The 144,179-nt window shown below is 34.3% G+C and overlaps 2 protein-coding genes and 1 pseudogene across 5 annotated transcripts; 1 reads left to right on the forward strand and 2 right to left on the reverse strand.

The window, feature by feature from the left end:
• Positions 1–4,965: 4,965 nt before the first annotated feature.
• ENY2 (ENY2 transcription and export complex 2 subunit) lies at positions 4,966–15,544 on the reverse strand. 3 transcript variants are annotated; one of them, XM_074267008.1, is made up of 5 exons: positions 14,965–15,544; positions 12,693–12,769; positions 10,379–10,449; positions 7,534–7,608; positions 4,966–5,107 (listed from the first exon to the last, which is right to left on the reverse strand). In XM_074267008.1, the coding sequence occupies exons 2-5, from the start codon at positions 12,758–12,760 to the stop codon at positions 5,031–5,033; spliced, it is 291 nt and encodes a 96-aa protein (XP_074123109.1). In that variant the 5' UTR covers positions 12,761–12,769; positions 14,965–15,544; the 3' UTR covers positions 4,966–5,030. The 3 variants fall into 3 exon arrangements, with proteins under 3 accessions (XP_074123109.1, XP_074123116.1, XP_074123101.1); XM_074267015.1 differs by having other exon boundaries at positions 14,866–14,966; XM_074267000.1 differs by lacking the exon at positions 14,965–15,544 and adding an exon at positions 12,904–13,018.
• Positions 15,127–116,494, forward strand: NUDCD1 (NudC domain containing 1). Of its 2 annotated transcripts, none has more exons than XM_074266976.1 (10): positions 15,127–15,481; positions 31,091–31,245; positions 41,423–41,608; positions 55,842–56,022; positions 57,123–57,305; positions 67,611–67,818; positions 76,566–76,710; positions 103,014–103,139; positions 113,845–114,004; positions 115,495–116,494. In XM_074266976.1, exons 1-10 carry the CDS (start codon positions 15,364–15,366, stop codon positions 115,785–115,787), a joined length of 1,755 nt encoding a protein of 584 aa, XP_074123077.1. In that variant the 5' UTR covers positions 15,127–15,363; the 3' UTR covers positions 115,788–116,494. The 2 variants fall into 2 exon arrangements, with proteins under 2 accessions (XP_074123077.1, XP_074123087.1); XM_074266986.1 differs by having other exon boundaries at positions 15,234–15,481; positions 67,614–67,818.
• On the reverse strand, positions 72,142–73,143 carry LOC141552192 (erlin-1-like; annotated as a pseudogene).
• Positions 116,495–144,179: the final 27,685 nt, after the last annotated feature.

Here is a 144,179-nt window from a genome sequence, read left to right on the forward strand (position 1 = left end):
TAGCTAGTAAACATCTGAGACCAGACTGGAACTCAAGAAAAGAAAAAAAAAATCTTCCCAATTCCAGACCAGACACTTTATTCAATCTGTCACCTAGCTGCCCCACTCTGGTGGGTAGCTGCTATAATTATCTCCATTTTACAGACAAGAAAAGTAAGGCAGAGATTGAGTGATATGTCTAAGGCACACAGGTAATAATTTATATAATGCTGGGTTTGAACTCAAGTCTTCTTAACTTTTGGATCCAGTACTCTATCCACTAGGCTGTCCTAAACTAGCTAATAATAAATGATTAGAATCAAAGGACCTAGCTTAGAGATCAATGAATTCTCTTTAGAGTTGACATTGTAACGAAAAGAATTTTAATAGCAGCTATTCCTATAAAAAGCAACTTGCTGACCTAAGTTGATAGATCTGAATAGATGAGTTAAAATATCCTTTTTTTTTTTTTTTTTTTTTTTTTTTTTTTTTTTTTTTTTTGTGGAGGGAGGGGGAAGTCAGGCTAATTTAAACATCAAAATACATTGCTTAGGTTTTTCAAATTTGTAACAAATGCCATCAGGAATCCTCAAATAAGGCTTGAATTCAATTACTTTTTCATTCTGAAAGAGGTAATTGAGCAGAACTGAAAAAAGGGGGAGTACAATTTGTCTTTTACACAAGCAGCTAACTCCAGAAGGCTATAAGAAAGGCTTTGGGTGCTCCCTGCTGGCCAGTAACAAGAATAATTAGTTAGCCATCTGAATTTTGGAAAATATGTGCTTGTCAATTAACCCACAAATATTTATTGAGTACTTAGTAGGTAATAGCCATAGTTTTGTACTATGAAAGTTATACAGAATTATGAAATATACTGAAACAGCTTTCTCTCACCTCGGTGGAACTTGTCTTCTCTATACTGTTTGTATTAATACGGCTTTTAATAAATTCTTTTTAGACATCCTTTATGATATTGTCTATGATCACATGTTCGTATTTGTTAGAGAGTTCTTGACACAAGGGCTGTTCCTATATATATAACCCTGATCCTTCTTTTTTAATATTTATCTAGTTCAAAATTCAATACTCATCAATTCAACGAAAAATATTAAGCTATTATTGCAGACAATAATGTTATCATTACTACTTCTGAAATCAAAATTGCAGGAAAATGAATTCAATTCAAAATCTCACCTATATTCTAGTGCCTATGTTATTATGCACAGTAGAGACATAAAAATGAGGAAGAAGGTAACTTCAGGTAAAATCCCTTTGCTGTCCTAAATTCTGGAAAGCCTATATTCAAAGGTAGTATCCTTGTCACAAAGGGGCCATTCAAATATTTATTCACATTTCAAAGGACCTCAAACTAGAAAAAACTTTATAAAGATTATCTAGTCTAATCCCTTCGTTTTATAAATAAGGAAACTGAGGCTCCAAGAGATGATTTGACTAAGTACATACAAGAAGTAAACAGCAGAGCTGGGATTGAAACAATCTTTCTCTCTTCTAAACCACCTAACTCTTCTCTAGCTCCAGCCAGTATTTATTAGGCACCATTTGTTTGCACAAAACATATTAGATGTTCCACACCTGCTCATTTGCTCATTCCAGTTTTAGTTTATCTAATGTTTTCTGAAAGGCAGATTAACATTATCAGATCTATGTTGTAGATTAAGAAATTAAGGAAGAAGAATAATATTTTACTTGGCAATTCAGAGATGGGAACTAGAAACCAGGATTTTCTAGTGCTCAAGTATCAAAGTTTTTATTATATTTTTTCAGGGGTTTTGGTTGCTATGGAAAGGAATTTATGAAGCTAGAGGGTAATACCAGGTAACTATTTTTAAAAAGTTAACAAATGGGATCATTTCACACATTGTTTGGTGAGCATCTGTAACAATTTTTAAGTTGGAATGAGGCCATTCACAGAGTTATGAAAAATGCAAGTCATCTGGCTCCTGGCTTTGGTGTTGCTAGATAAAATAATATATTTGTATGCCAAAGTGAAGGGGCAATGTGAATAATTTAGTTTGAACTCCTTTTATTATATATTAGAGAAGTACACAGGAGTTGTAATTATTGTATTTATACAATAAACAAGAACCATTGAGCTTCTTACAAATTGACAGTCTAGTGAAAATAATATGAGCTCTGGCATCAGATGTTCACTTATCTCTCCCTGAGTAAAGTGGCAAAGTGCATGTCAAAGTGCATGGCAATGTGACCAGTTAGGATGAATTTTAAAACAAAATTAGAGATTATTCTAATAGGAAATTCCTTTAGGACAATTTAAAAAAATTATATGGAAAAAAAATCAGCAAAATCAACCAACATAATGGAAAAAAAAAATCTGACATTTTATACATTGTTTCATACTAATGGACCTTTCTGGAAATGTGGGGATGCCGGGGAGTTGGATTTCCAGTGCTGTGGGATGGTGGGTGCCACTAATCTGGGGGTGTGTGTGTGAGAGTTGAGGAAGATTGGGATTCACAGGACAATTGGGTGATGGGCAGAGGCCTTGAGAGGATAGGAGACTGGGGGATTGGGGTTGGGTGTGGATGGATTTGGCCAATCAGGGGCAGTCTTGCAGTTTTGAGGGGACCATGAACTTGGGATAGTGGCTAGCCCAGGATGAGCTGATTGGGGTCAGTGACCTGGCTTGGCTGGATCACTATTGCCCCTGCTTGGTAGGTTGCTTGGGTGGTGAATTGTGTGGTTGAGGGGTGGGGGGCAGGAACGAGAGGGTAGAGTTTTCTATTATTTTTGGACATGGGATGTGTGATGGGGGGAAAACATGTTTTCTACATATTGGGGAAAGCTATGTGGTGGGCATATTGGGAGGGGGGGGCTGACAGGATAAGCTGAGCTGGTGGGTTCTCTGGGGGGGAGGGGCTGAATCATACAGGCAGGTGTGTGGTTCCCTGCTTCTGTGCTTGGTGCTCCATCTTCCCAAAGAGGAGTGGGGCCACTTTTGGCCAGAAACATTAAGATGATTCCTTAAGATTCTTCTTTAATCAATTTTCCTTGATATCTGATTTTCAATGTCGAATGTTATTTCTAACAAAAGGAACAGAGGGAGAGAGCTTCTCATGTCTATTAGGGGACAGAATTAGGCTTTTTTTTTTTTTTAAACATTTACAATGCTATAGTTTTGTATGTTTTCTTGGCTTAATTCATTCTTTATTAATTCATCTTTTTTCTGCTGCTTTGAATTCATTTCATAAAATATTTCTGTACAAAAAAAAAAGTATAACACTAGCAATGGAAACTGAAGTAAAAAACATTTATTCACTTTTGTTTTAAAAACCTCTTCCAGCTCCAATCTCTATAGAGGTAAGTCTTAATTTTTAGCAATTTGACTAATATTGATTTAGCAAAATTGACTCATGTTCACCACATAGCATTTCTATTCCAAAGACCAGCTAACTTAATCACAAAAACTATTGACACTTTAGGGGCTGATTTTTCTATGTGTCAAACAAGGGACTTCAATTAGATCATAATATCTTAACTTGGTCTGATGTGAGCCTAAAATATTGTGATGTTGCCTACATTCAAAATTGAATGTTAATTTCAGTCAGGTTAATGAAAGTAAAGATGCAATTTCCCACACCCATCCCCATTTGTTTACAGACCACTGATCCTGTATTAAGAACTCCTGGACTAGATCTCAAGAGATCCTTCTTGTTTTAGATCTTTCAAAAAATCTATTTCTGTGGGCCTTTTCTCCTTAGTCAAAAACCCTATAATTATGCTTAATAAGTTAAAGAGTGAGCAAACATCTAAACAATTCTGTTATACTGTACCTTACTCAAAAACAGAGTTCAAGGGATTTTGTAATTTCACTTCTAGAGCAAGAAAAGTCCCCTTTTAAGATTAAAAGCTTTATATATCTGACAAATCATAAAGCAAAGTTTATAGAGAAAATGGTTTTTGCCTAAGGAATAATTTATATGAATAAAGCACAACTCTGAAATAATGTAAATTTATTAGTATCAAGGTGGCTTAAGTATGTAGAAGGCTGAAACTCTGAAAAGGTGTGTTTGAAGGAGACAGCAGAGCACTTGAGGCTAATTATCTATTAGATGTGAGATAATGGTTCTATAAGCATATATTTAGATGATATGATAATGTGATGGCTCTTCTTAAGATTGAGGTTTGCTGAATGTTTAGGTGGTGAGGGTAGGCAAGGATTGGAGGGCTGAGGGAGAGGTCAGGGTCACTTGGCTGTAGGACAAGGAAGACACTCTGGACTCCAGAATCCAGGATAAATCTTTGGCAAGCCTCTTGGAAGCTTGCCTGCCTCCTTCACTTCTCCTCCTAAAGACCAAGGGCTTTAATCCTAACTCTGACTGATCCTGAGACCCTCCAGGGAGCTAGCCCTGGCTAGTGTATGAGCAATTTTAAAATTTACTAAAAAGATTTCCTATCATACACTAAATTATTAAAGTTTGCAAATTGAGTTCTCTGTGGTATATCACAATTATTAGTTACACTTGTTCTCTGAAGAAAAGCTGCCCTTTTCCTAAGGTGTTGGCTGGGTACAAATGGTACTCTTTCATCTCAAGAGAAGGGGTCCAGAATCAAAGAATCCTCTCAGAATCGTCTTTTGTCAATTTTCTTACTCCAAATTTGCCAGCAATGAAGCCACAGGACATGGGAGAAAGATGGGAACCTTGGTCTATAAGTTCTTTTGGAGTAAAGACATTTTTTTAGTACAGTGCTTAATAAACATTAAAAACATTTTTATAATAAAATAATACTTGGAGAAAGATGATAACATTTATAGTCAATGTTAAAAGTTGAAAATAGAGAACATAGAATAACACAGTAGAAATATATAATTTTCAAACATTTACATTTTGTTTTTATTATTAAAATAATCTTGAAAAAAATTCAATGCAACACACAGGTTATCACCAAAACATGTAAAATTCATCATACAAAAAAAGGACTACTTTAGAAAATGCACTCCAAATGTATGGCATGTCTTTTTTTAATGGATCAAAGAAATCAAAGTACATGGCGGTGATGTTTATCCTATCTTAAAGGCTGGCATGCTGAGCAAGGAAAGTTCTTATTCTTTGTAAAAGTTCCTTCTTCACACTGTCTGGTACAAGTGCTAAAAAGAATGAAATAGAACAATCAGAAGTAAAATGGCATATGGATCACTTTCAATTCATATACAATAAATTTTGCCACATGACTCATGCCTATGAAAAGAGGATTCTATAAAGAAGCCACATGTTAACATTAGACAAGGACCATAAAAGTCAAGTTAAAAGCATGAAAGACATTAAAATAAATTAGCTAAAGAGCTGAGATTTTCTCAGCATAGGTACTATTAGTAGAAGATCTGAATGAGCTATTAAAGATCATCTTTTTTGTGCCCAACCTTTCTGCTGATGTTCTTTTGTGCCAGCTAAACCAGGCCACCTTGTTCTTGTTCTCTCCTATTCTAAGGTTGCTGAGTATTCCTGGAAAAGACCTGTACTAACAACTCACTTACTCTAACTTTTAGGTGGGCCCATAAATGGTACCTGACCAATTGGTAACTCAAAAAACTTTTAGTGATTTATTCCCCCTAAAGCCTGGCTATTGAAATGTAACCCCCTTTTAACATTGAAGGCTTCCCAAGAAACCACTTCTTTATTACTAGTTCATGTTTCAGCTAAATCTAGTTTTTTTTCTGTATGTACTTGCAGAAGCAATTTCTAATGCCCAGGACCCTCATATATCTACCTGTTAAAGCTAGTAACTGTGACACTTCCTTTATAAAACTTTCCTTAGTGCTTTGGCTAAACCCAAGTTGTTACTCATCAAATTTTCTTATAATTCTGTCACTATCTTCTTTGCCCTTGTCACATTCTACTTTGGGTCATAATTACTTGTGTATATTCAAAACTTCTTGAGGACAAGAACAATTCAGGACTTTGAAAAGTTCTACTGATATGTTTTGTTGTTTTTATCACATTCAAATAAGGCCTTATTTGACAACAAATAGATAAAAGGCTAATAAAACCAATCAATACATCATGGTACAGGAAAATATAATGGTTCTGAAGCCAGAACATATGTAGGCTAAAATTCCTCCTGGTGACATTTATTAACCTGTGTAAAATGAGGAGGTTCTCTGAGAGGGTATTCTATATCCACTGTCCTCCCATCTCTGTGATGAATTTTTTTCAAATCATCTCCAAAGTCAAGCTTGGTCATTATAATTACACAACATTTAATTTTTTTCTTTCATTCAGTTCACATTGTAATTCACTGTATTAGGTCAGCTTCACTTTTGTTCCTTATTTTTCTGAATTCCTCATATTTCTCATTAAGGTACAGTACTACTACCTGAAGTTTATGTGCCATAAATTTAGTGACAGTTTTAATGATGGGTATGTTTCTAGTTCTATGACATAAAAAAAAAAAGTGCTATGAATACTTTTAGTATTAAATAAGGGCGTTTCCTTTATGTTTTGATTTATTTGGGATACATAAACTCCAAGACATCTTTATCCAAACCTTATGATTTGGAATAGGTACAAAAAACACCAAACATTTATGGATATTAAATCATAATTCTGTGACCCCCCACATATTCAGTTATGAGACCCCACATGGGGCTATGACTCAGTTTAAAAAGATGGGGTTTTATATCTATAGTTTTGTTCATATGGGAAACTCGTGTAGAAACTCTGATACATCAGCAAACACTTGGTAGCTTTAGAAGTTATCAAGCCAATTAACTAGAGAATGATTAATATGTGATAAATGAATTTTGGTGCTATAATCAATATGATGATTATAAAAACAAAAATTAAGTAGTCTAGAAAACAATGTAAGCATCAACAATATTTAAAAAAAATGAAAAACAACAAAATCACCACACAATATGAGAATGAAATCCTCTATATTTTTGCAGGCACAAGGCACGATGGGTGTTAAATATTGCATACAATGCCAAAATTTTTCTACACATTATTAAGTTTTGAACACTTCCATTCCCCACCCGCTTTGTTTTCCCTCTTCTATTCTGTTCTTTATTGTTAAGGCATAGATTTCTGAAATGGAGAAAGAGGAGGAATACATATGAAAAAGTAGAAAATACAAAACAAAGACTTCCATTAAAACAAATTTTTTTAAAGGATCACTAATGGAATTGATAGGTTAAATAATCTTGCTAATGCTCATATAAATCATATATTAAAGACAAACTCTGGTCTTTACTGAAAGGCAGGCTGACAAAAAGTCTTAAGGGATGGATATGTCACCCATTTAACACCACAAATAATTTATGCCACAAACAAAAGCATAAATATTTTCATGGTATCTCATGGTATCAATTTCAAGAAAACAACATGACAAGATCTTTGTTTGAAAGATTTTGCAAGATTTGCATTCTTCCATGGCTTCAGATGAATTAAAATTTCTTTGCTACTTCTGAGTAAACAAACTCACTTAGTTAAAGTCAAATAATCAAATAAATACTAAATCCAGAATATTTAATTTTATAGAATTTATAGAGACTATTTTAAACAATTCATTTCTTACCTCTGCCTTTCGGAGTTATCTCTGCTACCAAGTCATCAACAGTAACATGTTCTAATCCTTTTTCTTTAATCACATCTTCAAAGGTCCAAAACAAAACATAAATATCATAATTCTTAAAAGCCATATAACTAGTTATAAGAATAGATATTTTGTAAACCAGGTATCATAATTCACTTCAGGTGAAAAGAATGTTTATAATATAACCTTGCAAAAAAGTTTTAAATTACTAGTTCATTAAAAAAGGCCTATCTCTCCTGTAAAATATAACTTGTCCCATAAATATTCATAAACCCAAATTAATAAAATTACTATTTTAATATGATGCGTAAACCCACCATATGTAAGGACCTGTAATCTGTCCAGAGAAGTTAGTTTTAGCATCATCTTACAATAGTTCTCAAAATACAAAGAAACCAAATTTACTTGGTTTGGCTAAAATTTTCATGTGGTATATAATTTCGCTGCTATCCCCTTTATCATGCTTTTTGGCTCAAACAGCAACATTTGCTCATGGTCAAAGAAGTCAACTCAATGTACTTTCAAATGCTGCTTGCTGACTGTTTTAGGAGAAGGAATGTATAGAGGAAGGGAAGAAAAGGACATAAAAACATTTATATAATGCCTGCTTTGTGCCAGGCACTTACTTAACCTTCTCAAAAGGTAGTAAATGTGCAAGAGTAGGAAGATGGATGAGTAGAGTGTATGAGGATTAAAATGTAAGTATACTTGGCTATAGACCATTCTACTAAAGAAGTGCTATAAATCATTCTTAGATCTACCTAATATCCAGATATATATCATATACATTTCTAGAACAACATCAATATGTACCTAGATATGTTAAAGCCTATACAATTTCTGATACATTACATAATAATACACCTAAAAATGAGCACAATTCGTTATGTATGCACTTTTAGAGGCTTCAGTGCCACTATCTTCAAGGGAACAAGATAAAGTAAAAGACATAGTATATCCTGACTATTGATGTGATTACAATGTACATGGAGACATAACAAATGGCCTTTATTATTGGATGAGACTGTTGTAATGAGACTGCCATGGTGTCGTGTAGGAAAATTTCCAGCCTTAATATGCAGTGGCTCGGTGATTCTGGGCAAATTACTAGTGTTCTGGAACAGTTGGTGTCAAAACTCAAAAATGGTTCCTTGAAGACCACGTGTTGACTTAGAAAGTCACAAATTAAAAATACAATACAATGGAGATGGTATTTTATTAAACATTGCAAAATTCCATTTTAATCTGATTTGGGCCTCCTGAGGAATTGTGCTTCTAGTAGCCCTGAATTTCACCCCTCTGTTCTAGACTCAGGTGCAGAGAAGGTACTAATCTGCAGCTAGCTGGAAGAGGGAGTTTCCTTCTCCAGGCATTCTATCAATGAAATCACAGGTAGAGTTCTTAACCCTATCCTTTATTATGGGTTTTTTTGGTTTGTTTGGAGGGTTTTTTGGTGGTAAACAAATCTCATTTAAAATTTCATGCTCGGAACAATCTTTCTTTTCATCTCTGCCTTCTCCCTCTTGAGCTTCTTTCAAGTATTCAAATTCCATTTTTTGTAAAAAAAACTCTCAGGCCTCTTTACTCTTACTCTACCTTTCCTCTGAGTTTAACACTATTTTACCTTGTCTTTATCTGGTTTGTACATAGTTGTTTACATGTCATCTCCCCCAGAGTGTGTGAACTCCCCAGAGCTTAGCATAATGCCTGGTACAGTATAGGATCTTAAATGAATGCTTTATTGATTTGACTTTCTCAAAGGAATCCAAGAACACTAAAGCGTGAATTTCCTGCTTAAATCTCTGTTATCCTTGAAAGCTGGGGTGCTGGCTCTCTACAAATATCTTTCTAATTCTTCTGCTGTTAAGGTTCCCTTAACTCCTTAGATCACTTTATTTCTTACCCATTTCTATACATACTGCATTGCTTCCAATAAAGGATATATCAAGTTAAGGGCAAACATATTTATAAGTGAACACACTTATAAAGTTATAGCTCTGTCTGTTTTTAGTATTTAGGCATTTTAAATCCCAAACAGGATGACTTACATACAAGCAGGTTCTTAATGAGTACAGAACCTAATGTAAAGGATAAAAATTTGAATTGTAATAAATGACCAATTTATATATTTCATACAGAACTGTTCTTTTTACAAGCTACTAATGCATACCAAAACTCTTATGTTAGGTATATAAATTTGTTTCAAGAAACTATGAAACACTTTGCAGACACAAATGAAAGAATTTATCCATTAGATATCCCTAGTCTAATAGTGAGCAATCTTTAAAGAAATATTTGAGAATCCTTTATATATATGGAAACCCATTTTGCATGTAAGGGAAGACATTAAGTGATGACATCTGTTTATCTTTTATACCATATTAAGTGACTTATAAGGTTACTTTTTTTTTTTTTGCTGAGGCAATTGGGGTTAAGTGACTTGCCCAAGGTCACATAGCTAGGAAGTGTTAAGTGTCTGAGGCCAGATTTGAACTCAGACCCTCCTAACTTCAGGACTGGTGGTCTATCCACTGCACCATCTAGCTGTCCCTAAGGTTACTTTTACTATCCAAACTTTGATAGTAACTTTTTTCTGAATCTCTTAGAAAATAAGAACTATTTAATAATTACAAATCTCTCTAGAAATAGTTTTATAGTCTTAGTAAGGAAGGATTGAGGAAGATCTTAGCATTATCAAGTTCCAGTCTGTTTTGAAATAAAAATCTGGGAAGGACAAATTATTGAATATATCTCTCATACAAAAATCAACAGACCTCAGATAATACAAGACTAGCTTAAATTTATGACCAAATTAAACAGTGATTACCTTTACAATGAGCTTTTAACTGATCTTTCCAACCACATTCTATTAATTTAGCTCTTAGTAACTCTTTAAGTCTGGGAAAAAAAAAAAAAAAAAAAGAATGTTAATCATTTAGTGTTTTAGTATAAATTTCATTTAAATCTTAAAGACTTTCCTTATCTTTCATAAGTCCAAGTTCTATTTTAGTAATCAATTATATTAATTCCACTGACTTTTCCTAAATCAAAGGTTTATAACTTATATGGCTCACATTGTGATATGGTACATGAAGTTACTTACAATCCACTTCACATTAGTTACAGAAAGTCTATTGAATTAAATGCTGCCTTTTAAGGATGTTATAGGACAGTGGATAATATGCTAATCAACAAGATGGTTTCAAATTTGACCTCATAATCACTCTGACATAGGTATTACATGAAATGTTCTTTTATGGAAGAAAATAAGGTTCAGAGGTGAGATTTGAACTCAGGTTATAACATACTACAAATCTATGCTTTCAAACTACTGGCTAAAACCTTTATCTATTACTAAATTCAGAGGTTCTTTTGGAAATTAAAAACATTAATTTTTCATAGTTACTAATGACTTTAAAGAAGGCAGAATACACCCAGAGAAGGAACATTAGGAAATGTGTGTAAACTGCATTTTTTGTTTTTCTTCCCAGATTGTTTTTACCTTCTGAATCCAATTCTTCCTGTGCAACAAGAAATTCGGTTCTGCACACATATATTGTGTTTAGGATATACTATAACATATTTAACATGTATGGGACTGCCTGCCATCTAGGGGAGGGGATGGAGGGAAGGAGGGGAAAAATTGGAACAGAAGTGAGTGCAAGGGATAATGTTGTAAAAAATTACCCATGCATATGTACTGTCAAAAAAAAGTTATAATTATAAAACTAATAAAAAAAACAAAAAACCAAAAAAAACAGGAAATATGAATTCAATTAAGGATGTGGTTGACTTTCTATATACACAGGCAAATGATTTTACTAATTTACGTGTCCTGACTAAATACCTCAGATGTACTATAAGACTGGTTTTAAAAATGCAAATTTGTTCTAAAGTACTGATATATCAAGAAATAATTTGAGCATAATATGAAAAAAAAAAAAGGCAGAATAGCTACCTTAATTATAGCTGAAATCGATTAAATTTGTTAATTTTTTATTTCTTACTATAACCTTCTAATGGGACCCTAAAGCTCTTCACAATCTATATGTCTACCTTTTCTAGCTTCTATATATTGATTCCCTTTATTCTATCATCCAACCCAACTGAGCTTGATATTCCTCGCACCCAACTGTTCATTTCCTATCTTCATGTCTCTGGCTCTTGCTATGCCCCACATTTACCTATTAGAATTCATTGCTTCCTATAAGACTCAATTCAAGCACTACTTTGCACAGGAAGCTTTTTGTGATCTCTCCAATCTACCTTATATTTAATTTTCATGTACTTATAATAGATTTGCAGTTTTCCTCAATATAATGTAAGCTCACGGAGCTCTAAGAATGTTTGATTTTTCTCTAGCACTTAACATGATGCCTGGAAAGTAGTAAATACTTAATGCTTGCTGAGTTATTGAAATAATTTAGTTTTTCATTATATTATTACAAATCCGAAGTCTCACTTGCCAGTTTATGGCAGAATTGTCCCTGCATATACTGTTCTCCCATATCCAGGCTTTTGTTTAAGCCCTATGACTAAAAGATGTGGGCACTGGTGCTCTCTTTCTCTTTGACTCCAGAACCTTTAACTGCTTTCAAAAAGCACTTTTATACATTATATATTTATATAAACAATCTTTCAAAGAGGACTCCTGGGCATATTTTATTTTGATTCATCTCTGTACATGTTGTTGAGAGCAGGGACTGTTTTAAATAACTTGTGCTTTGTACACAGTTAAGTGCTGAATGAGTATTTGAATCAGATAAATTTCAAAAATGATAACTAATGGATACCCTTTATGTACCATTGGTATCCATGTAATAGTAAGAGAAGACGCCCAGCATATTGACTGGAACTTCTTATGGAGATTTTTAATGGGAGAAGGGGGGTAAGATAGTACAGGATAAAGTGTGAATGGGTTTTATCTAGGAGTATTAAGTTTGATAAGATTCAGCCAAGTATTGAAGATATCCTAAATTAAATTTCCCTTACAGAAATTAAGAATGAAGTTCGGATATTAAATTTTCTTTAAAACTTTCACATGTGGCCTACTACTTTCACTGATGATATAAACAGTTCTAAAGATTTATGTATTACAGAAATATAAAAGTACCTGGCCAGTCAAACAAAACATTACTTACCGTTCTCGTTCACCAGTTTCTATCAGTTTCTGGTTAATAGTTGCTCTCATCTGTGCATCTTTGTTCATTTTGTTAATCTATGTTTAAGAACAAAGTATGTTTTTAAAGCATTATTTTCCAAATCTAATAGGCAGGATATCACATTAATTTCATATTTTACCCTCTGTTTGAAGTGCTATTTTAAAGATGATTTTCAAAAGCATATACTTACATAATCCCAGGACGCAACACATGGATAAACTTTTTAATCCTAGCTACACACCCTCTACTTTTAAATTTTAGTTAACAACTTCAGTTTTTATATTTATGTTGACATCATAAAGACAAAAAAAAAAAATACTAACCAATCAGTTTATACACAAGATGGGGAAGACATCATAAAGACAAAGAAAATATTAACCAATCAGTTTACACACAGGAGGGGAGCACAATGCTTGTGGGCCAATGAATTCTGTCAATATCAGCTAATCACTTCTCTGAGAAAAGATGTAACCTACATTTACTAGTATTGACAACAGTGAAGTTATAGAAAACTGCACTTTTTTAAGTGTATCCAATTTTTTAAATTGTTTTTTGCTACCTATAAATCATTTTTAAGAATTATCACAGTTGTTCAATTCAATCAAGATATTACTATTTAGTAGAAGGACAATTAGATTATAAAGGAAGTGCATTTAAAATTCAGTTTTGTTACTTAACCCTAAAGGGCAGTATTCTAATGTTCTGGTTTAGCTTTCTGGAGGTCTTGGGACCAACATTTGTTTCTATCTTATTCAGCAGAGTAATCACTAGGAGAATAGCCAGAGATAAAATCCAAATTCTTTATCTCTTTCCTAGTCTGTTTCCTTCACCTGGGGCTCCACTAGCTTTCTGGAGACATAGTTTAGTCCCATTCTTCAGGGACCTTATAATCTACTTAAAATAGCACAACACCCAAACTAATACAAGATAATTTGAGAAGTATTAACATTCAAAGATATCAAGGAAAATTAATTATATTTTTAAAAGTTCTTTTGATCTTAATTTAACAAAATAAAGGCCCTATTTCAGATTATAGTTGTCATCTTTTGGGAAATTTTCCCAATAAAATGTATCTAAAATGATTTTTAAAAATCAAGTCAATAAACCACTTAAGTCTTTTTTTTTTTTTTTTGAGTCATGAATTCCTTGGACAATCTAGTAAAAATGCATAAAACACATTATCTAAATTTTTTTTTTTTTTTTTTGGCTGAGGTAATTCAGGTTAAGCGACTTGACTTGCTCAGGGTCACACAGCTTTCGTAAAGTGTCTGTGATCACATTTGAACTCCAGTCCTCCCGACTTCAGGGCCAGTGCTCTACCCATTGCGTCACCTAGCTGCCCCTATCTCTATGTTCTTTGCATTTTTCTTTAGCATGAAATAGCCAAACTGAAACGGGAAAAGCACTGGCTTCAAACTTAGTATCGCTGCTTATAGCCTCGGTGTCCCTGGCAACAAGCTCAAGTCTCCACACTTCTCCCTTCCCATCTGGAGGAAGGGATGAACTCTGATTTGTAGGCACCTTCCAGCACCCAAATTCTCCGAGATAAAAACAGCATCGATTTCCAACACAATACCTCTCTCTTTTGAGGGCCTGGGCAGTTCAAGAAAAGAAATATATGCTTCCCTAGCACGGTTCCAATATGGAACACGGTTTCCATATGGGAAATATGTTTGTAACGCTACTCTCTACAAGGGTATAAAATGACCTTTGGTCCCGTCAGGATACATTTATTAAGCGCCTAAACGATGTGCCATGATGAAATCACCAAGTAGCACTCTCTTTCCTTTTACTAAAATGATTTTAACTGAGCCTAATTATCTCATTCTCTTTGGTTGTTCTCGAAAAGGATTAAAATGACATCATTATCACTGCAAAGGTTCCTTCTTCATTAAACCATCGGTTAGTCCCGTTAACAGATGACAGTTTTAATCATCTCGCGCGGCTGGTCTACACCACTCCCTTCACCCTAAAAGCTTGGCTACGAAACGCTAGTGGAAAAAAAAGAAATTTGGGGCTTCAGAAGGTATGGAGTATGGGGGCCGGCATGAGAAAGAAAAACAAGGACGGGCTCCGGGCCCATCTCCCTTTCCAAAGCTCCGGGGGTAACACCTGGGATAGGGTATGGTCGCCCGGATGAGGGACAATCTACCTCGGGGATCTGTCTTTGGGTTGACCCCAGGCCTCGGGGGGAGAAGAGGAAAGCGCAGTACCCTTCGCAACAACAAACAGCAAACGGACCGCTACCTACCTTATTCTGGCCCCTTCAAATTTTACTCCAGTAAACAACGCTTTATGTCAGCTGCCACAGGAAGCGACGGGAAGTGTTTCCGGAGCGTAGCGGGACCTAACCATACACATGGCAGGCTTTCCATTCGCTTAGCCTTCTGGGAGAATGAGTCTATGCCCCAAAGGAGAAGTTACGTTCCAAGCTCAAAAGCCAAAGGACCAAAAAACTGCTCCTAACATTCATTACAGCCCCGCCTTCGCCGCCGGCTTTTGCTTTCTTTGAAAACTACATTTCCCAGAAGCCCACAGACTCGGCGGAGCTCTCTGGGACCTTCTCCAACCCTACTACAGCTAGAAGGAGACGCGGACCTTTTAACTGCACTTTTAAAGTTGAGACCCGCGCTCCATCGGAAGTGGAGTGATGGAAGTAGCGGCTAATTGCTCTTTGCGCGTGAAGCGGCCTTTGTTGGATCCACGCTTCGAGGGCTACAAACTCTCCCTGGAGCCTCTGCCCTGTTACCAGCTGGAGCTGGACTCAGGTGAGAGGGTTAGGACCCGGAACCCTCCTCCCTCCTGCCTTCCCGCGTTCCTCGGGCTCAGCCTCCGCGAGGATGCAGCCTTGGCTGCTCGGCCTTCCAGGAAGTCCGAGGTGGGAGGAAACGTGTGGGCCTCGGGGCTGTCGTCCCACTGAGCTGCTCCTGCCCTCGAATGTCGGGCAGGTGCCGGGGCGCGTGGCATGTGGCCTAGAGCTACCCCGGACTTCGCCGCACGCCGGCCTCTGCCGGGGCGTTTCTTCCCTCTGCGAGTCTGCCTTTGGCCTTTACGTCCCAAGTCCCACACATGAGCCCAAGACCCCGGCCAAGGAAACCCACTATTAATGAGATTCTATTAGAAATCTTTGTTGTATTACAGACTGGTCTGTTCCAGCTATGTTAGCCTTCAGCATTCAGTTTCCCTTCTCTGTGCCTTGCACAAGCACACACAGTCTTCTCACTAATTCCAGCTCAGGGGTTTCTTCCACACTCTCCTTGAAATGCCTTTTTTAGTATCTTTGCATGTACTTTGCATAGATTTGATTAAAGGCCTTTGAATTCTCAGCGTCTAATTCAGGGGCAGGAGATGGTCTGATAGTCGGCAAGGCCAAGTTTGAGGGAGGCAGCTCACTGGACTATAAGGGCTGCTGATGTACTCGGGGAGTTTATCTGTAAGTCTGCCATGATAGTATGGAAATTCCCAGTGCCCTTTAAGCATCCTGCTTACTGACTGCTGTTGCTTGAATTTCTTGTGACCTTCCGCCGCCCCTTCACTTCTCTGTGCCCCAATGTAGTCATTTACTAATTGCTTGAAAATCAGTGGTGAAGGGGCGCCCCAACTTTTTCTTTGTACGTGATTTCAAAACCCAGTGTTGCTAATTCTGCCCATTTTTTTTTTTTTACACACTCATGTCTCTCAAATATCTATCAATCATATACTTCCGTTTCTTATCACTCAGATCAAGTGTTTTCCTGAGTTTTTTTCATTTGAAATGACTAAGAAACACCCACGTTAACTGGGCATTGAAGCACTTGCTAGTGAACACTTGATTCTAAGATTCTACACTAGGCCAAGCACTGGAGACATAAAGAAAGCCAAAAAAGAAAAAAAAGTCCTTCTAAAGAAGCTCACACCTAATTGGGGGACAATACACAAATAGTTGTATACAAACAAAATATAATCAGTGATAATCTTTTTTTTTTTTTTTTTAATTTGTCTGAGGACATTTATTTCAAGGATCAGAGATGCTTACAGAATAATATAAATCAGAAATGAAAATAACATGTGGCAGGATCTCTGTGAAAATGGGAGAGGAGTGAAGCATTAGGGGTAAAAAGTAGGGGTCTTGAGACAATTCTTTTTTTTCTTTTTTAAAATTAATTTTATATATTTTTTTGACAGTACATATGCATGGGTCATTTTTTACAACATTATCTCTTGCACTCACTTCTGTTCTGAATTTTCCCCTCCTTCCCTCCACCCCTTCCCCTAGATGGCAGGCAGTCCCATACCTGTTAAATGTGTTATAGTATATCCTAGATACAGTATATGTCTGCAGAACCGAATTTCTTGTTGCACAGGAAGAATTGGATTCAGAAGGTAAAAATAATTTGGGAAGAAAAACAAAAATAATCAGCGATAATCTCAAAGGAAAACTGTAACACTAAGGGAAATGGGAGAAAGGCACTCTACAGAAGGTTAGACTTGAAGGAATGAGGAGAGAGAAGTTCCAGACATTGAGGAAGGATCAGTTAGTGTAAATGGTTGAGGAGGGAGTTGTAGTTTGCTGTGCCAGTTTCACTAGATCCCAAAATCATGTAGAGGGAAGTAAAGTTTAAAATTGTAGTAGTAAGAGACCTGATTATGAAGTATAAAGATAATAAAGATAATATTTATATGTATATGTATATATATTATTTTCTCACAATTTTTTGTAATTTACCCTCATTTTATTGATGATGAACCACTTTAGTTATTTGAGAGATAGCTGTAATTAACGAAATCAGGTCCTCTATATTCATTCCTGTACATCATGCTATTCTTAGAGCAATCATGCTGGTAGTACTGATGGAACCTATCAGATTATGAAGTGTCATATTTTAGGCAAATTTTATAGATGTTTTCTGTTTAACTATAAAATTGATAACATCTAGGAAACTATCTCCATCTCAATGCTTTTTCATAGAATTGAAGGCTGTCTTCCCATTCCTGTAGTGCAGGCTCAGGGCTATCTCCATCAAGAGTTTGTTGCTGGTTTCAGAATGGACAGAACAGTGGCCTTCAGAGCAGGAAAACCTGAATCTAGATGCATATTTCATAGCTGTGTGATCTTGAGCAGCTCACTTAACTTTTCTCAACTTCACTCATTTACTTGATCTGTAAAATAAGGATAATAATTAGCCCCATGAGATAATACCCACTTCACAAGATTGCTCTGAAAATGAGTCTTTCTAAACACTAAAGTTCTATATAAATGTTAATTATTGTTGTTATTATTTCAGAAATCTGTAATAGATGATGTCTGGACTATTTTTGATTTTAGCAAAGTTGTTTTCTACATATGATACCATTTTCTTTTAAAAAGTGATTAAGATTTATTTTTAAACTGAAAACATTTTAAAAATCTGTCTTTCCTCTTTCTCCATTGAATGAATAGAAAAACCTAAAGTCATCAATACCTTGTAATATAGACTACTCAAATAAATTTCCACATCAGCCTTGTTTGATGCTTCCACCTGGCCTACTGTGAGCAATTAGCATAGGAACCTTCCAGTGTAGAAACTCTTTCCACCATAATCCAGCAGCAAATTGTTCAGTCTAGTGATATGTGTGTAATAAAGAGAATGTTTAAATTGTTCAGAGACAGTTTTTTTTCTGGTATTTTAGAACTATCTGGAGCACTAATCTTTCTTAATTGGCAGTTCAAAATGTTTGTAAATAGCCTTAAATACCTCTCCTAAGTAATACTTTGTTGCATTGTTAATATAGTATTAGTCTTAGGGTTAGGAAAACCTGGTTTCGTATTTCACCTCTGCTATGAAGTAGTTAATTTCTCAGTCTTTAAAATGAGGGAGTTGGTTTTAATAGCTATACATATTATTGCTAGGTATGTTAGGCCTGTTATTCATATATATATATATATGTATCTATATATATATGTATGTATATATATGTGTGTGTGTGTGTGTGTGTGTGTGTGTGTGTATGTGTATGGATGTGTATGTGTGTATGTGAAGGATGATTATAAACTTAATGAAACTTAATCTAAAAAATCCAAGTGTGTCACATAGAAATGATTAACACTGGGATAACCAATGTTATTGCCATCTCACAAAAAAATGCTTTTTAAAAAAAAATTAATTTAATTTTTTTTTTTATTATAGCTTTTTATTTACAAGATACATGCATGGGTAATTTTTCAGCATTGACAATTGCAAAACCTTTTGTTCCAACTTTTCCCCTCCTTCCCCCCACCCCCTCCCTCAGATGGCAGGTTGACTAATACATGTTAAATATGTTAAAGTATAAATTAAATAAAATATATGTATACATATCCAGTTATTTTGCTGGTACAAAAAAGAATCGGACTTCGAAATAATGTACAATTAGCCTATGAAGGAAATGAAAAATGCAGGCGGATAAAAATAGAGGGATTGGGAATTCTATGTGGTGATTCATAGTCATCTCCCAGAGTTCTTTCACTAGGTGTAGTTGGTTCAATTTATTACTGCTCTATTGGAACTGATTTGGTTCATCTCATTGTTGAAGAGAGGCCCATGTCCATCAGAATTGATCATCACATAGTATTGTTGTTGAAGTATAATGATCTTTTGGTTCTGCTCATTTCACTCAGCATCAGATCATGTAAGTCTCTCCAGGTCTTTCAGAAATCATCCTGCTGGTCATTTCTTACAGAACAATAATATTCCATAATACTCATATACCAAAATTTATTCAGCCATTCTCCAATTGATGGGCATCCACTCAGTTTCCAGTTTCTGGCCACTACAAAGAGGGCTGCCACAAACATTCTTGCACATACAGATCCCTTTCCCTTCTTTAAGATCTCTTTGGGATATAAGCCCAGTAGTAACACTGCTGGATCAAAGGGTATGCACAGTAAAAAATGCTTTTGAAATTGAATTCTGATGCAATGTGAAATCTATTCTACCTAGAGCTAATGTGAGACATAGACACAGACTCTAAAGCAAGTAGCCAATATCATTATTTGATGGTCACACCTTGTGTTTTTATCATTTAAAAAGAAATCAGTTTGCATGTAGTTAGTGACATCATCTCTAACTAATACTTTACCTGATCAGGGTGCTCCAACAACAAAACTGCTGCACATCCTGTGCTTTGTGCCACATATTCTCATTTCATATATATATTTATAGTCATTAACTATAATGTCGTCCTGGGGGTCCTTGTTCAGCGTCAAAATGCAATATCCAGACTAGCTTTCTTGAGGATCTCTGGAGTCTTAGGTGGAGGAGTGATGAAGGCAGGAGAGCCATTATTGGCTCAGAGAGCCAGAGAGGATCTCTGTTTCTATCTTGGTCTTCTGCATCTCCTCTGTGTCTGAATCTGAGTCTTGAGTCCGAGATTGAGCTCTCTTTTTTAGTTCTCTCAGCCCTTAAATACTTCAGTATGATTACTTCATTGTATCACACTAAGTATATGACAACTAGAATAATTCCATCATTATATCACACTAAGTATAAGAACTAGAGAACCATTATATCATCAATCACACTAAGTAAGCACCCTGCTGTATCCTTACTTTAAGTAGAACACAGGTGGTCACGCCCTCCCTGACTTCTCAGGGAGGGAGGTGAGAAATTCCACAGGGAAAATGGGGAGCCAAACCAGATATTTTTAGCAAGTCTCTTCTGGGCTGAAGGGTCTTATACCTCACTCAGAGTTCCCCCACTATCTTCGGCCCTCTACAATTAACTTTTACATTATGTATAGCCATTCAGAGTTTTAGTTAGTACCTGTCAAGAGTCCTTGCTTGATGGAGAGGGAAAAAAACTAAATAGAGAAGAATGATTAAAGAAGACACTATATAAAGTGTGATACTGTAGAAAAATATCTTTTATTTGGTTAATAGTTTTGTTTTTGTATCCACTCATTACTAACTAGGTGAGTTTAGACAAGTGACTTGACTCCAGAGTTCTAATTTATGCAGTGTAGAAATTGTGAAATCTCAGAACTGGAAGAGTCTTCAGATGTCAGCCTAATTCAGCCTACAACTGAATGATCTCTAATGTAGACCTGACAAGTGGCCATCCCGATTCTGCTTGAAGACCCAAAGAAGGGGGACCCCACTATCTTGTAGGGCAATCCCTCCAACATTTGGATCATTTTAATTTGATCCTCTTTCTCCTTTTCTACAGGGCTTGTATTCATTAATTTAATTTTTATAGATATAGCATGAAAAATCTGATCCTCTTTTCACATGAAAATCCTTCAAATGGTACATTCTGAGGAAATCTAAGGAAGTTGTCGATGTCTTCTCTAGTAATCCCAGCAAAGGCTGAGCCCTCAGAAAATCCAGTATTTAGGAACTTTGTATTTCATTGAACAAATCATTTATCCTATATTCTCAGGAAATAATGTCCTTGCCTAGGGAGGCAGTAGTCTTAGCGTTCTACTTGGCATAAATCATATGTGAAATGTTGTGTTCAGCTTTGGATATCATTTTTTCCCATTTAATTTTAGTTTTTTTAAATTAAATTTAATTATTTTGTTACATTTAAGTTACAAACTGTCTCTCTTCCCCACTCTGCACTAGTATTCACTAATCATTCAAATGATCACCATTTCACATACACACATTTGAGTATATGTGAATGTGTGTGTCTAAATGTGTCTGTATGTACCTATATATCTCTATGCAAATCTTTTCTATGTATACTTCTATCAGTTCTTTCTCTGGAGGTTTAGCTAGCATCTTCCTTCAAAGATCCTTTATAGTTAATTTGAGTATAATATTCAGAATAAATTAGTCATTCAAAGTTGTTCTTTGAACAATATTAGTGTTACTATAAATAGCTTTCTCTTTGTTCATTTCAATCTTCATTATTTCTTGCAAGTTTTTCTGTTTTTTTTTCTGAAATGATGGTTTGTCATTTCTTATAGTACAATTGTATTCCATCACAATCACTTACTGCATCTTGTTTAGTCATTCTCCAATTAATGAGCATCCTCTCAGTTTACCACCACAAAGAAAGTTGCTCTTGTCAACAAAATTCAGTTTACTACCACAAAGAGTTGCCATTGTCAAAGGAATTTTGAATGTAGTCTGGACTAGAATGGTCTCCTAACCTGTGAGTGGTCAGAGCCAAACAAAGCAGGCTAGCAGCAGAAAAGTCAAGAATCAGATAGCAGTTTAATTAATTTCAAAGTGAGGAAGTTAAAGGCAGATGTGTAAATTGAGGAGGGCTTGACTTGCTGGGTCAGGGGTAGGGCTAAAATTCCTGTAAATTGCAAAAAGATATAGACTCTACTCACTCATCCTTAGGTCTTGATTAAACAATTCACTTGGCAGGCCCATACATGTAGGCATTTTTGGGATAGTACAGGTGTTCTTGAGTACTGTGGGAATGGCTTTGTCATTAGAATTGTTGAACCTTGTGATTGTTGTAGGGTGGTTGAGCGGTTATGATTGTTCAGTGGGGTATAGAATGAGAGTTAACATGACAAAAATAGAAGTACGATTTTTTGTTCAGTTTGTGAGAGAGTAGATTCAATAAGTAAGAATTACCTGGATACCAGCCTAATTTCTCAAAGGAAAAGGTTTTATTCTTGTATAAAGCAAGAAGAGATCAAGCAGCTTCGGGATTGATTGGCTAAGGAGGTATACTAGACTAGGTTTTTTTTATAGGGAAAGGTAGGCATTGGTGAGGAGATGTTTACTCTTTGTTCATTGGTTAGACTCTCATTAGGGAGATATTTACTTCTTATCCATTGACCAAATTTTGGAGAAAAATAAACAAACAAAAAACAAGGAAACTTGTTACAGAATCTAAGCTTCTTGGCATCTTTTCTACCAGGACCCAAGCTCCTTGCACCTAGGTGTGTGGTTAATCAAGTTCTGTTTTATCACCCTGCACATGACCTGGGAAGTGACAACAATTTGTTTTGTTTTTTTATTCCTCCTAGCTCCTAATTATAAACAGAGACCTTATTTGATCCTATTCCAAGTACAGGAATTGCTAGAATGTCAGGGTAGATCTATCAATCAACATTGTGCTGCAGTATATTGGTCAGGATTTCCTTGGGAAAAAAGGAGCTCCAACAAATCTAGATAATTAACACAATCATTACACATATCATATTGATTAATATAAAAATCATAAATCACTTGACATTTTATATATATAACGGAACCTGCAATTTCTTTTCTTTTTTCTCTGACCATCACAGGAAACAGACTGAATAGTGCTTTGCTGCATGAAAGATAATATACAGTTTTTTAAATCTTTGGGTATAATTACAGATTATTCTCCAAAATAGATAGATCACAGTTCCACCAACAGTATGTTAGTACCCCAATTTTCCCACATCCTCTCCAACATTTGTTGTTTTCCCTGTCTCATTTTATCCAATGTGATAGATATGAAATGATATTTCAAAGTTATTTTAATTTTATTTCCCTATTCAGGATGATTTAGAACATTTTTATATGACTATATATTGTTTTGATTTCCATTTTAAAATATTCTCTGTCTCGTGTTTATTCATAAATTCCATCCATAAGTCATGTTCTTCTAATTTACTTAAGATATTTCTTTTTATGTCTAGGTCATGTATCCATTTTGATCTTTTCTTGGTAAAAAGTATAGGATTATTGGTCTAGATCCACTTTCTGCCAGACTACTTTCCAGTTTTCCCAACAATTTTTTTTTTGTTTATTTTAATAGTTTTTATTTACCAGATATATGCATGGGTAATTTTACAACACTGACAATTGCCAAACCTTTTGTTCTAATTTTTCCCCCTCCTTTCCCCCCCAAGATGGCAGGTTGACCAATACATTCAACAATTTTTTTTAAGTAAATAATGAATTCTTGTCAAAGCTTAAATCTTTACATTTGTCAAACACAAAGTTAACTATAACAATTTTTTTTTACTGTCTGCTCTTTTAAGTATTGTTTTAATATCTACTCTTTTCAACTGATTTACTTTTCCATCTCACAGCCAATACCAGATAGTTTAGGTAATTGCTGCCTTACAGTACAGTTTAAGACCTGCTATACTAAATCTCTTTTCTTTACCTTTTTGCATTAATTCTTTTGATTTTCTTGACCTTTTTTTTCTTTCAAATTAATTTTGTTAATTATTTTATTATATTGGGTTCTGCCCACCCATTAACAATATGTCTCCAGTTATTTAAACCTGACTTTATTTATATTAAGTGTATTATATTATATTCATGTAGTTCCTGGGTTTGTCTTGGTGGGTATATTTTATACTCTCTATAGCTATAATAAATGGAGGCTTTCGTACTCTCTCTTTCTGCAGGTTTTTGTTGGTGATATGTAGAAAGGCTAATGAATTTATGTGGGTTTATTTTATATCCTGTTACTTTGCTAAAATTATTTTCAGTTAACCTTTTTGTTGAATTAAGGCTTTTCCAAGTATATCATATCATCTGTAAAAGAAAGGTTTTTTTCTTTTACCTTGTTGCCCATTCTAACTTCTTCAATTTCTTTTTTCGCCTCTTACAGCTATTTCTAGTATTTCCAATACAGTATTGAATAATATTGGTGATAATAGGCATTCTTATGTCATTCCTGGTCTTATTAGGAAGGCTTCTTAGCTTACCTCTACTTCTTATTTATTGCTGATGATTTTAAGTTAACTTAAGGAAAAATCCATTTATGCCTTTGCTTTCAAGTGTTTTGAATAGCAATTAGCATTGTATTTTGTCAGAAGATTATCTGCATCTACTGTTATGATCATGTGAATTTTTATTACTTTTATTATTGATATAATCAGTTATGTTAATAATTTTTCTAAACCATGCCTGTATTCCTGGTATAAATCCTATTTGGTCACAATGTTTAATCTTGGGTGATGCATTATTGTAGTCTCTCAATTCGTATTTTATTTAGAATATTTGCATTCATTATTGAATTTGGTTTGTAATTTTCTGTTTTTCTTCTTCCTGGTTTAGGTATCAGCACATTTTTGTTTCATTAAAGGAGCTTAATAGGTCTCCTTTTTGCATACGATTTTATATAATTTATTTAATATTATAATTAGTTGAACTTTACATATTTGGTAGAATTCATTTGTAAATCCATTTGGTTCTGATTCTTTTTTCTTAGGTAGCTCATTTATGACCTGCAGTTTCTTTTTTCTAAAATAAGTTTATATCGATATTCCTCTTTTCCTCTTCTATTAATCTAGGCAGTTTATATTTTTGTCATTTTTTTCCCCATTTAATTAAATTGTAAATTTATTAGCATATAGTGGGGCAACTCCTAGATGACACTTTAGGAAGGCCATTCATAAGCTTGAGAATAGCTGGGAAAAAATGATTTGGATGGACAATGGCTTTGAGTTCATGCTATTCGAGGATCAGTTTTTGGAAATGGGAATTTTCAGCCTGGAGAAGAGGTGACTTAGCTTAAAGGGAAGGTGTCAGTTCTTCACATTTTTGAAGAACCATTAGGTTCTTACTTTTTAGCTATGAGGGCAGAACTAGGAGCGATTAGTTGCAGTTGATGAAAACACAAATATTGTTTTGAGCCAAGTGAAAACTTCTTAATAATTAGAGCTATCCCAGGTTGAATTGGATTGTTTTGGGAGGTAAATACAGTGGAATTCACTAGGGTGCAAGCAAAAGCTAGATGACTATTTGCTGGTGATGATGTAAGGGTTTTTTTTTTTGTTTTGTTTTGTTTTGTTTGTTTGTTTGTTTTGTTCGTTTGTTTTTAATTAATTTATTTCTTTTAATATACCTTGCTTTTTATGAATCATGTTGGTAGAGAAAAATCAGCACAAAAGGGAAAAACCATTGGAGAGAAAAACAGAAATAAGATGTTAACATAGCATATGTTAATGATTTGTATTCAACCTTTTTCTTTTTCTGGATTCTTTTCTGGATTCAGATGGCATTTTCTGTCAAAAGTTTATTGGGATTGCCTTGGATTCACTTATCCACTGAGAAGAACCAAATCTTTCATAGTTGATCATCTCAAATTCTTGCTATTATTGTGTACAGTGTATTCCTGGTTCTGCTTGTTTCTCTCAATATCTGTTCATGTAAATCTTTCCAAGCCTTGGTCAGCTTTTTCATCATTTTCTCTAGAACAATAATATTCCATTACCTTCACATAACACACTTTATTCAGCCATTCCCTAATTGATGGGCATCCACTCCTTTTCCACTTCTTTGCTACCACAAAAAGAGCTGCTACAAACATTTTTGCACATGTCGGTCTTTTTCCCTCCTTTATGAATTCCTTGGGATATAGACCTATTTGGCATTGCTGGGTCAAAGGATATACACAGTTTGATGGCCCTTTGAAATAGTTGGATCAGTTCACAACTCCATTAATAATGAATTAGTGTCCTCATTTTCTCACATCCCCTCCAACATTTATCATTATCTATTCCTGTCATTTTAGCCAATTTGGGAGGTGTGAGGTGGTATCTCAGAATTGTTTTAATTTTCATTTCTCCAATCAATAGTGATTTAGAGCATTTTTTTCATATGACTATAGATGGCTTTAATTTCATCATCTGAAAATTGAATCCTTTTAGCATTTATCAACTGGGGAATGACTTATATTCTTATAAATTTGACACAGTTCTTTATTTTAGAAATGAGACCTTTATTAGAAACACTGCTGTGTTTTTTTCCCAGCTTTGTACTTCCCTTTTAATTTTGTTTCTGTTGGTTTTGTTTGTGAAGAAAAGTTTTAATTTAATGCAATCAAGGTGTCCATTTTGCTTTTCATAATGTTCTTTAGTCATAAATTTCCTATTTTCTCCAAAGATCTGACAGGTAAATTATCCCTTTCTCTCCTAATTTGTTTATGGTATCATTTATACACAAGTCATGTATCCATTTTGGCCTTATTTTGGTATGGGATGTGAGATGTAGGTCTCTGCCATATTATTTTCCAGTTTGCCCAGCAATTTTTGTCAAATAGTTCTTATTCTAGAAGCTGGAGTTTGGGTGTTTACTGTAGATCTTGATTATTGTGTCTTGTAATGTTTGGATTAGCTTTCTGGAGGTCCTCCAGAATGGCCTTGATTTGAACATGATAGATACCAGGAGAATGGACAAAAATAAAAAGAGTCCAAAGTCTTTATTGTCTCTTACACAGTCTGTATCTGTCCTGACCCAGTCTCCTCCAGCAGTTTGACAGTCTGACTTCTGTCTGACTTCCTGTCCCCCTTCTTATATACCCTATTACAATTACATCATTACAGCATACTGAATATGTGTGAACTAGAGAACTATTAAATCACCATGCTAAATACTAAGTATATGTAAACTAGGTAACTTTTCTCATCAATTCCTCTGAGTTAACATCTTGTTTTCAAGTATACTTCTTTCAAGTGTACTTCTCCAGAATTCTGGCTCTCTACCATGTCTTATATATCTAATTCCACTGATTCACCACTCTTTCATAGCCAGTACCAAATGGTTTTGATGACTGCTGTTTTATAATATAATTTTAGGTTTGGTACTGCTAAGCTACTATCCTTTGTATTTTTGTTTCATTAATTTTTTTGATAAACCTTGATCTTTTATTCTTCCAGGTGAATTTTTTTTTCTAGTTCTATAAAATAACTTTTTGGACGTTTGATTTACTGAACAATTTAAGCAGAAGATCATTTTAAGCAGATTTGTCATTTTTATTATATTAGCTCAGCCTACCCATGAGCAATTGGCATTTTTCCAATTGTTTAGATAAGACTTTGTGTGAAGAGTTTTATTTTTTCCCCCCAAATACAGGTGTGACTGGATGGCCTCTTAAGTTCCTTCCAGCCATGAGATCCTGTTAGATCCTGTTAAATACTTGAATAAAATTGTTGTTTAACTCTAATCTCTATCTTTGTTATCACAGTTCTTTCAACTAATCCTCACAGAGAATATAGGCTATCAGTTTCTAAGGTCTTCTTCTAACAGTTGTAATTCTCAAACATTTGATAATTTCGATCCTTCACTTTTCTCTACTTCACATTTGCAAATATTAAATACATTGAACATCAAACAAACACTCATCCTTCATAGCAGTTTCACACACAGTTGATGTTGCCTTGGGGAAGTCTTTAGTTTTTATTGATAAGGAGAACCACATGACTATTGTATATTTTGTGGAAGCTTAAAAAGTCTTGAATCACTGTACCTGTTTGACATATGATTGAAAGCATCTAATTTCAACTTTTTCCTTTGTATTCTTGTTGTCTAGCATAGAGGACTTTCAACTAGTGGGTATTTAATATGATTGTTAAATTGAAGACAGTGATAGAAATTATTTGAATACATCTGTGATCCTATTTTTATAGGATCTCTGCCACTGGTACTGATTGTGAGTTGGTCAAGCTTTGATTTTTGTTTATGCCCATACCCACATACATACACACTTCCTCCAAAGAGTGCCAGCCCCATAAGCTAGACAGACTCTATTTGGGTCTTTTAACAAAAAACAATAAACAGAGTTTTGATTAATAATATAGCACTTATACCCTTCATTGTATTGTTCTTTTCTCTAAATTGTAATCGTTCTCTTGGAGCAGGTTTCTTGAGGAGCTTCTGGAGGCAGCCTTAATTTCAGTTCAGTTCAATAATCCCAAATGCAGCCAGGAGTTAAAGTCCAGATCCTTTATTTTCTCCTTCAAAGTCTTTTCTCTTTTCCTGGGCCCAGTTGGCTTTAATAGAGGCCTATCTTTCTCCTTGGTTCCAAGAGCTCCCTTAAAATGTCTCCAAATCCAAAGGTTTGTCCTTCAGCCTCCAATCAACTTCAGCCTCTCGTCCTCCCAATGTCTCCAGCCAGCACAAAGGTGGAAGTTGGAATGAATCTTAACTCTGAATCTCCTGAAGTCCTCCTGAAGTCCTCTCTGGCCCTGAGAGCTTCTTGCTTATATGCTGTACACCAATCATTTCATCACTAGGAAATCATTATTTGTTGTAGGATTAAATCAGTGCTAAATTAGATTTAACCATTGTCTCCTCAATTCTGCTCAGTACCTTGTTTCAAGTTCTGGCCCATAATATCTCCTTGTAGGATCAGATCAATCATGCTAAATTAGATAATTATTGTCTTTATCCATTCCAGTGACTTAGCACCTTGTAAGAATCCTATCTCTTCATCTATCTTTCACTTAAATTACATGATAGCTTACCTCCTTTGATCCATGTTTGCTTAATGATATATATTTTTTGTTATAATGATGTGTCACTGCTTCACTACTTTACATTATTTTCATTGCTTTATATATGTATTTATAAATTTCATCCATGCAGTAGTGCTGGAGAACAAAGAATCACATCATTGAATGAATGACATCTATTTACTAAATGTGCTTAGTTTTCTTCCCCCGTTCTAAAAAGATTGCTTTTTTTCAGGCTATTTAACATTATTTCTTTTCAACTTATAGTATGCCAAGTCAAAGCTGACTAAAATTATTTATACAAAATAGGATTATCAAATTTTACTATATAGAGTGGGCCAAAAAAATCTTAGTATAGTATTAGGTTTTAATAATTTAAAGATACAGTAAAACTTTAGATACTATATGTCTAAGGAGTTGATTATACTTTCATGATGCTAGGAATCTGGACACTTGAATAAGGAAAATCTTGACTCAATCATGAATCCATTCTAATCTATGCACAATACTGATATTAATGGATGCATTGTCAGCTTCAAAATAATGAATTATGTCATGTGTAAAAATTTCTAAAGATAAACAGGTTTAGGATTTAAATAATGAAATTAAGTATGATCAACCCTTAGCAGCCAGAAAATTAAAATTAGGTCTTTCTTTTTCCTGCCCCATTAATAATCTAGCAACTTGTAGTGACAACTGTGTTCAGGAGAGGGAGACCTGGCGCAATTGTTAATGTCTTTAAATGACAATTTGATTTTTATTGATTTTTGAGTTGAAAACATGAAATAGATACATATTTAGTAGAATAAATAAAAGAAAAAATATCTCGATATCTAGTATATAAGGATCTTTTGAAATTGTGTAATACTATTGTATTTTGATACTGTTACTTTGTGTAATTCTGTGATAAAAGGGAGTGGAAGGGAGTAAGGTGTAAAAAGACTGGAAAGATAGGAAGTAGCTAGTTAATGAAGGACTTTGAATGCCAAATAGCATTTTGTATTTCATTTTAGAAGTAATAGGGAATCATTGAGTTTGTTGATGGGTGGATGGTGCATATAATTGGACCTGCACTTTAGGAAAATGACTTTGATGTTTTTTGTAAGAATTAACATGATCGAACCTTTTATTTGGAGTAAAAGATAATTGAAATTGCCAGAGATTATAATGTATAAACTCAGTGCTGTCTCATAAATTCTGCTCTGGTGAATGTAAGTTCTAAAAATCAACTACTGAAGCCCACTTAAGCCAAATTGTTTGACTTGTGAAATCCTGCATTTCAAGAAGATTGGAGCAGAGATGGATTTAGTATCAGAAAACTTGGTCTCAAAGTTCCAGAACTAAAAGTTCAGATATTAAGACTTAGATCAGCTAGTCCATGACTTCTTAATCTTTTTTGTGTTATAGACCCTTGGGAAGTTTGGGGAAATATGTGCTTTAAAATGCATACTTAGGAGTACAAAGGAAATCAGTTATGTTTACCAAAATATAAATGTTAAGAATTCATGGACCTTAGTTTAATTTCTGCATATTTTTTTTTGTTTGTTTGTTTGTTTGTTTCTTGGGGGTGAGTGACTTGCCTAAGGTCACACAGCCAGGAAGCATTGTGTATGAGGTCACATTCAAACTCAGGTCCTCCTTATTTCAGGGCTGGTGCTCTATCCACTGCACCAACTAGCTGTCCCAATAGACTTTAGTTTAAAACTGATGCTAATGTCTATTTTTCTACATGAGAAAATTAAACCTAGGGAAACTTAAATACTTGCCCCAAATTAAATGTAATAGATAGTAGAGTCAAAATTTAAACCTAGGTCTTCAAATTCTAAAACCATTTCTTTCCACTATACCACACTGATGTGATTTTTAGTGATTTTGGACCAATTACTTTACCTCTCTTTAGTTTTATCATCTATAAAATGAAGAGTTTGAAGATCACCAATGTTCCCTTTCAGCTTTGACATTCTGTGATTGTATAAAATACACACATGATTTGTTTTAAGATAGGAGTTTAATGAATTAATCTTTCAAGAAACTGAGAATTCTCTTTTGTTTTCACTGAATTAGTCATTTTTGAAAATTTACATCTCCCTAATGTTAAATGATAAAACACTTTATAAGTACTAATCTGAATATATTTTTGAGAATTTCTCTGCCTTTGTTGATTGTTCTGTTTAAGAGTATGTTCATTGGGTGATTTCTTGATCTTGAAAGGAGCCTAATTACAAAAGAATTTTTCTTTTCTTTTTTTCTAGCTGTGGCAGAAGTAAAGCTCAGAGATGATCAGTATACACTGGATCACATGCGTGCCTTTGGCATGTTTAATTACCTGCATTGTGATGCATGGAATCAAGATAATGTCTACTTTGTTGATCAGCTTGGAAGAATTATGAACTTATCAGTTACATTGGTAAGAATAAAGTTTATTAAAGAAAAATTAAACACATTTACATAGTAATCATTCAGTAACAATTAAGTGCCTACTATGTCTCTGGCACTGTTTTAGGCACTGGGGCTACAAAAAGAGACCCTCAAGGAGCTTTAGAATCCAAGAATTTTCAGTTGATTTTCCTATGAGGTAAATCTATTTCATTATAATATCTTGAAAAAAAATTTCTTCTCTTGACATACCTTGATATACAGAAAAACAAATTTAAAACTGCTTTCTTGTTATATAGCATTTGAGAGGTTATCCCTAAAGCAACATTACATATAACAAATTAACTAGAAAAGAATAAGGACATTTTGTCAAAAAGGCTGTTGTGTGTAGGCTACATAGTACCCTCTCCTGTCTTGAATGTGGTCAAGAGTTAAAATGTAGGGATCTTCAAGCTTTTCTACTGTACAGAGTTGTTGGTTAACTGTTATGTTAAGAGATATCATATAAATTTATTTCTAAAGGGTTCTACCTCTTGGTATGTGAGTGTCATTTCTTCCAATCACTTGTTACCTGGCTCTTAGATAATTTGAAGTCTTGATCCTGGTGGTTATTCCTTCTCTCTGGGCATAGATTTTAAGTATTCTATTACCTACTTGTTTTAAACTGTCTCTGAGTTCTGGAGGACTTGAAGATGACATGGAATGACCTTTCATATGATGTTATTAGATAGCCTCTCTTCAGAAAACTGTGGTGGTATATGACACATTGGTTACTGAGGTATAGTTGGCATTTTTGTTATTGTTTTGGAGCTTCATTTATTTGCATACAACCTCCTGAGAACAAAGGATAAATTGATGTTTGCTTCTTTTTTTATCTTATAGACCAATGTTTCCCAAATAATTTGACATTGACAAATTCTATAATTTTCATAACTCTGAATACCCCTTGTCAAAGAAAATGGATGTAATAACAATCAAAATATATTTTTTCTTTTTTTGGTACATACACAAAATAATAATAAACAAAAAATAAAATTATTCATAATAAAATATAAATCCATGCCAGAAGGTTTGTCACATGCGGAAGAAGAGCAATTGTTGGAATTGGCTTCAGACGGATTCTTGAAAAATAAACATAAGAAGTGTACTTTAACATTATTCTGATTACAAATGCAAGATGTGTATCCTGTTTTAACAGAAAAAATTCTGAAATACATCTTGCCTTTTCCAATTTCATATTTATGTGAAGTTGTTTTTTCAGCATTTGTAGACATTAAGTCGAAAAAAAAGAACAGACTATTGGACGTGGAGCCGCATCTCAGATTAAAATTAACAACCAGGGAACCAAATTATGATGATCTGTTATCTCAGCATAAACAATTTCATACCTCTATATAAAAATAATCAAAATCAGTGAGACTTACTAAAGCACATAACAAACCTTTCATATAAGAAAAATCGCACAAAAGCTCAAAATACACAGGTGCCTGGAGAAGTCACTAACTATTAATGAAGTAAGTTGTCTCTGTTACAAAGTGTGGTATATTCAAACCAGACCGTCTCACGCCACAAGATTGTCTTGACTTGACTCATGAGAATGTAGACTTAGGCTCAGCTAAGCATGGTGCAGTGCATATCCCCTCTAAACTCCGGTGCAATGTGTACCCCCACCAAACTCTTTCCATACCCCTGGGGGTAAGCATACCACACTTTGGGAAACACTGTTATAGACGACAATATACATGACTATCTTTTTTCCATTTTGTTTCTCCATTTATGGATGTTTTCCCTAATAGCTCATCAATATTGGAAAATATTCATTTCATATGTATGAATTACTCTATCACATAAATAGCTTGGCAAATAAAGGGTAAATGGGCATTATAGTTGAGAGTAATCTTAGTTTGGAAATATTTAGTCCTTAAAGAGTAATTAGAGGGAAAAAAGTCAAACTTTACTTTTCATTGATACTTAGTAGAGGGATAAAGAGTGAAAATCAGATGAGATATTGAAAAGATCCTATACATAGGAGAATTGGGAATATGATATGAGGGGAAAAAAAGATAGCTTATTTCAAATAATTGAGCAAGCCACTGGTCACTTTTATTGGTGATGACTCTTGATGTGAAAACAGTCCAGCCCTTCCATTTGCTGTAGAAATTTTTGTGTCACTTGGTACAATATTCAGGATCATAATTGGCCCCACATATTTTGATAATTGTTCTCTTCATTCATGACAGAGGACTCAGATGAGTCTATTGTATTACATTGGGGTATATTTTTAAAAAATTGTTATATTTTGATTCTCTTTGTTTTGTATAGGCTAAATGAATGACACTAGTCAAACTGCCATGGGACAAAATACATATCTTTATTATAACAACATTGTAAACCTCAAGGCCCAATATGTGATCAACTTTTGTACTTGTTTATATGATCCTTGATTCTTCCACAAATATGTTTAACATTACTTAAAAATATTAACTTTGACAAGTAGTTATTCTTTCAGTGTAGAATTATGAGAGATAATATGATACAAAGTTCATTCATCATTTTGAGTGGTGAGTTGACCAAATGTCATGTATTCAAATAGATAATACTGTTTTGTTTTATTTTCTTTATATTGATTTACTTCTAAAATTACTTTAAATATCATTTAGAGATCTTTCTTCCTGATTTTAAAAAAACTTATCAGATTTTGTTGAGAAGAGTTATAAATGAACATGTATTAAGTACATTGTGCTGGAGATACAAATTAAAAAATACAACTGTCATGGATGTCAGGTAGCCTTTTTGGAACTAACCACATAAGCCCACATATGGGGAAAGTGGAATAATACTCCCCCAATGTTTGCCTGTCCTAGCCCATGCTGTCTGTATATATTTGATCTTTGTAGATCTATGTTCTGTTGCTTTGGATCCTTCCAATGATACAACTCATTAATGCCTATTCATCCTGCGCAATTTGTCTACATCTCCACATAAATTTGGGGGCAGCTATAGTGAATGGAGTTCTAGGCCTGGACATTCACTTTTGTGAGTTCAAATCTGGCCTCAGACGCTTGTTAACTTTGTGACTGTGGGCAAATTATTTAACCTGTTTATCTCAGTTTCTTCATCCATAAAATGGGCTGCAGAAGGAAATGGCAGTATCTTTTTTTTTTTTTTTTTTTTTTTTTTTTTTAACAACAAACATTGTTCAGCATTGGAATTACAATGGGGGAAAACACTCACTATCCTCAAGGAGTTCATGTTTTTTTTTTTTTCTTTTTCTTTTTTTTAAGAGTGAAAATGCTATGTTGTGGTTCACACTATGTTCCCACTGTTCTCTCTCTGGGCGTAGATGGCTCTCTTCATCACTGAACAATTGGAGCTGATTTGAATTATCTCATTGTTGAAGAGAGCTACATCCATCAGAATTGATTAAACTATAATCTTATTGCCATGTATAATCTCCTGATTCTGCTCATTTCACTTTGCATCAATTCATGTAAGTCTCTCCAGGCCTCTCTGAAATCATCTTGCTGATCGTGTCTTACAGAACAATAATATTTCATAACATTCATATACCATAACTTATTCAGACATTCTCCAATTGATGGGCATCCATTCAGTTTTCACTTTCTTGCCACTATAAAAAGGTCTGCCACAAACATTTTTGCACTTGTAGGTACCTTTCCTTCCTTTAAGATCTCTTTGGGATATAAGCCCAGTAGAATCACTGCTTGGTCAAAGGGTATGCACAATTTGATAATTTTTTTGAGCATAGTTCCAAATTGCTCTCCAGAATGGTTGGATCCATTCACAGTTCCACTGGCAATGTATCAGTGTCCCAGTTTTCCCACATCTCCTCCAACATTCGTCATTATCTTTTTCTGTCATTTTAGCCAAAATGAGAGATGTGTCCATTCCAGTATCTTTGTCCAAAAAAACCCAAATAGAGGCATAACATAACAGCAGCAACACATAACTTTGCCACAGTGGGATCTATCCAAAATTCTAGAGGATTTCCTTGTCTTTTCTTGACACGTTTGAGAATATAGTGCTTACCCATCCTCTCACAGTGAAGAGAAGCATATACAAAATATATACAAGGTAATTTGGGGGAGGGAAAATTTTATGAGATGAGAAAAAAAGACTCAAATAGAAAGTAGGGCTTGAGCTGAGCATTAAAAGAAGATAGATATTTCCAAGCGTAGATGAAGAATAACAAGAAAGCCAATTTGACTGGATTGTTGAGTTTGTGAAGGGTTTAGGGTAGAATACTGGAAAAATAGGCTAGAGCCAAGTTGTGACAGGCTGTAAGTGCCAAACATAAAAGTTAGTGTTTGATACTAGAGATAATTAGGAACCACTAGAGCTTACTGATCTATCTATCTATATATATATTTATATTTATATAACAATAAATCTCTTCAGTAGGTACATGCAAAGAGAGATAGGAATAATTGGGTAGACAGAGCATTTATGAAGTGCTTATTGTGTGTTTGCGTTATGCTTAGTAGTGAGGTTTTTAAAAAAATAGAAAATGAGTATAGCTAGCTTGTAATCCCTTAATATAATACTAAACTTAATGATGTTAACTCATGAGTTAAATAGCTTTTGTGGTGTATTATGAAAACATAACCACCATGTATAACATTGTTTCTGTGGATTTACTCATATTCAATTTCAAACAAGTTTGCAAATGTATTTTTTGGAATATAACCTTTTTGTGAGTAGATGATTGCTGGTACTATTGACATCTTGCATACAAGTATTCAATTTATGATACTTCTAATGGTATTTGTATGTCAAGCTTTAAAGTTTGCAAAATATTTTTCATGTGGTTTTGTACAAGATACTGTGCATGCAATAGTAGAGAAATACTTTTTCCCTTTTTATAGCTAAGGATGCTTAAAGAGGTTAAGTGACTACTAGTCTGTGGTCACATAACTAGAAAGCATCAGAATCTATACATGTTAGAAATTACAGTTAATTTGTGCTTTTTAATTTAGATCTAGTCAATTCTTAAAGACAGGCTGGAGTTTGTCTTTCATGTAATATCAATATGACAATCTGCAATTCTATATTTTTTTACTTCTAAATACATAGGCCCAAGGCTGAAATCTAGTTTATCCTCCCCCCTTAACATAGCATATCATAAGCACTAGATCTAGAATATTAATAGGTAATTGAAGGTTGAAGAGGTCTATTTGATGAGGACTAGGAATTAGAGACTGCTGTTTTCTTATTAAGATGCCCAGGGCATTTGAAAGACCATATTCTATTTGTATTATTTTCCCTGGACTTCATAGTTTATATTCACAAATAGTGTAATAGTTAGTATTTAAACTGATAAGATTTTTATACCTTTTTGTAGGATGTATAAATACAATTTGAAATCTTAGAAGGGGAATCTACATAACATTTCATCATAGCCAGGTAGGTCAATTTCCTGATATAGACACCTATTAAATAAAAATATTAATGTTCTTAGTGAAAAAAAAAAAAAAAAAAGAGTGTACTAGGAAAGAGAATGAGCATTTATAAAGCACCTATTAGATGCCAGACACAATGCTAAATATTTTACAAATATTATCTTAGTCACTCCTCACAACAATTCTATGAGGTAGTGCTATTATTATCCCCATTGAATAGTTGAAGAATCTGAGACAGGTTAAACAACTTACCCTGGGTCATATAGCAAGTAAGTATCTGAGAATGCATTTGAATTCAGATCTTCCTCTCCCTGCCTACTCCTTTATCCATTGCTTTACCTACTTATCTATGATTGTCCCTTCATCGATGATACTTTGATGTTGTTGATTTCGTTAGTGTAAATGCTTTCTTCCTTCAGCACAGTCCATCAAACTTCCTCATGGTATATGATTTTTATCTTTATACTTCAATAAATTACCCTATTTCTGTGCACAGAATGACTTTCTGATTCTTTTAATGTCTTGAGCATCCTAATGAAGCATATTTGAATTTTCATATTTCCATGGTCTTACTAGCTAGCTAACTGATCCACCCAATTTTCTACATGCCTGATGATTTTCACTCAGCTTCTCATATACAAACCTATTAATGTGCTGAATTTGGGTTGTTTTTAGTATTTTTTGAGATTGTGATATTGTATTATTTGCTGCCATATGATATAACTGGAAGAATCTTAATTTTTAAGAGGTTGTCTTTTCTAATTTTGAAGCTTAGCCTTCAGAGGTTATGTACTTTCCTAAATGTAATTTAGTTTTAAGGCCTAGAGGATAAGGTCCTTGAGTTTTTTATGCAGAACTAGGTTCAACTCCTGCCTTATAGATTAGATTTGTGACCTTGAACAAATTACTTAGCCCTCCATGCCTTAGTTTCTCCATCTTTAAAATCAGGTAATTGAACTTAATGGTCTTTAGTGTCTTGCATACTCTAAATCTATGTTCTTATAATCTCCAGTAAACTACAAGCTTAATGTAATTTCATACTGTGATCTGTTAGAATTGAAAGAACTTTTTCATTATTATGTAATTAGGCCAGTAAATTTACTTTGAATTATACCATCAAATCCACCTTCTAGCAATTCATTACCATATATTTCCATTATTTTTGTCTTTGGAATGCTGGAGATAATGAGGGAAAACTGAGGTTGGTGAAGTGTAGTATGAAAAAGAGGAGGAAACTATCATTTGATTTGTAGGGGAGAAAAAGGAAATAGCATAAAAATTCCAGGGATTGTGTGTTTTAATTTTTTATTAATGTCTTTATGTTTCACAAAGAAGATAATTAAATAAAATTGTACACAAGATAAAAATGCATTTTCTTAAGCTTGAGGTTTATTTTTTAAAAAAGAAAAGAATAGTCATATAGCCAAAAAAGGAAAAAAAAAAAAAAAGCAGTGAATATCATTGCTAAGAACCTTTCCTCAGAGCAAATTGCTTGTTGTAAAAGGGCAAAAATATATACTTTGATTTCTATTTATTGTTGATTGTGTGTTGTTGTTTTTTTTTTTTTTTTTAAATTAAACTAACAGATTCAAGGTGAATGGTTCTGCTCAAGCCTCTGCAAATAGTTATAAATTTTAAGGTTTAGTAGACTATTTTGTTCAACATTGAAATCTCCTCAAGCTGCTCAGTAGACCATTTATTGAAAAACATTTATAATTGATATATTAAAAGTATATTTGTGTATAAATATTAATTTATCTATATTGCTGTTATTGTGTTAGTTACCTTTATAGTAGTTATATTGTTTTACTGTACAATTAAAGGCTTTCATATAGTTAAAAGTTGCTAAAATATACTTCTTTATTTTATATTGAATATAATTGATTTTCTTGCAGAGAAAAAACATTGGTGCACATTGAATAGTACAGCTTTGTATCTTAGAAATCTGTCTTTGATATTTTGGATCTTTAATTTTATGACTATAAGTATTCATTTTATGAAAATGGATACTCTTGCAGTTTTAAAGTCTTTTGATATTGTTAATTCTTCCTTTTGTATGCCACTAGCCTTGCATAGAAAATCTTGTTTCAAAATTCTAGAAACAAAAGAAACAAAAAAAATCAACCCCTCTAATTCTGTTCATTAGAGGAAAGATAGCTGAATCAATTCCTTGCAAATTATCTATAGAGAGTGATTCTCAATATAGTAAACTGATTTTAATACTGGTATGTTAATCTGCTTTGGATAATCAAGCTGTTTTATGTGTTTCATGAGTAGAAATGAAAGAGAAGGAGTAACTATATTTTATAGAATATAAAGAAAAGATTCTTGTCTTGTGTTTAAAGATCTCATCTATCTGTATCATGTAATTTAGGCAGAGATTTCAGTAAGTTAGCTCACAGTCACAGATTACTTATCTAGTTTGTTCTTTTATAATTAAGGGATCAGATAGTTTTATTTCTAGTTTAGTCAAATGTCTATAGGAGAATGAAATGATAGATATTTCCTTTGGTTCTTCAGTTTTATTCTATTTAGGAATGACTGGAAAGATTCTATTGTTAATATGAAACTACATGACTTTTAATATATACTGAGAACTTTGTGACTGAACAAATCACTAAATGTTTCAGAGTCTTTTATTTTTTATTTATAAAGTGAAAAGATACAACTAGATAACCGTGGGGATCTCTCTCATATCTATTCTAGGTCTATGATCTTATATACTAAAAAGTCAGTAAAGTTAATAGATAAGAGTAGGAACCTTTTCAAAATTCAGATAGCTTTAGTTTGGGGTAGTTTAGTTTAGTTAGGATTTGGGGTATCTATAATCTTGTAATGTGCTGTGTGAAAATTAATTAGTCATAAATCAAATGCTTCAATGATCTAGTGTCTCTATCCTGGAAGTAAACAAGAAAACTATCCTAACATACAGAGGAAGATAATTAAACCAGAGATTTTACAGTTCCTTAGGTGAAGAGCTGAGCCTGTCTCTGGCCAAAGCCTCATGATTAATAATTTTATATGCGATTTGAATAACTAGTTAATATCGCAGCAGATTAGATAGTCATAAACTGCTAGATGTCAGTATACCAAGAAATTTTAGTTAAACAGCCAGGGAAGAAGTAAAAGTCATTGTCATTTGAAAAGCATAGCAGTTGGGGGCCATTTATCATAGAATCTTAAAAAGAACAAGCCTATGTACACCCCAATATCTACTGAAACCACTACTCTCTTTATAGGATAAAATAATTACTATTCAGAGTGATGTCTGAGTTGTGAAGAAAAATGATAATTTGGGTTACATAAATATACAGATGTATTTTGCGCACTTGTGTGCACATATGAGTATGTGTATTGAGATACCAATAAGCTGTCTGAGATTCAAGATCTAATCAGGTAACTTCTTAATGCTCCAAGCACTTGTTGGCCACAATAATTTGTGCTGTGGAGGTAGAAACAATAAGAATTAGAAACTGAATGGACTATGTTGTATCTCCTTTCCCATTTGGCCAATTTTGCTTTTTGAGGCATTCTTATTAGCTTTTTGTATTTCCTTTTGCACCACTCTCATTTCTCTTCCCATTTTTATTCTACCTCTCTTTATTTTCAAAATCCCTTTTGAGTTCTTCCATGGTCTGAGACCAATTCTTATTTTTCTTGGAGGTTTTGGATGTAGGAGTTTTGACTTTTGTCTTCTGAGAATGCATTTTGATCTTTCTTTGTCTCTAGTGTAGCATTCTATGGTGAGAATCTTTTTGTTATTAGCTCATTTTCCTAACCTATAATTTAGTTATTAACTCCTTATTGAAGTAGGACTCTGTTTCCAGGATGGAGGATGTAATTTCCCAAGGTTCAGGAGTTCTGTGTAGCTGTTTTCAGAATTTCTTTTAAAGACTTATATTATGATCCAGCACTGCTATTTATCTGAGTGTGGACAAAACAACAAAATCCTGCCACAGTGTCAGTAAAGAGACCTCTTCAATCTCCCTTGACCAACTGTCCCTCATTTGTGTGTTGAGATCTACTGAAACAATGGTTGGAGCTATAGTTGCTGTTGCTGTTGCTGTTACTGCCTCATTCACTGCTACTGCCTCAGCACTGCTGCTGCTACTGCTCTTGATTGGCTCTCAAAGTCACATTCTGGGCTGTGATTCCCCTCGCAAAAATCTTTCCTAGTAATCAAACCATTTCTGCTGAGTTGTCTTTGGCCTTGGTGAGTTGAGAAATTTGGAGATTATTGCCAGTGCTGGCAACTTAGAGGTCCATGTCTGTTCCTGGTTTTGTGGGGCCCAGGCTGTACTGCCCCAGCAAATACTATGATAGCTTTCCAGAGTAACCCCTTCTGCCAACTTTCCAAGCCTATTATTCCACTACATCTTGTTGTAGGTTCTGATGCTCCAAAATTTATTTAGAATCATTATTTAAAGGTATTTGCTGGGATTTGGGCGAGAACTAAAGCGAGTCCCTACCTTAGCTCTGCCATCTTGGTTCCAGATCTTATTCAGCATTATATTTTAGATTATTGATAAGCAATCCCTTTGAAAACAAATTAAAACAGTGTATTTTTAGATGTAGCTAAAATGGTCAGGGATAGCCTGAAGATCAGCCTTGGCATTTTAGGGTGAGACTTAATTATATCATTTAAATTGGCCAGAGCCTGTTTTATTTAGTCCGGGACTATTTATATTATACAAATTCTTAGCCATAAATGAAAAATCAAAACATAATTATCTGTACGTATCTATGAAAGATTTGTTTATTCATTCATTTATTTATTTTCCTTCCTAGGATACTGCCTTAGGAAAACCAAGAGAGGTTTTCAGACTTCCCACAAATTTAACAGCTTATGACAACCGCCTTTGTGCATCTCTTCACTTTACATCTTCTACCTGGGTTACGCTGTCAGATGGAACAGGAAGATTATATCTTATTGGAACTGGAGAACGTGGAAATGGTACTTCTGAAAAATGGGAGGTAAGGTTTGATTAAATCACTGTTCAAATTAAGCTTATAAACCAAGACTTTTAAAGATATATATATATATATATATTTTTTTTTCCCCACAGGAGAGTCTGTAGAATATTTTTTATCATGTATAACTTGATCAAGAAATTTTTTTTTTTTTTTTTTTTTTTTTTTGAGGCTGGGGTTAAGTGACTTGCCCAGGGTCACACAGCTAGGAAGTGTTAAGTGTCTGAGATCAAATTTGAACTCAGGTCCTCCTGAATTCAAGGCTGGTGCTCTATCCACTGCGCCACCTAGCTGCCCCATTGATCAAGAAATTATCTGCTGTCTTGACATACTGCTTTGCAGGCATTAGATTGATATTATTGAATCCTGCCTGTGGAAGGAAAGTGCAGACAATAGATATACAATGGATATACAAAAGAGGGAAAGACCTTAAGTGTTTATGCTTTTTCTCTTGTGGGAGTCCAGTTTCCTTTTCTTTTAAAGCACTTTCCTGGCTTCTAACATTGTTTTTAACTTTCAGTTCATACCCTGCATATCTATAATAGAGTCTTCTCTGATGCTATCCCTTTTTATTCATTCTTGTCTTATTCACTTATTTAAATAGAATCTTTTGCAGATTTAGTTTTTGTAATATTCTCTCTAAAATGTAATGTTTTCTGTTGAGGTTTTCTTGGGATCTTTGTTTCAGTTCAGTAATCACTACAAGGACAACCAAGTGTTAAAAGTCCAAATTCTTTATTATCTCTTTCAAAGTCCTATCTCTTTCACTTGGGACTTGGCTAGTTTTCTGGAGGCCTTCTGGAGTCTTGCTTTCAGTAGAGAAGCAAAGGAGGAGAGCCTGCCACCAAGGTGGTATGAGATGGATTGAATCTTTCTAAGTCAAGGGCTTGAACTTGTGCTCCAGCCTTCAGCCTCTAGCCTTCTGTTCACTTGTCTCTGAATCTCTGAATCTCCCTGGCTGAAGCTTCTAGTTTATATGCTACACACTGAGTACAAACCAATCATTGTATCACTAGGAAACCATTATTTGTTGTAGGATTAAATCAGTGCTAAACTTAATTTAACTATTGTCTCCTCAATTCCACTTACATCTCCTTGTAGGATTAAATCAGTCATACTGAACCATGCTAAATTAGATAACTATTGTCTCTATCAATTCCACTGACTTAGTACCTTGTAAGAATCCTTTGTTTCAAGTTCAGAGTTCTGGCTCATAACAGATTTTAAGAAATGTTTATTGTATTTAGCTTAGGTTTTTCCAACTTTGCATTCCCTTTCCCATATTTACCATTGTGGTTATTATGGTATAGTAGAAAGATCATTGTTTTTGGAGTCAGGAAAGGTCTGAATTCAACTGTTGCTTATTTCTATGACGTGAAGTTATTTTTTTTATCTGTAAATGAGGAGGGCAAACTAAATGATCAGTAAAATTCCTTTTCCAGTTCAAAAAAATACATGAACCTTTCCAGCTTACTTTTATTATTATTATTATTATGTAATTTTCATTCACTGGCATGTGATTTTTAGTTATTTCATGTTGTGTCCTCCACTTTCTTTAGTATCTAGGCTCTATAAAGTGTTCATTTGAAATTGAATATAATAAATTCTAGTTTGGGGATGCTGGTGTTGAAAAATTAAATTTGTCACTCATTGATACCTAAATGTTAATTGTTCTGAACCAGTGAGACAGTACTTATCTACTATTCTCTGTTGAGTTCTCTAGGCCTTAGTTTTCTCAATTGCAAAATAAGAATGTTGAGTTATGTGACCTTGTAGGTCTCTTCTAGTTCTTCATCTTTTGTTATCCTGTGCCTAGTAAAGTTAGTAAATGTTGTTTTGATTGCTTGTGGGTGGAGGAATGCAGAGGATGAGGGGCATTTGGTATCTCAGAACCTTTCCAGAGACTTGATACCTGAAGGACTCTATAAGGATGCATGAAGACAAGAGTAAGGAGACTAAAATGAAAGATATAGGACTGTCAAATGTTAGATCTTTGAAAAATATTAACATGATACATTTTAACCATTCTCTTTTTATCAACATCTAAGGGTTAGGGGGTTTTTGGTGGGTATTTTTTTGTTTATTTTGGCATTTACAAATGATATCTTAACTTTTTAAAATAACATTTCCATAGTAAATTCCAAATATTGAAATAATTAAGTAAGTGATTATTTTTGATAATTTTCACTATCTATTACTTTATTATACAGCAAAAGATCCTAGTAGTTTGTCATTTTAGCAGGATTCATCTGAGATGGCAAGACAATGGGAAAATTCAAGGTAGCTTTTTCTCTTTTTCTATCCCAATACCATTCATTTACCTTGTTTTCCCCACTGGTTGCTTGACTGTTCACATAACTTGTATGAAGTAGGAGTCACTTGCAGCTGAAGTTTCTACTACATTTGTCTCTCTTAGTTGAAGGATGAACTCCTTTGAGAGCAGAGACTATCTTGATGGGCCCACTGTTTGATAGTAAACACTTATTAAATACTTTCTCATTTATTCATTCATTTAATCAATAGCAGTTAATAGCAATTAGCAGGACTTCCGGCCAAGATGGCGGCGTGGAGGCAGACAGCTGCTTGAGCTCCTCGTTTTCTCTCAGAACTTACTTCATGACAAGCCTCTGACTTAATGCTTGACCCAGAAAGAAATCCACAAATTATCACCAAGAGAAGACATCCTTGAAAGTCGCCAGAAAAGGTCTGTGTTTGTTCGGGGGAGGGTCAATCAGACTGGGCGCAGACTGAGGGCAGACAGCCAGAGCAAGACAGGCAGCTCACACAGCTCAGACAGGAGGGGGAGGGGTGTGATCTCTGCCGTTTCTGTGAAAGGGCTTTTGCCCCAGTGTGGATGCTCCGTCTTGGCAGCAAGCCAGGAGCGGTGGAGAGGGTGTAAACACCGGAGGTGAAGATTAAAACCCCAGAAAGCCAGCGTCTCTCAGAGCCCGGCCACCCCCAACCCCCACCTGGACTGACTCGGTGCGTTCTCAGAGCCTCAGAGCCCAGACTCAGTACAGTCATTGCTGTTCTGTTAGTGGCTCTCTGCTGCCCTACCCCCAGTCTGTAGAGGAAGCCCATTAATACCATCCAGCCCTATCCCCCGCAAAACAGACCAATTGTTTCTCTTGTCAGTTTGTTTTCTTTGATTCCTACTCTGACAAAATGAACAAAAAATTCAAAAGGGCTCTAACCATTGACAGCTTCTGTGTGGACAGGGAGCAGACTTCAAATGCTGAGGAGACTAGGAACAGACTGTCCCCAGATGTATCCCCTGGGAGGGATATAAGCTGCTCCTCAATACAAAAGAACCTCATAGAGGAAATCAAAAAGGCTCTCACAAGAGAGCTGGAAGAGAAATGGGAAAAGGAAAGGGAAGCTTGGCAAGAGAGCCTGGAGAAGTCATCCCATGCATTCAAAGACAGAATGGATAAAGAAATCAAATCATTGAGAAACAAGATTAGTGAGCTGGAAAAGGTAAACAACTCCAAGGAAAACAGGATTAGTGAGCTGGAAAAGGTAAACAACTCCAAGGAAAACAGGATTAGAGAGCTGGAAAAAGAAATCAGCTCTCTAAAAAATAAAATGGATACAATGGAAAAAAATTCCATAGAAGATAAAAACTCAATTGGACAATTACAAAGAGATATAAAAAAAGTGAGTGAAGAAAATACATCATTGAAAATTAGACTGGAACAAGTAGAAATGAATGACTCAAGGAGAAACCAAGAGGGAGTCAAGCAAAACCAGAGAAATGAAACAATTGAAAAGACTGTCAAGTACCTTACCAGAAAGACAACAGACCTGGAAAACAGATCCAGGAGAGACAATTTGAGAATAATCGGACTCCCTGAAAAATGGGAGGAAAAAAAGAGCTTGGACACCATTTTCGAGGAAATTATCAAAGAGAACTGCCCAGACGTTTTGGAAACAGAGGGTAAAATAGACATTGAGAAAATTCATCGATCACCTACTGAAAGGGACCCTAAAATCAAAACGGCAAGAAATATAGTGGCCAAGTTCAAGAACCATCAGACAAAGGAAAAGATATTGGAAGCTGCTAGAAAAAAACAATTCAGATATGGAGGATCCACAATAAGGATAACACAGGATCTAGCAGCGTCCACATTAAAAGAACGCAGGGCCTGGAACATGATATTCCGAAAGGCTAAGGAACTTGGTATGCAGCCAAGAATAACTTACCCAGCAAGAATGAGCATCGTTTTCCAGGGAAGAAGATGGACATTTAACGAAATAAATGAATTCCATCTATTTTTGATGAAAAAACCAGACCTACATAAAAGGTTTGATCTTCAAATACAGAACTCAAGAGACTTCTAAAAAAGGTAAAAAGAAATCTTGAGAACTATACTTCTGTCAAAAAAATATGTAAAGAACATATGTACAATTTGTCTTAGAAACTAGAGGTGGAAAGGAGATTATATCATAAAAAAGTATAAAGTGGTGGTACTACATCTCATGAAGAGGCAAAGGTAACCTATTATATCTGAGAGAAAGAAAGGAGGGAGATGAACATAGCGTGTATCAATAGACATATTCGATTTATGGTGAAACTTCTTCCACTTCATTGAAAAGTGAAAGGGAAGGAGTAAGCTAAGGGGAAGGGAATACAGTAATTTCGAGGAAAAGGGGTAAAATAAGGGGAGGATCTTTAAGGTGGGGGAGGGATCCTAAAAAGGGAGGGCTGTGAAAAGCAAGTGGTGTTTACCAGTTTAATACTGGATAGGAGGGTAAAAGGGAAGGAAAGGGGAAAAGCATAAGCAGGGGTTAATAGGATGGCAAGCAATATAGAATTAGTCCTTCTAACCATAAATGTGAATGGGGCAAACTGCCTCATAAAGAGGAAGCAGTTAGCAGACTGGATTAAAAGTCAGAATCCTACTATATGTTGTTTACAGGAAACACACCTGAAACAGGATGAGACATTCAAACTAAAAGTAAAAGGGTGGAGCAGAATCTATTATGCTTCAGGCAAAACCAAAAAAGCAGGAGTAGCCATCCTCATCTCAGATCAAGCAAAAACAAAAATTGATCTAATTAAAAGAGATAAGGAAGGGCATTATATCCTGCTAAAGGGAAGCATCAATAGTGAAGCAGTATCAATATTAAACATGTATGCACCAAGTGGTGCAGCATCTAAATTCTTAAAAGAGAAATTAAGAGAGCTGCAAGAGGAAATAGATAGCAAAACTATAATAGCGGGAGATCTCAACCTTGCACTATCAGAATTAGATAAATCAAACCACAAAATAAATAAGAAAGAAGTCAAAGAGGTAAATAGAATACTAGAAAAGTTTGATATGATAGATCTTTGGCGAAAGCTAAATGGAGACAGAAAGGAATATACTTTCTTCTCAGCAGTTCATGGAACCTATACAAAAATTGTTCATATACTAGGGCATAAAAACCTCAAAATCAAATGCAGTAAGGCAGAAATAGTAAATGCATCCTTTTCAGACCATAATGCAATCAAAATAACATTTAATAAAAAGCCAGGGGAAAATAGACCAAAAAATAATTGGAAACTAAATAATCTTATACTAAAGGATGATTGGGTAAAACAGCAAATCATAGACATAATTAATAACTTCACCCAAGAAAATGACAATAATGAGACATCATACCAAAATGTGTGGGATACAGCCAAAGCAGTAATTAGGGGAAGTTTTATATCTCTACAGGCCTACCTGCATAAAATAGAGAAAGAGAGGGCCAACGAATTGGGTTTACAACTAAAATTGCTAGAAAAGGAACAAATTAAAAACCCCCAGACAAACACAAAACTTGAAATTCAAAAAATAAAAGGTGAGATTAATAAAATTGAAAGTAAAAAAACTATTGAATTAATTAATAAAACTAAGAGTTGGTTTTATGAAAAAACCAACAAAATAGACAAACCCTTAGTAAACCTGATTAAAAAAAGGAAAGAGAAAAAGCAAATTGATAGTCTTGAAAATGAAAAGGGTGAACTCACCACTAATGAAGAGGAAATTAGAACAATTGTTAGGAGCTACTTTGCTCAACTTTATGCCGATAAATTCGATAACTTAAATGAAATGGAAGAATACCTTCAAAAATATAGCTTGCCCAGATTAACAGAGGAAGAAGTAAGTAGTCTAAATAGTCCCATCTCAGAAAAAGAAATAGACCAAGCTATTAACCAACTTCCTAAGAAAAAGTCCCCAGGACCAGATGGATTTACAGGTGAATTCTACCAAACATTTAAAGAACAACTAACTCCAATGCTATGTAAACTATTTGAAAAAATAGGGATTGAAGGAGTCCTACCAAATTCCTTCTATGACACAGACATGGTACTGATACCTAAACCAGGTAGATCGAAAACTGAGAAAGAAAACTAGAGACCAATTTCCTTAATGAATATTGTTGCTAAAATCTTAAATAAGATATTAGCAAATAGACTTCAGAAAATCATCCCCAGGATAATACACTATGACCAAGTGGGATTTATACCAGGAATGCAGGGCTGGTTTAATATTAGGAAAACTATTAGTATAATTGACCATATTAATAATCAAATTAATAAAAACCATATGATCATCTCAATAGATGCAGAAAAGGCATTTGATAAAATCCAACATCCATTCCTACTAAAAACGCTTGAGAGTATAGGAATAAATGGACTATTCCTTAAAATAATAAGGAGCATATATTTAAAACCTTCAGTAAACATCATATGTAATGGTGATAAACTAGAACCTTTCCCTGTAAGATCAGGAGTGAAACAAGGTTGCCCACTATCACCATTACTATTCAATATAGTACTAGAAACTCTAGCCTTGGCAATAAGAGCCGAGAAAGAGATCCAAGGAATTAGAGTAGGAAATGAAGAAATCAAATTGTCACTTTTCGCAGATGACATGATGGTATACTTAGAGAACCCCAAAGACTCTGCTAAAAAGCTATTAGAAATAATTCAGAATTTTAGCAAAGTCGCAGGATACAAAATAAATCCACATAAATCCTCAGCATTTTTATACATTACCAACACAATCCAACAGCAAGAGATACAGAGAGAAATTCCATTCAAAATAACAGTCGATAGTATCAAATATTTGGGAATATATCTACCAAAGGAGAGTCAGGAATTATATGAGCAAAATTACAAAACACTTGCCACAAAAATAAAGTCAGATTTAAATAATTGGAAAGACATTCAATGTTCTTGGATAGGCCGAGCGAATATAATAAAGATGACAATACTCCCCAAACTAATCTATTTATTTAGTGCTATACCAATCAGACTCCCAAGAAACTATTTTAATGACCTAGAAAAAATAACAACAAAATTCATATGGAAGAATAAAAGGTCGAGAATTGCAAGGGAACTAATGAAAAAAAAGTCAGAGGAAGGTGGTCTAAGTGTACCTGATTTAAAGCTATATTATAAAGCAACAGTCACCAAAACCATTTGGTATTGGCTAAGAAATAGACTAGTTGATCAGTGGCATAGGTTAGGTTCACAGGACAAGATAGTGAATAAAAATAGCAATCTAATCTTTGACAAACCCAAAGATCCCAAATTTTGGGATAAGAATTCATTATTTGACAAAAACTGCTGGGAAAACTGGAAATTAGTATGGCAGAAACTAGGCATGGACCCACATTTAACACCACATACTAAGATTAGATCAAAATGGGTCCAAGATTTAGGCATAAAGAATGAAATCATAAATAAATTGGAGGAACATGGGATGGTTTACCTCTCAGACTTGTGGAGGAGGAAGGAGTTTGTGTCCAAGGGAGAACTAGAGACCATTATTGATCACAAAATAGAACATTTTGATTACACCAAATTAAAAAGTTTCTGCACAAACAAAACTAATGCAAACAAGATTAGAAGGGAAGTAACAAATTGGGAAAACATTTTTACAGTTAAAGGTTCTGATAAAGGCCTCATCTCCAAAATATACAGAGAATTGACTTTAATTTATAAGAAATCAAGCCATTCTCCAATTGATAAATGGTCAAAGGATATGAACAGACAATTTTCAGATGATGAAATTAAAACTATTTCCACTCATATGAAAGAGTGTTCCAAATCACTATTGATCAGAGAAATGCAAATTAAGACAACTCTGAGGTATCATTACACACCTGTCAGATTGGCTAAGATGACAGGAACAAATAACGATGAATGTTGGAGGGGCTGTGGGAAAACTGGGACACTGATGCATTGTTGGTGGAGTTGTGAAAGAATCCAACCATTCTGGAGAGCAATCTGGAATTATGCCCAAAAAGTTATCAAAATGTGCATACCCTTTGACCCAGCCATACTACTACTGGGCTTATACCCCAAGGAACTACTAGAGAAGGGAAAGGGTCCTGTATGTGCCAAAATGTTTGTGGCAGCCCTTTTCATAGTGGCTAGAAGCTGGAAGATGAATGGATGTCCATCAATTGGAGAATGGTTGGGTAAACTATGGTATATGAATGTTATGGAATATTATTGTTCTATAAGAAATGACCAACAGGAGAAATACAGAGAGGCTTGGAGAGACTTACATCAACTGATGCTGAGTGACACGAGCAGAACCAGAAGATTATTATACACTTCAACAATGATACTGTACGAGGATGTATGCTGATGGAAGTGGATTTCTTCAACATAGAGAAGAACTAATCCAATTCCAATTGATTAATGATGGACAGAACCAGCTACATCCAGAAAAGGAACACTGGGAAATGAATGTAAACTGTTATTTTTACCTTCTGCATCCAATTCTTCCTGTGCAACAAAAAATTCGGTTCTACACACATATATTGTCTCTAAATTATACTGTAATATATTTAACATATATAAGACTGCTTGCCATCTGGGGGAGGAAGGGAAAAAATCTGAATAGAAGTAAGTGCAAGGGATAATGTTGTAAAAAATTACCCATGCATATGTACTGTCAAAAAATGTTATAATTATAAAATAAAATAAAAAATTAAAAAAAAAATAGCAATTAGCAATTAATATATGTTTTCTCTACAATCCCAATACTTTATTTTTTATTACTTGATGGATGTAAAGTGCTACCTTAAAAAATTGTTTCAAATTGTATCTCTGATTACTTGTGAAATTGACCATTTTTTCATATACTTAAATGAATATTATTATGTATCTTTAATTATTTTCTTCATATTCTTTAACCATTTATCCATTGTGCATTGGGAGTTATCTTTGTAAATGTTTGTTTCTAATATTTTTAGATCTCAATTTTTTGTCACATTGATCATAAATATTTTTTCTCATATTTTGTATATATCATAAATATTTTTATTTTTCCCTTGAGGGTTTTTTAATTTGTTTTTGGTTTAAGGAACTAAACTATATTTTTACTCTCAGTTATTTGTATTTGTTTACTGGAAAGAATTCTCTTGCCTTCATAATTGAAATAAATATATTATTACAATTTCAAGTTTTTAATAACTTATAAATCATCTAGCTAAAATTTAATAAGAAAAATGATGTATAAAATGTGTTAACTAAGTTTTCAAAGTGTATTAGTAAAATAATGAATCATTTCTTAAGTTTTTCCTTTCTCTATTTTTATATGACTTTATATACGCTTATCTAGAGGCAGCTAGGTTATCACATTAGACTAAATACTGGAAATGGAAGCCGGAAGACCTGAGTTCAAAAATGATTTCAGAAAACTTAATAGCTGTATGACCCTAGGCTAGTTGTTGAATCATTTGGTAATTTTCCTCAACTATAAAATGGGGATAATAATAGCACCTATTTCCTAGTGTTATTGTAAAGCTAAAGTAAGGTAATCTTTGCAAAAAGCACTTTAAAAACCTTAAAGTTGAGTGTAAATGCTAGCTATTATATGTTTGATTGGTTATCCGGTATCATTAGTACATGTTGTTTCATCTAGCATGGTACCTAGCACATAATAGTTTTTAGTAAATACTAGTTGATTGAATTTTTTCATTGATCTATTTCTTTCCCTCCTTCTGCCCCATTAATAGTTTGAGAATAATCATTTTGTAATATTCTAAGGAATATTTGTAATATTTTGGAAGCATAAGACTATCTTCCTCAGTTCAGTCTGAAATGATTGAACAACTTTATCCACAAACTTCTTCTCTCACATCTCCAACTACTTATTACATATCATTAGATTGGATGCTCTAGAGACATCTTAGACATCTAAAACTGATCCAAAACTGAACTTAGCATTTTTTCTCCTGAAACTGTCTTCTTCCTGTCCTACTTCAGAGTGACTTCTGTTGTACCAGTTAATCTGGCCCAACATTTACATGGCATCCTTGACTCCTGCTTTCTCATTTCCCATTTCTGGTTATTTGTCAGATTGGCATTTTTACCTTTGTAATATCTCTAGAGTATGTCTATTTCTTTCCTGATACTACAATAAACCATCTCATGCCTAGACTACTCCAACAGCCTTTTGATTGATTTCTTTACCTTACATGTTTTTACACTCCACTACATTTTATAGTTAGTTGTCATATTAATCATAATAAATGCAGGACTAACTATGTCACTCCCCTATTGTATATGTGCTACTGCCTGCCTATTACCTCTAAGCTCAAATATAAAATTCTCTTTTTGGCTTTTAAAATCCTTCATAATTTGGCCCCTTTTTATTTTGGCTGTCTAAAATTATCCTCTTATACCACTCCATTCTTTGTCAATCCAAAAAAAAAAAGCTCTGAGAAAAAATTCTGTCTCTACTCATTGCCCCCTCTTCCTCTCCTTTCTTCACTCATTCTTAAATCCTTTGCAATTTGATTATCCTCAACTCCCTAATATGGCTCAACATATTCCACCAAACTTTTTCTTTACTCACTCAACCTAAGTTCAGGAGCTAAATTTTTATTTAATTTTTTACTTTATGGAATAAAACAAGCAGTCTTTTCCCAGTTTTCTTAAACCATACTTTGCTCTCTCCTATGCCTCTTGTACTCTGTGACCCAGTGATGCTGGCCTCCTTGCTGTTCCTTATATAACATACCCCACCATCCAAATCCATACCTTTTCATTGTTTCACATGTCTGAAACTCTTGTTTGCTCGTCTCCCATCTTCTGACTTCCTTTAAATCTCAGCTAAAGCCTTACCTTTGATAAGAAGTTATTCCCAGCCATCTTTTATTTTAGTGTCTTCCTTTTAATTAATTCCAATTTATCTCATATATATTATCTGTGCATAGCTGTTTACATGTTATCTCCCCGATTAGATTGATTTCTTGAAATCAGGGATTGTCTTTCTTTGTATCTCCAGTATTTAGTTCAGTGGCTAGCATATGATAATCTTTTAATAAATGGTTTTTTGACTTGGCTTGATTCAGAGAAATCAGTGAAGGTTTTATGTACTAGATAGTGCTTGAGTTGTCTCTCTAAAAGGTTGAGGTAGAAAAGGAGTAAATTCCAGAGATATGTGGTAACTAATACAAAGGGATAGAGATTGCAGATAGCCTATTAGGCATTGAGTTTCAGAGAGAAGTCCATTTTACCCGGATTGTAGAGTATGAAAAGGGAAGAAATACATGTCTGGAAAGAGAGTATGGGCCCAGGTTGTGTAGGATTTTGAAAGATAGGTGTTTGTTTCTATTTTGTTTTCCTGGCAATAGGGAATGATTGGAGTTTGAGGAGAGAAATGGCAATCACATGTTCACTTAAGGAAAATCACTTTGGCAACTATGTGGAACATAAGATTGGAGTCTGGGGAAGTCTGTTTAGGATAAAGAGACCATTTAGGAGGGTATTCCAATTAGTCTTAATGGTGAGAGGTGCTAAGAACCTGAACTTAGGTTGTGTAAGTAAAGAGAAGCAATCAGATAGTAGAGATATTCTAGAAAATTTGGTGGGATATGCTGAGGCATAGTAGGGAGGTGAGGAAGATGAGCATAATCAGATTTCAAAAGATTTAGGAATGAGTGAAAGGAGAAGAGGAGGAGGCAATGAGTAAGGATAACCTTTTTCTCAGAGCTTTTTTTTTTTTTTTTTTTTTTTTTTTTTTTTAACTGACAAAGAGTGAAGTCATATAGTATAATAACTTAAGAAGGTCATCATATAGTGAGGATTTTTTAAAGATGGTGCAACTTGAGCTTTTTTTTTTTTTTTTTTTTTTTTTTCTGGCAATAAAAAAGAAACCAGTAGTTAGCTAGGGGTTGAAGATTAGATGGGAAAAGGAATGCTTGTGTTTGAGTGAATAAAATCTGAAAAGGATTGATATTGAGAGCACATATAAAGTAGGTGGCCTTGGTAAGAAGGGCCATCTTATTATCTAAGTCTAGAGGAAATTCTGATGTCAGAATCTTTTCAAATAGAGAGAGAAGAGATCTCAATTTTTTCAGTAAAAAAGCCTCAATTTGAGAGAGGGAATGTAAATGGGAATTATAGAAAACTAAGAAAGAAAAGAATCTTTGGAATAGCTTTTGTTGAGGAAGTAAGATAAAGAATCAATCAGGGAAGAATAAACAAACTTCCTAGTTAAAGCTAGAAGAATTTCCTATTAACTTACTCAACACAATTATATGATTTTCTCTATTCATTTAGTTGCACATAAATAAGAATAGGGGAAACAGTTCAGGTTAAAGTAATCCACGTCTTTTGATTGGCTAGGTTTGAAAATTGAAAGAGTTATTGATTTCAAAAAAGTTGCAGTCTAATAGACTCAGAGGCAATAATGTGTACAATTTAGTAAATAAAGAATAAATTGAAGAGAGGGGGAGCTGTAACAACCAGGAAAATAGTGAAGGTGACACCTGGAATATCAGGATGTAGAGAGGTAGACTTGAAGATCACAGATATTTCAGGCTTGCGGGATAAATTCTAGGAACAGAGATAAGAGATGGAATTCTGGGCTGTGGGACCACAAAGAGGAGTACATTAAACAAGATGGGATTTTAGAGGCCTTTTATAAACTGAAGGGTTTATAATTTATCTAAGAGGCATTTGGGTGTCATTGGTGGTTTGTGAGCAGAGGGGTGATGTGAGTAGATATTTCACTGAGGGAACAGTATTTGGGGGGAAAACTGGAGATAGGAAACCTGTTAGGAAACTATTACTTTAGTCCAGACTAGAGGTGATGAATGTTTGAGTTAGTGCTATAGCCATCTGAATGGAAAGAAGGGGACAAATGCTATAGCTGAATTGGAGGAAGAATTGTCATACTTGGATCTTAAATATATATATATATATGAACTATAATAAAGAGGGGAAAGTGTGAGATCACTTTGTGGATACAAACTTGCATATTTGGATAGGTGATGATACTATGAACAAAAATCCCCGTTCAAAATTTACTTTGTCTAGTGAAAGTAAAATAAATTGCATACAAAATAAATCTTTAAAATAAATTCTTTGTATCCTGTTTATGTAATAATCATTATTTCAAATGAGAGCCTACTAGTTAACAAAGAACAGTTTGATCATGTGCTTTTTCTATTGTGGACAAAAAGAAGAAAGTTGATGGGGTTTCATTTACCCTGAGCCCTTTATTTGGAATAAGCAGTGTGACCTAGTAGTTCATAAATAATTTTGGATTTGGAGTCAAGAAGGCCTAAGTTTACATCCTACTTTAGATCACTTTAGGGCCCTTAGCCTTAGCTTGTTCTTTAAATTGGAGATGATAATAAATGTGGCATTTAAGTCACAGAATTGTGCTTTTCCAGTGAGCTAATGCAAAAAGTGTTTTTCAAGCCTTCAAATGTTATAGAATGTCAGTAATGGGTAAAATATACCAGTTCTATAATTCTAAAACCAGTCACCAAAACAATATAGAGGGAAAAAAAATTTAGGACCTAGGAGGAAGAATGGTTTGTCTGAGAGATGGAAGAAATGAGAAAGAGGGAGTGGGTCCTTATACAACATTATCTCTCTTTACTTTCCATAGTGAGTTTCAGAGTTCTTTTCATTTGGTAATTCATATCTAGAGCCTGGTATCAACTCACTTTCTTCTCTGAATTCTGGTATTGAGGAATATGATTTCAATTTCTATATCATTTGAACATGATCCATTTTCAAGAAAAATTTGAGATGTTGTATAGCTTTCTTTTTATTTTATTGTTGAAGGATACCTGTTATTTCTTCTGAATTGTCCATATCTTTATTGTTATCTCTTATTATATCTTTATATTTAAAAGTTATTTTATTCAAAACTTAACAGTTTAAATTTCCCATATGTCAGAATTTATCACTTAAACATATTAATTTCTTGTTTTATTTTTTTTATAGATTGTATTTAATGAAGATCTTGGAGAACCATTTGTTATACTTCACAGTATTTCCATTATTAAATCTGGAGACCACTCAATAACTACCATACTTCTTCGAGTTGAGAAAGAAGAATTAGATCGTAAAGGAAGTGGCTTCTATGTTTCTTTAGAATGGGTTACTATCAGTAAGATAAATAAAGGTAAAATGTGAAAAGATCTTTAAGTCTTCAGGTTTAGCTTTTGTTTTCTTTTTTAAAAAATGAATTGTCTGGAATATGTGAAGAAGAGGAAAGTGTTAGAAGACAGGGGAGACTAGGTTGTGAAAATCTTTAAAAACCAAATGGAAAATTTTATATTTGCTCTTGGAGGTAATATGTAGAGAGCCACCCACTGTAATTTATTGAATTTGCGGTGGCGACATGATCATATCTGTACTTTAGGAAAATCAGTTTGGTAGCGGAGTGAAAGATGGACTGAAATGAAAAGAGAGGAGGCAGGGAGACCAATCAGCAGGCTATTGGAGTAGTCCCCTATATGAGTTGATAAGGGTCTGTACTAAGGTGGTGGCAGTTTCAGAAAAGAGAAAGGGGCATGTCAAGGTAGAATCCCTTTATTTGGATATGGGAGGAGAGATGAGAGAATGAGGAGTAGAAGATGACATCTAGGTTTTGATTATAATTGACTGGGAAGGGTGGTGAGGGTTATTTTCATTTTAGAATTTCTCTAGCATTTTCTCTGCCTTAAAACCCTTAAGATTTTTTTTTTTTTTTTTTTTTTTTTGAGTCATATCTATTTGTGACCCTATGGACCATATTGTCCTTATTTTTTTTTTTTTTTTCCTTTTTTTCTTTTTTCCTGAGGCTGGGGTTAAGTGACTTGCCCAGGGTCACACAGCTAGGAAGTGTTAAATGTCTGAGATCAAATTTGAACTCTGGTCCTCCTGAATTCAAGGCTGGTGCTGTATCCACTGCGCCACCTAGCTGCCCATGTCCTTATTTCTTAGTAAAGATATTGGAATGATTTGCCATTTCCTTCTTCAGGAAAGTTAAACTATTTAGCTTACCTAAATTGATTTACAAATATCTATAAAGAAATGCATGTTGACATAAGCAAAGCAAACTTTTGTTGTTGTGTCAATAATCATAATTAACGACTCATTCTTCTAATACATTCAATTACATTCAATTAAAAACCTAATTTTAGAAATATTTTATAATTTAATAATTTAGAAAAAAATTAAAGATTTTTTGGAATGCTTTTCAAAATTTATTTTTAAATTACTTTTTTTCTTTTTCTATAGAGATTCAAAAGTATGAAATTACTGAACGTAAAGTACTCCATGGTAAATCTGTTCCACATTATGCTGCTATTGAGCCTGGTGGCAATGGTCTAATGATTGCCTCCTGCAAATCCTTCAAATTTGTTCATGATGAAAAGCAAGGTGAAGAAAATAAAGAAGATAAACTGACAGATAACAATAAAGGTAATGTTATTTTTAAACTATTTTTGGCAGAACTATTTTGTACTTGCTTATATATATCTTTGGAAATAGTATCGTTCTGTTTGTATTTGCTTTTCCTGCTTATTAATTAGGTTATTAGTTTGTTGCAGCAGTCTTTAAGAGCTCAAAGCATATGAGCCCTTTGATCTCAGAGGCGAGATGAATGAGGTGGGAGACTCATAGAGTGTGAAAAGAGCTCCATTTTTTTATGCCATACAGCTTTGTTGATGTACATTTTTGCAAGCGTGATCAGCCTGTGAACAGTAAGCAATCCCCAATCACCATTCAGAGAAGTAGCTCATGGGCTTTGCATTTGCATGGTATCTGCCACTGGGAGGAGAGCCAATCCAGCAGTTTAGCAACTTGCTCACAGGCGAGAGGCCCTGTTCAGGCATACCTGTTTACATACATGGCTGTGACCCTCTGGCTTACTGTTTCGGTGATCACAAATCATTGCTCCTTGCTCAACGAGAGTGTTTCTTCAATGTGGCAGAAAAATTTTTGTGCACCAAAGGTTCGAGGTGGCCTCAGTATTCTCTCAGCAGGGTCCCATAATTCAGGAATTCCCCCTTTTTATCTTCTAGATAAAAAGTCCTTTCTTGAGCTGCAACCTCTGAAAGCATCCTAATGTTACAGGGAAACAACAAAACAGTAACAACATAGCAACACGCAGGGCAATCCATGATTCTAATTTTAACCACCATGAAGAGGTGTCATCAAACCAGTGTATGATTTTTTTCAGCAGTTTTACCTGGATTCAAATCTTCATGAGGTGCTTTCTCTATATCAGATGCTAATTTATATAAACTTTCTATGTCACCTTCAATTGTGTTATTAAGAAATAAGCCATTCAAATGCCTCTTGCTACTATCCCAATCATAATCTTGACCTGTATGGTTATATCTTTTGTATATCTGTAATCACATTGTAATTGAAGCTGGAGTTTCAATAACTCTAATTCTGCTCCTATTTCCAGTGATACTTCTCTTAAATCTTTTATCATCTGATACAATTGTTCATCTATCTTAGCTTGTCAGAGAAAACCCAGAGACATTCCTAGCTAGTTCCTTTATATATATAGCTTATACTATGCTGTTTTGTACATTAGATATGGACATTTCAAGAGACTAGTGAAATTATAAGTGAAACCAATAGAGTGACACAACTAATATGACACAACTGATATACATCTATTTTTCTATTTTTTCTACTGGGACTAAGGCCTGTTTTCTTCTTTTCTATTATAGTATTGAACATATGGTCAGTCTTAGTATGATACCATTTCTCACTTTTGACAGGAAGCATTGATACATGAACTCTAGTGATCACAAATACAATCTGATTTGCAATTTCAGTATCTAAACTATCGCTAATTGCACAATTCCAACAAGTAACATTGTAAAAATGTAATGTTTCTTTTGTAACAGTTACAGAGTCTCCCCACATAAATGCATATTTCCCTCCCAGACAGACTTTAGTGTAGAACTGGTATTCAATTCTCGTGCCATTTGTCCAAGAACCGGGGCCCAACATGTTTTTCAATGTGCCAAACTGTCGGCCCAATTCTTGAGTGACAAGAATGTTTCCTATGGAGGTTTGTGATTTCCATAAACCTTTCCAGACATTGCCTTTGTATAGTACCCAAACAGGTACTGGGAGACTGTCATGTGTCATCTATGTCATCTTTTTAACCTCATGCCATGATTATAATGTCCAGTTTGCAATCATAGAACAAGTACAAGTATGGGCACAGCACGCAGACCTGAGGGGTCAACCTGATGACCCCTTTATTTAGATACACTGCTGCAACTCTCCCACATGGATGAGGATGTCGCTATGACAGGGTGTCTCCTTCATGCCCAGCATGTGGGTCACATGATACTCCACACCCGAAATTGGCATTTGTAAAGTCATGTTCTTTACTTGTGCGAAGTAGGTACTATTCCTTCGGGACCAGCACAAAGGAAACCTATTCACAAGTCTAGCAAAGTTGTACTTTACTTTTACAATAGTTCCATTGTATTTCTCAAGGTGAAATTCGTCCCCATTTATTTGGGATGCATTTCCAGTTAGCATTACATTTGGTATACATTCCCCCATGACACAATCCTAGGCCATGGTTGGTCCAGCCCACCTTTTGGCCTCTATTGCCAGTCCTGTTTGTATGTAACACAAACCCATATTATATATATTTATATATATAGAAAGCATCTTGCTAGTGGTCTTGGGGGCTATCTTCTCCTTTTGGACAGTCACCTCTTCCTTTTCCTCTTCAGTTCTATGGACAACTTTGAGATGTCTGGTGAGAATCCACTGCTGAAGGTTTTCTCCTGGGGAGATATAAGCATATCCTGGCCCCCACATTATCACCCTATAGGGTCCCTCCCATCCCTAAGGACCCTTTTTCATTACCATGGTCTTGTTTTTTGAGGGCCTTCTTAATGGAGATGGGGTGTTATCTTTTAGTAATTCTCTGTCTATGTTCACCAAAGAATATTTTGTAGCTGGACTTAAATCATTTGGATCAAATTTTAAGTAAGTTATTGTGTACCCTGGTTTATCTATATCTTTCTGAGTGACCCTACCTCCATCTCCCTCTTTTTGTTTTTTAATAAATATCTTGAGGAGTCTGATTAGTCCTTTCTACAATGGCCTGCCCTGTAGGGTTGTAAGGAATCCCAAAAATATGATGTGTGGAAAATTCCTGTAAGAACTGTTTTAATATTTTTGGAACTGTTTTAATATTTTTGTGGTATATGAAGGTCCATTATCGGTTTTAATGGTGTGTGGGATACCCATAGAGTAAAAATGATGAAATAGATGATTTATTACATGTGTAATAAATATATATATTTATATATAAATATAAATATATAATAAATAAATAAATAAATATATATATATATATATATATATATATAAATAGATAGATAAAAAAAAATGAGCAGCTTCTCCTCATTGAGAGGATGCAGATACAAAGCCTGAATAGGTGTCAACTGTAGCATGAATGCATGTTTTTTCCCATATGTATAACATCCATTTATCATATATTATTTGGCCTGTCACCCCTGGGATTAGTCCCCAGCCCTACAGGTCTTTGAGAATATGGTATACAAGCTACGCATCTTTTTACTATGCTTGCTGCTTCTTGCTGGGACACACTTATAATCTCTGGAGAGATCTGGCAGACAGATGCAAATGTTTATGAGCTTTTATTGCTTGTTCTAGAGGGCAGAGAAGAATATGTTGTATAAACAGACCATCCACTATTTTATTCCCTTCAGATATAGGTCCCAGCCCATCCATATGAGAATGAATGTGCATTATATAAAAAGGATGGATTCGCATTAAAATCATTTCTTGTACCTCTTGAAACAATGGGAAGATAAGTCCTGTTTGCGCCTTTATATATGCTGTCTCTCTTCTTTGGATCATTCCAACTGCATAGTGACTATCTGAAATGATATTGATGAGTTGATCTATTTTTAATGCTTGTATAATGGTATACAACTCATTTTGCTGTATAGGTGTAGTAATACATTAGAGATGCCCAATTGTGGGGAATATATGGCCGCTTTATTTTACTTGGTGGCGTCAGTGAACACACATTGTACCTTTAAGTTGGTGTATTTTTGTTTTTGTGGGAAATATCTATTGTCACTGTTCGTAGAATGGCTACTGGGTCAGGATTTTTCCTACTCTTACTTCTTCTAACCCAGCAAAATGGTCCAGGTTTCCTGAGTAGCTATTAAGCAATCTAACCTATCCTTATCTATGTTAATCCATATAATTCCTTTTTCTCCTGTTAGATAATTCTGAGCAATGTTTTCCTTGCTATTTCAGCTGTCTTGTCTTTTCTTTATAATAAATACTGGGGAGTTCCATGGGCTATTTGTTTCCTCATTATGTCCCAATTCTAATTGTTCTTTTACTGATTGATGTAGAGAGGCTGTTTTTTCTTTGGTCCCAGGCCATTGCTCCACCCATATTGGTATGTTAGTAATCCAAGTCATTTTTAGAGCCCAGGAAGCCACTGTGGTGATTTGTGGTAATTTATGTAATGTATCCCTACCCCATAAATTAATATACAAGCCATTTATTATTAAAGGAAAAATGGTCTTTCCTTCTTTTTGCCAATTTACTGGTTCAGCGGACATCAAAACCTCCTTACTGCCTCCTGCCCTGCCACTCTATTATTAGCTGAAGTCATAGCCTACCAAGGGGGCCATTGAGAAGCAGCCACCAAAGTCCTATCAACTCCAGTATCTATTAATCCTTCAAACTGTTGGTTATTCAAAGTAAGGGTCAATATTGGTGATATGAGTGAGTGTGATAGTCATTGTGAAATATGTTTGTACAATAGCCTCTGAATTTGGACCCATCTATGGGGCTAATTCACAATTATTACCTTCTGTTTTAACTAAGTTCAGATGGAATGACTATTCCTTGAGCTATATATTGTCACTTGTTAAGATATGTTTCAATATTGTCAGTGTTAATCATAGTTAGAGACACATATACTTCCTCATATATTTATATAGCTATATATTTATATAGCTGGAATAGCTAATGAATACTGAGGTAGTGGAGAATTTATAACAAAAATTTTTAGTTATTTTCCTCTTTGATACTGTTGAATGGGCACTTCACAAACAGCATAAGGGGGTAGGCAGTAATAATCATTGTTCTGTGACATTACATTTTCTGTGCATTACAATTCTCGTAACAAAGCCTTTTAATATCCTATGTACATCTCCTACATTTCCCATGGTCTTAGCTACAACATCCTGTAATTGAGCAACAAAATCAGTGAAGGGCTCCCCAATTTTTTGTCTTATTTGGGTAAAGCTTTCCTTTTCACCTTTTTCCACAGGAATCCTACTCTATGCTGTTCTGGCACATGGGGATATTTGGAAATATTTCTCTTCAATAAAATGAATTTGATCTCCAACGTCTGCATGAGCCCCAGTGCTGCTAAATTGCTCAAAGTATAATTTCATGCTTGCTCCTGGAGCAACCCGAGCAGCAGTCAACTGAGTCTTTTCTAAAACTATCATCCAGAACATTGCCTGGCACTGCCCATGTGAGGGCTTTCCAATCATTGGGGCAGAAAATTGCCCATGACATTGTTTCAAGTTGTAACATAACAAGAGGTGCTGTGGGCCCATATTTATGAACTGAGTCCTTAAGCTGGATGAGAACTTTAAATGGAAGTGGTTCATGTCTGCATCTTTCTGCCCTGGGTTAAAAGGATCATCCTTCTCTATGACAAGATAAAATTCTTCCTACCCCTCCATGTCTTTTAGACCTCTAGCCTATTGCAAAACTTTTTGAAGTGAAGATAAAAAATATAACTGGTTACCTTTTACTTTTTGTCCACTAAGTGTCACTGTGGTCTTTGTTTTATATTTCTGATCCTGCTTTTTCTCAATTCTTATTTCATTTTTTTTTTACATTAGGAGAGCCTTTGAAAGGCTATAGGTCAGGATAGACACAAAATTGGGCAGGGCTGAAGGTGATGGAGGGTGGGGAGGCCATTCATTATCATCCTGCTCAGGCTCAGGAGAAGGACATCTACTGCTAAGAGATGGGCCTGTCTGTGATCCAACTGTATTTTTCCTGGCCTCCTTTTCTGGTTCTGATTTCAGACTTTTTAAAATGAGATTATATATAGTAAAATGACTTTTTTGTATTTCTCCTGGGAATTGCTTATCATAAGCAGTAAGCTGTTCACCAAAAACAATCCATCTATCACAATTATAACAGTTCTCAGGTAACCATGGAGAAACTTTGTAAACAATGTCCAAGAATTTCCTAATGTCTCCTAATTAAATTGTGCATCCTTGTTCTTTCATACATTTACATATAGTCCTGACATATGCTTCCGTGTCTGAAGGGTGAAGACACCCTGAGTAGGGTGTCTATGTTCTGCTCCATTAGGTTACTAACTGTCTGTGATGCATTCTGCATGATCTGGAAACAGCGCAATTCAGCAAGCTCTCCCTCTGGAGGCCTCTTACAGGTTGTCTTGTCCATTTAGCAGTGCTTGACTAGGAAGTGGTCACTCTGGCACTATTCCAGGTTCCTGTCACTGTTCCTGGGCACCAGTTGTTGTGGCCCTCTTTAAGAGCTTAAAGCATATGAGGCCTTTGATCTGAGAGGTGAGATGAATGAGGCGAGAGACTCATAAGAGTGTGAAAAGAGCTCCAGTTTATTATGCCATATAGCCTTGTTGATGCACATTTTTGCAAGTGTGGTCAGTGTGTGGACAATAGGCAATCCCCAATCACCATTCAGAGAAGCAGCTCATGGGCTTTGCACATGCATGTTATCTGCCAATGGAGGAGAGTCAATTTAGCAACTCACTCACAGGTGAGAGGTCCTGTCCAGGCATCCCTGCTTCTGTAGCCACTGGTTGTGACCCTCTGGCTTACGATTCCTATGATCACAAATTACTGCTCCTTGCTCAACAAAGGTGTTTCTGCAACATGGCAGAAAACTTATTGTGCACCAAATGTCGAGGTGGCCTTGGTACTCCCTTTTGCCAGGGTCCCATAACTTGGCATTAGTTCTTTGAGGACAAAGATCTTTTCATCTTTTACATTTCTATACTCTTCATATTGAATGCCTAGGATAGTGTTCTATATAGACAATATATGGTAAACATTGTTTTACTTATTCAAAGAAACATAAGAAATATTTTTAATATCCATCAAAATCATTAAAGCATATTGGTATAGTTAAACAAAAAAAACCTTATGTTTTGTGAAAATATACAAGGAATTAAAGGAAATTTAAAGGAGAGAGAAGAGGAAAGATCCAAGTGCATCAGAATTATAAGGGCTGCCTTATGCTATCTAGTATCATTAAGAATTTAAAACCTTTTTGTTGCTACCAAAGTACTTTTCATTTGCCAGCTCTTTTCTTTATTTGCTACCAACTGCTCTGCTTAGTTTCAACTCCATCCTCATCACCTTCATCCATTTCTTGGAGTATTGGCAGTACACGCCTTCCTAGTTTAAATTCGTCATCAGGAAACTCTTCATTTTGGAGATTGCTTTCTTTCACTCACTTTATCAGTACCCTTAGTTTCTGCCTCTGATTAGATATCATAAAATACCAAAATAGAATATGTGATTTCAACCTCAAGCTTTTCTTTATCCTACTTGATGTATATAGCCAGAGATGGAAGAAAAGAGATTATTTATTCCTCTGGTCTTTTTAAAACCTCAATTATTTTTGTCAAAAAAACATTAATGATAAGTTCTATATGCAGTTATAGCTTCAAAGATAAACAGGTGTCAAAGGCCTGTGCAAGAATACCTGAATAATCAGTACAATTTTTGGCAAGTATTTATATAATCTATGCTTCTAATTTCCTAGTAGTAGGAAATTGACAGCTTATGAAAGTAATATGTTCTCATTCTGGATAGCTATAACTGAGAGGAAATTTTTCTTTATAGTCATATTGTCTTTCTTAGTTTGCACTTTTCATTTTTATCCCTTTCCTGTCAGGCCACACAAAACAAATTTAATTGTATTTCTGTATACAACCTTTAAAGTACTTTATAATCAGTCACAGAATATCAGAGTTGAAAAGGGAAATAGAAGCTATCCATTTTAGCCTGTACATTACAGCATATTCAAAAATGATCATCTAGCCCATTTTACAATTCATTATCTCCCATGAAAGCCATTATTCCTTTTTAAATAACTCTTATCGTATTTTTCTTAAATTGTTCCTTTTCCAGGCTAAACATCGTTTTTTCTGCTCATTTTATCTCGCCAGAGTTCTTTCATCATTTTGGTTATGTTAATATGTTAATTTTTTGGTTGCCATATTAGCAAAATTATAAATTCCTTTAAGTTCTAATACTCTGAAGTAACATTCCCCCCCTTTTTTTTTGCCATTTTATTCAATATTTATTGCAAACTGGATGTTTTATTAATTTGATATATAGATTTTCAATGTACTTTTCATGGTGGCACAGATTTTATTCCTTCCATTTCTTCATATATGACATTATTGTTCTTTTTGTCTTAGATTAAATCTTCCAAGAAATCTACTGTTGAGAGAGGTCCTTTCTTTAGATCTCTTGACATTATATATACATCAGTGCTACATGTTAGCTAATGATGTTTTAAAAAGAGATCAATTGGCATTATTGTCAGTTCTTTTATCTTCCTATTTGTTTAGTTGGATAGTTTGTTTAAATAAACATGGAGTTTTCTATTACATATATTTACCTTCCTTATTTTTTTGAATGTAATATTGAATTTTCTGTTAAGATATATCCCAGATCTGACTATATACAATTGTCTGATCTAGAAATGATTTGTGTTGATTATCATTCATTTCCTATATGTTAATATATGACCAATGTAAGACATTTTAAATGTCTTGTGCATCCTATTCCCTTTTTAAATATAATATCATTGAATAAAGGGATGAGAACTTCACATAAACTAGGATTTCTTAAACTTTTTCCACTTGGCAACCCCTTTTTGTCTGATTCATGAAATTATATTTCTAGCTGCTTTTTGGTGAATGAGTAAGTCAAATTTGCTATTTTAGTTTTTAGTAAGAACTTAGAGGTCATTTGTCTATTTAATTTTAATTTCCTTTTGTTTTCTTGTTTCATTTACAGTGAAAATGTTGAGTTTGATGGTATTTACTTTATTTCATTAACTATGTTTTTTCATTGACTAGCCAAGATCACTTTTTTTTTTTTCATTCTGTCTGTTTTTCATATATTGTCATTGACATACAGTTTATGACCCTAATGGCCATCCTAGTGGTATGGAGCTTTTCCTTAATTAACTAAGTTGGTCCCAACTAGAGAGTAGTTTGTCCAGTCCAGGTACTGGCACATAGCAGTTACTTAATAAATATTTGTTGATTGATTTATTACTTAAAAAGGATATTTGAGTTTTACTCACTTGCTACAAATTTACCATGATTGAAGTATAATATAACTTCTCCCCCCCAAAAAAAAAAAAATAAAGAAAAATTAACCTAAAAGTTAACCTAACTTAGTTTACTTCACTTCACAAGGATCATAGGTAAATATGGCCCAGAGAAAGTGACTTATTCAAAATTATACTAAGTGGTATAACCAGCATTTGAACATAGTTTTTCTCACTTCCAATCCAGTGTTCTTTCAACTGTCTCATCTGCCTTAAAAACAGTATGACACCCACTGTACTCCATTCTGGTCAGACCTTATTTGGAGGATTGTTTTCAATTATTGGAGTCACATTTAATAAGAACATTGACAAGATGAAAAGTATCTAGATGTGGGATACCTAGAATTGGGAAGGATCCAGAGATGAAGATGAAGTTGGATGAAGATTGGTTGAAGGAACCAAGTTTGTTAGCTTGGAAAAGAGAAGAGAAGAGGTAGAGGTGGTAGTAAGGACATGACTTTGAGGGTCCCTTCAGATCTGAGATTCGACTGTACTTGAAACCTTTTCAGCAGGAAAGAATCTGATGAAATTTTGCCTTTTACTGGCATAGTTATTGAGTATTCAGACATCTCTATGCTGTTATAAGTGCTCAGGATAAGACTTTGTGGAATATTTCCTTTGTTGCTGGGATTAAATTATGGTGGGTTTCATAATAGTCCAACTTTCTAAAGAACTTGCACAAACTATAGAATAGGGGAAAAGAAAAATATTTGGTTGCATGGGTGAGTCATCAGCCTACTATCAACCTAATTGTAAACATTATGTTTTTGCCTCTAAGTCTCAGAGATTATCTAGCTGGAGGCTACATCAAATTATTGGTAGAAATGATTTGTTATTTTATTTACTTCTAAGTTCTTTGAGATGAATTTGGGAGGAGTGGGAACAGAGAGAAATGATATAGAAAGGGGAGGGGCAGGTTCTGGATTTGTGATTTTGTTGAGGTGAACACCTGCTATTGAATCCACCTCCACTGATATAGATTAGCAACTCATGGTTATTTATGGCCTTAGAAAGCTAGCTTCGGGGGCACACATTATACTAACTTGCCTTTGGTCACACAGAAATTAAGAAAAAGAAAGGAAATTGATAGAATTCACATTTCTCAGAGATTGGAATTTCTTCTACAGAATATTAAGCAAAAGAAAAATGTTTAATGTTTTCGCCAGAATTCTATTACTGAAGGCCCTCATAAATTTGGAATGATTTGATATTCAAACTTGCTTGAGATTATAATCTGCAATGATTATAGAACATGTTTCTCCCTTTCCCCCAGTATTTAAGTATATTATTTTATTTATTTGGGGTGTTTTTTTCCTACAGCAGAACCTTTGTATTATTGGCAGCAGACTGAAGAAGATTTGACAATAATAATACATCTTTCAGAAGACATTTCTAAAGAGGACATTGAAGTACAGTTTTCCCCTGGTCATATCAGTATTGCCTTAAAAAAGCAACCATGTTTGGAAGGAAAACTCTATTCTTCTGTTGATCATGAAAGTAGTACTTGGATAATTAAAGAGAATAAAAGGTATTTTTATATAACACATTTTTTTCTTTTATTGTCCATTGTTGCTACTGTTTCCTACTTGATTGTGAGGGACAATGTCATTTCTGATTTTTATGTTATTACTTTGTTTTCTCTTGATAATTTACTCAAATCCATTTATTAACTTTCTATCTTATACCATGAAAGAGTTTTTATCAAAAAGTCAGTCTTGTCAGTTATTCTTATTGTGACATGGAATAATTTGTACCTTTTTGGGGTAAGAGGTGAGTTAATATATTTCTCTAGCAAAGTGGATTAATCCATTAAATTGTTAGTTGAATTCATAGTACTTTGTGGGAACTCAAATTTAGTGTTTCTATCTTTGTTTTCAGGACTTGGTGTCAGGAATACTTGGGTTCATGTGTTTCTGACTCTAGTTTTGTGATCACAGACAAGTGATTTGACCACTCTGAGTCAGTTTCCTTATCTGAAAAATGAGGGGAGTTGGATTAGATAATTACTGAAGTCTCTTCTGATTCTTATTTTATAGTCCTGGAAAAAAAATAATAATTCAAGTTCAAAAAAAATACAGGAAAATTAATACAAAAAATACAGAAAAAAAATGATTTAAGCTATAAAACTACTACTAATACAAAAAAGAATATATTCTGAGAAATACCTAGGTAAACTTTGTCTTATGTTTTATGTTACAGAGTTTGTGACCATCCCTACACAATTTTACAACTTGGTATAGATATATACCAATCTCTACCAAACAGTAGAGCGATTAGGCAGCATTTTTGGATATATTCCTCCTGTTAGGTGTAGTTCTAAAATTGTCCATCTCTCTCTACATTCATAACCTTATGATGGAAAAAATAAAGTATATTAGTGGAGAAATGAAAAGAATTATTATAATAATGAAATGTAAATCTCCTATATGAATTAGTGTATAAATCTTCAGATTGATTGCTGCATACCAAAATCAAGTTACTCAGTAAAGAAAATAGAATAACAAAAATAAGTAAAATAAAAGGATGTGTTGCAAAAAGTCTGCTAAGGGCCTTTAAAGAAAATATATCTTTTCTTTGTAGTTAAAGTGATACTTCTTTGGTTGGGTCCAGCTCATGTTATTGTCCATAGTAGGTATTTCCAAAGTTGTAGAAGTTTTTCATTGACAGAACTAAAATCAGCAATAGATATATGAATATATGAAATAGCTTTGAGGAATAATATGAAATTATGTATTCATTTTTATGCTTTACAAGGTGTTATAGAATTGTTCTCTCATTAAGTCAAATCAATGATCTTTTTTATGCTTATTCCGTGCTTTGCCCTGGCTTAGCACTGGGCAAATGCAAGCAAAAAAAAAGATAATTTTTATCTTCAAGGAGTTTACATTTTAATGGGAGAAACAACATATAAAGGGAGAGTTGAAAAGTAGGAAGAAGGAAGGGAAGGAAAAAAGTACCCTTGTGGGAACCTATTAGAAAAAGTAGTTCAAATAGTCAGGATAGGGGCCTGGAAGGAATTGAAGGAGTAATGTGACTGTCTTATACACTTTCCATAAAGTGGAAGTCCAAGGAGGAATTGATCAGCCAGAGAAAGGAGCTCCAAAGTGGAGTGAACCATCAAGATGAGAAGAAATGTGTTCAGAAAAAAGCAAATCAGTATCTCAAAGAGCTGCTGTCAGTAGTTACTAGTCATCTAGAAACATAAATCCTTTAAGTTAACTTTATGCTTTTTAATATTTGTTTACTCTTTGAATTTTCACATTCAATTAGGTAAGTTACAAAATAGGGATGGTTTATAAATATATAAAAAGGGAAGTAATGTTCACTGTACTATAGCATGAGGTTCACCAATTAGACTAATTTTATTTCTTAGGATTTTTTAGTTTGTTTTTGTTAACAAGGACACTAGACCAGTAAGTTAGGAAAATGTAATGATATGCTATGATTGTTTTTGAAAAATTTAGCTAAGTGTAATAATTTTACATGTATTATAATCATTTTACATGTATTATAGTCCTTTATAGTTTTCAAAATGTTTCCTTAAAATGGTTTTTGTGAAGTAGAAAACAAATTTTAGAATGGTTGAATGATAGGATCTCCAAAATAACATGACTAATAAATTAGTCAATCTGATAAACTATTTGAGGTGTTTAATTTTTAATTTATAAGAGAAGCATAATTAGTTTTGATGTCATTCTATAGATCAATACTAGAACATGCTAATTAGACATTAGTCAGTAAATATTAAGTGCCTTCTCTGTTCTAAGCACACAGGTATTGGCTATACAAATAAAATAAGTGAAGCAAGGAGGAGAAAACAAGGTCATGTATAAATATATAAAATAATAAATATAAAGGGAATAAATAGGTTCAAAATACTTAAATTTAAGATTTTTTGAGAGGGAAGGCATTGCTTGAGAGGAAGAACATGACTTCAGAGCAAACTTTAACTTCTGCTTAAATTGGTAAATTATATAAATTTGTAAGGATAGAAAATATTTGAACAAGTATGACCCACTTTAAAAAACAAAGCTGCCATTAGGCAACAATGTTTCCAGTTTCAAACTAGCTTGTTCTTGTCCCCCACACATGGCATCCTCTCTCCCCTCTCTGTGCCTTTGCACCAAAGATCTGGAATGTATTCTCTCTTCATTTCCACCTCAGAATGATTCATTTCTTTTTTCTTTCTTTCTTTTGTTATCTACTTCATTGTTGTTCTGTTCCTTCTCTTTCTCCTCTTTTTTCTCATTCTCCTCTTCATCCTCTTTTCTGCCATGTGGACTTCCCAGTTTATTTTTTTATCAACTTAACAAGAAAATCTATGCATATAGGAGGCCAAAATTGAATTTGTAAAGTAAGTAAAATTACAATTACAGTGCCATCACAGTATACAGCTCAGGAAAGAAGTCTTTAAGAATAAATGTTCTATTTCACGTTGGGATCTTATCCTCTCAGAACAATGGATTCTTAATTGGAACATCACTTTCCACCACCTATATGAGTGACAAATAAGCTTCTTGTCTGCTTTCCTTGTCCAACTAGAGACATCTTCAGAAGCTGCCTGCTTCTGTTCCTATTGTTTTTGAGAGAGCCAATATCAGGAACTTGAGAGGTCTGGGGAATGTTTCCCATACCAATAGGACATGTTACTTCAGAATCTTTCTCTCTGTAGTACTGCCCAAAAGGTGGTACCTTTTCAGGCACTATTGGCAAGATAATGATGTCCTCCCAGTGACAGTTTGGAAAGGAAAACAAGCTGACCACTTTAGTCTCCTAAGATCAAAGTTACCAACTAGCCAGTTTAGTTAGTTTGAATTGAGTTTGTTAGTCCAACTAGCCAGGGAGGACACAGAAATACTGGATATCACAGTGCCTTAATACTTCTTAACTACATTTGGGTTTTTGATAAATAGTAGCCATAATACTGGGCCTCACAATTAGATAGAGGTGCTGGATCATATAGATGTATTCCAAATCCAGAACAAAGATTCTTTCCTTTACAATTAAGAATATGTTGTCCGTGGCAAAGCCTACTCCATTATTAGGCAGCTGCTAAGCTGAGAACAAGCAGCACCTGCCTTGAGACAGCTTGCTATAAACTTTGTGAATAGAGATAAAGCATAATAGTTACCCAAATAAGAGTCAATCAGGAACATTAGTACTTTGGTTCATAGAGGAGAGGATTAATTTAATTACCTGAGAAGCATGTACATGGAATCTCCAAATACCTAAGGTACAGCAGCAAGAAATTTTCAAGAGTCCTGGTTGGATGGCAATATCTGTGGGCCAACTGGAAATGAAGTTGGCTGATGAACAACAGAATCTACTCATTTAAAGGGTCCTTTCTCGAAGAACCTTAGTGGATTACATAAAGGAGATGTCAGTTACTTATTTGATTTCTGGCATTGGACTTCAAAGGGGAAAATCATGAGCCCTGGGACCCTGTCATTTGTAGTTTATATGATATACTAACCATACTCCTGGGTCTCTTAGCCTGTAAACCCATTTTCCATGGTCTGATGTAAACATTGGCAGATTTCTACTTAGAAAATCAATAACTCATTACATATTTTGTGTTTAACATTCTGGTGCAGGCAGTGCCTTAGCATTAATCTTTTCTTTATTCACAGAAACCTAGCTTATAAAGGAACACGCAGAGGGAACTTGAAAGAAAATCACCTGACTGCCTAGGAGCTGTGTCTTGCAGTCAGTGGATAAACCAGGCCCATCCCAGGAGAACAGAGTAGACTGAGCAGTATTTCTGTGAATTAATTTGCAAAATCATTGTAACTCTAGTCTTAATTATTGTTCTTTCCCTTTCCTTCCTTCCACACCTCCCCCAATCCCCACATCAGCTTATGCTTGCTTTAATTCTAGTGAGTCTAGTATTCTTAGAGGGCTCTGGGGCCTCCTTAGAGAGGGAGAGAGATTTCTCTCCCAGTTCTGGCATCTGGATATTTGAAAGCATAAGAGAAGTCCATGAATATGATGGGATTGCTACTGCCAAAGTAGATGTAACTTGCAGCAATGACCTGATAATTTTTAAATTTTAAATATGTTGGGTTAGTTTGAGTTTGTTTGAAGCCACATGTTTATGTATAGTGTAGAATGCTGCATCTGCTCTTGCCTTCTCTCTGGCCAGGAACACAGCATCTTTAATTTCAGAAATGCATTTCTCAGTTTCTTTATCACCTTCTACTGAAACTATTTTTGCCACCTGTACAGTTTTCTCTGCTTCTAGAATAGTCTTTTCTCTCTCTGTTTCTGCTTCTTTCTCTACCACCTTTTGTTTCTGTGTACCTGTAAAGAGCTTCCATTTTCTCAGCTTCCATTACTACAGAATTTCTTAATTTTGATTTTTGGTTTTGAAACACATTACATGTATAGTGAGACCCAAGGCAATGATGTTCAGATCTTTAGGGCCTGCTTCAAATTTTTTACTATCTGATCAAATAGTTCATTGCAAACTTCTTGAAGAATGTGCAAAACTGGTTTAAATCGTAGTTTATTTTATTGAAGGCTAAAGTCTTATAATCTGTACTCTACTTCCTCACGATACCAAATACTACTAAAAGAACATATTAAAACTTCTCTTCAGTCGGTATAGACATGACCCCACCACTTGTTCCATAGGACAATTTTTAACTTCATCAGTTTTTGTAGTGTTGTCTGCACAGAACTGCAGGTGTAATAAAAAGTTGCATAATAGCATAGCCTGGTCTACTGGGGCTAGTAAGTAAAGTTCCTGCCTGTAGTACACAGTAAGGCTTCCCTCTTCCATTCTGTGGATGAAGGCATAGAGAACAACTATCAGCCCTGAAGTTATAGCCCCCAGAACTTTGGCTTGAGTCATTCATTCTGACTTTTCCTGCTCTCTACCATTAGAAGTCTTGTCCCTCCCTTATATCACCTCTGCTCTGCAATGGCTTTCCTCTAAGTGACAACATGGGGATCAGTCCCCATGGACCCAAGTAGAAATCCTTGCTACTTATTTCTTTCAAAGTACAGGTCAAAGGACAATTTCTGTGTTAAGGATTTCTTAATCTTATCCCCCCCACATTAATATTCTTTACACACATTGCTTCATCTTCCATCTCTTTTTCCCTTTTACTGGCTGCCTTCATGCCTGGATTTACTTCCTTAACCACCTTCTCTTAGAATCCTTTGTTTCCTTCAAAACTCAGCTCAAGTACATGAAACCTTCCTTAATTTCACAACTACTAATGCCCATCTTCCCCAAATCCACTTGAAATTTTATATATATGTGTTCAGATAGGTTTCTTTAGGAACCTTACAAAATAGTTTCAGTTAGTCTTTTATCTCTAATGTTTAGCATGACACCTATTATAATAAGTATTTAATAAGTGATTGAATGAAGGGGAAAAGACTTGAGGGATTTAGTGAACTGAAAACTATATTACAGTGAAGTAATATAATAGCCCCCCCCCCCACACCCCTATTGTAATCTTAAAACTTAAAAAAAAATAAAGAGGGTCCAGAACTCTGGAAATGATAACTTGTCAAAGTGTATATAAGTTATCGTAGCCAATTTGTACATTTTACATTTTAGGAAGAACATCAATAAAGGTAGAAGAGTGTGATCAAGATAGTGAGGAAAACGGAGACCATGTTGAACATTATTTTAAGGAAGTAGATATCTTTGGCTTTGAGAAAAGATTGCTTAGAACACATGTTATCTGTCTTAAAGTATTTAAGACTGCCTCTTGGAAGAGTGATTCAAATTGTGTTGCTTGAACTCCAAGAATAAAACTGAGAGTGAAGAATGTAAGTTGCAGAAGGATAGATTTTGGGCTTGGTTAACATCCTAATAGTTATATTGTTCTAAAAAACGACCTTAAGAATATTACATTCCCCTTTGCTGAAAGTCTTTAGTTTGCTACTTGTATGACCACCTGTTAAAATGTTCCAACAAGTTGCCTTGGGATTGTTAGGATTCTCTTTATTAAAAGTTAGGTCTGCATGACTGTTAAGATAATCTCATACTATATAGTAACACCAAAAAATTTCTCTATTCTTTTTCAAGTTATGTCCAGATCTTCATTTCCCATCTTGTGTTTCACTAGACAACATTTAGAGTGAGGCTTTTTTTTTTTTTCAATTAGTGTATCTGGCTCAGTTCTTGTGTATTGTATATATGCTACCTCATTGCCATATACTATGCTATAACTTAATTTTCCATTATTGATTGCCATATTATGCCTTCATTGTGGCATTGTCTGAATCTGAATTAGAATGCTATTGAAGTGCATGAGACTTGATTTATTCCTTTATTGAATGCATTATACTGTTGTGAAATAGGTATGTGTCTTAAAATGACTATTAATGAATTCACATTTTTGTAACAATTTATTGCTTTCAAAAGGCTTGTCTCATAACTGTAAAGGTCCTGTAAATTGCCCAGACAACCTGAGTTCTCACCTTGTAAGCCTAACACATAACAACTAGTTACTTGTTCGTAACAACATCTGAAGGGTTTTTTATATTTTTTTATATATATTATATATATTTTTTATATATTATATATTTTCTATAGGTCTAGTATTTTCATTAAGTAAGAGAATTATTCATTGCTGTATAGTTTAATTGATATTTTTTCTGTTCTCTCACCTTAGCCCCTTCAGAGCAATAACTTATTCTAAGTGATCTCTAAATAATTTCTTTGTTGTATGGCTGCATTTATGGCCTATGCATTTGTTTTATTTTCTGCTGCTGGAACCCAATGACTTTTTTTCTGTTATTTCCAGTATCATGGCTATTCTAGTTGCTTAAAAATGCTATCCCCTGACCAGATGAGTGAGATTTTGATAGATATAAACTTAAAGAGGGTTTTTTTTTCCCTACCAAGTATTATGAGTACTAAAATACTATGTTTATTTAAATGAAAGAGGGACAAGGATTTGACTTTTTTCAGATCATTTGGCAAGCATACTATTTATCCTTAGTGTAGATCCAGCTCTCATAGATGGTGTGATAGATGGAGAGCTAGCCTTGTAGTCAGGAAGCTGTGAGTTAAGCCTTGCCTCTGACTCATACCAGGGGAAGATATACTTCCAGTACTCTTAAGAATTTTATTATTATTAGGGCATTATTATTAGGGCACTCATACCTCTGTTTATGTATATACCTTCTGAGTTAACTATGAAGAGATCATTTAATATATGTGTGTGTGTGTGTGTGTGTATATATATACATACATACATACATACATACATACATACATACATACATACATACATATGTGTGTGTGTGTGTGTGTGTGTGTGTGTGTAAAATGAGGTGAGGGATTGGGAAAGGAGTAGAGTAGGGAAAATTATATCACTTAAGACATAAAAGAAAGAACTTTTACGTGGAGGGGAAGATCAGAGGTATCAGGCAATGCTTGAACCTTCTCTCATTAGATTTGGCTCAAAGATGGAATTAACCATTCAATTGGGTATAATAAGTTATCTTACCCTTCATGAAGGGGGTAGTCATCTTGACCTTTGACTTGTCACTGGACTCTAATGATTCTAGAGGAGAAAATATGGCTGATAACTTTGCTCAGCTCTGTCTCATTTCACGCACTCACAGATCCACTTCACACACAAATCAATTTATCACACTCATGATATCATTGAAGAGGATCTTTAAGATTGAAAGATGAAGAACCATAAGAGTTTGTACCATTGTCTTTTTGGTCTATATCTCAGGATTTCAGTCTTCATATTATACTTTGTTTCCCTCTTTTAGACTGTAAGGTATATGAGCATAATTTTTATTGGAGGCAACTGATGTTTCTCAGCACAGATTTCACAGATTTCTTCCTTCCCTACTCAAATCACTAGTTCTGCTGCATATCACATTGTACTAGGCCTTTGATGATAATCTATTTTTTTGTTACTTTTTTTTATTGTGTAGTTCATCCTCAAAGTTGCTATAATATTTTTTTCAAACACTATTTGCTAATTTGTTAACACCTTAAAAAAAACAACTTATTTTATACCAAACATGGTATTTTATACATGGTAGGTATTTTAATGTCTTGAATGAAGGAAGCAGTCAGTCATTATTCTCAAGAATAGGTGTTTGCTTATTGCCTGTTTTACCAAATCTAAATTCCTTAGACCAGTTTCTTTATCTAATTGTCTTTAGCAATAAAAATCCTTTTTTCTCTAATAGATATTTTAGATGGTTTTCTCCTGTGCATATTCATATTTTATGAACAATTCATTTCTAGACCAAGTAATAAAACTTTTTTGTCCATTAATATTTTAGTCTGGAGGTGTCTTTGATTAAGAAGGATGAAGGACTAACATGGCCAGAGCTAGTATTAGGTGATGACAGAGGAGAATTCTTAAGAGATTCAGCCCAGTGTGCTGCCATAGCTGAACGTTTGATGCATCTGACATCAGAAGAACTGGTAAGCAGTTTTAACAGCTCTTCTGAATTTTATCTGTGGGCTATTATATGCTTTCTGCTGATGGTATAATGTTCTTTCTTTTGAAAATATTTCTGATTGAATGTATGAATGTGATTTGTAATTTCAGTATGATACTCCTGGTCCCTCTATGAAGGGTAAGATAGCTTACTATAGTAAGATATACCCAATTGAGTGTGTTAATCTATCTTTAATCCTGATACAAACATTTTTTCTTTTGCTTTTTGTTGTTGTTGTTGTTAAGTAGATTGACTGCTGACATGACTTGTGGTTGTTGCTAACATCTTATTTTTCACATAGTTCAAATTACTAATAAACTACTATCAGTTCTGGAAATTATATAACCCTAGATTACAGTACAATATATGTTGAATAAATAGGATTTTTTTAGATTTAAAGTTCACAGTATTAGCTCATTAAATACTTGCCTTATAAAAATAGAGTTTTCTCGTAGTGGTGACTTGTAAATTATATTTTAATTTTTTTCAAATAGCCACAAAATTACAGTGATTACAAATATGCTAGTAATCCAATAATGGCAATTGCTGTAATGACTTCTTTAATTACACTGAATGGTAATAGATGTCCTAGAGAGCAGAATGCCTTCTAGATATATAGAATGTTTACGGTGAGATAACCTCTAAGAAAGAAACTATTGATAGTAGAGAAGAAAATAAAGATGAAATTTAGCAATGTGCTTTCATCATTTTGTTACAATTTAATCAATTTAATTTGTCAAAACTTACATCTCTAACACATAGGACCAATGAAACATCAAATCTACAGTTAAATATTTAATTATCAAAGTAAACCATTCAAAGAAAGCTCAGTGCTATTAAATGATTTTGCACATTGAAAAGAATAATTTGGATGAAATTCTGTCTTTTGATGAATCTTTGATCTCATTTATGTGGGTATTCCTTCTACTGGTATAGTTTGCAGTCTATCTGTTTATTCATATCCTTTGTGATTCATATCCATGTGCTTTTATAAACTCTGTGCAGAAGATCTCTTCAACAGCCTGGGAGTCATCCTCCCAATATTCCTTGAATATCAGTGTCACACTTAAATTCTATATCTGTTATTTTACCCTCTCTTCATTTCTTTCTCTTGACCCTTCTTTCCAATCACTGTTCTTTTGAGGCCTTTTACAAACATCCTGCTTGTCTTTTTTTTTTTGATGCTGTTCAACATTTGAGATCTGTATTAAGATGTGTCACCCAGAACTGAACACAGTATTTCAAATATGGTTTGATCCAAGATAATATATCTCCTTCCTTGCCTTGGACACCATTATTTCCTTGTTATTACTATTGAGTCATTCATTCCTTTCCAGCTCCCATGAACCAAACTATCTCTGAGGTTTTCATGGCAAAGAAGTTGCAATGGTTTGCCATTGTCTTTTCTAGTATAATAAGGCAAATGCAGGTTAAGTGACTTGCTCATGGTTAAACAGCTGGCAGTTTCTAAATCTTGATTTGAACTCAGGTTTTCTGGACTCCGTGACCAGTGTTCTATGTACTGAACTATCTAGCTGCCTCCTGTTCCTTCCTTAGTGCCCTAAGGTTGCTTTAGCTTTTTAAACTGCCATTTCACATTATTATCCTGATAGTTTACTCTCCTTCTGTGTTCCCTTCCATATAATCCCTCCTTTGCCCAGTATTTGTATGACCATTTTACTGTCCTGTTTAAGCAACTTCAGTAATGCCATATTGCCTCTAGCATGAAGTACCAAGTTCTCAATTGGGCATTGAAAGCTCTTTCAAGCTTCTGACTTCAGCTTATTTTTTCCAGAATTTTCATATACTTCCCTCCCATTTGATCCAAACTAGTTTACTCTCTGTTTTTCCAAAATTCTTCCCTCTATTATTATGGCTTCTTTGTTATTCTTGTCATTTGATCATGTCTTTTTAGATAATTGATAGGTGTGAAATCTTACTGTTATTGTCATCTTTTAGTTTTTTGAAATTCAACTAGAAATAATCCAGGACCAAGTTGTTACCTTACCATTATTCTTTTATGTTTTATGGATGCAGATAAATTAAATGATTATTTTTTGTAGCTGAGTAAAAGTATTAAGTTGTAAATTCATCTGTAGAATCACTGAAAGTGTGGCTGAAACAACTCAAAATAGCAGACAGGATAATGGGAGTGATATGTATTTCATCCTGACCATCTGTGGCTTTAGTTTCTTCTGCAAGTTCTCTTATATGTTATCTTCCATTTTTTATAGATTGGAAATGATGAATTTTCAGTATGACAACTTATAAAAATAATGTTCTTGAATTTTAACATGTTAGTGTTATGCTTGGTCAGTTGTAGACATTAGTTTTTGTCTGTGATGATGCTTTGGTTCTGTTTATTTGTTGAATTATAAAAAAATATAGTAGGGTGTATGTGTCTAGAAGATGACAAACTCCTGTGGGATTCTTGCCAGTTGATCATCATGGCTCTTTAATTATTCAGCATATATTACTTTTGTTAAAATTTGGTTGCCTGGAGAAGTTCCAGTATTGTATTGTACAATTTCATGATGGCTTGCTTGCCTGTATTCTGGATAATGGACAGTGCTCATACACTTCCCAGTTATCAGTGTAGTAAAGCAAGATTGTGTGCTTGATCCCATGCTTTTTAGCATGATGTTTTTAGCAATGTTGTCTAATGAAGAAGACACAGTATCAAGATCAGCTATTATTACTCTGATTCTAAATTATTTAATTTGAAAAAGCTTCAAGCCAAGATTAAGATGGGATAGTTCGGGCATGATTTTTTGTTTAAAGATTATCGTACAATGTAACCTCTGAAGCTTAGAACAAAGTGTGGATCAGTTTTTTGCTTCTTCTGCTAATTTAACATCAAGAAAATACAGACATCAGCCAGCACCACACTATTCCTTCATAACTTCACTTACCTTAGCAGTATACTTTCCCAAGATGGACACAGATGATGTAGTTGTTGCTTGCATTGTCATAGCTGACACAGTGTTTGGGAGATTCCAAAAGAATCTGGGAAAGAAGAGATAGTAGATTGTCTAGCAAACCAAACATCTAGAGATCACTGTGCTGACTTAATTGTGTATTTGTGAAACTTGAACAATAAGCCAGTGCCATGCCAGGTAATTGAATCGTTTCCATCTGAATTGTCTCCAGAAGATAAGTAAGGTCCTTTCTTGAAATAAACCACTCAAACGCTGCCGTAGAGAGTGCAGCTCCAATGGGCTGATCGTGTTTGAATGACAAACATACATAAAAGATTATTTTACAAACAACTCATAGAATGAAGGTCCTTATATGGCGGTCAAAAGAAGCAACACAATGATACTATTAAGGTCTCTTTGAAGAACTTTGGAATCAATTGTGTGATGCTGACAAAGGACTGGTCAACATGGCAAACCCACCTCAAAGAAGGCACTGTGCTCTGAGGGAAGATATGAGATATGCAAATTTTGAGACTTTTCCATTCTAAATGTTTATATAGGCTGTTTGTGCTTGACCTATGCTTGTATTTGTCTGCCCAGTCACAGTTGAGCATACTATATCACGACTCCAACATAATGATGCCATTTTAGTCCTCTTCAAGAGTGAAGGGTGGGGGGGTGGAGCCAAAGTAGTGGAGAAGATACACGTGGATTTGTGAGCTCCCTTCTTCCCTCATTACCAATTAGTTAAATCAGCCTCAAAAATAACTCTGGACTGATAAAAACCACAAGGATTAGAAGCACAACTTACCAGCTGAAGAGAATCTGGAATTTCAACAGAAAAGGTCGGTTCCGAGGGGGGGCAGGGGGAAAACTAGCACACACAGGATTGGACTGGGTGCTAGCACACTGTGCCGATCGGGCTGGGGAGAACTCTGGGATTAGAGAAGCCACTGAGATAGAGGAATCTGACACAGGCTGTTAGCTCTTCTCTGCTTATAAACATCAGTTCAGAAGATAAATCAAGCCACTTTAAAACATAAAGTCAAATCCTTATTCCACTCCAATCGGAAGTGACCTAATAGATCTCCTCAGACTGTGCAGACTGTGCAGATACCTTCTGCTGCCCGGGGCTACTCCTTGGGGTAGTTGAGAGCCTGAACAGCTGGGACACAGCCTGAGGTAGCCTCTAATCCACATAGTGCAGGGCTCAGCCTAAGGCAGTGGAATTCTAGCAGCAGTGGAATTCCCAGAGAAGCAGAACTCCCAGAGAAGTGGAACCTTTGTAGTAGGGACCCCAGTTTCCAGGCAGACACTTCCAGTTTGATAGCAGGGGCTTTTCAAGTCAACTGCTGATATCCATTGGCTGGGGTTTGTGACCCTTTCACTATTCAGCCTTAAACCTCAGGGCAGTTGCTAGGCCACACAGCGGGGTCCTTCACTGAGCACTTCTCACAGTGCAGCAGCTATGCGAGCTCTCTCTTACCTCAGGCACAGGATTGTTGCATTCTACTTCCAGTCTGGGAGGAAGCTGGTAAATAAATAAACTAACTTCTTACCCCAAGGGCAAACCCCAACAGATTTTTAACAATGAGTAAGAAGCTGAAGAGAATGATTTACACCTTCTATACAGAGAAAGAACGGTATCCAACCCAAGGAAACTAACACCAGACAGTCTCCAGATAACACCCTAAAGAGTAATGATACCTGCCCCCCATCACATACCTCTCTCCTAGAAGAGACTATTAAAAAGTTAAGAGAGTTTGAAGAAAAATGGGGAAAGGAAAGAGAAACTATGATAGAGAATAACAATGTCCTGAAATTTGAGTTGGAAAAAATAAAGAATTCACAGGAGGTGCAGGGAAACAAAATTTGTGAATTAGAAAAGGTTAAAAAAATCACAGGAAAGTAGGATTTCTGAATTGGAAAAGATAAAAAATTCTCAAGAAAGTAGGATTTCTGAATTGGAAAAAGAAAATAACTCACTAAAAAAAAATTAGTGAAATGGAAAAAAATTCAACAGAGCAAAATAATTCATTTAAAAACACAATACATAAAAAGAACTAAAAAAAATGTGAGTGAATTAAATAACTCATTAAAAATCAGGACGGAACAAATAGAAATGAATGATTCATTGAGAAACCAAGACTCAGTCAAACAAAACAAAAAAAAAAAAAAATGAAAAGCTGGAGAATAACGTCAAATACTTACTGGGGAAATCTATAGACCTGGAAAATAGATCTAGGAGCATTGGACTTCCAGAAAACTATGATCAAAAAAAGAGCCTATGGATAGGCCAAGCGAATATAATTAAGATGACAATACTCCCTAAACTAATCTATTTATTTAGTGCTATACCAATCAGACTTCCAAGAAACTATTTAAATAACCTAGAAAAAATAACAACAGAATTCATATGGAACAACAAAAGGTCGAGAATTTCAAGGGAAGTAATGAAAAAAAAATTAAGTGAAGATGGTCTAGCTGTACCTGATCTAGAACTATATTATAAAGCAATAGTCACCAAAACCATTTGGTATTGGCTAAGAAATAGACTAGTTGATCAGTGGCATAGATTAGGTTCACAGGGCAAGATAGTGAATAAAAATAGCAATCTAGTGTTTGACAAACCCAAAGATCCCAAATTTTGGGATAAGAATTCATTATTTGACAAAAACTGCTGGGAAAACTGGAAATTAGTATGGCAGAAACTAGGCATGGACCCACATCTAACACCACATACTAAGATTAGATCAAAATGGGTCCAAGATTTAGGCATAAAGAACGAAATCATAAATAAATTGGAGGAACATGGGATGGTTTACCTCTCAGACTTGTGGAGGAGGAAGGAGTTTGTGTCCAAGGGAGAACTAGAGAGCATTACTGATCACAAAATAGAACATTTTGATTACACCAAATTAAAAAGTTTCTGCACAAACAAAACTAATGCAAACAAGATTAGAAGGGAAGTAACAAATTGGGAAAACATTTTTACAGTTAAGGTTCTGATAAAGGCCTCATCTCCAAAATATACAGAGAATTGACTTTAATTTATAAGAAATCAAGCCATTCTCCAATTGATAAATGGTCAAAGGATATGAACAGACAATTTTCAGATGATGAAATTAAAACTCTTTCCACTCATATGAAAGAGTGTTCTAAATCACTATTGATCAGAGAAATGCAAATTAAGACAACTCTGAGATACCACTACACACCTGTCAGATTGGCTAAGATGACAGGAATAAATAATGATAAATGTTGGAGGGGATGTGGGAAAACTGGGACACTGATGCATTGTTGGTGGAGTTGTGAAAGAATCCAACCATTCTGGAGAGCAATTTGGAATTATGCCCAAAAAGTTATCAAAATGTGCATATCCTTTGACCCAGCCATACTACTACAGGACTTATATCCCAAGGAAATACTAAAGAAGGGAAAGGGACCTGTATGTGCCAAAATGTTTGTGGCAGCTCTTTTTGTAGTGGCTAGAAGCTGGAAGATGAATGGATATCCATCAATTGGAGAATGGTTGGGTAAATTATGGTATATGAATGTTATGGAATATTATTGTTCTGTAAGAAATGACCAGCAGGAGAAATACAGAGAGGCTTGGAGAGACTTACATCAATTGATGCTAAGTGAAACGAGCAGAACCAGAAGATCATTATACACTTCAACAATGATACTGTATGAGGATGTATGCTGATGGAAGTGGATATCTTCAACATAGAGAAGAGCTAATCCAATTCCAATTGATTAATGATGGACAGAATCAGCTACATCCAGAAAAGGAACAATGGGAAATGAGTGTAAACTGTTATTTTTACCTTCTGAATCCAATTCTTCCTATGCAACGAGAAATTCGGTTCTACACACATATATTGTATCTAAATTATACTGTAATATATTTAACATGTATAAGACTGCCTGCCATCTGGGGGAGGAAGGGAAAAAATCTGAATAGAAGTAAGTGCAAGGGATAATGTTGTAAAAAAATTACCTATGCATATGTACTGTCAAAAAAAAAGTTATAATTATAAAATAAAATAAAAATTAAATATATCTTGTTAAAAAAAAAAAAAAAGAGCCTAGATTCTATTTTACAGGAAATCATCAAAGAGAACTGTCCAGAGATAATAGAAACAGAAGGGAAAATAGGTTTTGAAAGAATTAATCAAAAAAGACCCTAAAAAAAGAACTCCATGGAACATTGTGGCTAAGCTGCAGAACTACCAAACTAAGGGAAAAAAATATTGCAAGCAGTGAGGAAAAAACAATTCAAATATCAAGGGGCCACAATAAGGGTCACTCAAGATTTGGCTGCCTCCACATTAAAGGATCGAAGGGCCTGGAACCTGATATTCTGAAAGGCAAAAGAACAAGGATTGCAACCAAGAATAAACTACCCAGCTAAGTTTAGCATTTTTTTTCCATGGAAGAAGATGGTCATTTAATGAAACAGGTATTCCATTTGTTTCTAAGAAAAAAACTGGACTTAAACAAAAAATTTGATCTACATGCACAAGACTGAAGAGAAGCAGAAAAAGGTAAACAGAATTCTTGAGAACTGTATCTCTGTTGTGGATATATAGAAAGTCTGCATGGATAATTTGATTTTACTGATATAATATATAAAAAAAGGGAAGTAGTAAAGGGAAGGGGATAGTATCAGAAAAAAGGAAAGGAGAGATAAAAAGAGGGAAACTACATCCCAGGAAGAGGCATAGAAAATCTATCACATCTGAGGGAATTTAGAGAGGGGGAGAAATATTGTGTGAATCTTACTCTCATCAGAGTAGGCTCATAGAGTAAATAATTGATATATTTGTTTTTCAGAGAATCCTCTCTCACCTCATTAAAAGGAGGGAGAGGAAAAGGGGAAATAAGGGAAGGGACTTAAAAGGAGGGGGGAGGGATACTAAAAAGAGAGGGCTGGGCGTCACAAGTGAGGTCTATAAAGGAAATATTGGGGAAGGGGTTCAGGGGGCTCAAGGGATTAAAAAAAATCATAATCCGGGGATAATATGATGGCAGGAAATACAGAATTAGTAATTTTAATGTAAATGTGAATGGGATGAACTGTCCCATTAAACAGAGGCGGATAGCAGACTGGATCAAAAGTCAGAACCCTACAATATGTTGTTTACAGGAAACACACTTAAAGCAGGGAGATACATACAGAGTAAAAGTAAAAGGTTGGAGCAGAATCTATTATGCTTCAGGTAAAGCTAAAAAAGCAGGGGTTGCCATCCTTATCAAGCAAAAACAGAAATTGATCTAATTAAAAGAGATAAGGGAAGAAACTATATCCTGCTAAAAGGTAGAATAAACAATGAAGCCATGTCAATATTAAACATATATGCACCAAGTAGTATAGCATCTAACTACCTAACGGAAAAGTTAAGAGAGTTGCAAGAAGAAATAGACAGCAAAACTATAATAGTGGGAGATCTCAAACTTGCACTCTCAGAATTAGAGAAATCAAACCACAAAACAAATAAGAAAGAAATTAAAAGGGTAAATAGAACATTAGAAAAAATATGATAGACCTTTGGAGAAAACTGAATAGTGATAGAAAGGAGTATACTTTCTTCTCAGCAGTCCATGGAACCTATACAAAAATTGACTATATATTAGGATATAAAGATCTCAAAACTAAATGCAGGAAGGCAGAAATAGTAAATACCTTCTTCTCAGATCACAATGCAATAAAAACTACTTTCAATAAGAAGTTAGGGGTAAATAGATCAAAAAGTAATTGGAAACTGAATAATATCATCTTAAAAATGGGGGACACAGCAAATTATAGAAGCAATTAATAATTTCACCCAAGATAATGACAACGATGAGACATCATACCAAAATTTATGGGATGCAACTAAAACGGTAATAAGGGGAAATTTTATATCTTTAGAGGCTTATTTGAACAAAATAGAGAAAGAGAAGATTAATGAATTGGGCCTGCAACTTTAAAAAGCTAGAAAAAGTCCAAATTAAAAACCCCCAACCAAAAACTAAACTTGAAATACTAAAATTAAAAGGAGAAATTAATAATATTGAAAGTAAAAAAAACTATTGAATTAATAAATAAAACCAATAGTTGGTTTTATGAAAAAGCCAATAAAATAGATAAACCTTTGGTAAATCTGATCAGAAAAAGGGAGGAAAATCAAATTGTTAGTGTTACAAATGAAAAGGGGTATCTTTCTACCAATGAAGACGAAATTAGAGAAATAATAAGGAGTTACTTTGCCCAACTTTATGCCAATAAATTTGATAACTTAAGTGAAATGGAGACTTCCTCCAAAAATATAGGCTTCCTAGATTAACAGAGGAGGAAATAAATTGCTTAAATAGTCCCATTTCAGAAAAAGAAATAGAACAAGGTATTATTCAACTCCCCAGGAAAAAATCTCCAGGACCAGATGGATTTACATGTGAATTCTACCAAACATTTAAAGAACAATTAGCCCCAATGTTATATAAACTATTTGAAAAAATAGGGGATGAAGAAGCCCTACCAAACGCCTTTTATGACACAGACATGGTACCTAAACCAGTTAGATCGAAAACTGAGAAAGAAAACTATCTTAAGATGTAACCCCCTATTTTTGCTTTAACCCATAAATGTATTCCCAAGGCTTTACCTGCCTTGTTTGGGCTCCTTTGTGCTTTGTAAAAGAGTACTTAATGTGCAGTGTCTCTTGTAATAAAATAAACTGCTACTCAAAATCTTTTGGAGTGGTAAACATAGGATGACACTTTGTTTCTCATAAAATGTGACCATGTGCTAAAAATATAAAATATAATCTATTAAGATTTAAATATGTTTCAAATGCAGAATCAGTTTTTTAATTTAAATTCATTTTTATAATAATAACTATAATTTTACATGGAAAAACATTGAATACATGGTGATTCTTTTTAAAAGTCTATTGAAAATGATATCTGTGAAATTTATAACAGAGAGCAAGCTATTAAAATGTCCACAAAAAGAAACAAAAGAAGACTAAGGTTAATAACTTGCTCTTCTCTTACCATATACTCTTCAATTACTTGGCTAATTCATCTTCAATTACTTTAAATGAGGTTTCTAAAGTTCTTTAGTAAAAATATCATTATTAGAAAAATTTCTCTCCTCTTCCTAACATCTTTATTTCTCCTCTACACACATTATTTTTTCCAAGTCTATTAGGTTTACAAAATACTCTTTCCCTCTAACCTCAATAATGGTAATACTGAGGAGAAAGAAAGAAAAACAAAGTTTAAAGGTAACAATACCACCAACAACAAAAATAGCATTAATCATAATTATGGAAAGGCTATCCTTATGAAGTTCAGACATCATTCAAGGCAAGTTTTCCAAAGAACTGGTAGAAGCAGTGTCATATAATTACTGCAAGTTAACGAAAATTGGTTGATTGTTGTCCTTCACTCTTTTTTTATTTTAATTTTATTTTTATTAATTTTTATAATTATAATTTTTTGACAGTATATATGCATGAGTAATTTTTTTTATAATATTATCCCTTGTATTCATTTTTCCAAAATTTCGCCTCCTTCCCTCTACTCCCTCCCCTAGATGACAGGCAATCCTATACATTTTACATGTCTTTACTGTGATTACTTTTAGAACTAGATAAATCAGAAAATCGCTTAGAAAAATAATAGAAAGGAGAGGCAGAGCCAAGAAAGGCAGCAACTTTTGGGTCTTCCCCAAACCTCTTCAAATTCTTTTAAATAATGACCATTAAACTAATTTTAGAGTGTCAGAACATACACACAAAAAAGATGGAGTAAAACCATTTTCTAGCCAAAGACAACTTAGAAAGTCAGCAAGAAAGATCTGGGGCACGAGAATAGGAGTCCAGCATGCAGTCCCAGTTCAGTCCAGGCCCTAGTGCCAGCAATGCAGAAACTGGCTTAGGGACCTCTGAATCAGTAGCAGTATGGCGATTTCCAGACCTTTTAGCTCAGAGACACCAAAGATGATATGAAAGATCAGCAGAAAAGGTTTGTCAGTAAGGTGAGAGGGCCTGGGGAAGTCAACATACCAAGAATGGGTGTGGGCAATCTCAGCTTACAGTTTCTCAGCTTTTATTTACTGAGAAAAGTCTCAGTAGAACTTACAGTACGATGGGGATACTCTTCATAGTTCAAGGGCAGAAGAATGCTTATGGTTAGGTCCCTAGAAAGATCTCCGAAAACAGCTGCACAAAATCCCTGAAACTGGGGACAGTGTACCTTCCACCTTGGAAACAGAACCCTACTTTGACAAGTAGTTAAAAGAAGAGTAATAGGCTAGGTAGGAAAATGAGCAGAGAACAGAAAACGATTCCAAACATAGAAAGTTACTACGGTGACAAGATTAAAAAACACACTCAGAAGAAGATAGCAAAGTCAAAACTCCTATATCCAAAGCCTCCACAAAAAATAAGAATTGGTTTCAAGCCTTGGAAGAGTTCCGAAAGGATTTTTGAAAAGGCGGGGGGGCGGGGAGGGAGCAAGAGGGAGAGATAGGAAGAGAATTGAGTGTGGTGCAAAAGGAAATACAAAGCGCTTATGAGGAGAAGAATGCCTTTAAAAACCAAAATTGGTCACATGGGAAAAGAGATACAAAAGCTCTGTGAGGAAAATAATTCTTTAAAAATTACAATTGAGCAAATGGAAGCAAATGACTTTATGAGGAATCAAGATACAATAAAACAAAACCAAAGGAATGAAAAAAATAGAAAATACTTCGTTGGAAAAGCAAGTGACTTGGAAAATGAATCCAGAAGAGATAAAATTATTGGTCTTTCTGAAAGTCTGATTAAAAAAAAAAAAAAAAAAAAAAAAAAAAGAGCCTAGACAACATCTTTTCAGAAATCATCAAAGAAAACTTGCCTGATATTCTAGAATCAGAGGGTAAAATAGAAATTGAAAGAATCCATCAATCACCTCTTGAAAGTGATCCCAAAATGAAAACTCCCAGAAATATTGTAGCCAAATTCTGGAACTCCCAGGTCAAGGAGAAAGAAACCATTTCAGTATAGTGGAGTCACAGTTAAGATAACAAAAGATTTAGCAGTTTCTACATTTAAAGGGTTGGAAGACTTGAAATATGATATTCCAGAGCACTGGAGCTAGGATTAGAACCAAGAATCACCTATCCAACAAAATGTATTATAATCCTTCAGGTGAAAAAGTAGAGATTCAATGAAATTGAAACCATTAGGAATTACTTTGTTATCCTATGGATTTAATTAAACAATGAGTCAGACCAGATACTGTTTGTAGAATTCTGATCCATTAAAGTTTAATAAAACATTTATCTTCATGTGCATTTTTTAACTGCAGATGATTGAATCTATAGTTAAAACATAGTTATTGTTTTTTATTCATCAGTGATCTTGCAGTTTTCCACATTTTCCCTGTTTTAATTAAAATATAAATCACTATGTAATAACAATGCTCTGTAATTCCTTTGGTAATTAAGCAATTTTTAGATTTTTTCTTTTTAGCATCTGAATCTCTAGTTTGTGATATATGAAGTGACTCTTAGCTTATGGCTTTTTTTTTTTTTTTTTTTTTTTTCCCTACTTCAACAGCGTTTCCATGCAAGTAAAGCAAGAAAAGAAAGCTAACCTAACTGACTTGATTGCGTAAAAAGTAAAGTGGACAGAAAATGTCATTGAGGTACCATGTCCTATGGAGAGAAAGGACTGATCTGAAAGCCAGGAGCATATGTATTTTAAGTCCCTCTTCTTAAACTTATTGGCTGTGCATTCCTGGGAAAATCATTTAAGTTCTAGGTACTCTGGGAGAATTTCTAAGGCCACAAGTTAAAGAGACAATGTTAACCTGAATTAATTGGTAAATGAAATTTTCTGATCTTAAGTACCCTATACTAAGGAAGCAGCAGATTGTTTCTGTCCCCTAATATAGATTAAACATGTGCAATTCTTTTAAACATTTTTCTATATTAATCATGCCGACGAAGAAAAATCAGATCAAAAGTGAAAAAACATGAGAAAAAAAATCAACAAAAAAGATGAAAATACTATGCTTTGATCCATATTCAGTCTTCATCATTCTCTCTTCGGATACAAGTGACATTTTCCATACCAAGTCTACTGGGATTGCCTTGAATCAGTTGAAAAGAGCCAGGTCCATCACAGTTGGTTATCATGGAATCTTCTTTTTACTGTGTACAGTATTTTCCTAGTTCTGCTCACTTCACTCAGCATATTCAACATCAGTTTTTCCAGGCTTTTCTGACATTAGCCTGATCATCATTTCTTATAGGACAATAATATTCCATCACATTCATATAACATAACTTATTCAACCATTCCTCAACTGATGAACATCCATTCAATTTCCAGAGGAATTTTCATTCAATTAGAGATAAGGACAATAGAGAAATAAATTCAAAATAACTAAATAAAAGGCATTTTGAGTGGAAAGATACTAGCAATTGAGAGGAACAAGAAGGTGGTCTTATAAGCTGCATCTTGAAAGAAGACAAGGTGAGGAAGAAATGCATTCCACAGAAAGGTGATCCAACTGTACAAAGTCATAAAAATCGTGATAATTGTGTTTTGTGAGAAACAGAATTTGATTGGATCACAAAACAAAGAATATTCTATAATGAGGTTAGGAAGATATGGAGAAGAGTTCTTTTGATGCTAGAAGTCATAGGAGGCCTTAAAGAAATGAAAGAGCCAGATTTTTACTTAAGAAAAATCATTGGGCAGCAGTCTAAAGTGGGAAGAATCTTAAGTTGGGAGATTAATTAGGAGGCTTGTGCAATAATTTAGGCAAAATATAATTTGCACTTGAACTAAGGTAGTAGCTCTGTGAGGAAAGGAATCAGATGTGAGCAATAGTACACAGATAACTGATTAGATATATGAGGGAAAATAAATTGAAGAGTACAGGATAATGCCAAGTCTACAAACCTTGGTGACTGGGAAAATAATGGTGCCTTTAAAAGATGCTACTAGAGTATCCAATTTGAATTTTACTGTAGACTATTTGTGATGTGGTTTTGAATCTCAGGAGAGAGTAGTGCTAGATTTAATACTAGAATCTTCAAGATAGAGTGATTATTAAAACTATGGGAACTACTGAAGATAGTGAGAAAGAGTATAAACTGAAAAGACTAAAAGACTTAGAACAGAACCTTAGTAAATATCTGCATTTAGGAAGTATTATCTGGATGTCGAACAAGCAAAGAAGACAAAATTCAGTTTTGTGTAGATAGTAACACCTCTTTTTTGAAGCTCCGAAGGCAGTTTATGGGGAAAAGGCTTATACTGCATCTCAGCTACTCAATGCTGATGGAGCCACATTGATTAGTGTCAAAGACATGATCATAGAGAGTAGGCTGAAAACTTCCATGTTTTTCTCAATAGACCATCATTAATCAATGCTGAAGCTATTGACTGTTTACCTCAGGGTGAAGTCTTGGAAGAAGAAGCATCTCTCAGTCATTGTTGGCGAGATTCTTGTTGGAGTCCTCCTTAATAGGCTGATTCTTCCCCTAGAACTTGGCCATCTACTTAAGAGCCAGTATAGCTTCATAAGGGTCCAAGGAATAGAATAGTTGACTTGGTGTTTTTTTTGCCTGACAATTCCAGGAAAAATGCCAGGATCAGAACAGATAATATAAAAATGTTGATGAAAATTTCATCTTAAAAAACAAGATTCAATAATAAAGATGACAATACTACCTAGACTATTTATTTAGTATTACATTAAACTCCCAAGAAACTATTTTGCTGACCTGGAAAAATTAACAGAATTCCTCTGAAAGAACAAAAGGTCAAGAATTTCAAGTGAATTAATGGGAAGAAAAAAACAAAGCAAATGAAGGAGGACTAGCTGTTATAAACTATGTTATAAAGCAGCAGTCATCAAAATACTTTGGTACTGGCTAAGAAATAGAGTAGTTGATCAGTTAGGTTCACAGGACAAAATAGTAAATGACTATAATAATCTAGTGTTTGACAAACCCAAAGACCCCAGCTTTTGGGATAAGAATTTACTATTAGATAAAAACTGCTGGGAAGGTTGGAAATTAGTATGGCAGAAACTAGGCATTAATCCACACCTAACACCATATACCAAGATAAGGTCAAAATGGGTTCATGATCTAGACATAAAGAATGAGATTATAAACAAATTAGAAAAACATAGGATAGAAAAACATATTACCTATAATAATAAGGAAGGTCCTCAACTAAGAGAAAACATGGGAAGGGGGAGTGAAGTAAGACTTGTCAAGGAAAGAGGAACTTTGGGAAAGCTTTTATGGGGAGTGAAATCAGGAATCATGGAGGATAAAAGGAGAGTCTTATTGAAGTTGGATAACATTGACTTTATAAAGTACTCAGTAAACCTGCTCTTGCTTATATTTTATTGAAAAATAAGAAGACATAATTCCTATTACATGTGTAACATCTGTTCCAAGTACCATTGAAGCAAAGGATTATAGCATCATCATATAAGAGTTCAAAATGATCTTCGAGTTCATGTAATCTAATCTCCTTATTTTATTCTAAAAATTATTTTTAATAAAATTTTGTAACTTCTTATGTCATCAAATTTTCCTAAAGTATTACTTACTTTACCCTACCAAACAGCCAATCCACATATCAAAAGAATATTTTTTTTTAAGAGAAAGATCTGTGAAATTGCTCAGTTAACTTTTTAAAAAGTGTGACTCTGTGTGCAGTATACATACCTATAGACCTCCCACAAGTAGTGTGTGTTTGGTTTTTGGTTTTTTTTTTTAAGGGGGCCGTGGAAGGAAGGGGATAGGGGATGCCTCCTATTTCTTCTTTAGAGCTATGCTTGTGTTTTCTGATTTTGCAACATTCAGTTTTCATTGGTTTGTAAGTTTTCCTGTTTATATTGTTTTTTATTTAATTTTTAGTAATAGCTTTTTTTATTTTTCAAAGTACATATAAAGATAGTTTTCAAATCTTGGGAACCAATTTTTCTTCTTCTCTCTCCAATTCTTCCTCCACTAAACAGTAAACAATCCAATATAGATTAAACGTGCAATTCTTCTAAACATATGTCCATGTTTATCATTCTACATAAGAAAAATTAGATCAGAAAAGAAAAAAATGAGAAAGAAAAAAATAAGCAAACTAACAATAAAAAAAAGGTAAAATTATACTATATTGTAATCCATATTCAGTTCCCATAGTCCTTTATCTGTATGCAGATGGCTCTCTTCATCAGAAGTCTATTGGAATTGATCTGAATTACCTCATTGTTGCAACGAATTATGTCCATCAGAATTCATCATCACATAATCTTGTTGCTGTGTACAATGTTCTATTGTTTCTACTTACTTTACTTAGTATCAATTCATGTAAGTTTCTGAAGGCTTTTTTAAATCATCCTGCTGATAATTTCTTTTAGAAAAATAATATTCTACTATATTCATATACCATAACTTATTCAGCCATTCTCCAACTGATGGGCATCCATTCATTTTCTAATTCCTTGCCATTACAAAAAGGGCTTCCATTAACATTTTTGCACATGTGGGTCTTTTTCCCCTTTTAATGATCTCTTTGGAATAGAGATGTAGTAGACACATTATTGGATCAAAGGCTATGCACAATTTGATAGCCCTTTAGGCGTATCCAAATCAATCTCCAGTTGGATCAGTTTACAACTCTACCAACAATGTATTAGTGTCTGATTTTTCTCATATCCCCTTCAATATGTATCATTATCTTTTTCTGTTACCTTAGCCAATCTTGGAGATGTGTAGTGATATCTCAGAATTAATCTTAATTTGCATTTCTCTAATCAATAGCGATTTAGAGCATTTTTTCATATGACTAGAAAAGCCATTTCTTCATTTAAAAATTGTTTGTTCAGATCCTTCCACCATTTATTCATTGGAGAATGACTGATGTTCCTATATATTTGAGTCAGTTCTCTATATATTTTAGAAATAAGGCTATTTTGGATGAAGTTGAATAAAATAACAGGAAAATAAAGTGACATATATTGGAGGTCATGAGGGAAAACTAGGACACTAATACATTGTTGGTGGAATTGTGAATCGATTTAACCATTCTGGCAAGCATTTTGAAACTATGCCCAAAGGGCTATCAAACCCTGCATATCCTTTGATCCAGCAGTGTTTGTACTCGGCTTAAAAGACCTTAAAGAGATCTCAAAGAAGGGAAAGGGACCCACATGTGCAAAAATGTTTGTGGCAGAACTTTTTGTAGTGGCTAGAAACTGGAGACTGAATGGATGCCCATAAATTTGGGAATGGCAGAATAAATTATGGTATATGGATGTTCTGTAAGATACGACTAGCAGAATGATTTCAGAAAGGCCTGGAGAGACTTACATGAACTAATGTTAAGTGGAGTGAGTACAACCAGGAGATCATTGTACATGGCAATAACAAGATTATATGATGATCAATTCTGATGGATGTGACTCTTTATGACAATGAGATGATTGATGCCAGTTCCAATGATCTTGTGATGAAGAGAGCCATCTACACCCAGAGAGAGGAATGTAGGAACTGAATGTGGATCACAACATAGCATTTTCACTCTTTTTGTTGTTGTTTGCTTGCTTTTTGTTTTTCTTTTTTTCCCCTTTTTTGATTTTCTTGTGCAGCATGATAATTGTGGAACTATGTATAGAAGAATTGCACATGTTTAACATATATTGGATTATTTGACATCTAGGATAAGGGGTAGGGGAAGAGAAGGAAAATATTTGGAGTACAAGGTTTTGCAAGGGTTAATGCATATGTTTTTTAAAAAATTAAATGGGGCTATTTGAGTAATTTGTTTCCTCCTATTAATCTGGGCTATCTCTCTATCTCTCTATCTCTCTATCTCTCTATCTATTTTCTTTCCCCCCTGAGGCTGGGGTTAAGTGACTTGCCCAGGGTCACACAGCTAGGAAGTGTTAAGTGTCTGAGATCAGATTTGAACTCGGGTCCTCCTGAATTCAGGGCTGGTGCTCTATCCACTGAGCCACGTAGTTGCCCCAATCTATATAATTTTTAAAGTATTCTTTTTTTTTTTTTTTTTTTTTTTTTTTAATTTTTTATTTTATTTTATAATTATAACATTTTTTGACAGTACATATGCATGGGTAATTTTTTACAACATTATCCCTTGCACTTACTTCTATTCAGATTTTTTCCCTTCCTCCCCCAAACCCCTCCCCCAGATGGCAAGCAGTCTTATATATGTTAAATATATTACAGTATAATTTAGAGACAATATATGTGTGTAGAACCGAATTTTTTGTTGCACAGGAAGAATTGGATGCAGAAGGTAAAAATAACAGTTTACATTCATTTCCCAGTGTTCCTTTTCTGGATGTAGCTGGTTCTGTCCATCATTAATCAATTGGAATTGGATTAGTTCTTCTCTATGTTGAAGAAATCCACTTCCATCAGCATACATCCTCGTACAGTATCATTGTTGAAGTGTATAATAATCTTCTGGTTCTGCTCGTTTCACTCAGCATCAGTTGATGTAAGTCTCTCCAAGCCTCTCTGTATTTCTCCTGTTGGTCATTTCTTATAGAACAATAATATTCCATAACATTCATATACCATAGTTTACCCAACCATTCTCCAATTGATGGACATCCATTCATCTTCCAGCTTCTAGCCACTATGAAAAGGGCTGCCACAAACATTTTGGCACATACAGGACCCTTTCCCTTCTCTAGTAGTTCCTTGGGGTATAAGCCCAGTAGTAGTATGGCTGGGTCAAAGGGTATGCACATTTTGATAACTTTTTGGGCATAATTCCAGATTGCTCTCCAGAATGGTTGGATTCTTTCACAACTCCACCAACAATGCATCAGTGTCCCAGTTTTCCCACAGCCCCTCCAACATTCATCGTTATTTGTTCCTGTCATCTTAGCCAATCTGACAGGTGTGTAATGATACCTCAGAGTTGTCTTAATTTGCATTTCTCTGATCAATAGTGATTTGGAACACTCTTTCATATGAGTGGAAATAGTTTTAATTTCATCATCTGAAAATTGTCTGTTCATATCCTTTGACCATTTATCAATTGGAGAATGGCTTGATTTCTTATAAATTAAAGTCAATTCTCTGTATATTTTGGAGATGAGGCCTTTATCAGAACCTTTAACTGTAAAAATGTTTTCCCAATTTGTTACTTCCCTTCTAATCTTGTTTGCATTAGTTTTGTTTGTGCAGAAACTTTTTAATTTGGTGTAATCAAAATGTTCTATTTTGTGATCAATAATGGTCTCTAGTTCTCCCTTGGACACAAACTCCTTCCTCCTCCACAAGTCTGAGAGGTAAACCATCCCATGTTCCTCCAATTTATTTATGATTTCGTTCTTTATGCCTAAATCTTGGACCCATTTTGATCTAATCTTAGTATGTGGTGTTAAATGTGGGTCCATGCCTAGTTTCTGCCATACTAATTTCCAGTTTTCCCAGCAGTTTTTGTCAAATAATGAATTCTTATCCCAAAATTTGGGATCTTTGGGTTTGTCAAAGATTAGATTGCTATTTTTATTCACTATCTTGTCCTGTGAACCTAACCTATGCCACTGATCAACTAGTCTATTTCTTAGCCAATACCAAATGGTTTTGGTGACTGTTGCTTTATAATATAGCTTTAAATCAGGTACACTTAGACCACCTTCCTCTGACTTTTTTTTCATTAGTTCCCTTGCAATTCTCGACCTTTTATTCTTCCATATGAATTTTGTTGTTATTTTTTCTAGGTCATTAAAATAGTTTCTTGGGAGTCTGATTGGTATAGCACTAAATAAATAGATTAGTTTGGGGAGTATTGTCATCTTTATTATATTCGCTCGGCCTATCCAAGAACATTGAATGTCTTTCCAATTATTTAAATCTGACTTTATTTTTGTGGCAAGTGTTTTGTAATTTTGCTCATATAATTCCTGACTCTCCTTTGGTAGATATATTCCCAAATATTTGATACTATCGACTGTTATTTTGAATGGAATTTCTCTCTGTATCTCTTGCTGTTGGATTGTGTTGGTAATGTATAAAAATGCTGAGGATTTATGTGGATTTATTTTGTATCCTGCGACTTTGCTAAAATTCTGAATTATTTCTAATAGCTTTTTAGCAGAGTCTTTGGGGTTCTCTAAGTATACCATCATGTCATCTGCGAAAAGTGACAATTTGATTTCTTCATTTCCTACTCTAATTCCTTGGATCTCTTTCTCGGCTCTTATTGCCAAGGCTAGAGTTTCTAGTACTATATTGAATAGTAATGGTGATAGTGGGCAACCTTGTTTCACTCCTGATCTTACAGGGAAAGGTTCTAGTTTATCACCATTACATATGATGTTTACTGAAGGTTTTAAATATATGCTCCTTATTATTTTAAGGAATAGTCCATTTATTCCTATACTCTCAAGCGTTTTTAGTAGGAATGGATGTTGGATTTTATCAAATGCCTTTTCTGCATCTATTGAGATGATCATATGGTTTTTATTAATTTGATTATTAATATGGTCAATTATACTAATAGTTTTCCTAATATTAAACCAGCCCTGCATTCCTGGTATAAATCCCACTTGGTCATAGTGTATTATCCTGGGGATGATTTTCTGAAGTCTATTTGCTAATATCTTATTTAAGATTTTAGCAACAATATTCATTAAGGAAATTGGTCTCTAGTTTTCTTTCTCAGTTTTCGATCTACCTGGTTTAGGTATCAGTACCATGTCTGTGTCATAGAAGGAATTTGGTAGGACTCCTTCAATCCCTATTTTTTCAAATAGTTTACATAGCATTGGAGTTAGTTGTTCTTTAAATGTTTGGTAGAATTCACCTGTAAATCCATCTGGTCCTGGGGACTTTTTCTTAGGAAGTTGGTTAATAGCTTGGTCTATTTCTTTTTCTGAGATGGGACTATTTAGACTACTTACTTCTTCCTCTGTTAATCTGGGCAAGCTATATTTTTGAAGGTATTCTTCCATTTCATTTAAGTTATCGAATTTATCGGCATAAAGTTGAGCAAAGTAGCTCCTAACAATTGTTCTAATTTCCTCTTCATTAGTGGTGAGTTCACCCTTTTCATTTTCAAGACTATCAATTTGCTTTTTCTCTTTCCTTTTTTTAATCAGGTTTACTAAGGGTTTGTCTATTTTGTTGGTTTTTTCATAAAACCAACTCTTAGTTTTATTAATTAATTCAATAGTTTTTTTACTTTCAATTTTATTAATCTCACCTTTTATTTTTTGAATTTCAAGTTTTGTGTTTGTCTGGGGGTTTTTAATTTGTTCCTTTTCTAGCAATTTTAGTTGTAAACCCAATTCGTTGGCCCTCTCTTTCTCTATTTTATGCAGGTAGGCCTGTAGAGATATAAAACTTCCCCTAATTACTGCTTTGGCTGTATCCCACACATTTTGGTATGATGTCTCATTATTGTCATTTTCTTGGGTGAAGTTATTAATTATGTCTATGATTTGCTGTTTTACCCAATCATCCTTTAGTATAAGATTATTTAGTTTCCAATTATTTTTTGGTCTATTTTCCCCTGGCTTTTTATTAAATGTTATTTTGATTGCATTATGGTCTGAAAAGGATGCATTTACTATTTCTGCCTTACTGCATTTGATTTTGAGGTTTTTATGCCCTAGTATATGAACAATTTTTGTATAGGTTCCATGAACTGCTGAGAAGAAAGTATATTCCTTTCTGTCTCCATTTAGCTTTCGCCAAAGATCTATCATATCAAACTTTTCTAGTATTCTATTTACCTCTTTGACTTCTTTCTTATTTATTTTGTGGTTTGATTTATCTAATTCTGATAGTGCAAGGTTGAGATCTCCCGCTATTATAGTTTTGCTATCTATTTCCTCTTGCAGCTCTCTTAATTTCTCTTTTAAGAATTTAGATGCTGCACCACTTGGTGCATACATGTTTAATATTGATACTGCTTCACTATTGATGCTTCCCTTTAGCAGGATATAATGCCCTTCCTTATCTCTTTTAATTAGATCAATTTTTGTTTTTGCTTGATCTGAGATGAGGATGGCTACTCCTGCTTTTTTGGTTTTGCCTGAAGCATAATAGATTCTGCTCCACCCTTTTACTTTTAGTTTGAATGTCTCATCCTGTTTCAGGTGTGTTTCCTGTAAACAACATATAGTAGGATTCTGACTTTTAATCCAGTCTGCTAACTGCTTCCTCTTTATGAGGCAGTTTGCCCCATTCACATTTATGGTTAGAAGGACTAATTCTATATTGCTTGCCATCCTATTAACCCCTGCTTATGCTTTTCCCCTTTCCTTCCCTTTTACCCTCCTATCCAGTATTAAACTGGTAAACACCACTTGCTTTTCACAGCCCTCCCTTTTTAGGATCCCTCCCCCACCTTAAAGATCCTCCCCTTATTTTACCCCTTTTCCTCGAAATTACTGTATTCCCTTCCCCTTAGCTTACTCCTTCCCTTTCACTTTTCAATGAAGTGGAAGAAGTTTCACCATAAATCGAATATGTCTATTGATACACGCTATGTTCATCTCCCTCCTTTCTTTCTCTCAGATATAATAGGTTACCTTTGCCTCTTCATGAGATGTAGTACCACCACTTTATACTTTTTTATGATATAATCTCCTTTCCACCTCTAGTTTCTAAGACAAATTGTACATATGTTCTTTACATATTTTTTTGACAGAAGTATAGTTCTCAAGATTTCTTTTTACCTTTTTTAGAAGTCTCTTGAGTTCTGTATTTGAAGATCAAACCTCTTATGTAGGTCTGGTTTTTTCATCAAAAATAGATGGAATTCATTTATTTCGTTAAATGTCCATCTTCTTCCCTGGAAAACGATGCTCATTCTTGCTGGGTAAGTTATTCTTGGCTGCATACCAAGTTCCTTAGCCTTTCGGAATATCATGTTCCAGGCCCTGCGTTCTTTTAATGTGGACGCTGCTAGATCCTGTGTTATCCTTATTGTGGATCCTCCATATCTGAATTGTTTTTTTCTAGCAGCTTCCAATATCTTTTCCTTTGTCTGATGGTTCTTGAACTTGGCCACTATATTTCTTGCCGTTTTGATTTTAGGGTCCCTTTCAGTAGGTGATCGATGAATTTTCTCAATGTCTATTTTACCCTCTGTTTCCAAAACGTCTGGGCAGTTCTCTTTGATAATTTCCTCGAAAATGGTGTCCAAGCTCTTTTTTTCCTCCCATTTTTCAGGGAGTCCGATTATTCTCAAATTGTCTCTCCTGGATCTGTTTTCCAGGTCTGTTGTCTTTCTGGTAAGGTACTTGACAGTCTTTTCAATTGTTTCATTTCTCTGGTTTTGCTTGACTCCCTCTTGGTTTCTCCTTGAGTCATTCATTTCTACTTGTTCCAGTCTAATTTTCAATGATGTATTTTCTTCACTCACTTTTTTTATATCTCTTTGTAATTGTCCAATTGAGTTTTTATCTTCTATGGAATTTTTTTCCATTGTATCCATTTTATTTTTTAGAGAGCTGATTTCTTTTTCCAGCTCTCTAATCCTGTTTTCCTTGGAGTTGTTTACCTTTTCCAGCTCACTAATCCTGTTTTCCTTGGAGTTGTTTACCTTTTCCAGCTCACTAATCTTGTTTCTCAATGATTTGATTTCTTTATCCATTCTGTCTTTGAATGCATGGGATGACTTCTCCAGGCTCTCTTGCCAAGCTTCCCTTTCCTTTTCCCATTTCTCTTCCAGCTCTCTTGTGAGAGCCTTTTTGATTTCCTCTATGAGGTTCTTTTGTATTGAGGAGCAGCTTATATCCCTCCCAGGGGATACATCTGGGGACAGTCTGTTCCTAGTCTCCTCAGCATTTGAAGTCTGCTCCCTGTCCACACAGAAGCTGTCAATGGTTAGAGCCCTTTTGAATTTTTTGTTCATTTTGTCAGAGTAGGAATCAAAGAAAACAAACTGACAAGAGAAACAATTGGTCTGTTTTGCGGGGGATAGGGCTGGATGTTATTAATGGGCTTCCTCTACAGACTGGGGGTAGGGCAGCAGAGAGCCACTAACAGAACAGCAATGACTGTACTGAGTCTGGGCTCTGAGGCTCTGAGAACGCACCAAGTCAGTCCAGGTGGGGGTTGGGGGTGGCCGGGCTCTGAGAGACGCTGGCTTTCTGGGGTTTTAATCTTCACCTCCAGTGTTTACACCCTCTCCACCGCTCCTGGCTTGCTGCCAAGACGGAGCATCCACACTGGGGCAAAAGCCCTTTCACAGAAACGGCAGAGATCACACCCCTCCCCCTCCTGTCTGAGCTGTGTGAGCTGCCTGTCTTGCTCTGGCTGTCTGCCCTCAGTCTGCGCCCAGTCTGATTGATCCTCCCCTGAACAAACACAGACCTTTTCTGGCGACTTTCAAGGATGTCTTCTCTTGGTGATAATTTGTGGATTTCTTTCTGGGTCAAGCATTAAGTCAGAGGCTTGTCATGAAGTAAGTTCTGAGAGAAAACGAGGAGCTCAAGCAGCTGTCTGCCTCCACGCCGCCATCTTGGCCAGAAGTCCCCTAAAGTATTCTTCCATTTCACTTAGATTATCAGATTTTGGGGCATACAGTTAAGCAGAATGTTTCCTAATTATTACTTTTAATTTCTTCTTCAGTGGTGTTAAATCTACCCTTTTCATTTTTGATATTGATAATTTGCTTTTTCTAATCAAATAAACTAAAGGTTTCTCTTTCTCCCTTTTTGTTTTTTTTTTTTTCCCCATGAAACCAACTCTTTGTTTTGTGTTTCATGTAAATAACACAGTCTGGCTTTTAATCCTCTCTAATACTTCCATTTCATGGGAGAGTTCATCTCATTCACATTCACAGTTAAAATTACTAACTCTGTATTTCCTGTCATCCTATTTTTCCCAAGTAGTACTTTTCTCTTTCTTTTTGTCTTTTCCCTCCTCACTGGTGGTGTGCTTCTATGACTTCCTTCAATCTGCCCTTCTTTTTTTCAGTCCCTTGCCCTTACTATTGACATTTTTTTAAATAAGAAGTTGGCAGTTTAATTTTTTATTATTTGATTTTATTTTTAATTTATGGAATAAAACAAGTTTTTCTGTAATATAGTGCAATAAAAAAAAAAAAAAAAACATGATTGCACTTCAAACTCCAAATCTGCTATGCAAAGCTTGATATTCCTTTCAAATGCATAACAAAATTATAGTGTAAATTTCTTTTTCATCACTACCCACCCCTAGCAGAGATGGCTGCCATTATAAAGTGTGTGTGTGTGTGTGTAAAATTGTTCTGTATATAATTATATGAGTTCTTTGGATGCAAATAGTGTCTTTTTACATGTCATTTATAGCTAATTTGGATGTTTATAATAGTTAAAATAACTTATTCATTTAAAAACTTTCTTAAAACAAGATTGCTATTACTATATAATGTTCTCTTGGTTCTGCTCATTTTGCTAATTATTTCATGAGTCTTTTCATGTTTTTCTAAAATTGTTAAGCTCATCATTTCTTATAGTACAATAGTATCTCATCAAAATCATATACTATAGCTCATTCAACCATTCCTCGATTCATCTTCTTTTTTTTTTTCCCCCCCCTGAGGCTGGGGTTAAGTGACTTGCCCAGGGTCACACAGCTAGGAAGTGTTAAGTGTCTGAAATCAGATTTGAACTCTGGTCCTCCTGAATTCAAGGCTAGTGCTCTATCCACTGGGCCACCTAGCTGCCCCCTCAATTCTTATTCTTGAATTCAGATTTGGCCTCAGACACTTACTGTTTGACCCTGGGGGAGTCACTTACCTCTGTTTGCCTCAGTTTCTTCATCTGTAAAATGAATTGAAAATAGAAATGGCAAACTGCTCCAGTATCTTTGCCCAAAAAAAACCCAAATGAAGTTCACAAAAAATTGAACATGATTGAAACAATTGAAAAACAATATTTCATCTTATTTGATTCCACCCAATAGTCTAACCTGTCAAGATTATGAATCCTTTCACACCGCAGTATTTTGACTCAGCCTCCTTAGTCTTTGGCATTTGCCAAGTATATTAGCATGGCCATTAGCCAACTTGTTGATTAATGTATGAAATAGTGCAGGATCATCCATAGTAAAATTTATATCAGATATCCTAATTTTGGAGTATATGTTTAGATTTTATTTCACTTTTTACCAAGATTTTCATTTCTAGTATGTTTATGTTTTATCTTCATATAGAATTACACATCTAATAAATAACTAATTGCAGTCTTTATAGGAATCATATTTTTAGCATAGCTATAGATTGAAATTAATATTTAATCAATGATTATTTTTCAGCTGTACCTTTATACTATGACAGTATTAATTAGGTGTCTGATGGTAGTTTTAATTTTTTTTTTCTGCTTTAAGAATCCAGATCCAGATAAGGAAAAACCACCATGTAATGCTCAAGAATTAGAAGAGTGTGATATTTTCTTTGAAGAGAGCTCTAGTTTATGCAGATTTGATGGCAATACTTTGAAGACCACTCATGTGGTAAGTGATTTATATTTATTTGTGTTTTCAGAAAATAAAAATGATCAGACATAAAAAAAGCTATATAGTCACATGATTAATTGGGCCTTGGTAGTTAAAGATTCAGTATTTTGCTGATCACTAAATTATGATATCACTTTAGAACAATGAACCAAATAGGACAAATGGAGATTTGTATGAAATGACTAATTATTAAGTGTTTTAAAATAAAGGTATAGGAAAAATTTAATAATTCACTTACTTGATATGTAAATTTTATTAATTCACATGTACAATTGAAGAAACTCTAGCCTGAAGATAATATCTGATTTGTGTTCTGATATATTGCTACAATCACATTTCTTTAAAAGAGAAGAAAAGTATATAAATATAAAAATCACTTCCCTGTTTGAGAGAAATCTGTTATTTTTTTCCCAAAAGGAAACATATATGATTTAGTTACACATCACATTAAAATAAGACCTTATAACAAGTTTAAAAGTCAAGAGGCAATCACAGCATCCTGAGACTTTTGTGAAAACTAGATTTATTACAAAAGATAAGAATGTGCCTGAGGAGCTCAAAGAATTGGCTTAAAACTGTACAACAAAAGAAAGAGGAGAGAATAGCAAGGGATGTAGCATGGGAAGAGAAAGGTACAGTAAATCCTCCTCAGGGGAGGAGTTAGGGGGAAATAGCAAAAGCCACATTCTTTTCCTTTGGGAATTTATAGATTATGAAGATAGTGGGTTCGTTTATCTTCAAAGGACCCCCATGGCAAAAATATTTTTCACAGACTGGTGCCTGCCTTGCCTCCCAGGGACACACAGGGAATCCATTTTGGGATACAAACAACAAATTATGTAAATACTGAGGTTGGGAAGGAGACCCCAAAAGTTTGGGATTACAGGCTGTTGTCATGAGGTATCTCAAAAGAATTTGCAGATTTGAATCCATTTCCTAGTTAAGGGGCAAAGTTTTATTGTAATTGTAATGCCAGTTGCAGACTGCTAAATTCCAAAAGAAATTAGCAAAGAAAACAGAGCAAGGAAACACATTTATCCAGTTTTCTACCATTGATATGCTAATTCTGTGGCCAAGAGGTAGGATAACCTAGGAGTGGTCACTTCAAGCATTTGATTCTCACTGACCAACAGATTATCATTATTGTCTCAGAAGTTTGGTTTGTGGGACTGTCCTGAGGCCAGAAGCTGACAGTCAGCAATGAATTGAAGAGTAGTCTATTCAGAATCAGACAAATTGTTCTAAAATTGGGAGTGTGGATAATCCCTGAGGCAGTCTCCAAAGCCAGAAGATTACTGACATTGTTAGAACAGAAGCTCCCCCACTAAAATTAGGGAACCTCAAAATCATTGCTATATTACATCATTTCTCCCTCTCAAGCAGTCTTTCCCCAAATTCATTTAGGACAAAGGGATGAAGGTCTTATCTTCTATCTAGAGCTGCTTCATACTGATAAGGGGTATAGAGCTGTTCCTGCCCAGTGGGGTCCAGAGTGGGGAGGGGAGGCAAGATAGTGGCAGCAGCATTCAGAGGGGTGCTGGATGTCAGAATAAGTAAGCCAATAGTAGGTTAAAAATGCAGGGGCCAAATATGAGCAAAAAAATAATAAATAAAAGTGGAATTAGTAGGAACAGTAGTCAGAAATCCCATACAGAGGAAGGCTGAGTGGGGGTGGGGGTGGAGATGAGGCTATCGTGAATGCTTCTCATTCAAACATCTTTTCCTAGGATAAATACCAAAGAATGTTTTCTCCCAAATCCCTGCTTTTGTCTCCTTGAAGGAGTGGGAACAGTGTTCCAAGTAGTAGCATTATAGACAGTGAAAGGAGCACTTAGATGACCTGGTGTGCAAGCACCATAATGTTTAAAAGGGGTTAAGCATCAGGTAGAGAGGAGTACAGATTGAGGGGGCCTCCATTCAGAGGCTTTCCTTTTAGCAGGCCTCTCAGAAACATCAAAATAGAATGGAAAACCCATTTTATAAAGAAAAGCATATCTCTTAGGTATACAGATGGTACCTAAGATTAAGTTTTGTAGTAGCTTCCTAGTTAGTAAGGATGATTATAATCACATGACATAACAATAGGAATGTTTGTTCTCAGGAGGTTATGAAGAAGCTTCAAGGAAGCTTCAAGTAGAAGCATTATGAGTGAGTTTGCCAGAATTATTTTGGAATGGATATCCTACAATTTTGGCAAGAAAACAGGGGATAGTCAGGTTAAAGTTACTCTCCTGGGCAAGGGAGGGGAAAAGGGGGTATTTAGTACAAATAGATTGGCATTCATTGTAAGGATGGTAACATTTGGGAAAGGGGCCTTTGCAAATTATACATCGTCACATATATAGGCTGCCTTGAGAATGCTGAGGGCACACCCAACAATCCTAAATGCCCCCACTGCCCACAGAGTTCCCTAGTCTAAGGACTTATCTTCCCACTGTTGGGGGCCACAGAGTGACACTGAGAAAGCTGGACAGAAAATACTAAGAACAAAGCTCTCATCTTTGGAGTGTTGTTTGTTGATTTTGTTTACATGTTTTATATGTTTAAACTTATCCTAGTCCAAAGGATCAATCATTAAATACGTTTATAGATTTTTAGTAAACACATTCCTTGTTTAGAAATTATAAAACCTAAACAGGCTCAGTTTTTGAGGCTGATGATCCTACTTACCCTCTTGGTTTCAGGAAAACTGGTTGCATACAAATTAAGGGGAGTTGATAGACCCCAGGGAAGGGACTGAACTTGCTATTGCCCACCCTCAAGCATTCTTAGTGTTTTCATGGACTGTGCTATTTGATACCCCTACACAAACACCTCATACTTGGAGGTAAACTGATAAGGCTTAATATGATGACACTAACTCCAAGTAACTAACTTAACAATTTTAGAATTTTCCTAAGCCACCAAGAGTGGTGGACAAATAGTCTTAACTGTAGTTTCTATTCCCTTAAATAAATTTTCCTTTTGTTTTAAGGAGAAAACAAGATAATTCTTAAAATTGAGATAGAACATATTGTTAAATTGACTTAACTTTGGTTAATGAAATTCCCTAGATTCTGGTTAAATGTCCTAGACAAACTGAATTGCAATTTGGTTATTTTCCATTTCACACAAATCATTTCTCTTGTGAGCCAGGAAAAGGAATTAAGGTGCCAATTTTTACTGACAGGGGTCTCAGAAGTCTGACTGTAGATAACTAGTTTTTAAAGTAGTTCCAAACTCTTTTGTTAACACTATCAGTGCAAATAGATCCCCTTTAGTGGGCTTTAATTTAATTTAATTAGAGCTACTTTAAAATTGCTTTTACTATATCTCAGAAAATTCCCAAATTACTTTACACACACATAGAAATCATTTATCTGTTGGTCAAACCAAAAAAAAAAAAAAAAATCCCATCAAGTTATCAAATAAATATGTCCAATAAAGCAGTTAACATTTATATAGCACATTTTATGCCAAGCACTTTTGCAGTCATGTGGTCTTCACAGCAAGAACTATTATTTCTCTTTACAAATCAGAAAACTGGACAGAGGTAAAACAATTTGCCACAAATTACATAGCTAATACATATCCATAATTGAAACTGAGAATGATGATCTTACCAAATACAGAGTCTGACTGATTTTCTTACCTCATACTGATGAGAATTAGATAAGGAGTACCTAAATGAAATTAGGGTTAATTGAAATCAGGCAGGTTCGGGGTACAGGGAGTCAAATAGAGCTCCCCTGCAATCCCTTTGGATTTGGATGAGGTCTAGTAGTGGCGCAAGAGTCCTCTGTAAAGGAATTTACAGACCCGAAAACTTAGATTGATAAAAGAGGTTTATTGTGGGGCTTGGAAATAAGGTTGAAAGGTAGAAAGACAGGGCCAGGGCTGGCACCAGTGGGCAGAAACCCCTGACATGGCTGGTGCAAGGATGCCATGTTTGGGACTTCTGCAAAGAATGAACTCCAGTGTTCCCTCTTTTATAATGGGGGGCTTTTGGTAATCTGAAGGGGCTTATGGGTGGAGTCCTAGGTTGGCCTCTGGCCCAAACTTCAGCCATGGTTAGAATTTGAATAAAATTCAATGGGTTTTTAGATAAGGAACTGTTTGTGCTTGGGGTGGGAGTTGAAAAACCTAAGCAGATCATTAAAATGGGGGCTGGGACAGCTCAAGTTGGCTCAGTCCAGTTGGGGTTGGGAGAGCCCAAATATCTCCCATTGGAATTCATGGGGGTTGGGAATCAGAAAGGAATCTTAACCCACATCAATACCGCTATGCTGAGCGGTTCAGGAATACCTGAATTCTTCTTAGGCATTTCCTGGACAGAACCTGCTGAAAGCTGGGATGACTGATTTCGGTAGTTTCAGGTACCAGGAATTAGGGAATGCTGACCATGAAACTTGATCCCTCCTCCATCCCCATTCCCCAAGCTTGATTGGGGAGGTGTTTGGGCAAAGTTGTATGGGGTCCCCACAGTTTTGCTTCCCCTATTTCTACAGTTGATCTGAGATGAGAAGTTAGTAAAACAGAGGGAAGTGGGCTATATTGATTTTGTTAGCATTTCCTACAACTTGGATACACTCCAGGGAATGGAGTAGAGAGGGCCCCTTAAAATCTTCTGGGTTGCTTTCTCAAAGGAGCTAAAGAGGGACTCCAGACAAGATAGGAGTCAAGGAAGGGTTAGCAAAAAGTTGCTATTTACCTGCTTTGTTTTTTGCTTTTCTTTTCTTTTAGGATGGGTAAGTTCCTGGAATTATCCCCAACGTTTCAGAAATTTTTCTTGCAATCTTAAAATGACTAATTGCCAAACTTCTCAATCATTACCTTCAAAATTTTGATAATTTGCTAAGATGTTTTGCTCTCAAAATTTTAAGAATCTGTAAAAATGTTATTTTAATTTTAGTTAGCTAACTTTTTTGTGTAGTCCCCAGCTTGGCCAGAGATGAAGTCCATAGAAAAAGTTAGGCTTTTAAAAAAAGTTTCCCAGCATTCCAACTATAGCATAGGAGTTTTTTATTTTGTTTTGTTTTTGCCAGTTGCGTTTTAATTCTTTCCAGGTCAAACAAAATCTAGCTCACAGAACAAATATGATGCAGATATTCGGCACAGAGATGCAGACACAGACAAAATGACATGAAAGAGGACTGTCCCATCTTTGTCAAAAGCCATAAAATTTTGCCAAAAACCATCCTATAGTACTTCTGTCTTCTCTGGAATCCCAGAGAAGGCGAAAGGGTGGCAAGGTTAACTTTGTCAAAAATTGCAAGAATTCCCCAGTCAAGGAAAATTTGCTGAGCATGGAGCTCATGATAACTTAGACAAGCCTTCTCTACATGGGTTGGGATGTTCTGCTATAGGATTGTGGGAGAAAAAATCGGAGAGGCTTACTTTGACCAGGAGGTATCAAGCCAGGGGAGGCCAGACTTTTTCTGTATCGGGCCACCAAATACAATTGGCGTTACAATTACAATAAAACTTTGCTCCTTGACTAGGAAATGGGTTCAAGCCTAAAAATTCTTTTGAAACACTTTGTGGTACCAGCTGTGACCCCAAACTTTTGGAGTCCCTTTTTCCAACCTCAACATAAGCTCATGGGAAACTTTGTCCTTAACAAATTAAGGGCCTCCTATGTGCTCTAGATCCAGTGTTTGTGGAAAATATATCAACTCAAAAAGACAAATTCAGAAGACTTCTTAAGTGCCCTTGACACCAGAAAATAAGGAAATTTAGAATTGTAAAGAAAAATTGGAAATCAGATTTGAAAACATGAAAGATAAAATTTTTAAAATTCAAAATATAAAATTTATTTTAAAATATATGTTAATTTAATGCTCTGGATTTTAAAATAAATGTTTTTGTTAAAACTTCATCAAATATGAAACAGGCCTTATTCATACAAAAAACTACAGTGTTATTTGTAAAAAGATTGTAAAAGTTTTGTGGTTTCCAAATTCTAGCACATTTTGATCAAACTTGTCTAATGGCCTAGGTGATATTTACTAAAACAAAAAGTTAGATTTTCTGGATACCTTTGAACTTGCTGCGTTTTAACAATGCCTTATTTTGGTGTGTTATGTGATTGTAGTTTAGCAATCTACCTATCAACTAATCAATAAACATTTATTAAGAGCATCTACTATGTGCCACACATTTTTGATATTGGAGATTCGGAGGCAAAAATAGTGTTCTTTGCCTTCAGGAACCTTTCATTCTTTTGAGTGACCTAAATACATATACAGATTAGCAAATTAAATATATGTATACATACACACACACACATATCTGTAGAAAACAAATAGAAATTATATAATTTTTTAGTGGGCAGTGTTTGCATTTAAAAAGATGAGAGAGGACCTCATGTAGGAGGTTGGTATTTTAGCTTAAGACACAAAGATGGAAAGCATGCTAGCCATGTAAGAGAAGTTGTGTGAAAGCACAGAAATAAGTTGTATGATGTCATGTGTGAGAAAAGGAAGAAGGCTCATTTGCCTGGAAAAGTTTGTGAGGGGGAGTAAGGTATAATTAGAAAGATATTTAGCTAAAGCTAAATTGTGAAAGACTTTATCTATCAAAGAGAGGAATTTTTATTTTATACTTGAGGCATTCATTTCTTAAAAGTTACCTGTGTTTTAGACATATGGTGAATTAGTTGTGTGAATCTGGTGAGACATTTAATGTCTTTGAACTGAGCTTGTTTCCTCAACTCTCGAATGGCTATAGTAATACTACTACCTATCTCACTGATTTTCTTAAATCTTATAAATCTTAAAGAGTTACACAAATATGGCATTTCATTATTAATATTATTTGTTCACAAGTTTTGGTGCTCCCTATAAAGAGTTTGAAGCAATTATAGGGCCCAGTAGATAAAGCACTGCGTCTAGAGTCAGGAAGAACTAGTTAAAATCTGGCCTTATATACTTACTATTGTGTGACCCTGGGCAAGACACTTAACTTCTTTTTGCCTTAATCTACTAGAGAAGGAAATGGCAAATTATTTCAGTATGTTTGTCAAGAAATTTTGGTCCACTGGATCACAAAGAGTGGGACAAGACTGAATCAATAAACATAATTTACACTTAACATCTTTAGGTGGGTATTTGGATTACAGAGTTCTTACAGTCATCAGCTACTGAAACTGACTGCTTCAATTATCTTCTAACTAATCCATATTTCTCAACCATCATTGTTTTCCTAAAGTACAGATCTGATTATGTCACACACACCCCAACTCTCCACTTGCCAATACAATTTTACTGGTTCCCTGTTTCCTGCCTCTAAGAATAAATACAAAATCCTCTCATTGGCATTCAAAGCCCTTCTTCTACTAGTCCTCTCCTACCTTTCCAGTTTTCTTATACCTGAATCCCTACCATGTACTCTTCTGTCCAGTGGCACCAGTCTTTTGGCCAATCTACAAAAAAAGATTTCATGTTCAATGGCCTTCTTCTATGCCTGAAATTGTCTTCTTTCTTACCTCTTACAATAATAATTACTATAATAATTGGCTCTCCTGGCATCCTTTAAGAGAAGCCTTTCCTAATCCTTTTAAATTCCCTCTGTTATTGTTTCGTGTGTGTGTGTGTGTGTGTGTGTGTGTGTGTGTGTGTGTGTGTAGCTTCTTTGTTTTCTCCCTCAATTAGATTATGAGCTTCTTTGTGGGCAGGGACTCTCTCTTGCCTCCTTTTGTATTATTGGCACTTAGTAGGCACTTAATGTTTTTGATTTATTTATTTCTATAATTTTAGTTTAGGAAGATATCACCATTAAAGAAGATACATCTTCCTAGCTGTGTGACCCTGGGCAAGTTACTTAACCCCAATTACCTCAGGGGGAAAAAAAAGAAGATACATCTTTTCACCCAACCTGAGGCTTAATAGAAATGCTCAAAAGTGGTTAAATCCTATTGAATTTTTATTTATTTTAAGAAATGAATCTGAGAAAGAGATAAAGAAATAGGAAAGAACAAAAGGGCTGTGGTTAAATTTTGCGTCCATTTTAATGGTACAATCAGTCAAACCTAATTTGCTAAACTTTATTACATGCTCACATAAATATACACATATATATGTACACATTTACTAAGGTACATGACAAGAAAATTTTTAGCATTCATTTTTAAAGATTTTGAGTTCCAAAGTTTTCTCCTTCCTGTCCCTTCTTCCAAAGAAGCCTAGGCAGTTAGACATATTAGTCATAATTGTAAAAGAAGAAACACATCAAAAAAAAAAAACAAACACAATGCAACACATGAAAAAAATATGCTTCGATTTTCATCCAGAGAAGAATAGGCATCATGTTTTTGCTTTTCTTTATATTCTTATTGCTCAGCATAGTTCCTGACATGATATAAGCTTCTTGATTCACTAAGAGTAACTTTGCATCACTTAGGTAATAACAAATTTCAATGGCTATACTTCGTAAGAAAGAGAAGAGAAATCAGGTTGGAATTCTTGTCTAATGATAGGATTTCCAAAAGTCAATAATCTTTTTAAAAGTAGAAATCTTAGGGTGATAGGCATTAAAGGAAAAATAAAATGTAGTAGAAAAATAAATATTTAGAGAATTTTCCAACATAGAATAAATTAAAAAAAAAAATCATGTCTAGCAAAGCACTGGAGTGGAAAGCTCAACCAAGGAAAGAGAAGGCAAATAACAGAATAAATTAATGATTTATTTGCATCATTAAAATATGAAGTACTTTATTAAATGTACTATCAAAGAAAACAGTATCAGAAATAGAGGTGATGGAACAACTGGGGAAAAAATTGCCAGAAACAGGTTTTCACTTGAGAGTATTAAACAGTAGTAGAAACAAGAGAATATCACTATTAAGAAGTTATATAAGTATTTTATCTAAATTTGTTGTATCACCTCTTTTTATATAACATTAGCACTCAATGACATTATAGCATGTTTTTGGTTTTATTTTTATTTTATTTCATAAATTATGCAGTATATAGGTTTTATAATGATGGGATAGGAATAGGGCCTGTGATTTTATTTATTTAATAAAATTCTGTTTTTCCAATTACATGTAAAGATAGCTTTCAACATTCATTTTTGTAAGATTTTGAGTTCTAAATGTTCTTTTCTCCCTCCCTCCTCTACCTTTCCTCTTCACAAGACAATAATCAATCTGATATAGGTTATTTATATACAATCATTTTAAACATATTTCTAGTCGTGTTATGAAAGAAAAGTCAGAGGAAAAGGGAAAAACCACAAGAAAGAAAAGCAAACACATTTTTTTTAAAAGGGGAAAATAGTATGTCTCTTTTTGGATGCATATAGCATTTTCCAACCTCAGTCTATTGGAATTGTCTTTGACCCTGTGATTTCATTGATTAAGAGTAGTCCTATAGAAGATTTTAACAATGAAGCTTTTGCAGAAACTTGCCTGGAGTACTGAGTAATAAGATAACTTCTCTAGGGTCAGTGAGAGATCAGCTCCAATTTACCTCAGTTTGTCTTTCCATTTTTGTAATCTTTGGTACCCAGCTGCATGGCTTCATTTTGACTTCACCCATTTAGAAGCCAAAAGATACAGCTCAAAGCATATTTGTGAAGTTTTTATACTTTTCTATCTTGATCCATAGCTTCTTTTTCTGTGCCCTTCTCTCCTCTTCAACATTGACCTTTTTTCATCCATTCCCAAGTTTAAGTGCTTAATGCTTATAGTTGCAGGAATTTTTAACTTAGGATTGTGAATTTAAGAACAAAATTTTAAAAATTAACTAATATAGAGGAAGGTAAGAGAAGGACAAGCATTTAGATAGTATCTGCTATGTACCAGGCACTATGCTAAGTGTTTTGCAAATGTTATTTCATTTGTTCTTCTAAAGAATCTTGAAATATTTTAGCACCTCCATTTTATAGTTGAGGAAATTTAAGAGAATAAATTTGAACTAAGCTCTTTCTGATTATAGGTTAGCACTCTATCCATTGTGCCATCTAGCTGTGGGTTTCCTTCATACCTTTTTATATTTAAAACATTATTCTTTAGTTTTCTTTAGTTTTTACTAGACTGCCAAAAGGATCCATTATACAAAGGCTAAGAACATCTTCTTTAGGCAGGTTCTATATCTCTGTATCCCATTTTCCTCACCCCTAGAAATTAACCAACAACTTATCTTGCTTGTGGCCTATTCGCAAGAGCTACATGTTTTCCTTAAACAATAACATTTTCCAATCCTTGGAGCCCAAAAGGTTTAGAAATAAACTTTCTTAATTCAGATCCTTTTCTTATCCCACTCACCCTTCAATTTCCCTAACAGGTAGAGAGAACAGTCTTTTTTCCAAAGTCTCTCCAACTCTACCTAGATAGAACTTTTTTTAATTTCTTAGCACATCTGATTTTGTCTCTTTTCAAGTGTGTATCAGTGCCACGTATTTAGTCCTGCTTCTGGTAGTGAAGTTTTTCATTAAGTATATGATCACAGCCAATCAGTTTTTAAATCTAAGTATTAATGTAGTTAGATTCCTCTAAAATTTAATGATATCGCATATATCAATACATACATTAAATTATTATTTTGACAAATAAGCTTGATCTTATTCCAAGTAATATTACTTCAAGAACATATGATTACAAAATATCAAATTCTTTTAGAGATTATCATGTACTGATGAAGGTTATGTTGCTACTGTTGTCTTTCTTAGACTGTTTGCTTGCACAGCAAATAATTGCCATTGTCTTTGTTTGCTTTTTTAGGTGAATCTTGGAAGCAACCAATACCTTTTTTCAGTTTTGGTGGACCCCAAAGAAATGCCTTGTTTCTGTTTGCGTCATGATGTAGATGCCCTACTTTGGCAACCGCACTCTAGCCAACAAGATGAAATGTGGGAGCACATTGCAACTTTCAATGCTTTAGGTATAAAATGAGCTGTTTATTAATATTTTCTCTTATATCAGAAATTATAATTATCAACATTATTTTATATTTCTCTCTTTTTTTTAACCTTTCTTGGATTACTAATTAATTATATTCCAATTGATCTGTACTATAATTTGGTTTATTATAAAATGGTGATTTTTAATGTTAGAATCTCTGTGCTTTTATTGAAGACAAATTTAAATAGAAATTTTAGTTAATCACATGAATCATTCCAGTCATTCCAATGAAATTATATAATTAACATGGAGAATTATTTTTTTTTTCTTCTGAGGCACTTGGGGTCAAGTGACTTGACCCCAGGGGTCACACAGCTAGGAAGTGTTAATTGCCTGAGGTCAAATTTGAACTCAGGTCCTTCTGACTTCAGGGCTGGTGTTCTATCTACTGTACTACCTAGCTGCTCCCTAGGAGATATTTCCTTCAGTATTGTAGATCTGCAACTCATCTATAACTTAAGAGTCTAAGGATTTAAATTATAATTTAGAAATATGAAATTTTAGAACTTGGTTAGAGAATTAACTTTTTGTTGAAATACATTGGCATTTTGGGGAAAGAAAATCTTATGTTAATTACCTACTTTTCTTTGGTGAAATCACTTAAGAGTTTTATCACAGAATCTCTTACTTCACAAAGACTTATAAGACATATTGAAAAAGAATCTCCTTTACAAGATACCCAACAAGTGGTCAATTCTCCTCAATGAAAACATGACCTTAGGGGTCATGTTAATTATATAATTTCATTTAATCTATATCTTCAAATAAAGGATTTAGATAACACGGGATCATAGATCATATATTAGAACTGGAAGGAATCTTATAACTCAACTAGGCCTACTTCCACATTTTGTAGATGAAGAAACTGGGACCTGAAGTGATTAAATAATTTGAACCAACTTAACATCAAAATTGGGGAAGTAAAAGGTTGATTCTTTGCCTCCAAATCCATCATTCTTTCTATTATACCATCAAATCTTTTACACTTCCGTGGACCCTAGTAGCTTAGTGTTTTTACATTAATGAAGAACAGATTGTAAGATTTTGAGCAAGATTATGATTCTTATTAAAATTTAACAACCCATTTGCACCGAATATAAGTATATTAGATAGACATTTTAATGCCTCTAGTAGATTAGAATGTCCTTAACTTTGTCATTTAATATGCATGATTCATATATGTGTAATTTACAACTTTTGTGTAGTAATAATGCTCTATCAATTTTACTTTTGTCTCTACTGATTTTAAAATGATTTTCAGTTTTAAAATGTGTATCTGACTGGCCTTAGTAGGTTAAAGCTTCCAGCTTGGGGCAGTGAAACTTTGTTTTTAGGCTGAGTTTGAGAGATGAGCTTGCTACAGTTACTTTGGAGCGAAGCAAAGTTCAGTTATCATGTGTTTATGCCTTTTGCCCATTATTTCAACATTGTTTTTAATTTGAGAACAAAATCTACATTTGGTTTTGGCAGGCTATGTCCAAGCATCAAAGAGAGACAAGAAGTTTTTTGCTTGTGCTCCCAATTACTCCTATGCTGCCCTTTGTGAGTGCCTGCGTCGAGTGTTCATCTATCGTCAGCCCACAGCCATGTCTACTGTGCTGTATAACAGAAAGGAAGGAAGGCAAGTTGGACAGGTTGCTAAGCAGCAAGTAGCCAGCCTGGAAACCAATGATCCTATTTTGGGATTTCAAGCTACAAATGAGAGATTATTTGTCCTTACTACAAAAAACCTCTTTTTAATAAAGGTAAATACAGAAAATTAATGCCAACATGCTGACTTCTCTCTCTGTACTTGAGAAAAGTTGAGAATATCTAGAAGGCTAAAAAAATCAGCTAGACTGAGTGCTATTGATTTTAATGTTAAAAAAAAAAATTGTATTGTATGAAGTTTTATTTTTTAAAAGGTTGTTTTCACTGTACAGATTCAGTAGATTTTCAACTACCTGACAATTGTATGAACGGTTTCAGTCCCAGTGTTAGTTACAGACTTAAGGGAAATTACCTTTATAGAAAATGCAAGAATATGAACTATATGTATGTATATGTTTATGTATATATGTGTGTGTATATATGTGTGTGTGTATGTATGTATATACACACACACATATATATATGCATATACATAGATATATTTGTTATTTTGATTTATTTAAAAAAATAACTTGAGGCCAATTTCTGATCATTTGTATCCAGTTGCACCATGCAGCATTTACCCAATAAAACATTTACTACATTCCCTTTGTATATTGGTACAATTTGCTACGTTCTGAAATAGAAGTATTAACTTTTTTTTTTTTTTAAGGTTTAAATATAAATAAATCTGCAAAGATGAGAGAAGGAAAATACTGGATCTGGGTAATCATTAGCTCATTGACAAAAGAATTTAAGAGAAATATCATTATATGTGTTGTTAATCTAATTTGAATGTGTAAGTCTTTTAAAATTCAAATAAAAATGTTTTCAGAATGATTATTTTGACCATTTAAGTTAATAATTTCCTTCATGTTACATAGGTATTTAAGAGACATAAGAAACATGCTATATTAGCTTAATACTTAATGAATTAATCACACATATATTTATTTGTGGATTAAGTACATATGTATTTGTAATTTTTTCAGATCTTAATTGATTTTCTTCTACAAAAGAATAGGAACTTTTTTTTTTTTTTAAAACAAGTTGATTGAAATGCACTTGAAGCTTCCAGTCATACCAATTACGTTTTAAGGGAAAAAAAACTTATCAACTGTGAAGTGTTGGTTTTCCTTATACATATATAACCACAGAATATTTAAGGAACATCTAAGCTATTTTAGAATAATTTAGAATCACACACCTAAAGAAGAATCTTTTCTACTACATGCCTAAGAAGTTCAGCCTAAATCTCCCTTTCCTTTACTTCTACTCCTGACCTCAGAATATTCAGAAGAGTCGAAAATTTTCCCTAGATGGTTTTACAAATATCTGAAGATAGCTATGTCTCTCTTTGAATACTAACCAGTCCTATTTTGCTGATAATGTTTTAAATATTGTAGTGATTTAGTTCTGCTTTCTCTTTATTGTGTTTTCAAAATTACTGTCACGGACTCTTAATCCCCAACATAAAACCATAGAATTAACTTCACCATTTTAAATACATTAGCAAATACAAGCAAAATTGTTAACTGATCTGATAGTTGGAATTTATTGAATAGTGGTGACAGAAAGAATTGTCTTCCATTTCACATAGTTTTTTTCTGTATCTGTATTAGTGACTCTTAATATGATATTTTTCTTGATAGTATTATAGTTCAATAATGACCTCTAATGTGAAAGAAATATATGAGAACTAATAAATATATATGACTAAATCTATTTCTAGTTGATACTTGGTCAAAGGATAGGAACAAACATCTCGAAAGAACTGGAAACATTAACCACTATTAAAAGATTACTAGTAATCATTAATAAGAGAAGTACTCATCAAGCAACTTCAAATTTACCTCACGGCCTGAAAATTGTCAAAGTTGACAAAAGATAGGAGTAGTTCAATGTTGGAAAGACTGTAAAAAAAGGCAACATTGTGTACTGTACATTTGTCCAAACATTCTGGAAAGCAGTTTAAAATTATGCTAAAAAAGGAGTGACTAAAATGTTTACACACTTTTGACAGATTCTACGCATGGATACATGCACAATTCTGTGTGTATATGTGTTTTTCACATTCCCCAAGGAGAATCAGACAGAAAAGAAGCTCTCATATACACCAAAGTATTTGTAGATGCTCACTTTGCTAAAGCAAAAATAAGGAAATAAGGGGAAAGTCTATAATAAGGAAATAAATAATGGTGACGTCCATACTACTTGTGGTATATTCAAATAATGGAATATTACTGCGCCAAAAGAAGTGATGAATATGAAGAATTCAAAGAAGCATGGCAAAACTTAGAGGAACTCAAAATGAATTGAACAGAACCAGAAAAACAATGTATACACATTAACTACTAAAAGTATAAATGGAAAGAACATGAATGAAAAAGAAACCAAATGCTATGTACTTATAGTGACAAACTTCACCTTAAAAAAGAAATGTGGAAATGTACTTCCTTCCCTGTCTTTCTTTATGGGCATGGTATAATAAATATAGTCTTAGACATGGTGGATGTGTTAATTGGTTTGAAGTGCTTTATTTTCCTCCACTCTTTTTTATTCTTTATTATAAAGCATGGCTTTGAAGAGGTGAAGGGAGAGGGATATCAGAAGGTAGATGATATAAAACCAAAAGATCAGTAAATATTAAATTGTTTAAAAATCATTAAAAAGTTATGATCTTAATTTTGTATCTGCATAATATCCTGGAAAAAATGAATTGTTAAGCTTCTTAAATGAGAGAATGATTAAAATTAAATATAATATAATAAATTATTCATCTCAACTTTAAACTGTTCTTCACTTTGTTTTTCTGATTTAAAAAAAAATGTGTGTATATGTGTGTTTAATAAGTAAAAAGTTGTCAACTCATGATTAAAGGCTAGTAGTTTTGTCTGCTTAATCCAGTTATCCAGTGTATTGATACCTGCCTCACACAATTAATAGGTTATTAACCAGTGTGACCAAATTATGAAGAGAAATATGTGTGGTTATATGATGCATATCTAGCTATATTTCTTTTACTGTATTTCAGATCCATGGATCTCATTTATTGAATAAGCAGTTTATTTCGTTCTTCCTCCTTCAGTGCTAGAAGTTAATATTCCTTGTAAGGTAAAAATTTGTCTCCTTCACTAAGGCAAATTAGAACCAGATTTTAAACTTTTTGAAGAAAACCCATTGTATTCATAAAGTAATAATAACTCACATTTAAAGGGAGATGACATAGTAGATAAAGTGCTGGACTGGGAGTTAGGAGGACCTGAGTTCAAATTTCATCTCAATTACTTAACTAGCTATATGATCCTGGATAAGTCACTTAAATCTGTTTACCTTTGTTTTCTCAACTGTAAAATGGGGATCCTGGAGAAGGAAACCACTCTAGTTTCTTTGCCAAGAAACCCCTCATGGCATACAAAGACAAAGATTCAAAATGAGTTTTTAAAAAATAACCAAAAAGTGCCAAAACTTTCACAACAAGGATACATTAACTTAGTATCTACACTACTGGTAGATCGTTTCCAGATATGGAACCTGAGGCTCACATGACTAGTAAGGATAGAAATAGAAATCAAATCCGAGCTTCCTAATTATTCCCATCATTTGCTACTCCCACTTTGCTTCCTGGTGCCATGAACCAACAAATAAATAACAGAAGGGAAGCATCAGATGAAGGGAAACACCAGATGACTTTTTCTTTATATCATATACATTTGTTACGAAATTCTCAAAGAATTGCACAAAGTACTGCTGATAAAACTTGTTAAATATAATTTACTTTACGTCCATTTCAAAACCTTTTCTAGCACCTTTAAAAATTTCTTTTAAAAATTACAGTTTGTGAAAAGCAATTATCCCTTTGAATTGTGTATTAGGGTAGTTTATATTCCAAGCAGGCTAATTCTGTATGACCTAGAAGTGTGTGAGAACTCTTTTAATAATAGGACCAATTTATAGTTTTCCAAATGAATAATAGAAGAAAATTTGGGACAAGTTAATAAAGCATCTAAGAATGTCATATTTGATTGGAAAAAGACAAGAGTTTTTAAAGAGGCCATTCTCTGTATGCTTAATCCCCCATCCACTCCACTTTCTCTACTAACCAATGAAGAAAGAAAAGAAATATAGATAAAGGAAGTAAAGAAGTCTTTGCCTCCACAAGATATAAATAGGAAGTTCTCAGTACTTTTCTTTCAGGTTAGAAAGAAATTGAAGGTAAAGTTGATGTCAGGAGGCTTCAAAGGTTTTAATGGGATATCTGGGAGTAAGGCAGGAAGTAAGCATTTTTTTTTTATTAAACAAATACTTATGGAGAAATATTTTTCATAGGGAAGAGATGAACTAGAAAGAAAAAAACGTGTGTAAAGCCATGAAAAATGGAGGCTAGTGTGCTACAATTTCTACCAATACTAAATATCAATTTTAGCATTAAACTTAAGATATTTGAGTAGATTGTAGTCCTTACTGCATACTTGCTTGAGCTCTTGCTCTCTCTACATATACATGTGTATAATAATATACATATATATGTGTATGTGAGGGCAGAAATCCTGAAAGAATCAATGTAAATTCTGTAGTTTCAGGTTTCTAGTCATTCTTAATTATATAAGGCTGAGTTTAACTATTAAGCAATGGATTAAAATAAATACGAATGCCCCCTTTTTTTGTTGTTTTTATATTTTGTAAATAGTTAGATTTGGCTTGTTTATTTTGTTTTATACCTTGTACTGAATTGTCTTACTGTTGGCTATGGAGGAATTTCATATTATTATCCTTGTTGGTTCTTTAATTCACATCTATTTATAGAGATAAAAATAAAGGTCAGACTTGTACATTTGCCTCTGTGTATGTGTGTGTAATAATGCAGTATAAAGTGCTAAAGTTAGAATCACACAACTTTCATTATTGGTTCTGAAACTTACTGGGCTTGTGATCATGAAGAAATTGACATTCACCTCAATTTCTTCATATGTAAAAAGTAATGATAATTGTACAGCCTACTACTCACAGAGTTGTAAGCAAAGTGCCTGTAGAAATATGAGCTCAGTGGTATGAATTGAAGTAGTTTATAAGGACATTATACACATGAGATCAAATTTAATATCCATATGACCATGTCATTTGCTCTCTTAATTTCCTGGTTATAAATTGCTGTCCTAATCTCAGAAAGTTGTCAGTGTATCAGGTAACTCAGGTGAAAGTTTGTAAATTGATTAGTAAATATCTTGGGACCTCAGAAAGGATTTCATGATTCAATCCTAGTAAATATTCCATAGATGGTAAATTAATAGGACCATCTCTATAATATAAAGAGCAAGATATGCACTTTAAACATTATTGTTAATATTTAACATTAATACTATAAAATATTCCAATAACATGATTTGATTGGTTATACTAAGAAGGGAAAACTATCAAATTCTTTCTAGGCTTACTAAGTGAATCATTTTAACATACCAAAAAGAACCCCATCCCTAAAAAAAAAAAAAGGATTTCAAAAAATGAGGCTTGGAAACATTGAAGACAAGCATTTGATTTCATGATTTCCTTATTTCCTGTTTACCTTTCATATGGACAACCCCAAAAAGATGTTGGAGAAAATTTTTTACCCAATAGCTATTATATATTGTTATTGAAACATCAGCTGTTCTACTTCAGAGTTATGAAGGATTGTGATTATAAAGTATTTTTTTTTAACATAGATAATTTTCTCAGGCACATTATTCCTAGGGAATGTATTAAATCACTATGGACATGGCTTATGTTATGTCATTTTGAAGATATATATGACAAGACTCTTCTCAGGGAAATAAAATTCATTAAGGAGCAATGGTCTTATGCAATTTTTAGTAGTTTCCAAGGTAATGAGTCTCTTCTCGATCCTTTGTGTGACATATCTATAAGAGAAATTAGTTTTCATAGGTAGAATTTCAGATATTGCCTTTGTTGTTTTCTCAATTATTTTTAAATCCTTTACATTTAGGAACTATTTAATTTCAAAATATAATTGTAGGACTTAGGTAAAAACATGGTGATCCTTCCCAATCCCATGCAACAAGGAAACACATTTTTTTCCTTTTCAAGAAAAGCTTATTTTTACCAGTTTGCTTTGTGCACTGTTAGATTAAATGCTAAATGAATTGTATGTAACCTGTTTATAGTAAGAACAAATATAAACATTGATGGATATTTATCAGTAAGTCACAGCATCCCTTTCTAGTCCTTATATTACATTTGCATGTGAATTTCAAGTAGTACATTTATTTTCACTTCTGTTTACATTATTTTGCATAATTTTTATCATTTTTCTTTTCTCTGTTGTGATACGTAGTGATTCTATTACCTTGATATAATACAGTTTATTTGGTTCCTCAATTAAAGGCTGCTTAATTTGCTTCCTTTTTTTTTTTTTTTTTTAGTTATTCTACACATTGAATGCTAGCTTGTTAAAAAATTTTTATCCTGATTTATTTCATTAATACATATTCCCAATAATGAAATTGCCAGATCAAAAATATCAAAAGATTTGTGGCTCTTAACTGTGTGTTGCCAGATGCCTTTTCAAAGGAAAAATAGACCAATTTCCATCATGACCAGCAGTATATGCTGAGTAATGGAATATTATTGTGCAATAAATAACCATGAATATGAAAAATTCATAGGAAGATTTCTGTAGCAATCAATACAGAGGTAATATAAATGAAGACTACTAAAAAGAAACCAGGCTGTGTAATTGAGAAACTATTGAATCACCTCTCGGAAAACAGATAATGAAATCTATCTACCTTCTCAAGTGAGTTTATACTGTGGAATGATGATCTCACATATAGACACTATATCTTTTTTTTTTCTGTTTTTCTTTTTCACAATATATTGTTTAATCTAGAGTAGAAAAGACAGATTGTTGTTCTCCTCTGGAAATGATTGACATGATAACTTAAGCCATCAATTCTCATTCTCTCTCTCTCTCTCTCTCTCTCTCTCTCTCTCTCTCTCTCTCTCTCTCTCTCTCTCTCTGTATATATATATATATATATATATATATAAAACTAGTATGTCAAAGTGCTAGGAGTGAAGAAAATGAAGTGTTTTTCTTTATAGGTTATTCAGGAAGTTGGTGTCATTGGGTTAAAAAAGCATGTCCTAAGGTATAAGAAAACTAGAATGTTGGAGGAAGGGGATGTAAGTAATAAGTGGCTATGAATGCTAAAGGATTTTGTATTTGATCCTGGAGATGATTGGGAGCCATTGCAGATTGCTGACTTGGGGGTAGGAGTAGGAAGCAGCAACATGATTACATTGTATTAGTCAGGCAATCCACGTGTTATAGTGGACAGAGCCCTGGACTTGGAATTGGAAAAACTTAAGTTCAGATCATTTCTCAGCACATTTTAGCTGTGTAACTTTGAGCAAGCCTAAGTTCTCTCATCTGCAAAATATTGGTAAATAAGCACCTACCTCAAAGGATTATTGTTAGGATAAAATGAGAGAATTTTTTTAAAGTGCTTTGTAAACTTTAAAGTGCTAAATAAATGCTAGCTATTAATTTGTTTAGCCACTGACAGGGATACAAAGACATGAAACAATCTTTGCTGTCTTAAAACAGTTTATATTATGGGGATTCATTCTGAGCCAAATGAAATTTTGGGCAACTGGTAGGTAGATAACAACCTTTTTGTCCTGAAATAATCTAATTTTTCATCTTTGGGGTAGTCGTAACTATGTTTATAAATACTGTTTAAGATCCTAGAAGACACAGGACTTGGATAATTTAGTATTTGTAAGTAATTATAGAGACTCTTTTACAAAGTAATTAGATTTAAATAATTGGAAAAATATTAATTGTTCATGGATAGACAAAAACAATTTATTTAAACTAATTTATATGTTCAATGCCATTCCAATTAAATTACCAAAAATTATTTTACTGAATTAGAAAAAATTACAATTCATCTGGAAGAAAAAAATAGTTAAGACTTTCAAAGCAACTAATGAAAAATTTGATATTGTTAGCAGTACCAGATCATAAAAACTATAAGGCAGTAGTTATTTCAAATACTGGCTAAAAAATAGAAAGGTAGATCAGTGGAACAGAACATACAACTTAATAACTGCAAATATAATTTGTATTTGATTAAAAATTTGAGAAAATAATTTATTATTTAATGAAACCGTTGGGGAAATTAGGAAGCAGTATGGCAGAAATCGGGCATAGATCAATATTTTATACCATTTACCAACATAATATCAAATTGGATATATGACCTAGATGTAAAAAGATATTACAAAAAATTTGGAAGATATAACAAAAAAAAAAAAATAGGAAGAACTTGGTACATATTATCAGACTTTTGGCTAGGTGACAGTCTGTGAATAAATGAGATAAAGAACTGAAGAGATGTAAAAATAGTAATTTTAATTATTTACATTAAATGTTATACAAAATAAAACAAATGTAGCCAAAATCAGAAAGAAAGGAAGAAAATGAGGGGAAAGTTTTTTAGTTTCTCAAATAAAGGTCTCATATCTCAAATATATAAAGAAAGGTCAAAGGATATGAACAGGCAGTTTGCAGATAAATCAAAAGAAATCATGATAAAATGTCCCAAATCATTATTCATTAGAGAAATACAGACTAAAATAACCTTGAGATATCTCACACCTGTTAGATTGGCTAAAGTGATAGAAAATGAAAATGACAAATGTGAGAGGGGATATAAAGAAGTAGGATACTAATTGTTGATGGAATTGTGAACTAATTCAACTATTTTAGAAAGAATTATGCTCAAAGAATTATTAAACTACCAATCCCCCTTGATCCAACAATACCAATTCTACTTCCAAAATTCTACTTCCAAAAATGGTTAGGGAAAAAAGGAAGATAATGTGTATTTCCTAAAATATTTATGGCATTTTTTATCATATAAAAATTTTGAAGTGAAAAAGCAATCTCTGTAGAGAAAGGGCCCAATTTTCTCGCCCCCATCAACCACTGACCAATTGTCATAGATGGTATAGATATGCCCAAGAATTGGGCAGTGTCTCCTAGGCTAGCCTCTTCAAGTATCAAATAGTTCAAAATCAGAAACATATATTTTTATCAGTGAAAACAACATTCAAGAAGATGCATCACTACCTGTTTTGCTGTTTGCCTCAAAGACCATGATACCTTTCCATCTAGCATGCAGAGGGTCTGTAGCTTCCTGCTTCCACCTCAAAGCCAGCCTCCTCAGGTCCATCACTATGCTGCAATGTAGTCACTTTTTGGCTGCCTACCAAAATTATTCCAGAATTATAGAAATTATAGAAAATACCAAGCAGAGATAAAGTGATGCAATATTGTCTAGTACCAAAAGGTTATTAAATTTATTCAAGAGATAGAGATAAACATGCTTCAAGGACCTGGGAACTCACCTGATTGTAACCTCATTGAAAACCTATGGGATAGAATCAAAGCTAGACTTGGAAAAATAGACTGCTTATCAAAGGCACACTTAATAGCTAATGTGGAAAAGTGTGGTTTCATGATGAAGAATTACAGAATACCTGTCAAAATCTTGGCAATTCCATGCCAAATTGTATAAAACATGTGGTGTAACAATAGGACATGTATTAAAAGTTGTATATTAAAGATGTAAAAAAAATTTATGGCTTATCATGTAAAATTTTTTATAATTTTTATTTATCCTTCCCCCAAAAAAGTAAAATTAATTATAGAAACTTTGGATAGCAAGAGTAGTGCAGTTAATAGGAGTAAAGCCTTATATCATAGCTTAGAATGATTACTATTTCATTACCACAATCCACTACCAAGTAGCACTGTTTCAAAATTACCTTTAGCTTTATATTTTTTGTGGATTAATTGCAGTGATTGGACTCTGCTGTCTGATGATCCTTTTACATATAATCAAGAAATACAAGTACTCAGTAAAATAGGAAAAATTGACATTTTTCTGGAGTCCCTGGAGAAGCTAACTAAGTAGCATAGTGGATAGAGTGCCAGGTATTGAGTCAGGAAGTTCAAATGTGGCCTCAAAAACTTACTAACCGCTGGAAATTGAATGGATGCCCATCAATTGGAGAATGGCTAAATAAATTGTGGTATATGAATGTTATGGAATATTATTGTTCTGTAAGAAAGACCAGCAGGATGACTACAGAGAGGCTTGGACTTATATGAACTGATGCTGAGTGAAATGAGCAAAACCAGTAGATCATTATACACTTCAACAACAATACTGTATGAGGATCAATTCTGATGTAAGTGTATATCTTTGGCAATGAGAAGATCCAATTCAGTTCCAGTTGATTAGTGATGAACAGAACCAGCTATACCCAGCAAAAGAACACTTGGAAATGAGTGTGGACTGCTTGCATCTTTGTTTTTCTTCCCAGGTTATTTTTATCTTTTTTAAATCTGATTTTTCTTGTGCAACAAGAGAACTGTATAAATATGTACACATATATTGTATTTAAGATATACTTTAACATGTTTAACATGTAGAAGAATGCCTGCCATCCAGGAGATGGGGTGGAGGAAAAGATAGGAAAAGTTGGAATAGAAGTGTTTGCAAGAGACAATGTTGAAAAATTACTCATGCATATGCTCTGTCAATAAAAAGCTATAATAAAAAAAATTACTAGCTGTGTAACCCTAGGCAAGTCATTTAACCCTCTTTGTCTCAGTTTCCTCATCTGTAAAATGAGTTGGAGAAGAAAATGGCAAACGACTCTCTGTCAAGAAAACTCCAAATGGGATCATGCAGAATCAGACACCACTGAAACAGCCCAATAACAATGTAGTCCCTGAATCATCTTCCTTCAGGCAAATTTTTTCTGTATTCTTTTGAAGCTTCTTTCATGGCCAATATTTACTTCCCTTCTGCACTTCTTTTTGCTTCAAAATATCTTTTCAACTTGTGGAAAATCTTGTCCTGACAGCTTCTCCTTTCTTTATCCAAAATTCTTGTTTAATACAGAAGCAAAGTAAGTTTCCCATGCTACCCCCCCATTAATGTGCCATAAGCAGTCCTTGCATGGTTCATAATAGCAATAGAGCCTTTTGATCTGTTTGCCAAGTTTGTCAATTGTGACAGCAATAGTAATAACAGATTTGTACAACATGGATATTTCTCCATTAGGAATTTCATTGTCAATTTCCATTCTGTTCATGGAGTTTTGGATACCTTTTAAATGGTGGTTCATATGAATAAAACTAGATGTTCATTAAGGTCCTTTTCAACTCTAAAAATTAATTGGAAATGGGAAGAGGGAATAGAGTAGAAGACTGCCATCTGCAAATCTTTTTGTAAATATTTGCAAATATTCTCTCTTTGGATTTAAGTATGGTCAGAGTCTAAAGACAAGTAAGACAAATACTTCAAAGCAGGGATAGGTCAGATAAGAAATATGTGTGTGTGTGTGTGTGTGTGTGTGTGTGTGTGTGTGTGTGTATGCATGTAATGATATATCTATATCTCTATATAAAATGGAAATTGCTAAAATTTTGAAAAGCGACTAAGCTACTCATCTTTGGCCTGACAATCCCACCACTTGGCATATAGCCTTACAAATACAAAGACAGAAAGAAAGGTCTGATATACAACAATATTTTTATCAGCACTTTATAATATCAAAAATATAGAAATAAAGATTTACCTTCTACTGAAGAATGACTTTAAAAATGCTATGCGACTTTAGTGAAATATTATTGTGCCAAAAGAAATTATGAAATGAGCAATATTGAGAAAATGGGAAAATGTAAATGAATTCAGGCAGCAAAGTAATACCATAATATTAAAAATGAACACATCACTAAAAGAAAGTTGAATTCTTAATGAAGAAACCAACATCTCTAAACACTGGGGATTCAGAACGCTTCAAGAAGATAACAGTTTAACTGTGGGAGATGATACCAAAAGAAGAATGCTAGCCCAATAGGGCTTTGTTCTGGAAAATTGCAAGGTTGGCAAAATCTGGAAGCAGAAAGAGGGCACCACATTTCATGTTCAGTGGATCTGGATCAGGTAGCTGACAAGAATAGCAGCTACCAGAAGGGACAATATGTGGCAGAAATATTTCATAGGTTCCAACAAGAAGCAGGATGTAGGAGAATGAACTATCACCAAGAGGTATCACAATTCCTGTAGCTTCAAAGGGATGAACTTTTCTTCATATATGCACGTGTTCCCTATCTGAGTCCTTCGCCAGATGTATTTACAAAGTACGTCCATTCTTTCCACTGATGGTATATTTATGTTAGAAATCTTGTTATTGTTTCTTTGTCTTATATGCCATTTCAATAAACACCTTTGCTTTAAAATAATTATGTATTCTGGCTAACCAGTAAATATAAATAAATTGGATTCAGGCCAGTGAGCTGTTATTTTGAGTGTATGAAAACTTATATAGGGTCTTTAACCTGGAATATCCTTGTCTGAAGGACACTTTGTGAGTTGGGAAGTGCTGTAGTTGACTATGAGTCAATATTTCTTGAACACCTGCTGATGTTGCTATGTAAGTGTGTTTGTATATATATATATATATATATATATATATATATATATATATATATATATATATATATATATATATATATGTTTGCGCATATATATATGATTAGGCATCCATACATGCATACATATATACATGCATGTATATATGTGTATAAATATATATATAACATATAAATAAGTTTACCCTTTTGTTTTTTTTTGTTTTTTTGTTTTTTTATTCATTTTTCCAAATTATCCCCTCCCTCCCTCCACTCCCTCCCCCCGATGGCAGGTAATCCCATACATTTTACATGTGTTACAATATAACCTAGATACAATATATGTGTGTAAATACCATTTTCTTGTTGCACATTAATTATTAGCTTCTGAAGATATAAGTAACCTGGGTAGATAGACAGTAGTGCTAACATTTTATATTCGCTTCCCAGTGTTCCTTCTCTGAGTGTAGTTATTTCTGTCCATCATTGATCAACTGGAAGTGAGTTGGATCTTCTTTATGTTGAAGATTTCCACTTCCATCAGAATACATCCTCATACAGTATTGTTGTTGAAGTGTACAGTGATCTTCTGGTTCTGCTCATTTCACTCAGCAACAGTTGATTTAAGTCTCTCCAAGCCTCTCTGTATTCCTCCTGCTGGTCATTTCTTACAGAGCAATAATATTCCATAACCTTCATATACCACAATTTACCCAACCATTCTCCAATTGATGGACATCCATTCAACTTCCAGTTTCTAGCTACAACAAAAAGAGCTGCCACAAACATTTTGGCACATACAGGTCCCTTTCCACTCTTTAGTATTTCTTTGGGATATAATCCCAGTAGTAGCGCTGCTGGGTCAAAGGGTATGCACAGTTTGACAACTTTTTGGGCATAGTTCCAAATTGCTCTCCAGAATGGCTGGATTCTTTCACAACTCCACCAACAATGTGTCAGTGTCCCCAGTTTTCCCACATCCCCTCCAACATTCATCATTATTTGTTCCTATCATGTTAGCCAATCTGACAGGTGTGTAGTGGTATCTCAGAGTGGTCTTAATTGGCATTTCTCTGATCAGTAGTGATTTGGAACACTCTTTCATGTGAGTGTAAATAGTTTCAATTTCATCATCTGAGAATTGTCTGTTCATATCCCTTGACCATTTATCAATTGGAGAATGGTTTGGTTTCCTATAAATCAGGGTCAGTTCTCTATATATTTTGGAAATGAGACCTTTGTCAGAACCTTTCCTTTTAAAAATATTTTCCCAATTTGTTACTTCCCTTCTAATCTTGTTTGCATTAGTATTATTTGTACAGAAACTTTTTAGTTTGATGTAATCAAAATCTTCTATTTTGTGATCAATAATGATCTCTAATTCTCCTCTGGTCATAAATTCCTTCCTCCTCCACAGGTCTGATAGGTAGACTATTCTCTGTTCCTCTAATCTATTTATGATCTCATTCTTTATGACTAAATCATGGACCCATTTTGTTCTTATCTTGGTATATGGTGTTAAGTGTGGATCCATATCTAATTTCTGCCATACTAATTTCCAGTTTTCCCAACAGTTTCTAACGAATAATGAATTTTTGTCCCTAATGTTGGTATCTTTGGGTTTGTCAAAGATTAGATTGCTATAGATGTACCCTTTTTTGTCCTTTGTATCTAATCTGTTCCACTGATCTACCGTTCTATTTCTTAGCCAGTACCAAATGGTTTTGGTGATTGCTGCTATATAATATAGCTTTAGATCAGGCACACTTAGACCACCTTCCTCTGACTTTTTTTTCATTAGTTCCCTTGCAATTCTCTACCTTTTATTCTTCCATATGAATTTTGTTGTTAATTTTTCTAGGTCATTAAAATAGTTTCTTGGGAGTCTGATTGGTATAGCACTAAATAAATAGATTAGTTTGGGGAGTATTGTCATCTTTATTATATTCGCTCGGCCTATCCAAGAGCACTAAATGTCTTTCCAATTATTTAAATCTGACTTTATTTTTGTGGCAAGTGTTTTGTAATTTTTCTCATATAATTCCTGACTATTCTTTGGTAGGTGGATTCCCAAATACTTTATTCTCTCAACATTTGTTTGGAATAGAATTTCTCTTTGTATCTCTTGCTGTTGCATTTTGTTGGTGATATATAAGAATGCTGAGGATTTATGTGGATTTATTTTGTATCCTGCCACTTTGCTAAAATTCTGAATTATTTCTAATAGCTTTTTAACAGAGTCTTTGGGGTTCTCTAAGTATACCATCATGTCATCTTCAAAGAGTGATAGTTTGATTTCCTCATTTCCTACTCTATTTCCTTGAATCTCTTTCTCGGCTCTTATTGCCGAGGCTAGCGTTTCTAGTACTATATTGAATAGTAATGGTGATAGTGGGCAACCTTGTTTCACTCCTGATCTTACTGGGAAAGGTTACAGTTTATTTCTATTGCATATTATGCTTACTGAAGGTCTTAAATATATGCTCCTGATTATTCTTTTTTTTTATTATATATATATATATATTTTTATAATATTATCCCTTGTATTCATTTTTCCAAATTACCCCCCCCTCCCTCTATTCCCTCCCCCCGATGACAGGCAATCCCATACATTTTACATGTGTTACAATATAGTCTAGGTACAATACATGTGTGTGAATATCATTTTCTTGTTGCACAATAAACATTAGAATCCGAAGGTACATGCAACCTGGGCAGACAGATATTAGTGCTAACAATTTACATTCACTTCCCAGTGTTTCTTCTCTGGGTGTAGCTACCTCTGTCCATCATTGATCAACTGGAAGTGAGTTGGATCTTCTTTATGTTGAAGATTTCCACTTCCATCAGAATACATCCTCATACAGTATTGTTGTTGAAGTGTACAATGATCTTCTGGTTCTGCTCATTTCACTCAGCATCAGTTGATTTAAGTCTCTCCAGGCCTCTCTGTATTCCTCCTGCTGGTCATTTCTTACAGAGCAATAATATTCCATAACCTTCATATACCACAATTTACCCAACCATTCTCCAACTGATGGACATCCATTCATCTTCCAATTTCTAGCTACAACAAAAAGAGCTGCCACAAACATTTTGGCACATACAGGTCTCTTTCCACTCTTTAGTATTTCTTTGGGATATAATCCCAGTAGTAGCGCTGCTGGGTCAAAGGGTATGCACAGTTTGATAACTTTTTGGGCATAATTCCAGATTGCTCTCCAGAATGGCTGGATTCTTTCGCAACTCCACCAGCAATGTATTAGTGTCCCAATTTCCCCACATCCCCTCCAACATTTATCATTATTTGTTCCTGTCATCTTAGCCAATCTGACAGGTGTGTAGTGGTATCTCAGAGTGGTCTTAATTTGCATTTCTCTGATCAGTAGTGATTTGGAACACTCTTTCATGTGAGTGGATATAGTTTCAGTTTCTTCCTCTGAGAATTGTCTGTTCATATCCTTTGACCATTTATCAATTGGAGAATGGTTCGGTTTCTTATAAATTAGGGTCAGTTCTCTGTATATTTTGGAAATGAGACCTTTGTCAGAACCTTTCCTTTTAAAAATATTTTCCCAATTTGTTACTTCCCTTCTAATCTTGTTTGCATTAGTATTAATTGTACAGAAACTTTTTAGTTTGATGTAATCAAAATCTTCTATTTTGTGATCAATAATGATCTCTAGTTCTCCTCTGGTCATAAATTCCTTCCTCCTCCACAGGTCTGAGAGGTAGATTATCCTCTGTTCCTTTAATCTATTTATTATCTCCCTCTTTATGCCTAAATCATGGATCCATTTTGATCTTATCTTGGTATATGGTGTTAAATGTGGATCCATATCTAATTTCTGCCATACTAATTTCCAGTTTTCCCAACAGTTTCTAACGAATAATGAATTTTTATCCCTAATGTTGGAATCTTTGGGTTTGTCAAAGATTAGATTGCTATAGATGTACCCTTTTTTGTCCTTTGTATCTAATCTGTTCCACTGATCTACCGGTCTATTTCTTAGCCAATACCATATGGTTTTGGTGACTGCTGCTATATAATATAGCTTTAGATCAGGTACACTTAGACCACCTTCCTCTTAGTTTTTTTTCATTAGTTCCCTTGCAATTCTCGACCTTTTATTCTTCCATATGAATTTTGTTGTTATTTTTTCTAGGTCATTGAAATAGTTTCTTGGGAGTCTGATTGGTATAGCACTAAATAAATAGATTAGTTTGGGGAGTATTGTCATCTTTATTATATTCGCTCGGCCTATCCAAGAGCACTGAATGTCTTTCCAATTATTTAAATCTGATTTTATTTTTGTGGCAAGTGTTTTGTAATTTTTCTCATATAATTCCTGACTTTTCTTTGGTAGATGGATTCCCAAATATTTTATACTCTCAACATTTGTTTGGAATGGAATTTCTCTTTGTATCTCATGCTGTTGCATTTTGTTAGTGATATATAAAAATGCCGAGGATTTATGTGGATTTATTTTGTATCCTGCCACTTTGCTGAAATTTTGAATTATTTCTAGTAGCTTTTTAGCAGAGTCTTTGGGGTTCTCTAAGTATACCATCATGTCATCTGCAAAAAGTGATAGTTTACTTTCCTCATTTCCTACTCTAATTCCTTGAATCTCTTTCTCGGCTCTTATTGCCGAGGCTAGCGTTTCTAGTACTATATTGAATAGTAATGGTGATAGTGGGCAAACTTGTTTCACTCCTGATCTTACTGGGAAAGGTTGCAGTTTATTTCTATTGCATATTATGCTTACTGAAGGTCTTAAATATATGCTGCTGATTATTCTAAGGAATCGTCCATTTATTCCTATACTCTCAAGAGTTTTTAGTAGGAATGGATGTTGGATTTTGTCAAATGCTTTTTCTGCATCTATTGAGATGATCATATGGTTCTTATTAATTTGATTATTAATATGGTCAATTATATTAATAGTTTTCCTAATATTAAACCAGCCCTGCATTCCTGGAATAAATCCTACTTGATCATAGTGTATTATCTTGGAGATGATTTTCTGAAGTCTTTTTGCTAATATCTTATTTAAGATTTTAGCATCAATATTCATTAAGGAGATTGGTCTATAATTTTCTTTCTCAGTTTTCGATCTACCAGGTTTAGGTATCAGTACCATGTCTGTGTCATAAAAGGAGTTTGGTAGGACTCCTTCATCCCCTATTTTTTCAAATAATTTATATAACATTGGGGCTAATTGTTCTTTAAATGTTTGGTAGAATTCACATGTGAATCCATCTGGCCCTGGGGATTTTTTCCTGGGGAGTTGATTAATAGCTTGTTCTATTTCTTTTTCTGAAATGGGACTATTTAAGCAATTTATCTCCTCCTCTGTTAATCTAGGGAGCCTATATTTTTGGAGGAAGTCATCCATTTCACTTAAGTTATCAAATTTATTGGCATAAAATTGGGGAAAGTAACTCCTTATTATTTCTCTAATTTCCTCTTCATTGGTGGAAAGATCCCCCTTTTCATTTGTAAGACTATCAATTTGATTTTCCTCTTTCTTTTTTTTGATCAAATTTACCAAAGGTTTATCTATTTTATTGGCTTTTTCATAAAACCAACTCTTGGTTTTATTTATTAATTCAATAGTTTTTTTACTTTCAATTTTATTGATTTCTCCTTTTAATTTTGTATTTCAAGTTTAATTTTTGGTTGGGGGTTTATAATTTGGTCTTTTTCTAGCCTTTTAAGTTGTAAGCCCAATTCGTTAATCTTCTCTTTCTCAATTTTCTTCAAATAAGCCTCTAAAGATATAAAATTTCCCCTTATTACTACTTTAGCTGCATCCCAAAGATTTTGATATGATGTCTCATAATTCTCATTATCTTGGGTGAAATTATTAATTGTTTCTATAATTTGCTCTTTCACCCAGTCATTCTTTAAGATGAGATTATTCAGTTTCCAATTACTTTTTGGTCTATTTACCCCTAACTTTTTACTGAATGTAGCTTTTATTGCATTGTGATCTGAGAAGAAGGCATTTATTATTTCTGCCTTCCTACATTTAATTTTGAGATCTTTATGTCCTAATATATGGTCAATTTTTGTATAGGATCCATGAACTGCTGAGAAGAAAGTATATTCCTTTCTATTGCCATTCAGTTTTCTCCAAAGGTCTATCATACCTAGTTTTTCTAATATTCTATTTACTTTTTTAATTTCTTTCTTGTTTGTTTTGTGGTTTGATTTGTCTAAATCTGAGAGTGCAAGGTTGAGATCTCCCACTATTATACTTTTACTGTCTATTTCTTCTTGCAATTCTCTTAACTTTTCCTTTAGAAAGTTAGATGCTATACCACTTGGTGCATATATGTTTAGTATTGATATGGCTTCATTATTTATGCTACCTTTCAGCAGGATATAGTTTCCTTCCTTATCTTTTTTAACGAGATCTACTTCTGCTTTTGCTTGATCTGAGATAAGGATAGCTACCCCTGCTTTTTTGGCTTTACTGAAGCATAATAGGCTCTATTCCAACCTTTTACCTTTATTCTGTATGTATCTCCCTGCTTTAAGTGTGTTTCCTGTAGGCAACATATTGTAGGGTTCTGCTTTTTGATCCAATCTGCTATCCGTCTCCGTTTGATGGGATCGTTCATCCCATTTACATTTACAGTTAAAATTACTAATTCTGTATTTCCTGCCATCGTATTATCCCCAGATTATGCTTTTTTCCCTTGACCCCCCTGATCCCCCTCCCCAATATTTAATCTACAGACCCCCCTTGTGACGCACAACCCTCCCTCTTTTTTTTTTTTTTTTTTTAGGATCCTTCCCCCCTCCCTCCAAGTCCCTTCACTTATTCTCCTTTTCCTTTTCCCTTTTCCTCTCCCCCCTTTTAATGAGGTGAGAGAAAATTCTCTGAAAAACAAATATGTTAATTATTTACTCTTTGAGCCTCTCCTGATGAGAGTAAGATTCACACAATGATTCTCCCCCTCACTAAGTTCCCTCAGATATGGTGTATTTTCTATGCCTCTTCCTGGGATGTAGTTTCCCTCTTTTTATCATTCCTTCCCCTTTTTCTGAACCGACCTCCTTCCCTTTACTACATCCCCCTTTTTTTCTTTTATATCAGTAAAATCAAATTATCCTTGAGTATTTTTTATATACCCACAACAGAGTTACAGTTCTCAAGGGTTCTGTGTACTTTTTTCTGTTTCTCTTCAGTCTTGTGGATGTAGATCAAATTTTTTGTTTAAGTCTGTTTTTTTTCTTAGAAATATTTAGAATTCCTCTGTTTCATTGAATGACCATCTTCTTCCATGGAAAAAGATGCTAAACTTAGCTGGGTAGTTCATTCTTGGTTGCAGTCCTTGATCTTTTGCCTTACGGAATATCAGGTTCCAGGCCCTTCTATCTTTTAATGTGGAGGCAGCCAGATCTTGGGTGACCCTTATTGTGGCACCTTGGTATTTAAATTGTTTTTTTCTAGCTGCTTGCAGGATTTTCTCCTTTGTGTGGTAATTCTGCAGCTTAGCCACTATAGTCCGTGGTGTTCTTTTTTTAGGGTCTATTTCAGAAGGAGTTCGATGAATTCTTTCCACATCTACTTTCCCTTCTGTTTCTATTATCTCTGGACAGTTCTCTTTGATAATTTCCTGTAAAATAGAATCTAGGCTCTTTTTTTGGTCATAGTTTTCTGGAAGTCCAATAATCCGCAGATTATCTCTCCTAGATCTATTTTCCAGGTCTATAGATTTTCCCAGTAAGTATTTGACGTTGTTCTCCAGCTTCTCATTTTTTTTTGTTTTGTTTGACTGATTCTTGGGTTCTCTGTGAATCATTCATTTCTATTTGTTCCATCCTGACTTTTAAGGAGTTATTTTCTTCTTTCACAGTTTTTAGTTCTTTTTGTAAATGCCCAATTTCGTTTTTAAATGAATTATTTTGCTCTATTGAATTTTTTTCCATTTCCCTAATTTTTTTTTTTAGAATTATTTTCTTTTTCCAATTCAGAAATTCTATTTTCTTGAGACTTTTTTATCTTTTCCAATTCAGAAATCCTACTTTCCTGTGTTTTTTTAACCTTTTCTAATTCATAAATTTTGTTTCCCTGCATCTCCTGTGAATTCTTTATTTTTTCCAACTCCAATTTCAGGACGTTGTTATTCTCTATCATAGCTTCCCTTTCCTTTCCCCATTTTTCTTCAATCTCCCTCAATTTTTTAAGAGTTTCTTCTAGGAGAGAGTTATGTGATGGGGGGCAGGAATCGTTCCCCTTTAGGTTGTTATCTGCTGACTCTCTGCTGTTACCTTCCTTGGGGTTGGATACCCGCTCTTTCTCTGTATAGAAGGAATCTATGGTTTTTCTAGCTTTTTTGCTCATATTTAAAAAAATCTTTTGGGGTCTGTCCCTGGGGTAGGAAATTATTTATTTACTTCTTTACCAGCTTCCTCCCAGACCAGATGGATGCAGAGGCTCCTGCGCCTGAGCTAAGATAGAGCTCTGGCAGAGAGTTCCCCACCCCCTCCCTGGAAGTGCCTCAGAGGTGATTAGCACTACTGTGCTTCGAGGGAGTAGAATAGTAAAGACAGCACAAAGCCCAGCCTATGTGTCCGGGTGGGGAGTGGATGTCTGCAGCAGGTGACGTGAGAAGCCCCTGTGCTCAAACAGGAAGTGTCTGCCAGAAACCGCGGTCCCTAGTTCAAAGATTCCGCTTCTCTGGGACTTCCTGGAGCTGAGTTCCACTCCCTCCAGCTAAACTAGGCAGTGTGTGTTGCCTTGGGCCGTATCCACCCACTTGTCAGTCTCTTAACTATTCTCAGGTGGTAGCTGAGGCCACACCCCCTGGTGCGGAGATCTGCTGAGTCACCTCCAGGGTCCGGGGAAAATCTAATCTGAGTTTTAAAATATTTTGGCTTTCTCTTCTGAACTTCTAAATAATTAGCAGAGAAGAGCTAACAGCCTGTGCCAGATTCCTTTACCTCAGTGGCTTCTCTGATCCCAGAGCCCTTCCCAGCGCAATGGGCGCAGTGTGCCACTACCCCACCGTCTGTGCTGGTCTCTCTTATTCCTCCCCTGAGAACTGACCTTTCCTGTTGAAACTCCAGATTCTCTTCAGCTGGTAAGTCGTGCTTCCAGTCCTTGTGGTAGCTATCAGTCCTGAGCTAATTCTGAGACTTAATTTATCTAATTGGTTGTGAGGGAGTGAGGACGTTCACAGAGACATGTGTTTCTTCTCCGCCATCTTGGCTCCGCCCCTGCTCCTGATTATTCTAAGGAATAATCCATTTATTCCTATACTCTCAAGAGTTTTTAGTAGGAATGGATGTTGGATTTTGTCAAATGCTTTTTCTGCATCTATTGAGATGATCATATGGTTTTTATCAATTTGATTATTAATATGGTCAATTATACTAATAGTTTTCCTAATATTAAACCAGCCCTGCATTCCTGGTATGAATCCTACTTGATCATAGTGTATTATCCTGGGGATGATTTTCTGAAGTCTTTTTGCTAATATCTTATTTAAGATTTTAGCATCAATATTCATTAAGGAAATTGGTCTATAATTTTCTTTCTCAGTTTTCGATCGACCTGATTTAGGTATCAGTACCATGTCTGTGTCATAAAAGGAGTTTGGTAGGACTCCTTCATTCCCTATTTTTTCAAATAGTTTATACAACATTGGGGCTAATTGTTCTTTAAATGTTTGGTAGAATTCACATGTAAATCCATCTGGTCCTGGAGATTTTTTCCTGGGGAGTTAATACCTTGTTCTATTTCTTTTTCTGAAATGGGACTATTTAAAGCAATTTATGTCCTCCTCTGTTAATCTAGGAAGCCTATATTTTTGGAGGAAGTCATCCATTTCACTTAAGTTATCAAATTTATTGGCATAAAGTTGGGCAAAGTAACTCCTTATGGATGTTGGATTTTGTCAAATGCTTTTTCTGCATCTATTGAGATGATCATATGGTTTTTATCAATTTGATTATTATTTCTCTAATTTCCTCTTTATTGGTGGAAAGATCCCCCTTTTCATTTGTAAGACTAACAATTTGATTTTCCTCTTTCTTTTTTCTGATCAGATTTACCAAAGGTTTATCTATTTTATTGGCTTTTTCATAAAACCAACTCTTGGTTTTATTTATCAATTCAATAGTTTTTTTACTTTCAATATTATTTGATTTCTCCTTTTAATTTTTGTATTTCAAGTTTAATTTTTGGTTGGGGGTTTTTAATTTGGTCTTTTTCTGGCCTTTTAAGTTGCAAGCTCCGCCTACCCTTTTGTTCTGAACTCATTTGGAACTACTCTTAATTTCATAGAATGAATCACTAGGCTATTACACTTAGAGATGTCATTTTATAAATAAATGTTTCCTAATATTCATTTAAACATTTTTAAACCTCTAAATTCTTTTTAATTTTCCATGAACATGTTTATGTAAAAGGACTGAATATATTTTCTTTTAGGATTTTTCTATGTTTTTGAATGAAATGTAATAAATGGGGAAAAAAGTATCAATTAAACACTTACTATGTATCAGGCACCATGTTAAGTGCTAGAGATATGAATATAAGCAAACTAGGCAGACCCTGTCCCCAAGAAACATATATCCTAATGGAGAAAGACAGTACACAAAAGTGGAAGTTAAAGAGGTTGGGGAGGTGGGACATGGTGTAGAAATGTCCAGGAAGTGGCATGGTGGTCATTTGATTTAATTTGATTGCCCTCTTTTAGTTTCTTCCTTTTTTGACTCATCCTTTATACAATTCTCTAAATAATCAGTAATTTAGGTCTGACCATTTCACTTGACTGCTTAAAATGTTTTCATTGGCTCTCTGTTATTTCATCTAGAATAAAAGAAAATAAAATAAAAATTCTCAACTTGTCATTCATTTATTTGATCTCAGAGGTAATAGTCACGAAAATTTATTAAGTAGAGAGTAACATGGTCAGATTTGTGCCTTAAGAATATTACATTGGCAGCTATGTAGAGGATGGTTTGGAGAAGGAAAATTAAGGCAGGAAGATTGAATTCCTTTTTGATATAGTTCATAACATAATTATTTGGAAATTTTCTTTTTTTTTGAGATGAAACCCACCTCTGCATATTTTACTCATTAGTTCTTGTTCTACATCTAGGGTTAAGCAGAATAATCCAATTCAATAAACATGCATTAAACATCTTCTCTATATCAAAAACTGTGCTGAGCCCTGGGAAGAAAAAAATTTTTAAATGCTTTAATAATCTTACAATGTAATGGGGGAAAAGAGCATACAAAGAAAACTGAAAGGGGGAGATTTCCTAGGGGTATCTTGTTCCATGGAGCTGAAATCAAGAAGAATTGCAGATAGAAAAATAGATTGAGCTATAAGTTCAATTTCTGCCCTCTGTTTAAAAAAAAAAAAAGTTGCTTACATGGAAGAAAAAATCAGGAATCAGAATTAAAAGGGAGTAAATAAATTAGGTGTCCTTTAAGATTTGTGAACTATATTCAGGAAAATGAGGAAATAATTTCATTGTTTTTCTAAACCCAGGTTCTCAAATAAAGGGGTTTGCAGAATGTCTTTGTTCTATTTGTGAAGTATTTAAAATTACTTTCATTAAATTTATATGGTTTCCAGTTTTCATCATCATTTTATTCTCCTTTTTATTTACCCTTTCCTCCATTTTAGTAGTTCCCTCTTTTTTTCTCAGAGAATTTTACCAGTTAACTTTTGGGTTTTTTTTCGACCTTTTGACAAAAAATCCTCAAACAAAGAGTCTAACCTTTTACTACTCTGATTAGACTGCTCAGCAGTTCATGAATAATTATATTTGCATTTCTTTTGTTGGTATAAAAAATTTTAGTCAGTACATCATTCATCACCAAGCTAAAAGACAACATCTTCCACTAATAAGTATTGGGTGAAAGTGTTTATTTGTGTGTGCTAAGTTAACTAAGTCCAAGAATAATTCAGTGCAATAGCAGACATTAAATACACACATAGTGGTCCCAAAATTGAAATGAGGATCTGAACTGAAAAAGAAAAAAAAAAAATTGGTCTTTCTCCAATTTTTTTGACATTTCATGAGCAGTGGCTCTGTACTTATTCTTTCCAAATCTGACATTTTCTGATGCTGACAATAGGATACATCTTACTAATATTTGTCAAGTATCTTTCTATTGCCCTTTGGATCACCTGCTGTAATAGTTATAATAGAAAATAATTAATTAAAGTAGGTAAAAGTATAAATCAAGTATTCTATGAATCCAGGAAGGAAAGAGTTTCAGTCCCAGAATTTCAGAAATAGATGGGATGTCAATGGCTTTCTAGTCCAACTTGTACCAAAAACAAACAAACAAACAAATAGGGAGAAATAAAGAGAGAGAGAGAGAGAAAGAGAAGAGAGAGAGAGAGAGAGAGAGAGAGAGAGAGAGAGAGAGAGAGAGAGAGAGAGAGAGAGAAATATCCTTACAGTCATCATCCAACCTTAGTTTGAAGACCTCAATTCAAGAAAAATTGCTGTCATCTTAGGTAGACCATCAGTTTTTGGGTGGTTCAAATCTTAAGAACATTTTTTTTACATTAAATGTGAATCTTTTTCTGTAAAACTCACACTCTTTGCTTCTAGTTCTCTCATCTGGAGTCAAAAAGAACATATTTAATCCCACTTCCATGTACTATTCCTTTAATGACTTGATGACAACTATCCTGTTGCTTCTTCCTAAATCTAATTTATTTTAGGCTGATCATACTAACTCCAATAGATTCTCATGAGATATGGACTCAAGACCTTTTTGCCTTGGTTGACATCTTAGTCATAAGGTAGTGTGTTGTATTGGATAGAATATTGATTTAAGAATCAGAAAGAAATGCAGCTGAATCTTACTTCAGGTTTTTAATTAAATGAGTGACCCTGGATAAGTCCCCTTAACCTCTAAGGATGTCTAGGTTTTCTGATCATTAGAATGGGCACAACAATAACACTTATCTCAAAAGGTTGTCATGAAGTTCAAAAATGATAAATTTTTAAAAGCTCTAAATATAAGATTCTCCTTCTCTGAATGCTCTTTAGCTTGTTGATGTACTTTCTAACATGTAGTATTCTATTTTTGGCAGAAGAAATCTCCAGCTGATGTTCTGCTAAGGTAAAGATCTCTTAATATACAATGGACTTTCAACAGTTTTCCATGAGTACAATTCAAAAGCAACACCTGTGATGTTCAGATTTCTTTATAGTCCAGCTCTCATAGCTTAATTACATTGCTACTTTAAAAAACATAGCTTTTGACTATATAGATTTTTAGCAGCAAGGTGATATCTCTGCTTTTTAATATGCTGATTTGCCATAACTTTCATTCCAAGAAGCAAACATACCTTAATTTCATGGCTGTAGTCACTGTCTTCAATGATGTTTGAGCCCAAGAATATAAAATCTGACATTGCTTTCTTTTCTTCTATTTCCAGAAAGTGAGGGGACCAGTTGCCATAATCTTTGTCTTAGTTTACCTTTTTTTTTTTTTTTTATTGTTAAGCTGTAAGCCAGCTTTACACTTTTTTCTTTCACTCTCATCAAAATACTTCTTAATTCTTTTTTATTTTCTTCCATCAGAATGTATTATCTGCTTCTCTGAGATTGTCAATATTTCTCCCAGAAACATTAATGTTGGCCTTTGATTCATCCAACATTATGTACTTTGCATATAAATTAAATAAGTATATACTTTGTCTTATTCTTTTTCCAATCTTAAACTAATCAGTTATTTCATGTTCAGTTATAACTATTGCTTCTTGAACCATATACAGGTTCCTCAGGAGATAAGATGATCTGCCACTGCCATCTTTTTGAGGACATTTTAAGGACCACATTTTGTTGTGATTCACAACCAGAGGTTTTAGTGTAGTCAATGAAGCAGAAGTAGATTTTTTTTTCTGGTATCATGTTGTTTTCTCCATAATTTAATGGATATTGACAATTAACTCTTTAATTCCTCTGTCTCTTAAAAAAACAAAAACAAAACAAAACAAAACAAAACAAAAAAAAAAAAAAAAAAAAAAAAAAAACCCTGCCTGCTCCTTTGGTAATTCTAGCTTTACATATTGCTGAAACATAGCTTACAGAATATTGAGCCTAACCATGCGGTCATGTGAAATGAGTGCAATTGTTTGGTAATTTGAACATTGTTTGTCATTTCCCTTTTTAGCATAGGAATATAAACTATTCTTTTCTAATCTAATAGCTACTGTTGAGTTTTCCAAATTTGCTGGCATATTGAGTGCATCACTTTAGCAAAATGATAACTTAAATTAAATTCACACATTCCTATCCAATTCAGTTCACTGATTGATTTACTAACTCCCTTTTCCTCTACAATCATCTTCTTTGAACTTCTAGTTATGTAGAACACAGACAACTATGGGCATATACAAAAAACAGCCAGCAGAAAATGTGATTTTGTAAATCCTGCTCATAACAAAAAGGAAATTTGGGAATTCAATGACAACAGGGAGAGGGTTTTCCTCATGAGAGATAAGAAATCACATTTTAGATCAATAGAAGGAAGAATTAGCCATTAGAAATGTCAAAAAAATGAAATTGTAATGGAAGAAGCTCCTCCTCACTTAATGAACATTTATCAGAGATATTGGAGAGGAGATTCCTGATGGAATTCTTGTCAACCTAACTTTAAGATTCCTTTACTGATTATCATTATGGTCCCTTCTAGGCCTAAATTCCTAGAATAAGAAACAGCTGTACTAGGGAAAGGTTGAAAGAAAAATGAATGAACTCTACTAATAGAAGGGCATTAACTAAATGAAAAAGAAAATATATTTGTTAGAGAAAAGAAAAGTGAACTAACAGAAAAAAAGTTCCTTCTTTGTTAATCCATGGCAAATATTCTGAAAGATGCCTTTTATTTCAGGTGCCAAAGTCTATTAAGTTACTCATTATTGAGGAAATAAACTATGAATCAAATCTATCTCCTTTGAATCAGTGAAATGAGGTTTGTTTGTTTTTTTTAATCTCCTTTATCAGAATATTTCTCCCCATTTTATATTAGCTTTGAAAAAATACATTAAACATCATGGCACCTCTATGAAACTACTTAAACTACATGTAAGAGATTTGTAGAGTTAGTAAAGTGAAGAGTAAAATGATGTTGATTGGAGTTGATCTAAAGAGTTTCACAGAATTTCCTAGAAAAGTATGAAATGAGAAAATAAACTGCTTTATTATTGAGAAACTGGAAAAGCAAAAATGAAGGTTTTTTCAAAGAAGTAATAACAGTCACATCATACATCTTTTTAAAAAGTTGATTTGTTCATATTTAATCACTTAAAATTTGCACAAAGGTAAACATTTAAAAGACAAGAGGTTAGGAAATGAGAAAGAAAACATGGTTTACTTTTCTGAGGTGTATTACCAACTTATTTTCTTTTTTTTTTTCATCTTTAAGGGAGATTTCTATTGCTTTGGCATAATCCCAAAAGTATTGTGGCACTGTGATCATTGTTGTAATATAGGTGGGCAACCAATCTAAAAGTGGAATCAAGATTATAGGCAATTGATTATAGGGAAAACCCCATGCATTCTAGATTGATACTAAGTAATGAGAAGCAGGGAGTTGCATGACGTCAGAAAATTATATATCTTTATTTAATAGATCTAAATTATAGCTATTTTTCCTTTCATTGATTTAATAACAGTTATAGAATTAAGTGCAAGTAATTCTTAAGAAGCCTTCAAAAAGCTGCCTTTAGCATTTAATACTTTTCATCAAGGCAATGAATATTTTCCATTTGGGGCCCCAGGGGCTCTATGCATATTCATTTCACTTTGACCTTGTCAATTTAGAATGGAGAATGTAGGCTGGGAACAGGATGTATTCACAGAATCCTATATGTTATCTTTCAAGAATTTTATGGCTAACAGTAAATCTAGTCTCATTTTCTTTTTTTGTAGCTATTCAAGCCCCCTTTCTTTTCTGATACTTTGGACTTTCTTTTTCTCAGAAGAATGTTTATAGTTCTTTTGTGAATTATTAGAATTGTTTCACCTACAATA

The sequence above is a fragment of the Sminthopsis crassicaudata genome, chromosome 1 (assembly GCF_048593235.1).
Source record: "Sminthopsis crassicaudata isolate SCR6 chromosome 1, ASM4859323v1, whole genome shotgun sequence".
Lineage (NCBI taxonomy): Eukaryota > Metazoa > Chordata > Mammalia > Dasyuromorphia > Dasyuridae > Sminthopsis > Sminthopsis crassicaudata.

Bases quoted from the DNA above. Each gene is read 5' to 3' on its own strand.
- ENY2 (XM_074267008.1), bottom strand. From the start codon at position 12,760: ATGAACAAAGATGCACAGATGAGAGCAACTATTAACCAGAAACTGATA. The intron at 10,450-12,692 runs GTAAGTAATGTT...TTTTTTTCCCAG, and splicing joins GAAACTGGTGAACGAGAACG to ACTTAAAGAGTTACTAAGAG. The intron at 7,609-10,378 runs GTAATCACTGTT...GGACCTTTGAAG, and splicing joins GTTAAAAGCTCATTGTAAAG to ATGTGATTAAAGAAAAAGGA.
- NUDCD1 (XM_074266976.1), top strand. From the start codon at position 15,364: ATGGAAGTAGCGGCTAATTGCTCTTTGCGCGTGAAGCGGCCTTTGTTG. The intron at 67,819-76,565 runs GTATTTTTATAT...TTAATATTTTAG, and splicing joins ATAATTAAAGAGAATAAAAG to TCTGGAGGTGTCTTTGATTA. The intron at 76,711-103,013 runs GTAAGCAGTTTT...TTCTGCTTTAAG, and splicing joins ATCTGACATCAGAAGAACTG to AATCCAGATCCAGATAAGGA.